The following is a 134,244-nucleotide window of genomic DNA, read 5'->3' on the forward strand; positions in this document are numbered from 1 at the left end:
TTTGATAAAGTAACCATGGTTACTTTTCTACCATTGTTAGTTAGTGCGTTACGTTTATCTAATCGTTTACGCATTTGTTCGGTCGCTTAAACGTTTTCGTAATACTTTCTCGTAAACGGTTCGCGACGTAAATCCTTTCATATTTATTCCTTATGTTTTAAATTATCGTACTTGGATATAAATCCTTAGGGTTTTAAATTTGTAATTATATTGTGATCCTCGTAATACTCGATGATTCGTAAATATGGTCATTTTTCAAAGTTCGTTTTCCTCGAAAACTAATAGCGTTTACATACACTCATTTGGTACGTATAATCATAATATCAACTCGGAATCTTAAATTAAAAACTCATATATGGTGTGGTCGCAAAAGTTTTTATTAAACCGCAAGGTTACTATTCATAAGGTTTTTTACTGATGTCAAAAATTTGGGTTTTTACATTCAACCAAGTAACGAAACAAACACGAAGGCACAAATAATATATAATTATAGACTGAATTGACAAGAAATTAGAGAAAATCGCTTAGGTCTATAAAGTTTTATCAGAATTAGAGAATCAGCTGAGTCGCTAAACTCTCGAGAAGACTTGACTGTTCTTGAAGAGATTATTGCCTTACTTACTCTGTGATGGGTTGCCGCAATATCACTTACAGGATAAAACAGCTTAGAGCGATTCGTTCACAGGTACGAGAAGGCTCAACTACGACCAACACCTCAATTCACCAAGAAATTTTATGAATATATGTATGTATATGTGGGAGAGATCCTGATAGATGATGTTCTAGGGTTTCTATCTTTTCCCCCAATCGATCTCCCTCTCAGATTTTTCACACGCTTCAATTTTGTTGCTCTTCTCTACAAAAAGTAACGTATGTAATCTGATCTATTATATATTGTATAAGAGTCTAAATATTATTATTATTAAAATAATAATCCTCACTCAAATATTAATATATAATATACTTATTTATACAAAACATGTTTATATAGTTTAGCAATTGACTTCCAGTTCAGCCCCTAAGCATAAGCCTCAGGCCCTAAACAAACCAAAACTTTTCAGCACCTCTAGACCTAAACCTCTAACCTCAGGCCCTGAACATTTCAGAAACGTTTTCAGCATACCATCAGGTCCTGAACTTCCAACCTCAGGCCCTGAACATTGCAGAAACTTATTTCAACACATCATCATGCCCTGAATCTCTAGCCTCATGTCATGAACATTGTATAAATTTTATAATATGCTTCTTAGCTAAAACCGAAATAACTCTTATACAAATAAGCATTCCTGCTCTTAATTCTACATGAATTTCACTAAGAAAATGTCTTAGATCCAAATATGAAAGTTTAGGTCCTTATAGTAAGGAACAACCTCCACTTGTTATTATCCGAAAATTACATTAAGAACACATATTACATGTGTCCTAAAATTTCCATTTTTCTAACAAAATCATTTTCTCTTCCAGACATAGACATCCGTCTATATATATATATTAACAGTTTTTCTCTCATATCCCATTTCCACACAATAGCAAGTTAGGTGACCAATTTTGATTAATTTCTTTTTATTAATTATAATAAATCTCCTGGTTGCACAAAAATTTAAATCAACAAAAATTTACCAACTCGTCATAAAATTATTATTAGAATGTGCTCAAGGGAATATAATAGACAAATCTGTATATTAAATTATTTAGCTTGTGTTTTTGGAGTAATGTTCCTACATTCAAAGGGTTGAAGTAATTATTCACTTTACACTTACAAGTTCAAGATTACATATCATGTTATGGCCCATGCGGGTAGTAGCACACGTGACGCCTATGGTAACTTATGGTTAAATCTACACCTCCCTGAAAAAAATTGATTACAAAAAATTTGTGATGTCCCGAAATTATAAGTGAGATGCGAGACTTTTTGACGGGACAACATAGTTGAATTTTTAAAGTGAGTTTTGATAATTTTGCAGTGGGCTTAATCATTCTTGTAACGGGCTTTATAGTGCGAACCTAACCCAAATAGGTTTTCATCCAGGATACAAAGGGTTTAATTCTTTATAAATAAAGATACATAGATATATTGTCGGTAATGTTTTGACAGTTATAAGAAAGCAAATAAAAAATCTAGTAAATTCACCTAAATATCGTATTCATGTGACTTTTTAAGAAAAGAACTATCGTTATAGATCTTGGTTTCGGTAACAAACCTCATGTTACTATAAGATTTTCTTGTAATGCCACAAGAAGGACAAGAATAAAATCGAATCTCAGGAAGAATGACGTCTAGCAAAGATGAAAATTCTTGTGAAGATAGTTACTGTTTCGAGGAGGATGCTTGTAGGATTTATCACAAGAAAAGTGAGGTATACATTCTAGAAGAAGTCCTTAACTTTCAATACTACACACACTACAAGAAAAACAACTTCATACAATGGTTTTGCACCGCTTATCTGTCACTGAAATTTTCCGTCGTCTATCGAGGCATCGTGTGATTGAGCTCAGACAACAGTTACTTAAACTGTTACTAGAAGCAACTTGACACAATGGTTAATGAACGCTTGTTTAAGAATGAAAGAGATAACAATTTAATAATATGAACCATTATCTCAATACTTACAACAACAGTTTTATAAAATAACCTTTATTTTAATTTATTACATACAACAATTTAAAATATGAACCATTGTCACACTACTTGTTTAAAGATGAAAGAAAAATAGTTTGAAAATAAGAATCATTGCCTCAATACTTAACAATAACAGTTTTAAATAAAACATTTATTATAGTTTATATACATAACAGTTACCAGCACCCTTGTCAAACAACAGTTTCTAATTTTTTCAAACATTTATTCCAGGCCTCCTCAAACAACGATTTATTTTATTCATGTATTTTCTGAATGATTGTGCAATAACAGTTTTATACGAAAGCATTTATCCTAGATTTTCAGGGACTATGCTTTATTTACAAAAATGTTTTATACAATTAGGCAGACAATGATTTTATTATCTTTTTAGTGGCTTTCACACAATTGTTTATAAGATTAACATGATTAACCTTGTTTAAAATATAACAATTACTTTCGACAATATTATTTATGATTATTATTTGTAAGTTATAAGAATTTATTTAGGAAGAGTAAGTTATTTTGATTAGAAATATGTGTATGTTTCATGTTGTGTATTTAAGAATCTTAGTATCTTATCTACTTTGACTTTTCATACCTCATTATTTTATTTTTCAGTTTATGTTCATAATGGCATCTTGTCTGATCTTTATTCATCTTGTACATTATTTTATATATGTATATGAGCGTTTCGCTCACTGTCGGTCATTTGTTCTCTTTATTTTTCTTCGGTAGGTATTTATACTTAGGTGATCTACTTAAGGGGAAATGTGTGAGTTCCAGACTTAAATGAGTTTGATCTTTTTTTAGATTTCTGTTAGAGTTTATTGGTGTGGTTGTAATTTTGTTATTTTTTATTCAAGGATTGTAAGTTTATTAAATTTTAGTGGAGTTTGGATTAAATTATTATTTTGAGGTTGTTAAATAAACTCTGATGTGTTTATTTATATTTAACAGCAAGCGGACAGTGTGTATTGCTAGTATAAAGTGACAAGTGCAGGTCGTATCCACAAGTAGACAGGTTCCATCAATTTCAATTTAGTTACTATCAATTGTTTTAAGGACAAATAGATTATAGATATTTTAACTAACTAATAAATATAATTAAATTAACACGAATTAACAAGACATCAAATAATGAATATTAAAATCTAGGGTAATCAGGCTTACAATACCTACACAATAGTCTCATCGATGCCAATTAATTTTGTCAAATCACCTAAATTAATTTTGCCATACTGGCAAATGGGTAACATTGAAGTTTCTCTTATGTTATTCTCCCGTTTAGTCTCAACTCTCAACTGAATAATTTTCTCGATGCCAATTTCCCATTTTACGTGTCTTCAGACAGGCAAATGGGTAGCACTGAAGATACTGTCATTTCCCGTTTAGTCTTAACCGAATAGTCTCCTCAGTGCCGATTAATTTTGCCACAACATTTAAATTATAATTCTTCTCAAATTTTACTCAAATTCGTCTAAAGAACTTCATTGGTGTTTTTTGACCGATGGATTAGTAGTGCAACTACTATAGCTGACGAAAATAACAACTGAATTTTTTCAAACCTATGTATATTTCTTGTTTTGATTTTGTACATGGCTCGCATTCGACTGGATAACTACTAGTTTCAATTCTTTTAGCATCTAAGATGCTAAAAGTTGTCACAATTTTTAAATTGGTTATTTATATAATTTTATCTAAAATAATTGTATTTTTCTAATCATTTCTTCGTTTCATGAGTGAATGTGATGCTTGTTTTTTGCTTTCTATTAAATCCCGAACATTCAGTGTCTAAATTTTGAGGATACACGAGAATGAAATTGTCCACGCTTCTCCTTCCTATATTTTTAAATTTTCCGGGTTAATAGGATAAAACATTATTGAACTAATACTGAACCTTCAGTTGGGTAACTGAACTCAAAAGATTACAGTCAACTTATTAAACTGATAAAAACTTGCATTTAGGTATCTGAACTCGAAAAATTTGAAATCAACTCATTAAATCGATAAAAACTTGCATTTAGGTAACTGTCGTTAACATACACTAACTGAATGAACGGAATTTTATTCAAATTTCTTAAATTCTATAATTTATGAATTTTTATAAATTTCATTAAAATAATAATTTCAAAAAAAATTATAATTTTATAAGTAATTTTTTAAAATTAAGTATGTAAAAAAGCAAACTAATTAATTTATTTGATAAAAAAAATTATGTGATATATTTAGAAAAAAACTAATAGTTGGAAAAAAGGTAAAAAAAAATTAACTGATTTATTTAGAAAAAGAAATGAAAACAACTAACTGAGTTATTTGGAAAAAATAATAAAAAATTTAAAAACTAACGGATTTCGTTAAAATCAAAGATGATTTAACGTCTGTGCAATTTTTTTAATGTTCAATGATCAAATTGCAAGTTAAATGTAGTTCAGTGATCTGTTAACAGACTTTTTGAATTCAGTGATCAACTTACAAGTTGGTGATGAGTTTAGTGATGTTTTAGCAACCCTTAGATATTGTTTGGATTGGGGGTTGAGGAGGGAGGGGTTGGGTTAGGTTGGGCTAGGTTAGGGCTAGACTAGGTTGGGTTAGACTAGGTTGAACCCTTACCTCATTTGGATGTAGATGCGAAATGAGTATGGGTTGAACCCTTGATATGTTTGGTTTGGGGTTGAAGTAAGATTGCTTTTTATCATGTATAAATTATATATTGAAAAATTAGAAATGTTTTTAAATTTATCTACAAATTTTAACTAAATTTTAAAAAAAAATTAAAAAATTAAAAAAAATCAAAAAGAAAAAAATGAAAAAACTTTAATAGAGAGAGTGAAAAAAAGAGAGAGAGAGAATGAATAAAAAAAAGTAAGCTGATTTAATTTTTATATTGCAAATTAACTTTTTTCAACCCTCGATGAACCCTCACAAAACCCAACCCCTAACTTTCCCAAACATAGTTCTCTTGAACCCGTCTCAACACAGCCCAACTCACTGCCTCCCAATCCCATCCAAATAAAGCCTTAATCTTCCTCTGTCTTTTGCACTTTAAAATCTTTCATTTCACATTAAAGTAATGCGGCACAAAAAATTGTTAATATGGGAGTATGGAATGATTTTATTGGTGTTTTTGATGTAATTCCATTTTCATATAAGCCAATAAAACCCTTACACATGACATTTTATAACTTTTTTAGAAATCAATTTGGTACCTCTGGCACTTTCCTAAACAAAAATAGCGGCACATACTACAGAGGCCGTAACCAGTGAAGGTCCGGGATATACACAAGTTTACATTGATTATATATTTAATCAAGGTCTAGTTCATTCATAATGTTAAATTTTTTGGAGATGAAGCAGTTTGTGTTGTATAGAGGACACCTCATTACGCACTCTGTGCTTCTAGGAAGGCATTGAAATCCTCCCTAGCCTTAAGTAATCTTGGAGTAATGCAAGGTGATGGTGGTGTTGAAATTGGCTGATGAGGAGCATGGGACGAACTCGAAAAACGAACATGGCGAGATGATTCATGGGACTTTCTGCCTGTCCCTCTTGATGACCCGTTCTTCATGACACCCTTCCGATCCTTTTCAAACACAAATGCTGATCTTACAGGAAAATTTGCGTCGTTTTCACTACACTGAATCAGCTCCAATGGCAGGTCAAAGAATTTGGAAGAATCTCCAGTACCATTTTCATGCATAAGCGCAGATGAAGACCATGATGCACATTCAAATTTTTCCAGAGAAACGCTCCTGGATATCACATGTGGCTTTTCGGGCAACTCCTTTCTTGATCTCACTGGTTTTCCTTTTCCAAAGCTTGGTAAGAACAAGCACATTGCCCCGCATTTGAAGTTGTCATCATCATAAGAATCCTGCATTTTTGGCTTGCCATGCTGTTGATGATCGATTCTTGTTTCAGTTCTTGAAGGATTGCTGTAGCGCCTGCTGTTGGCATGAGTCAACCAAAGATCAAATTCATCATTCACTGCAGAGATTCTGCTTTCTCCACAAGACTTGCTTCTTTCCAAGTGTTTTTCACGTAGCTGAGCCAGACGAGAAAGTGCAATAGAATGTTGACGAGCTTGAGGATTTAATGCTTGACTATGGGGCTTCTTCTTAGGTAGAGCTGAGCTGAACTTAGGCGATGAAGCAGGAGAACCCGGGAGGCTATAACTCAAGAATCTTGATTTTCCAGGCGGGAGAGGCAGAGGAGGCATACCATAATCTTTTGGAGAAGCGGTGACAGGTAGCAAAACCACAGATTCTTTTTTGGGTGATTCAATTAAAATGGGCGACTTTCTGGATTCTTTCATAGATACTGGATCCACAGAAATTTGTCGTTCTTTTTGCAGAGTTCCATCCATCTGCATTCGAGGTTTCTCTATGGTGAAGAACTCTGATTGATTCTGTTTTCTGACCTGTGAGAAGACAGCTGCGAGTTGGATGTAGGCTTCCTCAGCCACAGGATGGTCTGAGCAGAAGAATTCATCAGTATTAAGGAACGCCATTGCGATAAAAAGTGAAAACCACAATGATTAGAAGAGGAGTTGAGGCACTTAAGAAGGAGATCCATAATGATCAAGATGGAACGTGGATAGCATGTCCCCAGCAGGCCATATCTTAGTAGTGCTCTCCATGTCCTATTATTTTCCTTCCAATATATAATACGCATACAGGTGCACACGCTCAACTAATATATATAGTAGCCTGAAACTACATACTCCATTTCAATACAAACACATACAATTGAACACACTCCAGGACTATATAAAGTGGTTGACAAACTACTTGGTCTGCCTCCTCAGGACATGTAACTAAGTTATTTATTCTTATAACATTTGTTTGCTTTATTCTAATCAAGAGTACGAACTGAAAGAGGGGATTCTCTAAACAAATATTTGTCTCGAACGCCAAATTAAAAATGCTACATCAGCTGCATATTAAAACATTGATCGTGCTCAACACAATCTGAGTATAATCTGTTGCGCAATCATTAAAAGAACTGTTCCATGAAAGGTACTGTATAGGAATTGCCGTTCTCTTTGGCATGCAAGAAACTGCGTATGAATTGATCCACATTGAACATCCCGTGAATTTCAGTTTAGCCAAGTTCTCGATACAACACAAAGAAATTATTTATTACACTATCATTACAATATACAAAAGTTAGCGGGATTAGGAAATTTTTTATCCTTTTGCACTTGCTAGGCATACAGAATTTACATCCAAGCTGAAATTTTACTGGAGAGAATTGTAAAACAGAATTAATACTACAGATATACCGATTATGATGGGAAATGCTGAGACCAAGTACAATGCTCCAAATCCCTGCAAGATAATACGTTCTCCTGAGTACCAAATGCCAACTTGATAATATTAACAAATAATTTCCCTATATGTGTAGCCCCCCTTTGCAATGCTGTGCACTTAAGTAACACCTGTGGTTAGTCTTCTGTTTGTTGAGTTTTCGAGCAAAATATATAGTCTTCTAAGTACCTACTTGTTACTTTTTAAAAAGATGATTCCAATAAAATGCCTATTGTAAAGATGCAAAACTATTGAATCAATACAACTGAACCATAAATGCACGACCAAACCAGTGCCTTCGCTACATACTAATTCTTGGATAGGGATTGTAAGAGTAACTGCAAGGCAGCTGTGGTCAAGATGCCTAGGTCTTGTGCAGAGTTGGAGTGCAGAATTTGAAGGAATAAACATTGTTCTCGTATCGTTTAGATAGAATTAGATGGATATTTGATGTTGTCTGCAGCTCAGTTAGACTTTAGGATAGAGCAGAGTTTTGTAGCGTGCTGGGTTTTAAGATCTAGAGGTTTTAAGAATTTTTCTTTCTCAGATCTTTGCAGGGAGTGGAGTTATTACCTAACTCTTCCTAGTTTAATCGGGTTTTTTTTTCAGGCTGTGTTTTGATTCTATGGTCTTCCTCCTCCTGACGCGAGGGAATTTATTTTTTTATGCTAACAGTCCTTGTTTAGTCTCTGTTTTTCTTTCAAAAGAAAAGAAAGAGCAACTGCAAATAAGAATTTACATTCCACAGGCACGTAAACTGACCAGAACTGAAGGCACGTCACGTTCATCTTTGAAATCAGAATCATCAATTTCAGCTGCTGAATCCCAATCGATCTTGAGTCTTTTTGCGGCAACTTCAGGATCTATCCCTGTATCTGTGGCTTTTGCATAGAGAGACTTGCGGGGTCCTTTCTTTTTTATTTCAACCTGTTAAGCAACCACATCATATAAATACCCATGAGGATATCAAGAATCATATGAACTGAAAGTACATTGATAAGCTTCACACATTTCAAGTATGATTTTAACTCTTAAATATGTAATACCTCTAATCCACTTTGCATCTCATGGGTAGAAATCATGTTTGTGACTCAGAGTTCACGACGTTAAGCTAAATTATTTACATAGGTAACATAACATAAATTATCTAAAAGGCACCAAATTGAAGGGCAATGAGTAAGAGAAAAAAGATATAACAGTTATTGTTGAGTGTTTTCTTAATGTCATAGAAACCATACCAGAATCATAGCTCGAAACATGTTATACAAAGAGTGGCTTCACAAGATCAGATCATACACCAGAAATTAAAATAAACAACTATTATAATGTCTAATTGATCCAGGTATCCCAAAAATATGAAACTACCTCCATGCATATCAAAGCGGAAAAAGGGAAATTATAACTCAGTTGTCAACGATGAACTATTCATGTAACAGTTAATAGTTCTTTTTCAAAATTGGAAGCTGAAAGAGTCCAGGAGTGTAAAGCAGTGAACATAAACTGTGAATTTTAAAAGAAGCATAATGGACTGAAGAGAAACATTAGACAGTTCATATGAAATTTAATGTTCATATGAAATTCAACTATTCAGCTAACATGAAATAATATCTTGAAGAAAATTATCAGATTGACTTTTCACTTTGTTCGGAAACAAGCAGATAAACACATGAGGCGCAGAACTCTTAAATTTCAAACTAATATACTTATTATATGACCCTCCATTTGACCTCAAACAACATAACAGGGATGCAAGACGATAGAGATATATGTAGGTAAAAACCTATTGCAATAATGCATCTATCATCAAAGTTACAAGGGTAATACAGTTTGTGGAAAAGAAAGTACACTAATAAGCAAACAACAGAGTTAATAACATGAGATTTATCATAAAAACGGCCTCACTTACTGATATGTAACTCAAGAACTCCATTAAGTTATATCTTAGATAGCCATGACAAATAAAACTCACATCTGACATAAAATTTTAAGATACATGAGAACACGTGCTGGATTTACTTTCGTGTTTTTAAGTTTACAAAAACAATTGTAGATGCAAAATATGTTTCATGATTATCGTTCCTACAGATTCGCAACGGTACCTCTAAATTTGGCCATTGCATCATTTCTTCTGCAAGCATTTGAAGAACAACACGATCTTTTGGAATCTTCCCTTCATTTACCTACACAAATGAAATTTCAGAAAAAAAAGCATGATTTAAAAGTCTTGCTGGAAAAGAAAATTCTCCACCCGACTCTACCTGAAATCTTGATACATCAAAACCTAGCAGTTAGTTCAAATCGATATATGAGAACCAATTTTAATGATGCTTTTCTTTATTTTCTTCTTCTAGGTCATTGGTTCTTTCCGTCTTTAGTGGCAGAAAAAAACTCAAATATTGTTTTTCGGCTAACCCAAATACGCTTTTCTTTGATTTACATAAATCTATACTTCGCCAATATAAGAAGAATTAAGAAGTCCAAGGTTAAAAACGCAATGCAAACAGTTACATATTGCTAAAAAGAAAGGTAGCATTCAGGTCCTAATAAATAAATCAACAAAGTGCTCAAGAATTTTTTGTTCAAGTGCATATATTTTAGCTCTAGGCAGAGGAGACAAGGGACTTACTTCTTCTAATGCATCAGCTAATTCATCCCTTGTTGGGGCATCAATATCGTCAATCCCAAGCAACCTTCTCCTCTCAACATCTCTTGGATCCTCAATCATAACTGTCAACTTAACCTGCAAATCCCGAATCAATGAACTGGAAGTGAAAAATTTAGCTTAGTTTGTATGCTTAGGTACACGCACAAATAACTTTAGCAGGCCTGAAAGTAGGAAAGTTACTTAAAGTGGTCTAATCAAAGAGTCGAATTTTTACTTTGCAGGATGATACATATACCGTACATAGGAATGGACCTTTTTAGGGAACATGCACAAATTACATTAGCAAAGGCAATTTACCTGGGTAAATACTGGATATAACAAAATAAAGAAGAATGACAGGATTTCCTTCCTTTCATTACACATAATGGTTAGCGAAATTTCTGCTCCTACGCCTTTGTAGATAGCGAAATCAATTCTTAATGATGACATCCTAAGATCAAGTCAATTCTTTAAGTGGTTTCTGGTGCTAGAACCTATAATGAACCTACACTCCAATGCTAATGCTAAAATGGCTATAGCATCGTTATATTTAACTTAAAATTTCAGCAGCAAAATAATTCCCACTTCTCTTTATCTATCTAAAACATGCATGTCAAAGATAGCTACATCCATCTTTGTGTTCTATGTGTAAAGCCAGTTATCCATTTATACAATATTCCATCCAATTATAGCTCTATGCATTAGAGTGATCAATATCATCTTGCACCTCTACTCATATATTTCAGATACGCGTGACAGTAATTACTGATAACTAATTAACTATGCATGAATTTGTCGACTCTTCCTAGAATCTCCACTGGTCTAACCATTTATATTGAAACAAGAGCAAAAGAAATAAAATGGTGAATCACCTCACTAAAGAACATGTCCCTGTTTTTCTTCAAAAGGTCCAACACCTACACAAAAATTAAGTTAAAACCAAGTAAATTAAGGGTAAAACACATATTAAATCACACACATACAAATGTCAATCATGCAAATTAAGAGAGAGAGATGGGGGGAGGGAGAGAGGGAGAGAGAGAGAGAGAGAGAGGGAGGGAGAGAGAGGGAGAGAGAGAGAGAGAGAGAGAGAGAGAGAGAGGGAGGGAGGGAGAGGGAGAGAGAGAGAGAGAGAGAGAGAGAGAGAGAGAGAGAGAGAGAGAGAGAGAGAGAGAGAGAGAGAGAGAGAGAGAGAGAGAGAGAGAGAGAGAGAGAGAGAGAGAGAGAGAGAGAGAGAGAGAGAGAGAGAGAACTTACCCTTTTAATTTGGTTGACATATTCAAGGTCCTGAGGATCAGGGTCAGGCTCAGATTGATCAGATTCTTGTTGTTGTATTGAATTAACCACTACTTCAGTATCTTCTTTATTGGCAAAAACTACTAGTGAGCTACACCTCCTTGTATGTCGAAAAACAGGTGGATGTGAATGATGGTGGGTAAAAGATAGAGATAAGGATAAGGTTCTGCAACAAGAAGAAGAAGCTGCAGTGTTGGTGGTGGAGAATGATGCCTGAAGTGGCAAGTGTAATGCCATTTCAGAGAATGATAAATTGTATGTATGTATGTATGAGCTAGTGTTTTTGAGTTGTGACTGTTGTAGTGTGTCTGCTTAACTGGGAAAACAACACAGTTGATGTTTCCTTCTGGGGATGTTCTTTGGATGACTTAGGATTAAGTTAAGCCTCATTAAACCTGTGTTATTATTACACTTGCATCTCACTTGCAGATAACATTTCCCTTTGAAAAATTAGTTACATATATATTTTTGTTTATTTAATAATTATATTAAATTAAATTGAGTTGTTTGTATGTTAAAATTAGACAAATATTGTAATATATTATTAAGTTATTTTGTACATTTCATGTACTATCTCGACTGATGTGTTACTTCGTGATAACTTCCTTGAGACATTATAAAAAAAATCAAATGTTATGTAAAGTTATTAACTTCAACTCGAAAATTTGTAGTCTCTTCTCTGAGCTATACAAACACCGCATTGCATCTTTAGGTTTCATTTGGATTGGGGTTGAGAAAAGAGGGATTGGGTCAAGTCGGGTTAAGCTAGAGTAGGTTACGTCAAGTTGAGTTAAATTGAACCCATTACTTGTTTGGATATAAAGGGTTGGTAAACTGCGATTAACCCTTACCTTATTTTTTTTTGATAAACGGAGGATTTCATTAAAAAAAAATCGAGTCTTATCAAATTACAGATGTTGGTCGAAACTTACAACACTTGTAGTAATTGTAACCTCACGATGAAAATAAAACTGAAGACCATGATAGACACCAAGAACTCCTGTATACAAAATACTATACAATAATAGCTAATATTACCAAAAGGGAGGAACAACGCTAAGTTCCTGAAACTGAGCCACAGAATGGTGGGTAGGTGTCGTCTCTATAGCTCTAGCAACACCGTTCGACTGTATCTCATCATATATAGTCATTTCAATCATACATAGTCATTTCAAGCATCACTTGTTCTACATCCATCAGTTCCACATCATCCTCTATTACAGCTCTTTGAAGATCAATAAATAAAGATGTGGGTTTGCTGGAACGACCTGCAAGAGCTCTTTCCCCGATCACTAAGGTGGAATGGCTTTTGGAATCGGACTTGACCTTGGACAGTAAAATTTCAAGCGTCCCTGAAACTGCCGCATGAAGGATGTCCTTGGCAAAGAACCCCTCAAAAATTTCATTGTCCAAGTCGATAGGTACTTTCAAGAATTCTTTTGAGATTTGTCCAAGAAAGGCTCTGTCAAGGAGTCAATGATTGAGATAGCCTACGTTGTGAACATCTCATCATTGTTAAACACGAAGTGATTAAACAACTTTTGCTTGCCCTTATCCACGACGGAGCCATGAGCAACAACAACAATTGAGGCGTTATTCTTAAGCATTTCATGGGCAGGGGGAGAGTGTGTTGGAGTCACTACTTCAATGCCACTTCAGCATGGAGTAGTGTCTCTCCTTCAGTCATCAAGGACAACTTCTCAGTCATTCATTTTGCCAGCTAGCAACAGCTAGTGTAGAGTTAGTTATAGATGCTAGTTAGTTACATTTTCTTAGTAAAAAAACAATAGTCGTGTATTCATTTTCTGTGGGTGTAATTCTACAATATGAAAGTCAGTTAAATAAAAATAAAACAATGTTATTCTCTCTATTACTCTGTAAGGCTTAATCTCCATTAATCAAAAAGCTTCAAGTTCAATATGGTATCAGAGCAGGTTTTACAGCGATTACGTATTTGATCTACACTTTTCTGTTTGAAGACGTTGATCTCTGGAATCTCTTCACAATCTCTCTCTGGAATCTCTCTACAATCTCTCTGAATCTCAAAGCAATTCTCGATCTCAAATCATGAAATACGAAAGGTGTTATCTCTTCTACTATGAGCTTCATTTCTTGTGCGTTATCTGCGATTAGATCTGTTAACAGTTTTAGGTCAAATTGATCTTTGATATTGTTTATCGAGTTACAATTCTGGATAATTGATTGTTTTTTGCGATTGAACTACTAGTATTTCTCCTCGATTCATCATGACTGAGAATAATCGTGTTAAGAGTCCTAATCAAGATCCTTCTAGTGTTTATTTCATTCATCCATCAGACTCGAATTCATCTCAACTTGTTTCGGTAATATTTAATGAAAATGGATTTAATAATTGGAAGAGATCCATGTTACTGTCGTTATCAGCAAAGAATAAGCTTGCGTTTGTTGATGGATCTATTGATAAACCTGAAGTCACATCTATTGAATTCAAAGCTTGGGAACGCTGCAATGATTTAGTCTGTCCATGGCTTATATTCAATCTCGATGATAACATAGCTAAAAGCGTGTTATTTCTTAAGACTGCTCGCGAAATCTGGAATGATCTCAATAAGAGATTTGGTTATACTTCAATGACTCAAGTATATGCTTTAGAACAACAACTAAATGAGTTAACTCAAGGAGCTGATAAGATTTCTGAGTTTTTTACTAAAATGAAGTATGTGTGGGATGCTATGAGTGATGCAAATCCTTTGCCTCAATGTACATGCCTGAAATGCACTTGTCATTTGGAACAAAGAGTACATCAGATGCAGGAGACTCAAAGGATGATTCAGTTTATGATGAAGCTAAATGATGATTACTCTGCAGTGAGAGCTAATATTCTGATGCAAGTTCCTATGCCAAATATTACTAGTGCATACAGATTGTTTGCGCAGGAGGAGAGACATAAAGAGATTGCTCAGATCAACAATCAATCTGATTCTCTAGCCTTTTATTCTGACAGCAGAAGATTCAATGGTGGAAAGAATATTAAAGCAGCTGGTGTCAACACTCAAAATGGCTTTAACTATCCTAAACCTGCAGGAAATTTTGTGAAGAAACCTGGATCTCAGTACTATTGCACTCATTGCAAAATTGCTGGTCATAGCAATGACAGGTGTTTTAAACTACATGGTTATCCACCAAATTTTAAAGGTTTTAAAGACAGAAAAGTGGTAGCTAATGTTGTTGCACAGAGTGATGATTCAAGTCACACTACTGCTGATCAGAATTGTCCCATAACGGTTAGTCAATACAATCAGTTGATGGGACTTTTGCAGAAACAACAGATTTCTGGTGCTAATAATGATCCAGTTAACCATTCATCTCATGCTCTACTAGCAGGTACCTTCTGTTTATCATCTAGTGCGTCTGTGGACTGGATCCTAGACAGTGGTTCCACAGACCACATTTGTTCTAAATCGGAGATGTTTACTAATTACAGAGCATGTGATATTTTAAGGCATATCACTGTACCAGATGGTAGGAGGATACAGATTTGTCATACTGGAGATATTGTTTTGACTCAGGACATAGTCTTACATAATGTTCTACATGTTACAGACTTCAAATTTAATCTCATATCCATTCAAACTTTGTGCAAAGATTTGAATTGCAGTATAGTTTTTGATCATGTTAACTGTTTCATTCAGGACCTTTCACAGAAGTTGCCTCTGAAGCTTCTTGGTAAGCAACAAGGAGGTCTCTACAATGTCAGCATTCCTGAATATCAATCCCATAGTGTATGCTGCTCTACTGTTGATGAAACAAAGTTATGGCTTCTACGTTTAGGCCACATTACATTTTCTCAACTAAACTTGTTAACCCTGAATGTGATGGAGTTACTGCTTAAAAGGAAGTCATTTGTCAGATATGTCCAGCTTCAAAACAATCAAGGCTTTCATTTCCTCACTCTAGTATTAAAACATTGTCTGTGTTTGAATTGCTTCATTTAGATATATGGGGTCCCTATCAAACTAAGACTCCATCTAGTTGTAATCAGTTTTTAACAATAGTGGATGATTTTAGTCGATTCACCTGGGTTCATCTTGTTAAACACAAGTCAGATGTTGTTAATATTTTGAAGAATTTTGGTACTTATGTCACAACACATTTCAAGACAAATATTAAAGCTTTTCGTACTGATAATGCAAAAGAATTTTGTGAAGGAGATTTGCAATTATTTTGTCAGCAAAATGGAATAGTTCAACAAAGAAGTTGTAGCTATACTCCGCAACAAAACGGGGTGGTGGAGCGCAAACACCGTCACCTGCTTGAGACAGCTCGTGCTTTATCTTTTCAGTCTCGATTGCCTATGACCTACTGGGGGGGAGTGTGTTCAATGTGCCACATTTCTGGTAAATCATTTGCCCTTAAGAAGTATTAATAATCATACTCCATATTTTAAGCTTTACAACACACCTCCTGATATTAGTGATCTTAAAGTTTTCGGGTGTCTATGTTTCATTTCTACAAATACTGTTCACCGTACCAAATTTGATCAGAGAGCCATACCTGGTGTGTTTATTGGATATCCAGTAAATACAAAAGGGTATAAAGTCTTTGACTTAAACACAAAGAAGATTGTTATTTCTCGTGATGTTGTGTTTCATGAGAAACATTTTCCATACCATTTTCAACCTACAAATGATTCTTTTTCTTTTGATATATATTTTCCTGCCATGACATCTTTTCAAACTGATTCATATTATAATTTCTTTGATTCTCTTGACATTAATGCTGATCATTCTATTTCCCAACCTCCCAATTCTTTTGATAATATTGTTGAGAATTCTCCTGGCTCCAGTATTTCTGATGAGGATTCTACTTTAGTTGATCTTAGTGAGCTCAATGTTTCTATGCTAATCAGACAGTCCACTAGGATATCTAAGAAACCATCTTACTTAAATGATTTTATTTACAATACTGTTGTCCAAGCTGATTCAAGCCAACATTGGTGTAATCTTGTTCAGTATGATAGTTTACCTAGACTACAGGAAAGTTTGATAACCAAAATGTGTGATATTCACGAGCCTTCTAGTTATGCTGAAGCCAGTGTTCATCCTCTTCGGGTAGAGGCCATGTCCAAAGAGATTTCAGCTCTAAATGCTAACAATACTTGGGAACTAGTTGATCTTCCCAAAGGTAAGAAAACAATTGGATCCAAATGGGTTTTTAAAGTTAAGCTTAAGTCTGATGGTTCTTTAGAGCGTTGCAAAGCTCGATTGGTTGCCAAAGGATTTAATCAGCGTTACGGGATTGATTACGAAGAAACATTTTCTCCAGTTGTTAAGATGTCCACTATAACGACTCGTGTATTTTTCTTTTTAGTCTTAATATTTAAAAGTGTAATAGGGGAATAAATAATTAAATAAATGTGTGTATTAATTTTGGCAGCAGTTGTTGATTGTTATTTATTTATTTGTAATATGTTGATATGAGGATTGGATTATGTGATTTATTAGTGAATTATACGATTTTATTTCGTTTGTAAAAGTGATTTTATTACAATTTTAATTTCATAAATATTTGGATTATTTTTAAAATTGGTTTTATAATTTTATAATTTTAATAATTAATTTTAGGAATTTATAAAATTGAGAAAATAATATTTCACTAATTATTTATTTTTAAATGATTTTTCTGAGTATGTTTATTTGTAAAAACCATAATTAATTATGGAAATCTTCAAAAATCAGAAACTCATATTTTATTAAGTTCGTATTATTCTGAGAATTTTAAAATTATTTTGACAATTTTCGGGATTCTTTTCACCCGCGCGTCGTTTCGTTTGATTGTTAAAAAGCGGGTATAAAGTGCACCTTAAAAATTATTTTAAAATTATGAAATTTATGTTTTTATTATGTCCGGTATATTTATAAAATTTTAAAGTTGATTCAATAAATTTTCGAAGTTATTTCTCGCGAACTCGGTTCCTAAATAATAACTACGGGATGTAATTAACCCTGTACGACTCAGTTTGGCGGGAATAAGAGAGTGACATGTATCCTAATTAAAGGATACGTGTCAACAGCTGCTAATTTGGGGGATTAAATCATCACCTCTCCTTTGTCTCTCCATCGGCCTCGGCTGTAACTCTCTTCGTTTCTCTCTCGATTCTCTCTCGAATTCTCTCTGTTTTCTCTCATAAAAATCTCTTCTTGTCATCTCTCCTCTACTTTCCTATTCGTGTCTCTTTCCCTCTTTCTCTCAGTGCTTCCGGTCGCCGCCGTTCTCGTTTTTCCAGCTTGTTTCCTCCGGTGAGCCGCCGCTTATTTGGCTTGGCTGGTTCAATTTATATATGTATATGCATGTAAATATGTATATGATTATGTGTGTGTGTGCTCGATTGTGTGTGTGAATGTGTGTGTTGTGTGTGTGCGTTTGTGTTGTGTGTGCGTGTCTGTGTTGTGTGTGTGTGGTGTGGCGGTGGCTGCGCGGTGGCCGCGTTTGTGGCCGTATTTCTTTGATGTACATCTCTGTGGTGATTTTGTTGGGCTTTCTGTGTTGTGGGCTTGCAGTTGGGCCGTATATATTTTTTCGAGCCTTTACCTGTTGGGCCTGGTTATGCAGTTGGGTTTTTGATTTGGGCCTTGTTGGGCCACCTGTGTGCAGTTGATTTGGACAGTGCAGATTTTAATTATAATTTTTGTATTGCAGGGAATTTTGAGTAATATTCATGATAAAAATGAATTTATACGGAAAAAATTTCAGTAATCTATCGGCGAAATTCTTGGTTGGAATCCGAATTATCGGGTACCCCGAGAATTTTGCCGTTGTACCGCTGTGACTCGTTACGAGCGGGCGGTGGACGGTGATGACGTTGTTCTGAGTCCTAAATCTTATAAATAAATAAAATGACTTACGTAAAATACTTTCGGACTTAAAAATTAATTATGAATTGTGTTGTGGTATAAGTTGTATGAAAATATTGGAGTCGATATCGTGGATTGTTGTGTTTGTTAACGTCGATTGTAATCGACGGGTAGGCTTATAAATAAAGGAGTTGCTGCCAAAATTTTCTAAAAATATATTTTTAAAATGTACGTATTTATGTTATACGTGTTACCTCTATTTGTGTTCGGATTACGTGATTACGTGATTATGTGTATAATAACTATACGAGTCAGGTTATCAGATTGGGTTATTAGGATTTGAGGATATCAAGCATGTCGGTATAACTGATTAGGGTACTCTGTATTTGTAGATCCCAGTCGAGTTTCCCCAGGACCAAAGTCAGCGTGAAAGCTACTTAGGATTTTGTAAAGCATTGCAAGGCAAGTACCCTTGACCATTCTTTTATGGTTCAGTACGTATGAATAGCTAAATGTTTTATTCTCGTAATGAAACAGAAACGTTTTAAGTTACGTATCCCCTGTAGTTATAAATCACTGTTTTAAATCTGTTTTGGGGAAAAGTAACTTTGAAAGATACCTATCTCGAATGAAATGATTTGCGATCTGGATTTTATATGTGTGCTGGTAAAATGAATGATTTTGAAAATGAGATAGGTACAAGTGTTGGAAAACTGGATAAAACGATCAGATATGGGATACATAGGGGCCAGAGTAGGCCTATTGAGGTGGCGTAAGAGGCTAATTCGGTTGCACGCAATATATAACCGATTAGTCCAGCAGGTCAGAGACCTAGCTAGTCTCTGAGTTCCGGAACAGGTAAATGGGATGACAGTTAGAGCCGTCTGGTGTTGATAGCCTGATCAGCTGTCTTCACATATCCGTTATGTATCTGATTTGGATTTGTGATTCCCGTAAGGGCATAAGTAGTTGATACAGCGGTTTTATAAATGTGAACATCATGCTAAAATTGGATTGTGGTACTTACACAACACGCTACTACGTTGTTTTGATAAAGCATGCTAGTCAGTGATATCCAGTTATCTCAGATTTTCATTATATAATGTTGATGACATGATTACAGCTCTGTTCCTATTATTGTTTACATTACTGTTTTTATCCTGTTATTCATATATTGGTACTACTGAGCGATTATGCTCACCCTTGCAAACTGTTATGTATATATCGCAGATGCCTAGAAGACCAGTCAGACATACCCGTGTTCCCGCCCCTTCAGGACCTGGCTCCTCTGAGGTAGTGTTTGTCAGGCCATATGCGGTCTGATGAGTTGCTGAGTAAAGTTAGAGTGTGTTAGATGTTGAATAACTGGTTTGTAATAGTGTGAACCTGAATCATACTTGAACCTGGCTCGGATCTTGGTTTGGGGTCAAGTTAGTACATATTAATAATAATCTTGTTGTTTATATTTTGGTATTAGTTTTTGGTGACATCAACTCCTGACCCCGGGGTTGAGGCCGTCACCTACTATTCGATGTCTAATTACTGTTGCTGCTAGTAAACGTTGGCCATTGTATCAACTGCATGTAAATATCACATTCTTACACGGTGACTTAGTTGAAGAAGTGTTCATGAAGGTCCCTGAGGGTGTTTCAAACCCTGATAACAAAGTTTGTAGACTGCGAAAATCAATTTACGGGCTTAAGCAATCCTCTCGTGAATGGTTTACAAAGCTTCTATTTACTCTTAAAGCTCAAGGCTTTGTCCAGTCCAAAAATGACTATAGTCTGTTTATCAGACATACTGGTAGTTTAATTTGCTTGGCAGCCGTCTATGTTGATGATTTTATTCTTACGGGAACTGATTCTCAAGGTATTACTCATCTTAAATAACATCTTAATTCTGAGTTTGGGATTAAGGATCTTGGTGTCTTAAACTATTTTTTGGGAATTGAGGTCAGCTATCTCCCTTCTGGTATTTTTCTTAGCCATAAGAAGTTTACAAATGAGTTGTTAGCTGAGTGTCCTTTTTCTGTAAACACTAAAGCTTCAACTCCTTTACCTTCGACTCTTAAGCTTTCATCTTCGGATGGTGATTTATTACCTGATCCAGAATTATATCGTTCACTTGTGGGGAAGTTGAATTTTTTGACTCACACTAGGCCTGATCTGGCTTATGATGTCCAGTCTCTTAGCCAGTATATGCAACAGCCCAGACAACCCCATTTAGCTGCTCTTAAATGTACCCTTTGTTATGTTAATCATACTATTGGTCAAGGGATTTTGTTAAAAGCTGATGCTAATATTACTCTCCAGGCTTTCAGTGACTCAGACTGGGCTGCTTGTGTTGATTCTCACAAGTCAGTTACAGGTTATATTCTTCTCCTTGGTTCTTCCCATGTCACGTGGAAATCAAAGAAGCAGACAACCATTTTTCGTTCTTCCTCTGAAGCAGAATATCGAGCCATGGCGTCTGCTGCTTCAGAGGTTACTTGGCTTGTCCGTTTGCTAGATGATTTTGGTGTTCATAATTTAACAACCGTGACATTGCACTGTGACAATCAATCGGCTATTCATATTACCAAGAATCCAGTGTTTCATGAACGTACGAAACACATAGAGATTGGCTGTCACTTTACTCGTGATAAGGTGCTTGAAGGTCTCATCCAACTAACTTATCTTCCCACTAATTCTCAGCTTGCTGATTGGTTCACCAAGTCCTTGCCAGCCCCACAGTTTCAGCTTCTTTTGTCCAAGTCAGGTTTCCATGATCTTCGTTCTGGACATCCTAACTTGAGGGGGGGTGTTGGAGTCACTACTTCAATGCCACCTCAGCATGAAGTAGTACCTCTCCTTCAGTCATCAAGGACAGCTTCTCAGTCATCCATTTTACCAGCTAGCAACAGCTAGTGTATGAAAGGAATATGTCCTAAGTCCAATCATGAATTAGGATTTAGGAATAACTTTTATGTAATCTGTTTTGATTTCATTGATATTAATAAAATACTTGTTTTTTTTATTACGGGCTTTATCTATTTAAGTGTTTAAATAAGATATACCATAGTTTAGAGTAAAGCTTTTTATGGATTATGATGAGATCATAATAGTGAGACCTAAAAAGATGATAACTCTAAACTTAAATAGTTCCTGGTCATAGGATTACTAACTGGTAATTAATAATCCGCAAAGATCGGTACATACTATGCTTGCTTCATTATGAAGGATGTCTGTTCTCATAGACATTTGTGTGGTGACACTATAGCTAGTATGTAGGTGCTTATTATAGAATAAGTTCACTGAACATGACTCGCACAGCTGAACAACTGATGGAGTTCACTCACGTGTCAGCAGTTGTTCACATAGTGATAGTTGTACAAGTATCCTTAGACTTGAGGTCATCATAGTCATCTTGTGTACACTGAAATATGCTTTGGTTTAGTTCTTAGTCTCCAGGGACAATTAGATAGGCTTGACACGAGATCCATGCCTTGTATTTAATCGGGACATTGTAGGGTAGAAGGAGTTTATTGTACGGTAACTATTCACTGAATAGGTTCTTGGTATTCTAAGCAGTGAATTCATATTATCCGGATAGTCGCGATATGCTGAGAAGTATCCCTCACGATGTAGAATAAATGTGATTAATTAATTAATCATATTTAATAAATTAGAGAATTTATATAAATAATGATAAAATAGTTTTATTATTATTTATTTCTACTACCGGCTTAATATTGAACCTACAGGGTCACACCATAAAAAGAGAATGATTTAATGGTGGAGGAATTAATTAATAATGGGTAATAATTATTTATTTGTGAAATAAATAATTAATTGGCAAATTTAATAATTGATTAAATGAGATTTAATTGATTATAAATTAATTAAGAAAAGTTCTTAATATTATTAATTAAAGGATTTAATTTTTGGAAATTAAATCAAGAGAGAGAATTATTTCTAAAGTGTTTAGAAAAAGGATTAATGATTAAAATGTGTTTTAATTATTAATGAGAATAATAAATGGGATAATAATAATAATATTTATGGGAAAATTTCAGCTGAAAATTTTGCCTATAAATACACTATTATAGACCCTAATTTGATTCTAACCAACCCGAAAACCCAAAAAGTTTGGAAAACCCAATTCTCTCCACCTCCTTCCTCCTCCTTAACATCGTTTTCTTGGTGGATACCGGTGGAGTACTTCACACTTGAGGAGCAACTGCTAAGGATCTCTGATCGTTGTCTCCGAATTATTTTAAAAGGTTAGATTCGATCTCTCGAATTTTTATTCACGATTTATATGCTTTTATTTGGATTTTGTATGTGTAAAAGTGTTTTACCATGACCCTGCTGCGTTAAAAATCCAACAATGGTATCAGAGCATAGGCTGTATGCATATAAATTTGTGGTAAAAATTTCAGAATTTTATGTGCTTGTATGAATTAATTAAGAATTTTACAAGTTATATCATGGATTAATTTTGTCTGATGAGAAATCGTTTCTCAGAATAATTTTGAATGTTGATCTGGGTTCTACAAGTGTTGTAGATCGTCTGGGTATTTTTTTCATAATTTTATGATGTATAGATTTTTTATTATGAATTTTTGAAGTTCTTGTAATTAAATTCGTAATTAAATAAGTATAAATATATGTATATAAAGTATATATATATATATGTTTGTATATATCTGTACTATTGTCTGCTATATACATCTGCTCTGCTGCGACACGGAAAGAACAGCAGGAAAGAGACAGAGAAGTCAGATGCACGGCGTTCGAGAAGAATAAGCGGCGGCTGCTGCAGAAAAGAAAAAAAAAGGGGTGTCACGCATTCCGGGAATGCGTTACACACCTGTGGCGCATTCACGGAATGCGTTACACCTTTTAATGGCTTAAAAGGGCTGTAACGCATCACCGGAATGCGTTACAGGGCTTGTAACGCGTTCCTGTAATGCGTTACAGCCCGACTGTCCACATTAAATTTGATTTTCTGGGAGTTTCGTAACTCCGTTTTGGGCGTGCAATATACCGTTGGATTCGTTTTTCCGAGACGGATCTAATGGAGTGATCAATTTTAGTTTATATAAAAGTTTTGAACTGTTTATATTTCCATGAAGTGTTTTAAAGCTGTTTTTGACTGTTTTAATTGCTTTTAAATGTTTCATGTGATACAAAGAGATGTATAATGCTTAGACTAATGTGCTAGATGATATAACATGCCTACCTTGATGTTTATTCATGTTGATATATGTGATATATGTTTAGTTTATCATGTGATGATAGATTTAGGTGAACTTAAATGAACATAAGGCGTTTGTTAGACAACCTAGTATAGTGAAATTGTTTCATAACCTTAATAACAATATTATGAATACAATCATGAGATTCTTGTGTTTGTGAAACACGTAATTGAATATGAATTTTCGATATGAGAGAAAGGATGATTCTGTCAATCACAGATTTCTATCTGTAAGAAAGGGTTATTAAGTGACGCCTCTTGACAATGCTCCACCCGATCTGGGAATCATCTGATTATTGATTATTGATTTGAAATATTTAATTTAAAAGGAAGAATTTCTTTATAATATGATTATGATTATAACGTAATATAATCCCTCTAAAATTAAATAATATCAAGTAGTAATTGGCCAATGACACAACGGGCTTGTGTCGGTCATAGCCTTCCAACATGATAGAAAGTAGTTTTTATTTTTGAATCATTGTCGTTTCGTGCCACAGCCGAGGGCTTTGATTTCGAAATAAGAAATACTTGTCTATTACATAGAGATGTGTACATTGAATAAGAATCTAAAGGTCGTTACGTGCCACAGTCGTGGGCCTTTGGGGACTGACTCAATTGTACGGAATGTTGGGTTAGACTTGACTTAAAATATTGAGTTTGTCGTGCCACAGCCGTGACTCAATTATTCAAGAGGCTAAAGTTTCATTAGGGAATAACATTAGATGTAATTGACAAGAGTTGTCTGCCTATTGAACATTACATGGCGTTTCGTGCCACAACCGGGGTTGTGTAATGGAATGTAGGATCCCTATTCCCACTAGCATTATGAATGCTTAATTTTTTCACGTAGGGGGTTGAATAAATTAGATAAACTAGTGGGAGCCACTTATGAATAAAGACTCGATTCATATAGTATTTTAAAATGAAATCGAATATGTGCTAAGTGTTGTTATGTGTTTATCATTTACAGATTTACAATATACATTATGTCTTCTGCACTATCACTCAGGAGTATACTAGATGCTCACAAGTTGACTGGTCCTAATTATGCTGATTGGCTTCGAAACTTGAGAATTCTCAGGATTGAGAAGCTGGAATACGTGATTGACTCACCTAAGCCTACTGAACCTGCTAGTGATGCACATAATGATGAACATGTTGTGTATCGTAGGTGGATAGATGATGCTAATGTTGCTCAATGAATCATGCTAGCTTCCATGAACATTGAGCTACAGAAGCAACATGAGCATATGGATGCTCACACTATCCTAATGCATCTACAAGAGTTGTATGATGTGGCGGGGAGGACAGCTCGATATGAGATATCAAAGGAGCTGTTCGGTTGTAGGATGTCTGAGGGATCATCTGTGAATGACCATGTACTTAAGATGATCAATTTGATTGAACGTCTTGGACAACTTGGTTTTGCCATGGATGGGGAGCTGAGCCAAGACTTGGTCTTGCAATCGCTTCCGAGTTCGTTCTCGCAGTTTGTTGTGAACTTTCACATGAATAAGTTGGATGTCAGCCTGCCTGAACTCCACAACATGTTGAAGACTGCGGAATCGAATTTTCCCCTAAGAAGAGTTCTGTTCTTCTAATTGGTGAAGGTTCCAATCCTAAGAAAAGGAAGAGGAACTCTTCCAAGAAGAAGAAAGTAGGTGAAGAAAAGCCGGTTCCACCAAAAGCTGAAGACCCCAAGAGCAAAGTTGTTTGCTTTCACTGTAACAAGGTGGGGCACTGGAAGAGGAACTGCAAGGTTTACCTTGCAGAATTGAAGAAGAAGAAGGGTAGTGAGACTACCGCTTCTGATTCAGGTATTTTCATGATAGAAGTGAATATGTCATTAAATTAAATTTCTACTTGGGTATTAGATACCGCCTGTGGTTCTCAAATCTGCAATTTGTTGCAGGGACCAAGGAGAAGTAGGACTCTTGAGGAAGATGAGGTGATTCTACTGATGGGAAATGGTGCAAGAGTTGCTGCTGAAGATGTAGAATCATTTCATTTACATAGGCCTACGGGCAAGAGTATTGTTTGAAATAATTGTTATTTTGTTCCCTCGATTGTGAGGAATATTATTCCCATGTTAGACTTGGATGGATTTTCATTTATTATTGAGAATAATGAATGTTCTATTCTTAGAGATAATATTCTTTATGGACGTGGTACTTTAAATAATGGTCTGTATAAATGTGACATGATTTACTTCAGATTGAACAAACTAATAAAAGAAAAGGGATGATGAAAATCTCACTTCATTGTGGCACTGCAGTCTCCATTTAGTAGACATGGAGAGAGGGCTGCAAATTTGCTAGGAATGGTACACACAGATTTATGTGGACCAATGTATACGCAAGCCATGGGTAGATTTTCATACTTCATTACTTTCATAGATGATAGATCTGGATTCGGATATGTGTTTGATGAAACATAAGTCTGAGGCCTTTGAAAAGTTCAAAGAATATAAGTATGAAGTGGAGAAACAACCAAACATAGTATTATAACTCTTCGATCAGATCGAGGTGGTAAATACTGTAATGGAGTGTTTCTAGATTATCTCAAAGTAAATGGTATAGTCTCCCAGTGGACTCCTCCAGATAGGTATCTGAAAGGAGAAATCGAACTTTGTTAGACATAGTTCGGTCCATGATGAGCTATGCAAATCTTCCAGTATTCCTATGGGGTTATGCATTGGAAACCTCAGCATATTTACTGAATATGGTGCCTTCCAAAATCTGTTCCTCAAACTTCGTATGAGATATGGAAAGAAAGGAAACCGAGTCTTAAACACGTTAAGATTTGGGGATGTCCAGCTTATGTCAAGAAAGTTGACCCAGATAAGCTGGAATATCGATCCGTAAAATGTAGTTTTGTGGGATATCCTAAAGAGACTTTAGGGTATTACTTTTGCACCGATCATCGGGTGTTTGTCTTCAGACATGCTACCTTCTTGGAAAAGGAGTTTATCCTTGAAGGAAACAGTGGGAGCAAAATTGAACTTGATGAAGTTCAAGAAGCACAAACTACTACGGATCAAGTGGAAACACCTGTTCTGACTGAACAACCTTCTGTGGAACAGCCCATTCGTAGATCAGGGAGAGTGTCTCGCCAACCTGAGAGGTAATATGGCCTTGTCATTGAGAATGACAATGAGTTGTCGATCATTGATGATGACGACCCTGTGACCTATAATGAGGCTATGAGTAGTGTTGACTCAGAGAAATGGCATAGTGCCATGAAATCCGGAATGGAATCTATGTATACGGTATACAAAAGATAGATTATAGCAGATGGCCAGGTGGAGACCTATAAGGCCAGGCTTGTGGCAAAAGGATTCAAACAAAGGCAATGCATTGAATTTGATGAAACCTTTTACCTGTAGCCCTGTTAAAATCAGTTCGGATTTTGCTTGCGATTGCTGCTTACTACGACTATGAAATCTGGCAGATAGCCAGATGGTTTTCTTTCCAAGGGAAATGAAAACCTAGTGTGTAAGCTACTACGAACCATATGTGGTTTAAAGCAAGCGTCTCGAAAGATGGAACATTCGTTTTGATGAGACAATCAAAGAGTTTGATTTTATCAAAAACGAAGATGAACCATGCGTCTACAAAAGGGTTAGTGGGAGCGCGATAACATTTCTTGTGTTGTATTGAATTAGAGTTGACACACATAACAACATAGCAGGCCCACTCACAAAGCTACTTTATGAAAGTCACTTTGATCGTCATAAAGACAAGATGGGTATTAGATACCAGAGTGATTGGCTTGAGTACAAGTGGGAGATTGAAAGGAATATGTCCTAAGTCCAATCATGAATTAGGATTTAGGAATAACTTTTATCTAATCTGTTTTGATTTCATTGATATTAATAAAAGACTTGTTTTGTTTTTATTACGGGCTTTATCTATTTAAGTGTTTAAATAAGATATACCATAGTTTAGAGTAAAGCTTTTTATGGATTATGATGAGATCATAATAGTGAGACCTAAAAAGATGATAACTCTAAACTTAAATAGTTCCTGGTCATAGGATTACTAACTGGTAATTAATAATCTGCAAAGATCGGTACATACTATGCTTGCTTCATTATGAAGGATGTTTGTTCTCATAGACATTTGTGTGGTGACACTATAGCTAGTATGTAGGTGCTTATTATAGAATAAGTTCACTGAACATGACTCGCACAGCTGAACAACTGATGGAGTTCACTCACGTGTCAGCAGTTGTTCACATAGTGATAGTTGTACAAGTATCCTTAGACTTGAGGTCATCATAGTCATCTTGTGTACACTGAACTATGCTTTGGTTTAGTTCTTAGTCTCCAGGGACAATTATTAGGGCTCTTCTGGGTATAGGAATTTGTACACGAAGATAATGTATGATCAATAAAGGATCTACCCCTTCCAGTGAAGGAAGCGAATGTTCAAGGCTGATCCACTTATGCTAGTTCAGGAATCTCTGGCCAGAGTGAATGAAATTAGAAAGGAGTTTCTAATTTGCATAGAACTACGCATAGTAAATGGTAAGCAAGTGATTGAATTAGATAGGCTTGACACAAGATCCATGCCTTGTATTTAATCGGGACACTGTAGGGTAGAAGGAGTTTATTGTAAGGTAACTATTCACTGAATAGGTTCTTGGTATTCTAAGCAGTGAATTCATATTATCCGGATAGTCGCGATATGCTGAGAAGTATCCCTCACGATGTAGAATAAATGTGATTAATTAATTAATCATATTTAATAAATTAGAGAATTTATATAAATAATGATAAAATAGTTTTATTATTATTTATTTCTACTACCGGCTTAATATTGAACCTACAGGGTCACACCATAAAAAGAGAATGATTTAATGGTGGAGGAATTAATTAATAATGGCTAATAATTATTTATTTGTGAAATAAATAATTAATTGGCAAATTTAATAATTGATTAAATGAGATTTAATTGATTATAAATTAATTAAGAAAAGTTCTTAATATTATTAATTAAAGGATTTAATTTTTGGAAATTAAATCAAGAGAGAGAATTATTTCTAAAGTGTTTAGAAAAAGGATTAATGATTAAAAGGTGTTTTAATTATTAATGAGAATAATAAATGGGATAATAATAATAATATTTATGAGAAAATTTCAGCTGAAAATTTTGCCTATAAATACACTATTATAGACCCTAATTTGATTCTAACCAACCCGAAAACCCAAAAAGTTTAGAAAACCCAATCCTCTCCGCCTCCTTCCTCCTCCTTAACATCGTTTTCTTGGTGGATACCGGTGAAGTGCTTCACACTTGAGGAGCAACTGCTAAGGATCTCTGATCGTTGTCTCTGAATTATTTTAAAAGGTTAGATTCGATCCCTCGAATTTTTATTCACGATTTATATGCTTTTATTTGGATTTTGTATGTGTAAAAGTGTTTTACCATGACCCTGCTGCGTTAAAAATCCAACAGTGTAGAGTTAGTTATAGATGCTAGTTAGTTACATTTTATTAGTATAAAAATAATAACAGTGTATTCATTTTCTGTGGGTGTAATTCTACAATATGAAAGTCAGTTAAATAAAAATAAAACAATGTTCTTCTCTCTATTACTCTGTAAGGCTTAATCTCCATTAATCAAAAAGCTTCAAGTTCAATAGAGTGCTGAAAGGGCACGTCCTGAACTACATAGTCCACATGAGAATGAGGTACAGATACCCGGTCATTGTCAATAGCATTGCCTCTAGCAGTGGGTTCAGAGATTCTTCTTGGTTAAGCATCTGAAGAGATTCAATGACGTTCATCTCTACATCAATGGAAGCTGGACTTAAAATCACATCATCTTCTACTTCTCCTAGACCAAAGCTATGATCTTCAAACAACATTGGAAAAGGGATAGCCACTCCCATATCTCTGTCCAGGTAATGTTGAAGGTTTCCAAAGGTGGTTGGTGCCTGGGTGAAAGCTGGCATATTCATTTTACCGTATTCGGCCATGAATTGTGCAGTCTGGTTCATGTCTATAGAAATAACCGTGAAAAAGCGTTTGGTAACATCTTCAATGTAATGGTTGGCATGAAAAGTATTGATCCGCATCATCACTTCTTTGAGTTCTTCTAGGAGAAACATGACCTCTTGAAGGTGGATTACTTCATAAGCATCCCGAAGATCAACCTCCAAAATAATTCGGTTGAACCCTAACTTGTGTGCTTTGATTAGGCCTACATGAGCACCCCATAGAGCTAGCAGATTGAGTTTGAGTCATTTCAGGGTCCAGTTGCTCCCCACATATTATCTCCAGTTGAGTTCCTAATAATGGATCCCACTCCAATTATATGGTCGTTATCCTAATTATTTGATACAGAGGTGTGAGTAAAAACTTAAATAGATATTTTTTTAGAAAAGAAGTTAGTTTATACATTATATTTATAACGGTAATATTAAAAATATTTTTATATTACATTATTTAAGCGAAAAAATTAATACAAATTTATGAATTTTTTACTACTATAAAATAAACATAGTATCAACTTTGATTTTTTAAAATAAAATTTACTCTTATACACCCTACGTACATATGTACGTTCACAGCCAGAAGGTTTACAAGTAATTAGTTGGGTCTCAAATTTAATTAATAAAATTATTAAGCAGGAGCATGGGTGAAGTGATGGAGAAAAAAGAGGGCGTAATTGTTGTCAGTCTCCAACACCCCAAACCAGGGTGTTGAGAATTCAGTTTTTAACTCTATAACCTCCACGGTCCACCAACTATTTCTTAACCCTTCCAAAACCCAACCCATGTTTTCAGCCATTTTCCCAAACAAGGTTTTTCAAATCCCAACTCATCCCTTACTAACCCAACCCCTGCCAACCCCCATTCCAAATTGTTAGATTATAGATCCGGTTGGGTCTTCTTCTAACACCTTTAGATTTTAGAGTAACTGATTCCTTGACATGATATCAGAGTTCAGGCTGGCAGAGGACTCAGGTTCGACTCCCTTCCACCCTCAATATTCTCACAATTTATCGTGGCACGAATAGCAAATTAATGCTCCAAAGATGATTGTTCGTGATCCACTCTTCGACCCTTAATGGGCTCTCGAGTGAGGGGGAATGTTAGAATATAAGATCCTGAAAAGGGTCATTCTCTAATACCTTAAGGTTTTAGATGAGCTGGTTACTCAATATGGTAGAGCTCAGGCAGCGGGAGGACTCAGGTTCGACTCCCTGCCACCCTCAATATTCTCACAATTTATTATGGACACGAAAGGCAAATTTATGCCCCAAAGATAGGCGCCCATGATCCACTATTCGACCTAAAAATGGGCTCTCGAGTGAGGGGATGTGTTAGAATATAGATTCGGTTGGGGCTTCCTCTAACCCCTTAGGGTTTTAGATGAGCTAGTTACTAAACATGGTATCAGAGCTCAGGCAGCGGGAGGACTCAGGTTCGACTCTCTGTCACCCCCAATATTCTCACAATTTATTATGAACCTGAAAGGTAAATTTATCCCAAAAATGGGCTCTCGGGTGAGGGGGAGTGTTAGAATATAGTTCTGGTTGGGGCTTCCTCTAACATCTTAAGGTTTTAGATGAGATGGTTACTTCTCTAACACAAATGAAGCCTTAGTTTCCAACAGAACACCCTCACCCACCACGTTGCATCTTTAGTTCTAAACATAACACCCTCACTCTTGTTTAGACAGGCATGAACCCCGTTTACTACCAAATATGCTTTAGTACAAGAATTTAAGTTTTGTTTGGATTGGGGGTTGGGTTGAACCTCTACCTTGTTTGGATACCGGGGTCTCTTGTTTAGACAGGCATGAACCCCGTCTACTACCAAATATGCTTTAGTACAAGAATTTAAGTTTTGTTTGGATTGGGGGTTGGGTTGAACCTCTACCTTGTTTGGATACCGGGGGTTGGGATGGAGGGGTTGAACCCTTATCTTGTTTGGATGAAGGGTTGGAACTAAGGTTAATTTTTATATTGTTTAACATGTATTCCAAATTTAATAAAGAAAATTATTTAAATCTTAAATTTATTTTAATTATTTTAGAAAGTTACTAAATTTTCAAAAATTATTATTGAATTAAAAAATAGTATTACTATAAAAATAATATTTTACTCTTTTTAAATCTAATAAAATTTGTTCATAACATTATTTTCATATAAATTTTGTATATATAATTACGGTGGGATCTAATTTTTTTTACTAAAATGAAGAAGTCTTCTTGATATTTTGTTTATCACTACTGTCCTATTCGTATACAGGATTCAAATTTTATATTTTCTAAAAAGTTCTTTTTTTTGCTAAATAATAATATTTTATATACTAAATTTCTTACAAATTTAGTACATACATTATAATTAAAACATCCTACACTATAATTAAAACAAAACTTCTTACAAAATTTAAATGGGGCATATCTGAGTCATCCATCATCAAAGAATGAACTTAGTAATATAGAATTTACCAATAAAACTTGTAAGTACAAACTGATGTAGACAACCTACACTATAATTAAAACAAAACATAGTGCTAGAGATCAGAGTACCATCTTCGGCAAGCAGCATTATAAAACCAGTGCTGATGAAAAAATTTCTTGAACATTTGCTTAAGTTTTGATTCTTTGCAACTTTCAATACTTTATGCACACTGACAATGTAATTTGCTGTAGGGCTAGGTACACTTTCGACTGAAACAATTATACCTAGCCAATCACAACTTAAAATATTCAGAGGTCGAGTTGCTGCATAAGACGACAACCTGATGAACAGAATATAGCAGAAAATCAGCATATTTTCCAAATTAAAGGTAGTTCCAAGAATAATACATTATGATGCTAAACCAATAAAAGATTCTTTCTGAAAAAGAATTTATAACGGTGATGGGAACTAAAAAGCACATTTCCCCTCAATCTTAACTTCATAGTTTCTGAATGTACCAGTAGTGCATAATTATAACATTTTAACAACACGATCAATTTATTTATACCTTAATTCTGCAAACAACAAGATGATACAAACACATCATAAACATACACACATTACAAAGAATGTTAAACAATAAACACAATGAAAACTCACCAGCCATAAAGAGTAATTCACCCACATTTGGGCTGCTATAGAGTTCCTAATATCCTCTCCTCTTTGAGTATCTTCGTCTTCATCTCTATGTTGTACTTGTTCATTCGCACCATCATTTTCAATTTCTCGATCAACCTCAACAAATATCATATGATCGGTATCTTTCTTAATTGGATAATTGTGCAGAATAAAACAAGACAAGATAATTAGGTTTTGTGTCTTCATTCTATAGTTTGGTTCAATTCCACTTGTTGTGATTGGAAACCTCTTCTTTAGGACACCAAATACACGCTCTATCGCGTTACGCAAAAGAAGAATGTCCATGGTAGAACAATTCGCGTGCATTTCCGGGTGGATTTCTAGAGTAGTCCTTTAAGTGATAACGAACCTTATTATTTCGAGAAGATCTTTTCATTATTTACAACTTTTGTTCTTTAATTTTTGAAAGTATCGTTTAGAATGTCAAAAAGTTTAAATAAAGATTTAATTATAATTAAATAATTTAATTTCCTAAATACTCCTGAGAATTTGAACAAATTTGACGGAAATGGTGCAATTTGTCGCGCCGAAAATAGTAACGAGGATGTAAAGTGCAGTTATATAAAGTATAGGTAAAGAAGTGCATTTGGACCAAATCATGAGGATGCATTTTGCAAATAACTCTTATTTAAACATAAGTTTTTGTAAAAGTATTTTATATTATATTAAAAACACTACATTTAATAAAAAGGTTGAAAAATGAATAAATTATGATTCGAAAATATCAGAACCGAATTTTGTCCGACATTAATCCGAATTTTACTCAATATTAAACCTGAATCGAATCACATCAGATCTGATACGAATGATTTTCAAATATATCATAATTCGAAAGTGGATCCGGTCCGAAACCGTTCCGGTTACGGTGTGTATCCATCAATAATCAAAAAATTATGGTGTGTTAATTTGGAATTTAATTTATTTCTAGAATGTCTTTTTCTCTACAAGTGCCAGATGATCTACTGCACGAACAATATTCTTAATAATGTCTAACTAGTCGATCATGTGAGAAACATACAGAAGCTTGATACTTGCAAGTTGTTTTTTTATTAGAAAGAAGAACTTAATAATTGTTGTCCCTGCTACAACAACAGATTTGAAGTGCAAGCTATCATGATCACTAAAATTATTAATCAGACTGAATACTTATAAAAAGAATGGTTGATAAGTATATTTGATCACTGTAACTGAGAGTTTATGTATAAATTTGTACATGTAAAGAATCAGTTCCTATCGAAAAAATCCTATAAATTCTTGTAAGAGACAAAAAAACTACAAGAGTTAGATTAAGAAAGCAAATAAAGCTTGCTTTTGATTCAAGGACGTTTGAGATTTTTAAAATCCATCGAATCTATGCACTCCAACTTCTCCCTGTGCAGATTCAACAACTTCAACAATTCTGTGGCCTTGTCCTTTATTTTCTCATTACAACCAAACTGCAACAACAACAATAACTTCTGAAAAGCCCCTACTCGAAGGGCTTCAACAATGACACCTCCATCTTCTCTTTTGTCATTCTTGCTTAGCTTCCAAACAATCGACACCGAGAACTCTGTTGCCAAGTCGGAAACTCGAAGGATTTTCTTGACCAAAACAGGCATTGTTAAGGCATTAGCATAGGCCTTTTCTCTTCCTTGGGTTGTCAAACACAGGCCATCCAGAACACCAAGTGCTTTCTCACATATGCTCTTATCGCAATCCACGAGCATTTCTAGTAGCCTTTCGATCAGCCCCATGTCGATAAATCTTGTTATAATCTTCTCATCCACTCTACTGGATGATGAAGTTGAAACCATGTAGTAAACAATTAGCAAAGAGGCTTTTGTAGTTGTTGGAGAGACTGGCTCTTTGATTACTTTGACCAAGGCTTCTAAAGAGACTTCGATCCTCGAAAACTCCTCCATTTTCTTCTGATCACTTGACAAAACATGTTTAAGTACTAAAACAGAGTTTGCTTGAACAGACAAATCGCCACTCTTCAAAAACCAAACCATGCAATTCAACGAAGAATTTGATCCAAGAAAAGACTTGGCTTCTCCATCCAAAGGTGTCATCAACGACAAACACGACAAAATCAACCCTAATTTTCCTATAAATACACTATTATAGACCCTAATTTGATTCTAACCAACCTGAAAACCCAAAAAGTTTGGAAAACCCAATTCTCTCCGCCTCCTTCCTCCTCCTTAACATCGTTTTCTTGGTGGATACCGGTGAAGTACTTCACACTTGAGGAGCAACTGCTAAGGATCTCTGATCGTTGTCTCCGAATTATTTTAAAAGGTTAGATTCGATCCCTCGAATTTTTATTCACGATTTATATGCTTTTATTTGGATTTTGTATGTGTAAAAGTGTTTTACCATGACCCTGCTGCGTTAAAAATCCAACAGTGTAGAGTTAGTTATAGATGCTAGTTAGTTACATTTTATTAGTATAAAAATAATAACAGTGTATTCATTTTCTGTGGGTGTAATTCTACAATATGAAAGTCAGTTAAATAAAAATAAAACAATGTTCTTCTCTCTATTACTCTGTAAGGCTTAATCTCCATTAATCAAAAATCTTCAAGTTCAATAGAGTGCTGAAAGGGCACATCCTGAACTACATAGTCCACATGAGAATGAGGTACAGATACCCGGTCATTGTCAATAGCATTGCCTCTAGCAGTGGGTTCAGAGATTCTTCTTGGTTAAGCATCTGAAGAGATTCAATGACGTTCATCTCTACATCAATGGAAGCTGGACTTAAAATCACATCATCTTCTACTTATCTTAGACCAAAGCTATGATCTTCAAACAACATTGGAAAAGGGATAGCCACTCCCATATCTCTGTCCAGGTAATGTTGAAGGTTTCCAAAGGTGGTTGGTGCCTGGGTGAAAGCTGGCATATTCATTTTACCGTATTCGGCCATGAATTGTGCAGTCTGGTTCATGTCTATAGAAATAACCGTGAAAAAGCGTTTGGTAACATCTTCAATGTAATGGTTGGCATGAAAAGTATTGATCCGCATCATCACTTCTTTGAGTTCTTCTAGGATAAACATGACCTCTTGAAGGTGGATTACTTCATAAGCATCCCGAAGATCAACCTCCAAAATAATCCGGTTGAACCCTAACTTGTGTGCTTTGATTAGGCCTACATGAGCACCCCATAGAGCTAGCAGATTGAGTTTGAGTCATTTCAGGGTCCAGTTGCTCCCCACATATTATCTCCAGTTGAGTTCCTAATAATGGATCCCACTCCAACTATATGGTCGTTATCCTAATTATTTGATACAGAGGTGTGAGTAAAAACTTAAATAGATATTTTTTTAGAAAAGAAGTTAGTTTATACATTATATTTATAACGGTAATATTAAAAATATTTTTATATTGCATTATTTAAGAGAAAAAATTAATACAAATTTATGAATTTTTTACTACTATAAAATAAACATAGTATCAACTTTGATTTTTTAAAATAAAATTTACTCTTATACACCCTACGTACATATGTACGTTCACAGCCAGAAGGTTTACAAGTAATTAGTTGGGTCTCAAATTTAATTAATAAAATTATTAAGCAGGAGCATGGGTGAAGTGATGGAGAAAAAAGAGGGCGTAATTATTGTCAGTCTCCAACACCCCAAACCAGGGTGTTGAGAATTCAGTTTTTAACTCTATAACCTCCACGGTCCACCAACTATTTCTTAACCCTTCCAAAACCCAACCCATGTTTTCAGCCATTTTCCCAAACAAGGTTTTTCAAATCCCAACTCATCCCTTACTAACCCAACCCCTGCCAACCCCCATTCCAAATTGTTAGATTATAGATTCGGTTGGGTCTTCTTCTAACACCTTTAGATTTTAGAGTAACTGATTCCTTGACATGATATCAGAGTTCAGGCTGGCAGAGGACTCAGGTTCGACTCCCTTCCACCCTCAATATTCTCACAATTTATCGTGGCACGAATAGCAAATTAATGCTCCAAAGATGATTGTTCGTGATCCACTCTTCGACCCTTAATGGGCTCTCGAGTGAGGGGGAATGTTAGAATATAAGATCCTGAAAAGGGTCATTCTCTAATACCTTAAGGTTTTAGATGAGCTGGTTACTCAATATGGTAGAGCTCAGGCAGCGGGAGGACTCAGGTTCGACTCCCTGCCACCCCCAATATTCTCACAATTTATTATGGACACGAAAGGCAAATTTATGCCCCAAAGATAGGCGCCCATGATCCACTATTCGACCTAAAAATGGGCTCTCGAGTGAGGGGATGTGTTAGAATATAGATTCGGTTGGGGCTTCCTCTAACCCCTTAGGGTTTTAGATGAGCTAGTTACTAAACATGGTATCAGAGCACAGGCAGCGGGAGGACTCAGGTTCGACTCTCTGTCACCCCCAATATTCTCACAATTTATTATGAACCTGAAAGGTAAATTTATCCCAAAAATGGGCTCTCGGGTGAGGGGGAGTGTTAGAATATAGTTCTGGTTGGGGCTTCCTCTAACATCTTAAGGTTTTAGATGAGATGGTTACTTTTCTAACACAAATGAAGCCTTAGTTTCCAACAGAACACCCTCACCCACCACGTTGCATCTTTAGTTCTAAACATAACACCCTCACTCTTGTTTAGACAGGCATGAACCCCGTTTACTACCAAATATGCTTTAGTACAAGAATTTAAGTTTTGTTTGGATTGGGGGTTGGGTTGAACCTCTACCTTGTTTGGATACCGGGGTCTCTTGTTTAGACAGGCATGAACCCCGTCTACTACCAAATATGCTTTAGTACAAGAATTTAAGTTTTGTTTGGATTGGGGGTTGGGTTGAACCTCTACCTTGTTTGGATACCGGGGTTGGGATGGAGGGGTTGAACCCTTATCTTGTTTGGATGAAGGGTTGGAACTAAGGTTAATTTTTATATTGTTTAACATGTATTCCAAATTTAATAAAGAAAATTATTTAAATCTTAAATTTATTTTAATTATTTTAGAAAGTTACTAAATTTTCAAAAATTATTATTGAATTAAAAAATAGTATTACTATAAAAATAATATTTTACTCTTTTTAAATCTAATAAAATTTGTTCATAACATTATTTTCATATAAATTTTGTATATATAATTACGGTGGGATCTAATTTTTTTTTTACTAAAATGAAGAAGTCTTCTTGATATTTTGTTTATCACTACTGTCCTATTCGTATACAGGATTCAAATTTTATATTTTCTAAAAAGTTCTTTTTTTTGCTAAATAATAATATTTTATATACTAAATTTCTTACAAATTTAGTACATACATTATAATTAAAACATCCTACACTATAATTAAAACAAAACTTCTTACAAAATTTAAATGGGGCATATCTGAGTCATCCATCATCAAAGAATGAACTTAGTAATATAGAATTTACCAATAAAACTTGTAAGTACAAACTGATGTAGACAACCTACACTATAATTAAAACAAAACATAGTGCTAGAGATCAGAGTACCATCTTCGGCAAGCAGCATTATAAAACCAGTGCTGATGAAAAAAATTCTTGAACATTTGCTTAAGTTTTGATTCTTTGCAACTTTCAATACTTTATGCACACTGACAATGTAATTTGCTGTAGGGCTAGGTACACTTTCGACTGAAACAATTATACCTAGCCAATCACAACTTAAAATATTCAGAGGTCGAGTTGCTGCATAAGACGACAACCTGATGAACAGAATATAGCAGAAAATCAGCATATTTTCCAAATTAAAGGTAGTTCCAAGAATAATACATTATGATGTTAAACCAATAAAAGATTCTTTCTGAAAAAGAATTTATAACGGTGATGGGAATTAAAAAGCACATTTCCCCTCAATCTTAACTTCATAGTTTTTGAATGTACCAGTAGTGCATAATTATAACATTTTAACAACACGATCAATTTATTTATACCTTAATTCTGCAAACAACAAGATGATACAAACACATCATAAACATACACACATTACAAAGAATGTTAAACAATAAACACAATGAAAACTCACCAGCCATAAAGAGTAATTCACCCACATTTGGGCTGCTATAGAGTTCCTAATATCCTCTCCTCTTTGAGTATCTTCGTCTTCATCTCTATGTTGTACTTGTTCATTCGCACCATCATTTTCAATTTCTCGATCAACCTCAACAAATATCATATGATCGGTATCTTTCTTAATTGGATAATTGTGCAGAATAAAACAAGACAAGATAATTAGGTTTTGTGTCTTCATTCTATAGTTTGGTTCAGTTCCACTTGTTGTGATTGGAAACCTCTTCTTTAGGACACCAAATACACGCTCTATCGCGTTACGCAAAAGAAGAATGTCCATGGTAGAACAATTCGCGTGCATTTCCGGGTGGATTTCTAGAGTAGTCCTTTAAGTGATAACGAACCTTATTATTTCGAGAAGATCTTTTCATTATTTACAACTTTTGTTCTTTAATTTTTGAAAGTATCGTTTAGAATGTCAAAAAGTTTAAATAAAGATTTAATTATAATTAAATATTTTAATTTCCTAAATACTCCTGAGAATTTGAACAAATTTGACAGAAATGGTGCAATTTGTCGCGCCGAAAATAGTAACGAGGATGTAAAGTGCAGTTATATAAAGTATAGGTAAAGAAGTGCATTTGGACCAAATCATGAGGATGCATTTTGCAAATAACTCTTATTTAAACATAAGTTTTTGTAAAAGTATTTTATATTATATTAAAAACACTACATTTAATAAAAAGGTTGAAAAATGAATAAATTATGATTCGAAAATATCAGAACCGAATTTTGTCCGACATTAATCCGAATTTTACTCAATATTAAACCTGAATCGAATCACATCAGATCTGATACAAATGATTTTCAAATATATCATAATTCGAAAGTGGATCCGGTCCGAAACCGTTCCGGTTACGGTGTGTATCCATCAATAATCAAAAAATTATGGTGTGTTAATTTGGAATTTAATTTATTTCTAGAATGTCTTTTTCTCTACAAGTGCCAGATGATCTACTGCACGAACAATATTCTTAATAATGTCTAACTAGTCGATCATGTGAGAAACATACAGAAGCTTGATACTTGCAAGTTGTTTTTTTTATTAGAAAGAAGAACTTAATAATTGTTGTCCCTGCTACAACAACAGATTTGAAGTGCAAGCTATCATGATCACTAAAATTATTAATCAGACTGAATACTTATAAAAAGAATGGTTGATAAGTATATTTGATCACTGTAACTGAGAGTTTATGTATAAATTTGTACATGTAAAGAATCAGTTCCTATCGAAAAAATCCTATAAATTCTTGTAAGAGACAAAAAAACTACAAGAGTTAGATTAAGAAAGCAAATAAAGCTTGCTTTTGATTCAAGGACGTTTGAGATTTTTAAAATCCATCGAATCAATGCACTCCAACTTCTCCCTGTGCAGATTCAACAACTTCAACAATTCTGTGGCCTTGTCCTTTATTTTCTCATTACAACCAAACTGCAACAACAACAATAACTTCTGAAAAGCCCCTACTCGAAGGGCTTCAACAATGACACCTCCATCTTCTCTTTTGTCATTCTTGCTTAGCTTCCAAACAATCGACACCGAGAACTCTGTTGCCAAGTCGGAAACTCGAAGGATTTTCTTGACCAAAACAGGCATTGTTAAGGCATTAGCATAGGCCTTTTCTCTTCCTTGGGTTGTCAAACACAGGCCATCCAAAACTCCAAGTGCTTTCTCACATATGCTCTTATCGCAATCCACGAGCATTTCTAGTAGCCTTTCGATCAGCCCCATGTCGATAAATCTTGTTATAATCTTCTCATCCACTCTACTGGATGATGAAGTTGAAACCATGTAGTAAACAATTAGCAAAGAGGCTTTTGTAGTTGTTGGAGAGACTGGCTCTTTGATTACTTTGACCAAGGCTTCTAAAGAGCCTTCGATCCTCGAAAACTCCTCCATTTTCTTCTGATCACTTGACAAAACATGTTTAAGTACTAAAACAGAGTTTGCTTGAACAGACAAATCGCCACTCTTCAAAAACCAAACCATGCAATTCAACGAAGAATTTGATCCGAGAAAAGACTTGGCTTCTCCATCCAAAGGTGTCATCAACGACAAACACGACAAAATCTCCTCTAGCACCGCACCATTCTTATCAAACGACAACTTCGAAAATGCTTCAAATGTTGACGCTAAAACACCAACCGTTCCATTAGCCACAAAACACCGCTTGTTCCGTTCATTTTCCTTCACCAAACGCTTAATTTTCCCAACCAACTCTTGACACGCGCTGGCCTCCTCTCTTCTACAGCCTGCAACAACTTTCGAAAGCATCTCCGTGACTTGATGCGAGCTCAGGGGAATCCTAGGAGTTGGAATTCTCTCAATACCATACGAGCTATTGTCAACGCACCAATCTTGTATCATTTTTCTTATTGTATGATTCGGAATAGGCTCAAATGTACTCAACATTTGTTTTGTAATAGGACAGATCTTGTTTCCGGCTTCGATCCACGTCTCGATAGTATGACGATCGTATGTTATTCCGGTAGACAATGTCACAGGATCTTTCATCAAGTCCAGTGAAATAGGACACCGAAAATGATTCGGTATAGATACCTCCATGTTGGACAAATCATCTAAGCCATTTCTTTTGTTTGCATGGCGAGATGCCCTAATCTTTCTCCATGAAGAAATCATCTTTACTTATAAGTTTGAAGATTTTAGAAAAATGGTATTTGAGAGTAGAAGTTGATTTGTTTTGTGATGTTTGTTGTTTGAATGAGTTGAGAATGGATTAGAATGAGTTGCTTAACAAGTGCTGGTGTGTTTATATATTGTAGTTGTATGTGGAGCGTGTATGCGTGTGTGTGTTTGTATTCGGTTGTCCTATACGCGGTTCAAACAATTAGAAAAATTAGCTAGGCAGACCAACATTCAATATTGAACCAAAAATAATAAAAACGTTAAAAGGGTTGAATGTTGACCATTGAAATATTGAATTGGTAGAAGAGATCGGTGGTTACATAATAGTAGTTGTATACAAAGGAGCTTGGGCGAATTTTTCAAAGAGCTAGACTCCCAAATATATTTTATATATTAATATTAAGCGTGATTATAAATTTTATAAATCGAAATAATTTAGTTGATGTATTAATTTATGATTTATCGAATAATTTTATTAATATAATATAATCAGTGTACGCCTCATATTAATATTAGTAAAATTATCTTTTTTTTCAGAAAATATTATCATTTATACACTGACACATGAGTATTTGGAAAAAAATTGGGATAAAAAATCAAAATATCTAGTATTTTTATTTTTCAAAATTGTTCCTAAATTAGATATAATGTGTTTTAATTGGTGGGTGTATATAAATAAAAATAAAATATAATATATTACAAAAAATGACTAATAGTTCATATATCGGATCCATTTTGGAACGGACTTCAAAGTTTTAATATTTTTATTGGTTCAAACTGATACTTTTAATAAAGTTATTTTTTGTTTGAATTTATATAATAATTTTAAAAGTCTGAAAGTGCAACTAATGGCACCAAAAATATATTTGAAACGTCACATCGTAATTTTAATTTTTGAGTGCAATGTGTATTCTTTCTGCTAAAAATAACACACTTTTTGTTTGTATAATATTCGGTGAATATTTTAATCATACATAAATAATATAATAATTATTATATCAGTGTATTGTGTTCTGTCATTAAACTAGATAATTATTTTCCCTGAAATAAGCATGCAAACCAAGTCAGTGGTTTGACCAAAAGGCTGTCAACAAATTAACAAATCATCGGTGTGGCAAGACCGCCACAGTGAAGACTGAACACCCGCCAGGGCCACCACAGCTCCATATTATTGATGTTGATTATAAATTTAAATTTATGAGCGGCCTAAATATTTTCAACTTTTTTATCGATTTCTGTTTAATAATTAAAACTATTTTATAAAACTAATTTTACAATCTGATTAATCAATATATATTAATTTTAAATAAAATATTCTATTTATATTTGAAATTTCATATTTTAAATATATTATGATATTAAAAAAGAAAGAATACCTAAAATACACTCATTTTCACCTCCAATTGTCCAAAATGCCTACGGAATAAGCATTTAAGATATGCGGATTAAACCTTCTAAAATTTAACAAAGAATATGCAAGTTGAATATGCGTATTCACTTTTACTTTTACCACATGAATATTCAAAAAAAAAAATGAATACACATGTTGAACATGCTTATCCTTTGTGAAATTTTTAAAATTTGAATCTGCATCCCCACTGTGGATAAAAGGGCGGAACATCCGTCAATAGGTATTTTGGGCAAATATTCACGGGTATTTTGATTTTTCACCCATTAAAAATTATGGTTTTTCTCTTATTTACCCATGTGCACACAATAAACACCAAAATTTATAAATGTCATGCATTTTGATTGGTTGTGAACACCCTGCATTCACAAGTCTACCAATAAAAATAGTTTAAAAGTATAAATTTTCGCGCTTATAATTATTATTTTTTAACTTTTTATATGTCAGTTAACAATTTATTGTAACAAATATTTTTTTATTTTGTTAAATAAAAAAACGTACATAATATTAAATTTCATAAGATTGACAAAAAAAAAATTATAGACGGTTTTAATATAGTTTATTGTTTCAATTATAATGGGTTGATTTCCGGTAGAAGCGAACAAAACCAAACAACTGTACTTATTATTTATGGGATCACAAATGTGAGATATTTCATTGTTTTGTAGTCCAGATATATGTGAGTTGTATGCTTCTTTCATGACCTGTTAAACGTGCAACACCGGTCACCAGTGGCTCGTTGATATTTATATTTTATCTTTATCTTCTTCTAAATCCTTGGGAGTAGCTCTCATCATAGAAGTCCAACATTTTGTATTAGTCTTTTGTGATATTATTTTTATTTTTATTTATATTTTTATAAAAATACCCTCCAATAATTATTCTTGTATTGTTCCCTTGTTAATATTATTATAATAAATTTGAAAAGATGAGATAATAAATGAGAAAAATAGAGAGATAAGAAGTAAAAATAGAAGAGATAATTGCATTTTTAATAATTAAAAATAGTATAAGGTATGACAAGTGATTCTTTAAAAATGAGGTATGAAAAAAATGTTTTGTTAGTTTAGGAAACTACTAAAATAATATTATAGTGTTGTTTTATGTGAAATTTTTTATATTTAGACTGAGCTCACGTCTGTCTAAGTAGTAAAATATATTTTTAATGTTACACTTGATTTGTTCATCAAAAATTCACAATAAGATTATTAAATTAATAATATTTTCAGTAAAATTGTTGTACTCTTTAAAAAAAATTAAACCCTCGATTGTTATATTCTACCAAAAATTGGAAGAAGTAAGTGTTGACGGAGGAATCTGGTAACAACAAAAATTGAGGTTTCTCGCCGGAATTAAGATCTACGACGGTGGTTCTTCGCCGGAAAATCAAGCGGTGTGTGGTGGTCTGTGATTGTTTTAGGCTGAGATTGATCAGAGTTAGTGGTGGCTCTCTTATCAGCTCTCAACTTCTTACCCCCTCAATGTGCCTACGTACCCTTTATATAGGAATCAAACCTGACGTAGTTCTTGTGGAACAAGAAATCTAATGGGCTTAGACTTCTTATTCCTAGGCCCGGTAGAAGCCCATCCAAAATCCGTCTTCCGCTAGCTTTAGGAATTTCCAACTATGAGGCCCAACTGCGAAGGCCCAAGGCTCGTCCGTAATCGCAGGACTTCACGGATAGTGCATCTCACTGCGCAAGGATAACACCCCGCTACAACTATCTCCCTTGATTTACGGACGCAAGTATAGCCACGGTTCACCCCAAGTGCCGGACGCATCTCTGTCCCCCGAATGAGGATAACCTACCAGATAACAGAACAGGTGATCCCAAGCTCTTGGGTGCAAAGTGCAGGATGACTCCAAAGTTCTCCAACGAGGACACCCGTTGAATACAAGAACAGAGTTCCCAAAGCACACAACAATGTTAACCCCGCATCCCCAACGAGGACACCCGTTGAATACATGAGGAGGCCTTCAATCATCAGGCATACCCCTGGAGGCCTTCAAACTTTTCACGGACATCCCCCTCATTGACCGTCTCAAGAAGGGAATTCTTCAAAGAGTACCTGTAACAAATACATTAGTAAAAATAATCTCCACCGCTCCTCTTCATGCAAGCTTTGTCATGAAATCACCATTGAGAATACATAGACCAAGCACGGGACACGTCCTAAGACCCCGGGCGCGTCCTTACCTTTATGAAGCCTGTATTGTCTCCTCAGAAACCGTCGCGCACAGCATTCCACTACTCAGGACGCGTCCTAAGCAAAACAGGCGCGTCCTCCAACTTCCATTGCCACAAGACCACAATTACCTGATACTTTCACCATGGTGGACGCGTCTACAACGCTTGGGCGCGTCCTTCTCTAATCATGCACTCCCAAACTTCGCCATCACCAGACCATAAAATATCTTCTCCAATGTAGGCGCGTCCTATGTGCCTGGACGCTTCCTTACCTTTTACAATGCAATACTGGTTTTGACTGTACTTAATCCACATTTGACCTGAGTCAATCCAATGCCAAATTTTGGGTATAACAACTACCCCCCAAATTCCATTTGCAGTTGAACACAAAATTGGAATTTTTATCCTTAAAGTCAAGCAACGAAATTTGGCTCACAAACACGGGACGCGTCAATTACTGAGGACGGGTCTTGCCTTTACTTTATACTTGTGGCATGCAGCTGTCCTCCACGTCAGTTATCCCTTCTTCTATAAATACCCTAAAAGGGAACTCCCATCATCATTTCTACCCTTTTCTCTCTCAGAAAACCGCCATCACCGCCGCCTCTAAACTTCAAGTTCAAAACTCCGACGATTCAGCCGGCCATTTCTCGATTTCTTTAGCTCAATCCAACCCTCCACTTACGGGGAACGTAAATCATCTTTTATTTCTTTATTTGGTCGGGTAATCCAACTGCAATAAGCGAAAAACTGTTCATATTCTTCATTTCTACCTAGACTGTTCTTCATTCCCTTTTGTATATATATGTGTATGTATATGTAGAAATATTATATTTAGCTCATTTGATTCTCTAATTACATGTTTTTAGAGAACTTCCCCCAAATTGCTTATAACCGATTAGAATTCCCACGTATTCTGCTAGTTTAGGACGCATCATCCTTAAAGGGCGCGTCTCGCTTGAGACATGTGTTTAAGTTATTTTAACCAAAGGTCACATAGAGGCAATGTCTTACTAGGACGCGTCATCGTAGTGCGTCTCCTGCGATACATCCTTGGGACGCGTCCTCGTACGTTTCCAGTATCTTCCTCCCCCCCTTTTTTTATATATGGACGCGTCCTCAAGTTTTTCTTCCTTCTTTTGCAGCTGGAGGACGCGTCTTCTTTGTCACCTTTCCATTCATTCAAATTTCTCAACAAACGCCTTGGGATTTACTCCCCACACTTGATCTCTTTCAAACCCGACTTCCCTGAATTTCACAGGACGAGTTCCTTCCTTAAAGCAGAAAGACGCGTCTTCGAATTTCTCAAATCAAAGACTTCTATAATGTCTGATTCCAGTTCCGATTCTATGGATCACGTTCCCATAAGCTCTAGAATGAAAAAGAAAGGATTCAAAAAAAAAGAACTCTAATTCTCAATGCTAGAGCTGATATCGAAGATTGGATAGATGATGAAATTGTACCCACCACCAGCCAACAACCTCTAAGCATGATTACTTCAGATGAAGACGCGTCCCCTACTCAAGACGTGTCAGCTTCTCAGGATGCAGATTTTCACAGGACGTGGCTCCTTCTCAGGACGCGTCTCCTCTCAGCGTAAGGGAGTTTGAAAAGAGGATTCCTGGTCATGAAAAGTATCATGTGTCTCCTCAAAAATCCGATCCACCTCTCGAACACTGGGAACCCTCAGATGTTGAAGTGGATTGTGACTGGACAAATCTTGGTGCTCTAACTGAGGCAGAGAAAAATGCCCGAAGAAAAAAAGAAAGCAAGCTAACTTGTGTTGCCCTTGACTCCACTGCAACTAACTTGGAAATTCAGTGGCACATGAAATACTACGACGTGGAGGGCATCTGGGTGCGCCCTCTTCGTACAATGAGGCCACACATTTTCAACATTGGGAATCAAAGGACCCTAGAATGGTGCTCGCACCAAAATTGATTTCTCTAGGTGTGGGCGCGCCCTTGCACCCATACATCAAAAAGATTTTGAAGTGGTATGACGTTGCCCCTGTTCAATTGTCTCCAAACTCGTACAAGCTAGCATGGGCTCTGTACATGATGTACCACAATCTTGGACTGGGCGCGCCATCCGTGAAGGAATTCAGCATCTTTTACAGCATCAGAAAATCAATCCCGGGATACCACTTCTTTGTAGTTAACAGGTGGATGAACAACAAGGGATTCAATGAAGGCAAGATCATCCACGAGAGGGATTGGAAGGAACCTTTCTTTTACGTCTATGACGTCAAGAGAACCCGAGTTCGCTTCAACTTAGAACCAAGTAAGTTATTTCCAAAATATGTCCACATAGGCTTGACGCGTCCTTTATTCTGGACGCGTCCTCCTTTTCCCAAATTTCCATTTTTCTTTAACAAGTCCTCATTTTTTTTATCTTTAGACAAGAGAGTTCAAAAGGAATTAACAGGAAAAAGAAAGAAGAGAGCAAATAAAATACTTCAGTATGCAGAGAAATACTTCAACCTCAAATACATGATCACAGAAGGCAACCTCAAACTGGTGGGCGCGTTATCTGCCCGTGTTGGCTCTGTCTGCAAGTTCCGTGAATTTCGTAATGGCAAACCTGTTCTCACGGCCTCAGAAAAAGTCAGGGGCCTTAGTGTCGCAGAAGTAGTCGAGATTGACATTAGTAAGCAATTTGACTTAGAACAAGGTAAGTATATATGAGAGAGGACGCATCATACTTTTTGGACGTGTCCAAAGCTACAGAATTAGCTTCTCATTTATAAAAGTACCAATTCACCGACATTCGTAGGACGCGTCATCTTTCTTTGATGCGCCACACATATGTTTGTCTTTCCTTTTGCACGTGAAACTTAATCTGATTTACGGGTGTTTACTGCATATATGTCTTTGTTTTGGGTGCGCCTTAACTTCGGGGCGCGTCTTCCCGTAATAGTTGTGACTGACATTGTTAGCATGTCACTCATATTTTCCTCACAATCCTCATTATAGTCAATGGGACGCATCGTATCTTTAGGACACGTCATAGTCACACATATATATGTATTTTTACTATCTTTGCATTCATTTTTCTTGACACATCCTCATGCATTTACATGTCTTTATATGCATTCTATTTGACATTTACGCATTGACAATCTTTAAATTATGTTCGCGGCGCGTCCTACTATCAGGACGCGTCTACCTTATTCAACTAATGTTTTTTCATGTTCATGTCGCAGATATGGCTTCTTTCCCAAAAGGATTTTCTATTGGAGCTTCCAAGAAGCTGAGAGCCAGGAAACAGGCCCCTGCAAAGCCTGATCTAAAGGTTAAGACCCCCACTCCTGCTGTGACTCCTTCCCCTCCACCAAAAATATTTGACACCACTGTTTTGAACATTCCTGAGAAGGAGGACCCGCCCACAAAACACCAAAAGACACTGCCAGATGATCAATCTTTTGTCCTCCGATATCTGGACGCGTCCTCAGCTGGCCACTTTACTGAAGATGAAGTCCGAGGCTGGACATTCAGGACCGAGGAACAAACAGAAGAGGTCATGGTGAGGGCTACAGCTGAGCTTCATTTGCACGTCAGACAAAGTGCCAACATGGCTGCTAGACTCAGGGTGCGTCTTGCTACCATTGACACTGCAAAGAGCCAGGCTGAAGACAAGATCAAATCCTTAGAGAATTACATCAATCTGCTTGCCCAAGAAAAGACGCCGAGATCAGGCGCCTGCAGGAGGACAAGACGCGTCTTGAGGTGGAGAAAGCTGTGTTGGAAGGTAATGTCTCCTCTATGGAGAAAACGATGGAGAGTGTTATCACACTAAATTCCATCATGAAGCTGGAGCTTGACACTCTAAACGATGACAGACTGCATGGGTGGAAAGAGGAGAAAAAGCTAGTCTATCAAAATGGCTTCGTAGCTGGGTTCGAAGAATGGTGCTCTGGGTTTATTGCAAATGACCTAGAGTATTCTTTTTCTAAGTTCGATGCAAACACCCGGACATGGGTAAATGACTTCAGAGTCAGGGCTGTAGATTCCATTAAGAGCAAAAGGATTTTTCTGGGCTTGGAGGAAGAGGACGCGTCCCATGCTCCTTCTCCGCTTCAGACTCAACCTCCTCCTGCAGACAACCAAGACAAGCCTCAGGACGCGCCTCCTGCTTAGGACGCGTCCTATGTTTATTCACGAAGTTTTTACCCGAACTATTCTAAGGGTGCGGGCCCCTTGAAGCCTTACAAATTGTAATGATTACTTTTGAACTTCATTTGTCTGCACGTTTTATGAAGCTTTTTCTGCCTTAATCATGCAAGCTTTTACTCATTTGATTATTTTGTTATGTCATATATTTGGGCGCGTCCTACTATTAGGACGCGTCGCCTTTGGAATCTTGTTGTATTTGTACCATCATCCGTAAAGTAGATGTCCTTGAAGGGCGCGTCCTCTTTAATTGGGCGCCTCCTTGGATCATCTAGATAGGATAGCATGATATTATGCTATACTTGTACTTTTTAGAAAAAGCATAAAGCAAGAGGGGCGCGTCCTACTATCTTGACACGTCTACCCTTTATTTTAGAGATATACTTAATCCCTCGGATTGGACACGTTCTTAGTAAGGACGTGTCTTCCCTTTTAGTTATGTTTTGTCGTAATAAAAAATAAACATAAAATTAAAGGAGCATCAACCAAGATAACTTGGGCGCGTCCTTGGAAATAGTATGCGCCTTAGTTCTATTTCTACCTTGATTTTGTTATTCCTTTCAACAGTTACTATTTCCATTAACATCTGTATAGAATTACCACTCAGGGCGCGTCCTGTGATTATGACGCGTCATACAACTAAATAAATCAACAAATAAACAACCCTTTGGAGAATTTTCAAAGTTTTTATTAATAATGCGTTCCGGTGTCAAAGGTGCACCAGTCCAACGGCTACTATGCTCTGTGGGGAATTTATTAGAAAAAATTATCCTTCGACTAGTTCTAAAATAAGTAGTACATGCACTACCCCCTAGGCTAGGAGGAATTTTATTGCTTCTAGTCTATAATCTGGGCATAACCCTAAGTATAGAATAAAAGAGGTACGCAAGGGGCCAAAGCCGCGCCTTACTGATAATACTTTCGGAGATGTCCCGCGTTCCACGCTCGCGGAACCAGCTTCCCTTCCATATCCTCAAGGTGATAAGTCCCTTTCCACAAGATGGCCTTTATCTTATATGGTCCTTCCCAATTAGCTCCAAACACTCCATGTTGGGGGTTCTTCGTGTTGGGCATCACCTTCCTAAGCACCAAATTTCCCACCTTCAGCAGTTGTCCATTTACCTTCTTGTTATAATACCTTGCAGCACGTTGCTAATACGCTGCAAGCCTCAGCTGAGAATTTTCCCTTATTTCTTCCAAGAGATCCAAATAAAGCCTTTAATTAACCTCTGCATCCTCCTCCGTGTAACAATTTCTGCGAAGCGATCCCGAATCAACTTCCACGGAGACCATAGCTTCATAGCCGTAAGTAAGCATAACGAAATTTCTCCCGTAGTAGATCGTGGAGTAGTGTTGTAGGACCACATCACTTTTGGGAGTTCTTCAGGCCAATTTCCTTTGCGCTCTTCCAGCTTGGTTTTGAGGGTATGCTTTATTATTTTATTCACAGCTTCTGTCTACCCATTGCTTTGAGGATGATAAACCGCTGCAAACTCCTTCTTAATTTTTAAATCCTCACACAGTTGTCGCAACTTCTTGCTGTCAAATTACTTTCCGTTGTCAGATACAAGCTTGTAAGGGATTCCAAACCTGCACACGATGGAGTTGAAGACAAAATCTCTGATTTTCTTTGCAGTTATAGTAGCCAATGGCATAGCCTCTGCCCACTTAGTAAAATAATCAACCGCGACTACCGCATACTTGACATCCCCTTTAGCCTTGGGGAGCTCGCCAATAAGATCTATTCCCCACATGGCAAATGGCCACAGGCTTATCATAGATGTTAAGAGCGTCGCTGGCATAGATGAGTAGTTTGCAAAGTGTTGGCAGCGATCGCATGCTCTGACAAAATTCGCCGCATCTTCTTTCATCGTAGGCCAATAATATCATTGGCGTAAAACTTTCATCGCTAACGTGTTACCCCCCGAGTGATTACCACAAATTCCTTCATGCACCTCCCTCAAGATGTAATTTCCTTCTTCTTCATCAACACATCTAAGCAATGGTTGATTAAAGCCTCTCTTATACAGAACTTCATCGTACACCACATACCTTGCAGCCTGGTAGCGGAGTCGACGAGCCTTAAATTTATCCTCGGGGAGTGTTCCCTTGTGAATGTAGGCAAGAAGGAATGTAATCCATGTTTCCTTGGGAGCCTCATCTACTTGCATCGCCTCTATCTCTGGGATGCTAGGAATTTCATGAATCTCTAAAGGTATGGATCCCAATAACACAGCCTCTTGCTGTGACCCCATTTTCTCTAAAGCATCCGCGTTGATGTTCTTTTCCCGTGGTACACATTCCAACCTAACCTCATTATACTTTCCGATCAGGCGCTGCGTACATCTCAAGCACAATTCCGTTCGCGGGCCTCGCGCTTGAAACCCCCCATTAACCTGATTCACCACCAGCTCCGAATCAGTCCGCGTAATTAGGTTTCGCACCCCCATTTCCAAAGCGACCTTTAAGCCATTAATCAACGCTTCATACTCCGCGTCATTATTTGTTGGATAAAATTTGAAGTGAATTGCAGTCATCAGATGATGGCCTTCTGGAGATATGAGTATTATGCCTGCACCTGCTCCTCCATTGTTAACTGCCCCATCTACATGTAAGATCCACCAGGGATGTGGGAACTCTTCTAAAGATTCTTCATTACGAGGGGGCTGCAACACCACCAAAGCCTTATTATCAACCGCAGAATCAAATTCCAACAAAAAATTGGCTAAGGCTTGTCCTTTAACTGCTGTACGGGACATGTATTCCAAGTCAAACTGTCCCAATTCTATGGCCCATTTCAACATCCTCCCCGATGATTCTGGTTTATGAAGGACTTGTCGTAGTGGATATGCTGTGCGGACTTCAATTCTATGGGCCTGGAAGTACGGCCGTAACTTCCTTGACGTAAGGATCAAGGCATAAACCAGTTTCTCCATGCTTGTGTAGCGAGTCTCAGCGTCGTGTAATCGCTTGCTCACATAATACACCGGTGACTGTTGCCCATCTTCCTCCCTTACCAGAACAGCGCTGATTGAATATTCCGACACCGTGAGGTACAATATTAGAGATTCTCCATCTAACGGTTTTGACAACATGAGAGGGTTTCCCAAGTGTTCCTTGATCCTTCTGAAAGCCTCTTCACATTCTGATGTCCATACAAAGTCTTTCCCAACCAACTTAATCGCCTTAAAGAATTCCTTGCATCTGTCAGAAGATTTGGAAATAAATCTATTCAGCACGAAAATCCTCCCAGTTAAACTTTGCACCCGTTTCACATTGGCGGGTGATTTCATATCCAGCAATGCCTTAATCTTTGCGGGATTGGCCTCGATTCCCCGATGGTTGACGATGAACCCGAGAAACTTACCCGACTCCACGCCGAATGTGAAACCTCCTTAGAATGTTAAACATTTCCATCAAGTGTTCGATATGGTCATTCGCCTCCTTGGAATTTACCAACATATAATCCACATACACCTCCATGGTTCTCCCAATCTGGTTTTTGAACATCATATTCACCAACCGCTGATAGGTTGCGCCAGCATTAATCAATCCAAACAGCATTCCTATGTAGCAGTATAGCCCTCTGTTGGTGATGAAGGATGTATGCTCTTGATCGGGACCATACATGGGGATCTGATTGTAACCCGAATATGCATCCATGAAACTTAGCAAGACATGCACTACCGTCACGTCAACCAACTGATCAATTCGTGGGAGCGGGAAACTATCCTTTGGACATGCCTTGTTGAGATCTGTGAAATCCATACACGTCCTCCACTTCCCATTCGGTTTTTTTACGAGCACTGGATTTGCAAGCCATTCGGGGTAGTAAGATTCTTTGATTAGTCCCACCTCCAACAATCGGTCTACTTCTTCTTTTAATGCTATCGCTCTTTCCCCGCTCACTGGGCGACATTTTTGATATATGCCCGAACAATTCGGGAAGATATTCAACCGGTGACACATTACTCCTGGGTCGATTCCCACCATGTCTGAATGACTCCATACGAAGACATCGAGATTCACAATCAAGAAGCGGGTAAGACTTTCCCTCATTTCATCACCTAACTGGGATCCCACTTTCAAAACCTTGCTCGGGTCATCTTTGTCGACTGTAACAGATATTGTGTCTTCGGCCGGCCCCGTCTTTTCGGAGGGCATAGGGATCCTGGGATCCAAATCAAAATCAAAGTCATGGGGGTCCTCCACGCCCATTTTTTTGTCCGAGGGCGTGTCCCCATGAGTGGGTGCATCTACCTCAGGATAAGGCATGGTTTTGTGCAACGCAGGTGTGGAGGGCGCGTCCTCATTTTGGGGAGCATCAACCTCAATTCCATTTTTGTTCTTCAAGGGCGCGTCCTCTTTTTGAGGAGCATCCACCTTGAAGTTATTTTCGAGACTTTGCAAAATCTCACTTCTTCCTTCCAACTTTTCCCCGTTAACCTCCTTCTGCATGATCTCTTCTATATGGTTCACCACAACTTCTTCCACACTACAGATCCTCGAAACATTCCCTAACGTCAAAATAGGGATCCCGGTGGTACGGGTTTCTTCCTCCTCTGGGCCTTCTATGAAATAGTGGGCATGAACCTCTCCACTTGGTTTTATATGAATATCCACCACACCCTCAAATGGAAGACCCTTTCCCTCGTATCTTCTCCTGCGGAATTCCTTAACAGCCTTGTGATAGCAGTCGCATGACTCATATTGCGACCCTCTCAGACTGCCTACTCTGTTAGGCGTTGGGAACTTTATCATCAAGTGATGTATCGAGGTTATCACTCTGAACGCCCATAACCAAGGTCTGCCTACCAACACGTTGTGCGCAGAATCTTGATCCAGCACTTTGAAATCTATCATTTGAGTGACAGACAAAGCTCCTTCCTCAAGTGTAACGGGAAGCCTAACCGAACCCATAACTCTTACTGCTTCTCCAGTAAAGCCATAGACGTGTACATCTTCAAAATACATGTCGATATCCGGGAAACCCAATTTTTTGTACGTGCTGTAATACAGGATATTCGCAGAGCTCCAGTTGGCCAAGAAGTCCCGATGCATGTTCATTGCCCCGATAAGCATAGTTATTACCAGTGCATCGTTATGGGGATGATGTACATATCTTGACTCTCTCTCCTTGAACGTAATATCAGCTGACTCCCCTTTGAATATTTTTGGAGGTCTATCTTCCAAACTATGAATGTTGGTGAGTGGCGTGTGTCGTGCTTCTCTTGCATTTCTTTCCAACGCTCGATTACTGTCGTAGACAAAGGGGTGTCCTCCAAAAATTTCCCTGATGCTACCAGCTCTTTGGAACTTAACCTCCGCTGTCTTTTCAGCATCTTCTTCTCGCGGGGGTTGCCTTTCATCTTTCCCCTTGTCATCATTCCCTCTGCGTCGTTTCATATTGTCAATCCATTCTCCCAGGTATCCCGCCTTGATCAACTCTTCAATTTCATCTTTCAGGTGACGACACTCATGGGTGTCATGACCGGTGGACTCATGGTAATCGCAATACTTTTTCTTATCTCTACTCTGCCATGAAGTCAGACGGTCTGGCTTCTTGAAGATTCCTCTATCCTTATTCACCTCGAAGATATGATCAATGGACGCTGTCAATGGAGGGTAGTTGTTTACTCTCCTTTCATAGTTCGATGGTGGGATCCATTCTCTCCGCATGTTCACGGCGTTCACCCTATTAGGGCTTCTGGCATTTCGTCAATAATCCGGGCTCACGGATCTATCTCTCCTATTGGTTCGCCCCTTGGAGTTGTGGGCGTTATCATTCTTTTTTGTTTCTGCAAGCGACTGTTCAATTGCTTTAAACGATTCCGTCTGCGCAAGTACATCGGCTAACGACACAGGTTCCTTCCCCTGCATGTGCTTCCAGAAATCTGTTCCCACACGTAGACCAGCGATAAGAAGTATTTTCAGTGTTTTATCAGTTGCTCCCCTCACCAAAGTAGACTCTGCATTGAACCTTTTAAAGTATGAGGTCAAGCTTTCCCCCTCTTTCTATTTCACATTGGCCAGCATGGTAATTGGCGGTGTATACTTCACTGTAGCTTGAAACTGAGTTAGAAATAAGGTTTTCATCTGTTCCCAGGATGTGATCACACCTGGACCAAGTTTCTGGAACCACTGCTAAGCGCCTTCTCTAAAGGTGGCAGCCAGGAGACGGCATCGAGCCAAATCAGGTACTTGATATACATCCATCTCAATGTTGAAACGCCCCAGAAATTCCACAGGGTCAGAGTTCCCATGAAAATGCAAGTCATTGGTTGTGTTCCTGTATCCTGCCGGCAATTGCGCCTCCCTCACAACAGCAACAAAAGGAGAAGGAGCTTGCGCAGTCACCGTTACTCTTTCTCCTTCAAGATGGTTGAGCAACCTCTTAAGATCGTTCACATTAAACGTTCCTACTCCAGGAATAGTTTGAACATTAGGCTGTTGGGGTTACTCCGCGACTTGTTGCGGTTCCCCTTGAATACCCCCCGGGTCTAGCGGTGGATCTCGCCGCCCCTCGCCCTGAGGCTGCGGCTGCGGTATGTTACCATCTTGATTTTGAACATTGTCCCGCACGCGGGGTTCCTCCGGGCCGCGTCGCGGTACTTCCTCATTATTCTGCAACCTTTCTTAAATTCGCACGTCGTCCCGGTCATGAGGACGCGTCCTGGAACCATTGCCCGTAGCACTGTGGTAAGCTACAGGAACAACGACAGGAGCTTCTTCAGTGGATAGCGCGCCATCTCTCCTACCATTGTAGGGTGCCCTTCCATGTGGGTATCCCATCCTTCCTCGCCCATTCCTTTGATAGCCTCTGTAATAATTCCCGAACCTTCCTCGCGGAGGGGCACGCTCATGTTCGCGGTGCCGCACCATATCATCCCTTTGGTATGGAGGGGGCACACATACTGTGTCACGGGGCCTTGCTTCCCCAACGTTTCCTTCCTTTTTCCATTCTACTAGCAGCATTCTCAGATCGTCATCCTCCAACCTTATGTCGAGCTTTTTTTTTAAGGTTGAAAAGTCTTTTCCTTCCTTATCTTGATTCTGAGTATTTTTCGCACGACGACGCTCGTCCATCATACGCCCAGACCTATGGGGGTGTGACACAACCTGATTGACAAGACGAAGCATTTCTCTACCGTCCGTGTCCTCATCAACAAGATCCACAATAGGTTCTATATCATCAGAATATCCCAAGCGACGTGGAGTGATTCGCGGGTTTTTTCCACTGGCTTGAGCATCTCCTATAACTAAGGGCGCCTTCCCCACGGCGTGGCCGCGACGAGAAAAACGACGACCTCTCCTTGTTCTGCGACGCTCCACCGTATTCAGCCTTGAGTGAAAACTATTAAGAGTATCCCCATGCGGTACAGCTGCTCCAAGATATCAGCGTTGCTGATAAGAACTGGAGGCGTCCCTGCCACTTCCGGAGCTCTCGGTAGATCTGCTATGTTTCTGGGCATGTAGGGTTCGTGATGAGCGTAGCCTCCCTCGCCTTCTCCTTCAGATCTGTTGTCGCTTCCATCATAAGAACTTCCATCATGATTGTAAGACATCTTTTCCTCCCAAGATTACGATCTTAATCAGCACCCCTCCTTCTAGCGCCAATTTATTGACGGGGGAATCTGGTAACAACAAAGATTGAGGTTTCTCGCCGGAATTAAGATCTATGACGGTGGTTCTTTGCCGTAAAATCAAGTGGTGTGTGGTGGTTTGTGATTATTTTAGGCTGAGATTGATCAGAGTAAGTGGTGGCTCTCTTATCAGCTCTCAACTTCTTACCCCCTCAATGTGCCTACGTACCCTTTATATAGGGATCAAGCCTGACGTAGTACTTGTAGAACAAACTATCTAATGGGCTTAGACTTCTTATTCCTAGGCCCGGTAGAAACCCATCCAAAGTCCGTCTTCCGCTAGCTTTAGGAATGTCCAACTATGAGGTCCAACCGCGAAGGCCCAAGACTCGTCCTTAATCGCAGGACTTCACGGATAGTGCATCTCCCTGCGCAAGGATAACACCCCACTACAACTATCTCCCTTGATTTACGGACGCAGGTATAGCCACGGTTCACCCCAAGTGTCGGACGCATCCCTGTCCCCCGAATGAGGATAACCCACCAGATAACAGGACAGGTGATCCCAAGCTCTTGGGTGCAAAGTACAGGATGACTCCAAAGATCTCCAACGAGGACACCCGTTGAATACAAGAACAGAGTTCCCAAAGCACACACCAATGTTAACCCCGCATCCCTAACGAGGACACCCGTTGAATACAAGAGGAGGACTTCAATCATCAGGCATACCCATGGAGGCCTTCAAGTTTTTCACGGACATCCCCCTCCTTGACCGTCTCAAGAAGAGAATTCTTCAAAGAGTACCTACAACAAATACATTAGTAAAAATAATCTACACCGCTCCTCTTCATGCAAGCTTTGTCATGAAATCACCATTGAGAATACATAGACCAAGCACAGGACACGTCCTAAGACCCTGGGCGCGTCCTTATCTTTATGAAGCCTGTATTGTCTCTTCAGAAACCGTCGCGCACAGCATTCCACTACTCAGGACGCGTCCTAAGCAAGACAGGCGCGTCCTCCAGCTTCCATTGCCACAAGACCACAATTACTTGATACGTTCACCATGATGGACGCGTCTACAACGCTTGGGCGCGTCCTTCCCTAATCATGCACTCCCAAACTTCACCATCACCAGACCATAAAACATCTTCTCCACTGTAGGCGCGTCCTCTGTGCCTGGATGCGTCCTTACCTTTTACAATGCAATACCGGTTTTAACTGTACTTAATCCACATTTGACCCGAGTCAATCCAATGCCAAATTTTGGGTATAACACTAAGTTTGATGAGTTAGTTTTAACTAGAATAACAACTCGTGCGAGGCACGAGTCATTTTCTAAATTTTTTTTATGCATCATTAAATTATAATATTTTTAGTTGTTTTTTATTTGTACATGTTGTACAATATCTAACGTATATCAAATACAAGTTGATTGTTTATTAACGTGTATTATTTCATACAATACGTTATCAAATTACACAATATTTCTAATCTAGCTCATTATGGAATATATATATATATATATATATATTCTGATTTGTGTTGTATAATTTGGGTTTAATGATTCAATATAAACAGGATAATCAGTGTATGTTTTAAAATGAAACGATTAAACTTAAACTGTAGAATGCCGTTATTATGTTTACAAAGAAAAAAGTAAATATTAATATATATGTTGAATACAGAGTTGATCAAAAATTTAAAATTTTATTTTAAATAAACTATATGTATTGATCTATATTATTACGGATTTCGCTACTAACTTACAATTAATTTACTCAATTGAAAAAGATAAAAAATGCATAAATGGTTTGCAATTATAATATACAATAATGTAAAATTTACAATACTGTTAATATAAAAGTTGATTTTAATGAAAAATGTTAGTTTTTGAAATTCAACGTGTATATGTATGGAAAAATGTTAATTTTTTTATTTAAACTATTGTTAACAAAGTAAGGTTAAATTTTATGTGTGTGTGTGAACATGTAAATTATCGCATGTTACATTTTTTTAGTAAATTACGATTGTTTCAATTATCTATATGCTAAATATCTGATTTATGTACATATATAATCATTATTAACATATAGTGAGGCAATTGATTAATTAATTAACATGCATCTATACTTATTCAAATATTAAAATCATGTAATAAATAAATTGCGATAATTTATATATGGTATTCACATTATTACCGACAAACAATCCATATCTATTTTCTACGCAACGGAGTATCAATCATGGTTGTAACATAAGATTAAATTATATAATGTACAGACTTATTATTGATATTCATGATTTTTTTTCAAGAATTCGAAGGAAAAATTGTAATTATATCGTTATTTAAACCGCTTTTAAATTTCTTTCATTACGACTCTAATATTTCTTCATATAATAATTTGATAACATTATATACTATTCTCCTAAAATTAAATATTTTTCAATTCGATAAAGTTTTATAAATATCAGTTGAATTGAATAATTCATTCAAATTATTGAACAATATATATTTTCTTTAAATTGTATAAAATGCATTGAATCAAATCTTGCAATATAGTATATATATAACTTTTATTTGAATAATTCAAAATATTAAAAACAATTCAAAATATTTGTATAATATTATCTTGATCAATGAATATTGCTTATCTAAAAGAATTCTTTTTTAAAAAGCTAGTTTTTTAAAATAAAAAATGAAAAATAATTCGATTTAATATATCAACATAGTTTTAACAAATCTCGTGAGATCTCATATCAAATTTCGAATATTTTTAAAATCGGGACAAGTTTCAAAAACAATAATGCGCTACTAGTGAAGTTACTAATTTTAATACAAATAATCAATTGACTTGATCTTATAAATATCTCAAACACATTAATTTTTATTAACATAAGATATTAAAAAAATTTACATTATTGGTAAGATATTCCCGCCGAGTTTTTAATTTAAATTTACTAAACCTAGAATGTGACGATGTTTTTCGAGTATTTTTTGAATAATGGGTCAAGTTCTAATTTCAAATTCAAAATAAACTAAAATGAATTGACTCATTATAATTCGAACTAATCTATATATGTAATATCAATATATATTATTTATATATAAGAGATTCTATTTTCAATATTTTCTTTAAAAATTATTTATGTTCATTTTAATTGTTTTTTATAATAAAAAATATGTTAAAAATATATGGGATATATTTTTTAAACTAAAAATTGATTAATAAATAAAATAATAATAAATCATTTATGTACTATGCCTAACTTTATATTTGGAATTTAATTCTTTAAAATTTACTAATTTACTGTACAAATATTCAAGTAACTATCTAAATTTTTTGCAGAATTCAAGTAACTATCTTTAAAATTAAATAAAATATTCATTTAGCAGAGGTACATATTATGTGTACCTATCTTTAAATAAAATGCATATGTGAAAATATGTTGTAGTGGTACGAGTTTGTGTAGGTGAATGAAATATCTCAAGTTCGATTTTCACAAACTATATATTTTATATAAATATTAAAAACAGAGGTAGTTTAGTCTTTTAAATGAATTTAGTCTTTTTAATGAGATTTTTTAATATCAAAAATTTTATGTGATTGTTTCCTATTATATATAGAAGATATTGATATACAGTAAAACCTCTGTAAATTAATACTCGATTAATTAATAATCTCTCTAAATTAATAATTTTGTCCGGTCCCGACTTGGGCCAGTTCAAAAAATGATCAATTTTGATAAGATAATAAGATAATATTTTTTTTGAAAACCCTGTATAAAAATATGGTCCCAATAAAACTATAAATTAATAATTCCCTTATATTCATAAAAATATAGCTATTACATCTTTGTAAAATATGATTCAATTGTAGTTTGCTTTTTCATATAATTTAAATCAATATGAAGTTCATCCCTAATCTTCCTTATTGCATCTAAAAGCTCGGGTGTGGTGCTTTCATGTTGCATCAAAAAGTTATTAAACATTTTTGATGCCTTGAGTGCTTCTTTACGTGTAACCGGCTCCAACGATGTTGTATCGTCTTCAAGATCATCTTCAACACTATTTTCAAGGATGGTGTTTGCAATCTCTTCTATACTCTATGAATATTTTCTATGTAAAATACAATGAATTTAACTTATACACTACATGGACTTTGAATCTAATATATTGTACATTACATTGACTTTCTAAATTCATATACATTGAATTAATTGAATTAAGTATAAAATATAAATTGTACAATTCATTTTATTTAAATTTATGTGAATAAAAATTTAATCAAAAGTTAATTTTGTTTGCTACCGAAAATTCTCTATAAATTAATAATTATTAATTTATCGATTAATTAATACCTCTCTAAATTAATAGAATTTTCCGGTGCCAACTATATTAATTTATAGAGGTTTTACTGTACCGTGTCATATACAGATACGTTCTAGCTGATGAAGTGTTCTTTCATTCAAGTAATGTAAACTTGCAATTGAATCATTGATCTAATTTTTTTTCCTTAAAGTCACTTATTATTATAAAAGGTAAAAATACGAACTCCGAAAGAGATCTCCCGCAAAAGCCTCAAAAATTATTATACAACCAGTGTTTTGAAATTTGAAAATCGGCATTATTCGATAGAAATATTTTTTAGTGATTAATAATCGGTAATTAATCAGAATGATTAATCGGAAATCATTTAATTAATTAAATAATAATATATAATTTTATTTAAATTTTATTAACATTTCATAAAATTTACAAAAATAATACCACATATCATTAGTTCATATTTAATATTTAAGTGATTTATACATATTTTTTAATAGTTAATTTATACTAAATAATTAATATTCATTATTTAGTAGTTAGAAATTAAACTCACTGTATAAAAATTAGATATATGATATGTTAGATTAGTTACGTAGCAAACTAATTACAGGAGATTGTGAAATGAATTAATAGACGAGTAAATTTTCGGGAGAAATAAAAATAATTAAATTGAATAAACTTATTCAATTATCAGTGATTAGGATTTAGGTTCATGTGATATTCAATATAATTGAATATATAATTACTAAATATTAACTATTATCTTGAATTTCAATTTTTCTTTTAAAACATATATATATTTTTTTATTAATTTTCACCTTTTGACCGAACTGACTATTTTTGACCCGAACTGGTCGATTTTTAATGAAATCGACTGACTTTTGATCAATTTTTAAAAAAACACTTTTTGACCCGATTTCTGATTAATCGAGACAGGACTCGTTCGAACTCCGATAAATTGCCCAATTTTTGAAACAACTTCATCCTTATTAATTTTGTATATAAGCGTTTTTGTGAACTGGTAATGTTGAGCTATCAACATTAACATGGGCTTAAACATTTTTACTTATTGAAGAATAGCCAGCCCACTCCTCATATATGTCATCGCATGACATTTTCCTAAATTTATATGCACATAGTCGTGCAGCCCAAAATACACATTAACAGACATCCAAGTCCAACCTAAAAATTGAACTGATCATTCAAATGTTTTAAATTTCGAGAGCTCAATAAATACTCAATCGTAACAATTACAATTATCAAAATGAATGAAAAAGTTCTGAATTTTTAATTTCTTGGCAAACTGGTATTACTCTCACTCGCCTCATAAATTTGTAGAGGATACGAATCATATTACCGATGTATTGGTAATTTTATCTATTTGGAAAGGTGTAACAAATTTTGAGCCTGATAAATTTATTAATAAGAATTTGTGTAGTAGGTGCATGCGGAATGGTTTATTATTATTAAAAATAGAATAGTAACTAATTTAAATAAATTAAATTTATAAATTTTCTCGTACCACAAAAACCGTAATAATAAATGGAGTTGAAAAGAGGTTGTGCGAACTGGGCACTATATTTATATACTTGAGGCATTTATGGGTTTATGCTTAGACGCATAGCGAAGAAAAAGCGAAAGCAAATGTGAACAAGGGGGACCCGAAAGAGAAAACTTAGAGCGGACCCAGAACAAGCAAAAATACAGGAGCATGCCTCATCTCTTTCAGTGGTGGGTTAAGTGTATAACTACCATGTGACATTGTTAATGGTAGGTCTGCAAGTATCGATAGCTATTTCAATACAATATACTATTATATCAACTTTTCTTGTCGAAAATAAAAAATCACTGATTCACGTACAGACAGGGGCGGATCTTTGAATGTTTGTATAGGGGGTACCGTGCAAATTTTGATTAGAAATTTGAGTAGGTATTTTCATATATTTTCAAGAAAATTAATGATAAAAAAAGTAAAATTTGATTTTACGGGAGACTTACTAGATCCTCCCATATTCACATGTATATGAAACTCGGTCAAATATAAAGTGATATTGAGTCATCAAACCATTCTCAATGACTGAGATGTAAGATGTATATCAAATAATTTTCTTGATAATCAAATATGATTCCGTGCACATATATATATATATAGAGAGAATAAAGTTCTATCGAGTCCACCTTTTAATTAGAGTCTGGAGTCCATCTATATTCTGCAAATAAAATATATATATATATATATATATATATATATATACGCGCAGAAAATAAACGTGACAGAAAAAGCACTGGGTTATTTCAGAAATTTTTTTAAAACGGATTCGGAAAAACTAGTCCTATTCAAATTTTGTTCATTAGTTAAGAATCCTTTGGACTGATATTGACGAGGGACACTTAAATTAAAGGGGGACGCTGTGTATGTGAATGCATGTACATATATGAATCATAAAAAAACAGTCCCGCCCACCCAAACCTAATCTTTCAAGTATACCAATCAATCATATCAATCATTTGTATGCAAAGTATTGTCCCATATAAACATGATTACATCAGTATAAGTAATGAACACCATCAACAAAACAAGCATGATAGTTTTTGATACTTCATCATATATATATTGTCCTCATGTCACTTTCATAAAATGGGAAATCTATCAGCTTTGACACTAAAATAATTACAAGTTGCTAGCAGTATGCAACTTCAATTATTATCTATTTTGTGTTACCTTAATTTATAAAATACCAACCACATCATCCCCCAATTGGAGGCGATGATCATATACCTACTAGTTGCCTACTTGTTTGGTCCCATGCATGCACTTAAACACTCTCAATATATATAATTTTGAAAAGTAGTTACGGAGATACCAACTCTCCTGTGGTGACAAATATATGACAAGATTTATACAAGTGAAACTGGTATCACGATTGATGGTATACATTATTTTAGGTAGGCTAAAAGAATTGAATTTTGTGGTTCTAAACTAGAGAATATGAGAAATGATTGTATGAACTCTGAAGTATGAACTGTGAAGCACTGATCTTTTAAGGAGGGGCCACAAAGAAGAGTAACCTATATGAGAAAGTGAGCGTACTACCTTTGTATGAGAAGATCTTATACATAACAATGCTTTGGATTTACCCGTCCCATGACAAAACTTTAGGGGCTTACCATCTCAAAATTCGAGATTTAATTTCAGATAGATACACATATTTAAGTAGGGGATCATTTAAGTAGGGGATCATGACGGTGATATATTGTGTCAACCCTTTCTAGTTGAGGTGCGCTAAGTAGAGAATCATAGCGGTGATATGTTGTGACAGCTCTCTCCGACTTATAAAAAATAATGTTTTAATTGTAGTTTGTACATCCTTAAGAGGCGGGTCGGACAATAATCCCATTGTAATACATGTAGAATTAAGGTTTTCGAAATCAATACATAAAGTCCCTAATTTTTTTAACGTACCACATACTTTCTGCAGTACATTATGCTATCACACCCGATTTTCCATGATCATCTCCTGTATCTGAAACATCAAATGAAATCAACGAAATAATCAAATTCGAATGTCTAGCACCGTAATCCAGAGTAGTGGATGCCTATTCTAGCACCACAATCTACTAAATGCCTTTGACCCTCTAACAAGAGATCGAGTGGATGTCTGTCAACCCTAGTAACAAGAGCTCTAGGGGTCAAGTAAGGTTCCGTTTCAGAATCAGGTATTGGAGCTGGAGTTTTTGTTTTAGCACCTAAATTATTTTTACATGTCAAAATAGCATTACTGTTAGGGGTGTACAAACGAACCGTTCAACCGCATCCAACCGCTCAATCGCTCGCAACCGAATCACATATTGCGGATAATCGCGAAACGCGGGTTGTTTGTGAATTTAAAATTTAAAAACCGCTCATTCATGGTTTGGATGTGGTTTTAAATTCTTGAAAATCGCCAACCGCAACCGCAACTAACAACATATATTTATAATAAAATATATTTTCAAAAATGTAGTTGATATCATATAAATTAATAAGTATACATATTTATTAACTAATCTTAAGTTAATATTAAGACTCCGTTCATAAGATTCACAATCATGATATATAACCAAACAAATGGAAAATGTAATCAACATGTAATTTTTTTTTTATCATTTTTTTCTTTTCTCTAGCCTCCCTTTTTTTTATGCTTTTAATATCTTTACTCCACATGGAGCATTAGTTTGTATTTTATTTTTGAATGTAAATTTATTATATAACTTAAACTTGAATTTATTAATATTCTGAATTTATTTTTTTGTAAATTATTAATTATTTTAAAATAAGTGTTGGACCGCAAACCGATCCGCAATAACCGCAAATTCGCAACCGCAATTGACGCGGTTAACCGCAACCGCATTACCGCAAATGCGGTTGCGGATGACAACTTTCTAAAATCGCTCTTCGCGGTTTGGTTCGACTTTTACCCAAAAATCGATCTGATCCGAATCGCGTACACCCCTAATTATTACTCCCTCCGTCCCGGCCAATTATTTACATTTAATTTGGGCACGGAGGTTAAGAAATATGTATAAAGTAGTGAAAAAAAGAAAGAAAATTGAGTGAAGTAGCGAGACCCATTGATTTTTAATGTATAAAAAGAAGATAGTGGAGTAAAAGTAGTCTGAAAAGGGGGAAAAGTGGGAAAGTGATGAGACCTATTTACTATTTGTGTTAAGTTTTGAAATGTAAAAAATTTGATGGGACATCAAAAAGGAAAGTGTAAAGAAATGGTTGGAACGGAGGGAGTATATTCTATAGCCATCCTAGAATTAGCTTAGATTGACATTTGCCCAAGTGACTGGTGTGAAAAGCTGACAACGACATTAAGATACATAGGAATACTTTGAATCCCCGAAGCTACAAATACATACAAATACCAGGGGTGTTCAAAAAATCCGTCAAACCGTGAATCCGGACCGGACCATGTCAATTCGAACCAAGAAAAACCGAAACCGCTAAAACCGTTTTTAATGTTTCGGTTAACCGGACCGTTTACACATAAATGGTTTGGTTATGGTTTCCAATAAATTAAAACCGTTTAAACCAAACCGGACCGTTATATAATAATATATAAAAATTCTAGTATATATATATGAGTTATGATTATAAATTATGGTTTTGTGTGTGAGTGTATATTATATTAAAAATATCAAATTACTTTTTAAATAAAAACTTGGTTAATTGTTAATATGTCATAGTTATACTCTACTTCATATACTTAATATTATTTAAATTAAATTAAAGTATATGAAAGTCATATATAAACTAAATATTTATAAATATATATATCACACACTTATATATAATATATAATAAATTTTATATTATATTAACTTAAATAACTGTTCGGTTGTAAGTTTAATATAAACGAAACAAAGTAAATGATTAAGCTCAAACCGTGGTTCAGAACCGAACCAATCCGTTATTTTATGGTCTGGTTTGGTTTGGTCTCGACATTTAATTGGTCTGGTTTGGTTTTGAATTTCAAAAAACCGTTCTTACTGGTTCGGTTCGAAAAAACAACAATCCGGACCAAACCAATTCGTGAACACCCCTACAAATAGCTTTTCTATTTTCTGCAAGGCGAATGTCACAAAATCCAAAAGAATCCAGCCAAAACTCAGCTGTAGAACACAAATAGCTAAAAGACTGAAATGGGTCAATTCTTTATGGCTTATCATTTCGTTAATAGGGGTCTCCCATTATCTCAAGACAAGAAAAGTAGGATAAGCTTCAAATCATAAATAAAATTAGTCTCATAAAAAATGTTAGTTTCCGGTGCAGTTCTTTAACTTCCAGAGGTACAAGAATTATGTATTCCATGTGTATCAAGAAAGGAAAACGTAGTTCAACCTCGACATGCTTGGACCTAAAATAATTGTTCACTTCTGCAGAATAATAGAACCGCTAATCACATGTTCAATCACATGTTTATATTGACAAACATGCAGTCATGCACTACAAATTTTGTAGTACAAAGATATACCGTAGTTATCAAACATAAACAATAAACAAGCTGACAAGAATTAGAAAAAGCAAAGTACAGACTCTTCCATGAGACATTTGTAGTTTAATCTAACATTAATTCAGAAACATATCCTAATCTTCTGCCACGAAAGGTATATTAGGATAATAAATTAATAATCAATTAACAGCTGGTATGCAGTATGTTTACTTGACTTAAACAGACAGCAATATAAGAAATCAGGATTACCGGCACCAAATCTGCAATGATAATTTTATAGTTTAATTTTATATTATATTTTGATGATGGGGAGATGATGGACAAACAAGTAGACGTGTGGGTGAGGGTACCTACTGTTCTTCTATACTTATAATAATATAAAATTTGTTCTTTCAGTAAACAACTAATAGCGGATACATCTACACAGCTGGCTGGAGACCACATTTCATACTCATCTACCAAGCAAAAACAAATTCATGTCCACCACCCCCATTATTGTTAGATAAATATGCCGATATGATTAAGTATATACACAGAAACCAGGACAAACAGACGGAGTCTTGTAACAAGAAGCAATAGCCCTGATCGGTTGACTTACTTAACTACACGTAAAGCCAATGTGACCACAACATTTGGCACTGATGTTGGTGTTAATTGACTAATTATACGGATAATATGACAAAAAGACAACTGTCTTCGGTTCTGGGCCATCTAAAACTTGTAGGTCCAGAGAGCATGCCGCCAGAGTACTGAATGGAATAGCTAGGGATTCAAAATATGGACCATTCCCGCACAAAAAATTTAGAACATTTTAGTGCCTTCTGGCACATACAGGGACAATGTGGAAATTGTTTTGGTATAAAATATTTTATAAACCTTAGCTAGAGCCTAAAGGACATGGTCATACAATATCCTTAGTCCAGGCATAATGGCCATGATCTATGATTTAGATGAGTTCAACAACAAAATAGATAGAAGGAAGTTCGAACTTACGGGGTAACTTTTATCTATTTGCATCTCTAGATTACCGAAAGAAACATTGTTCAAACTACAAGTAGCAACACCCTAAAAAGTAAAAGCAAAATGTAGACAAACAACACCACAGGAAAAAAGAAGTACGAAGAAAGAATGAACAAACCAAACCTCTGACTGACAATAAATCACTAAGACTTCTACTTCTTAGTTCGTAAATTACTCGATCAGTTTCACCGTCCATCGACCGAAGTAAATGAATCTGCAAATCCTGTAGGCCTTGTCGGGATGCTTGTTTGGGTATTGTCACCGCTACCAATAAAAGACGTGGAAGAAGAATCAACACCGCTAATTCCCTCGAGAGCCTGCCATTTTTTAACGGCCTGTGGCAGTGTCATATCAAGATCGATTCCATATATGTCGTCAGGATCAGGGTCTGCTGGTTTCCAGAGCTCAGCGAGTGATGAAAGAACATTGACTGCATGGCCCATGTCCGGCCTTTGGTGGGGTTCTCTAGCACAACAGTGGCCAGCCAACTCTGCTATTGTGCTTACACTGGCAAGGGATTCCTCATCAAGATCAATAGTTGGATCAATGGCCTTTCGGAATGTGTCCTTGTTGATGTGCATCCTGCGGAACCATGGGACAAGGTGTACACTCTCCTCCTGTTGGGTTTCATCTAGTGCTTTTCTACCGGTGATGAGCTCCATCAGAATCACTCCGAAGCTGAATACATCAATCTTTGTAGTTACCCGACCCGTCACTGTCAGAAACAATGTTAATATTTGTGTTAAAACCAAAAATGACCTACATGGTGCAAATCATCAATAATTAAGAGTAAAACAAGATGGACAAGAAAGTAGAGCAAGGAAAGGATGTAAGAGTAACCAAAGGACAAAATTCTCAATGTAAAAGAAACAGAGTTATGAAATGTTTCACAATGCTTGATATCTGGAATGGACAACCTCGTTCAAAATAATAATAAGATTGAAACCAATCAGGTCCAGTGATATTTTAGTGACAGCAAAGTCTGAAGGAGAATTTTGAAGATGATTACTATAAACATTAAAATAGATATACATATATACTGGCAAAATAGTCTTAAAATGATTGCAAGCCATAATAAAAAGCACTAAGATGAGAATACCTGCATACTCTGGAGCAAGATATCCAAAGGTTCCAGCCAATCTAGTCACTAGTGAAGCTTTTCCATCTGGAGCCAGACGAACAAGTCCAAAGTCAGCAACTTTAGCTCGCATGTCATCTCCAAGGAGAATATTAGAGGGTTTAAGATCCCTATGTATAAAACTTTGTTGAGCCAGACCATGTAGATATTCAACACCTCTGGCGACATCCAAAGCAATTATCAGCCTCTTTGTCCATTCAAGAGGTTTCAGACCTTCATCCTTCCAGTGAAAGAGATGTGAACTAAGTGTACCTTGGGGCATGTATTCAAAGACAAGCAGCCTCTCATTTCCATCTAAGCAATATCCTAGAAGCGCAACTAAATGTCTATGTCGAACTTTGGTAAGAACAGCAATCTCAGACTTGAACTCATCCAAACCCTTCTCACTCATCACTCCAGACTCCATCCTCTTGACCGCAATCTTGGTCCCATCATGCAACTCACCTTTGTAGACAGTTCCAAAACCTCCTTTTCCTAATATGTTGTCTTGGCTGAAATTGTTAGTAACATTTCTCAAAACTTGAATGGAAATGACCATGTTTCCAGCTTCCACAATATGCATGTCACTAGGTCCGCTACTTCTAAGACTTAAAGTTTCACTTGTGGCCCCACCATCAACACCTGAGCCAGTGACTGTGATCTTCACAGCATCATTATCTGATCCTGAAAGCCGGGGATGAATTACCATCGTATTGGGTGACTGCACTCTACCTGAACGCTTACGCTTGGCTCTGTAAAGACAGAATACAACCAACCCTACACCAAGAATTGCACAAACACCAACAACAGCGCCCACAACAACCCCAGTTGAAGATTTTTTACCACCGTTTCGAGGAACACCGCCCGGTGAATCATCATCTGAAGGGGTAGATGATGTAGGACCAGGGCCAGTATCCTTCCCCATATTTACATTACCACCAGTTTTTATAATCACGCTAGTCTTAAAAGATGGAATTTGACCATGAAGCTGATTGTTCGTAACATCTATTAGATTTAGATTAACCAAACTTGTTAGCTCATTCGGAATAACACCTACAAGATAATTATTTGAAAGAATCAACTTCTCCAACGAAGTAATAGCTGCATATTTTGGAGAAATAGAACCTGTCAGACCCATTTTCTGGAAATTAACAGTTGTAATATTCCCACCACTATTACAAGTAATCCCCAACCAAGGCGTACAAGGGTCATTTCCTTTCCAATTATCGGCAAACTTACTCGGATAACCATTAGCTTCAGCAACATCAAGCAATTGATTTACACGCAAATCACAACCAACCCCCGGAGCATTCAAACAAAACCTATTAGTATTATCTTTCATATCAACATCAACCGAGGACTTAAACTTAGGTGTTGGACCCTGTAACATATTATTAGTCAAATTCACTTGCGCAAGCGACACAAGATCAACCAACGTCTGTGGAACCGGTCCCGTGAAACCATTATCCCTCAAGCACAAATCTTTCAACTGTCCTAACCCCGAAAAATCAGGCAAAGGACCGGAGAAAGAATTCGAATGCAACCAAACTTGAGTCAACTGTGTCATATTCTTTAAAACATCAATACTACCATTCAATTTAGACTCACTTTTCTGTCCATTCAACCAAAGCACTTGCAACGAAGACCCCGAAAAATTAACAGGCAAACCACCCTCCAAGTTATTAAAAGCAAGTTCCAATCTTGTCAAACCAGCAAATGTATCACTATTAAAAAACTCAGGAATTTTACCACTAACACTAGCATTAGTTGCTGCAAAACTCTGAAGAGTACTAGCAGATACAAGACTATTAGGAATTTCCCAAGAATTGAAAGCATTATACCCCAAATCAACAACTTGTAAAGAAGACATACCATTAAAAAAATCTTGAGGTAAAGATACAAACTTGTTATCATGTAATAAAAGTGTTTGAAGTGAATTTAACCCTGATAAGCTTGGTAAATCTCCAGTGAGTTCATTGCTTTGTAACTCGAGCACTTGTAATGAACCAAGCTTGTTCAGATTATTAGGCAAAGACCCTTTCAGTTTCAATGACCCGAGTTGGATCCGAGTGACCCGTTTGTCTTGAGAACACTTAACTTTGCTCCAGTTACATGGGTCAGAGTCAGTCCAACCAGGAGGGTCTAAAGCTAGTTTTAAAGCTTGCATTACAGAAGCATCATCATCTTGACAGTGAGAGAGCAGAAAAAAGAGAAAAAACAAGAGAGCGAAAAAGCCCATTGAAGAGCTCTTCATGTTCTTTAAATTTTGGGAGAGATGGATTTGTGAGGGGGTTTAAGAGATGGGCATTTGATGGGGTTTCAAGAAACTGGGAGAGATGAAAAGGGTATTTTTTAGTTTTGGAAGTAACTGATGAAAAGGCTGTGATTGTGGGAGAGATTTTATGAGAGAGAGTAGAGAGGGAAAGTAGAGGCGAGGGTTTCCATAAAAGAGGGAGAGAGAGGGAAGATGATGGGGGAAGACTAAACTGTACAAGTAGGAATGTGTGTGAATATATGTATGTTTATTTTATACCTATTTTATATTTTCAGCATGTTTTGTAAGACGGTTGTAAATTTGTACACGAGATTAACAAAATTAGGGGAAATTATTGGACTGTTGGGCACGTCTGTGTTGTAAATTTGTATGCAAATATTTTAATTTTAGCATGTTTTGATACAGTTGTGAATTTCAAGAGAGCAAAATTAGGAGGGGAATGTGTAGTGTTTATTGGGACTTTTTTGTCAGGATTTTGTGTGAAGAGGAAGGAAATATATAGTTGGCAGATGAATGTGGGCCCATTTGGGAGTAAATACATGGATCTGTAATCTGTATGTACAGTCGGATTCAATTGTCAGAACTGTTATTTATTAAGATCAGATCAATGTTTTTTTTAACAAATATGGAGCGGACTATTAGCTAAAATTTGATAAAAGTAATAATTATATAAAATTTTACCTAAAAAAATCAACAAATATGATTGAAAGCATAAATATAGATAAAATTTGATAAAGTAATAATTATATAAATTTTACCTAAAAAAATTAACAAATATGATTGAAAGCATGAATATAGATAAAATTTGATAAATTCATAATTATATAAAATTTTATCTAGGAAAAATGATAAACAACACAATAATATTATTTATAATTGTGATAGGAAAATTATATTTAAGAGATTTAGTGGTTTGACAAATATAATAACAAAATGTGATTTTTTGTATTTTTTGTTAGAGGGGAATTCTACATCATCTCCAAATATTGTCATTAAGGCTCCATTTGACAATTTCTATGTAAGAATAAGTGATGTCAGACAAATTAAATGACAATTTGGTAATTTATTTATAATTTATGTGTATGTTTATATATAATATATAAAGTAGTATAATAATTCGTGCGAGTCACGGAATATTTTCTAGATTTTTGTACACCATAGAATTATATTAGTAAAATTCTTGATCAATTTCTTATTAAAAAATATTGTGTAACGTCTAAAACATATCAAATACAAGTTCAGTATTTATCAATGTATATGATTTTCAAGTAAAACATTAATAACGTTCATAACGTTTTTAATATATCTTATTAATCGTAATATATATTTTCTTGTTTGTGTTGTGTAATTTGTATTTAGTAAATAAATACAAGCAGAGTATCCACTGTACGTATAAAGGAAAATATTGAAGTTAATCCATCAAATATTTTTAATATGTTTATAAAAAGAAACTAAAAATTAACATATATGTATAGTAAATTTTTTGAGTTTTGGTCAAATAAACCATTACCTTACTTAATTTAAAAGGATTAGTAATGCATAATTAAAGTGGTCAAGACCTGCAATCATAATATTCACTACAATTAATATAAGTTTAATTTTTAAGAAAAAGTTATTTTTATGTTGATTTAACTAAATTTGATTTCGGACGTGTACTTAGCTTTTAACCCTCTATATTATATAAAGTTAATTTCACAATCTATTTAGTTTTTAACACATTGAAAAATAACTTAAATTTAATTGGTCATTCTTATTTTCAAAACATAAAATATTTTTGTTATTTACTTATAGTATATATATCAATAACTCTAAAATACATCATTAAAATTGAATTTTTTAATATTGGTAAACATAAAGTTACATGTGTGTGTAAATTATTATTTATTATATTTTCGAGTAAATTATGTTGGTCTCGTTTATTTATATGTCAAATGTCCTGGTCATGTACATATCTAATTGTTATTCAGTAAATTACTCAAATAACATGTATTTTTTATTATTCAAAAATTATAATTATCTAATAAATAAATTACAATTATTTAACGTAGTAGCGGTGACAATCAAATAATATATATTTTTACTCAGCACAATTCAGTCATGGATGTGACAAAAATAAAGACTAACTATTGATGTTCGAAAGTTTTTCCCCATGAATGTGAAGATAAATTTCTACTAATATCATCATTCAAATAATTTTGAAGTTTCTTTTATTTTTGATTCTAATATTTCTTTTTATAGTAACTTGATAACCTTGTATATTATTTTTCTAAAATTAAATATTTTCAATTTGATGAATTTTTAAAAATATTAGTTGAGCTTGTTAATCCTTTCAAAATATCAACTAATATTATTATTTTTATTTAGATAGCATAACATTGATTAAATCAAATAGTACAATGCATTATATTTTTAACCTTTTTTCAAATAATTCAAAATAAATATACAATTTTTTTCAACACTAAATATTGAAAAATATATAGTGAGGTTTTATAAAGGTTAAAACTTATATATATATATATATATATATATATATATATATATATATATATATATATTCGGTCAGGTCATGTAATCAAATTTCGAGTATTTTTTTCAAAATAGGTAAAATTATAATTTTGAAACTAGTATTTGTGATACATATTATCAATTGACTTGATTCTATAAAGATTTCAAAGATATTAATTTTTACCAACATAAAATATCACAAAACTTTTCTTTGTTGGTAAGATTTTATAGTCGAACTCGTAATTTAAATTAAACGTAGGTAATGAAGTGGTACTTACGGGAGGTCATTTAGTCAAATTTTGAGTATTTTTAAAAAACGGGTCAAGTTCTAATTTTGAATTCGAAATAAATAAATATGCTAATTATAATTTATCTAAATATGTAGTACATATATATTATTTATATAAGTGTATCTCTTTTCAACATATATAAAAATTAATTATATGTAGAATTTATTTTTTATTAAAAATAATATATTAAAAATGTATGAGACATATTTTTCAAATTAAAAATTATTTAATAAATAAGAGAATGATCCGTTTATGTACTATGGTTAATTGTATATCTCAAATTCAATTATTCAAAATTAACTCTACAAATATTTTAGTAATCATGTTTAAAATTAAATAAATTATCGCTATTTACTACACATATTATGTGTATGATAAAAAATTTAAGTAACAGTGGTAATGTGATGTGTTTGTGAATTTAAGGCTAGGTTCAATTCCTCATCTCATCAATATTATCATCATGTTCTTTTATTATATATAATATTGAGAGTTTAACTAAGGATTTTACACAAATAGAGATTTTTTAATTTATAAAATGAGTATTTGTTCGAGCCATAGTCAAATGACTGAAATCCATAACCAATGTTTTAAAACTTGTAAATATGATTTACTTGATTACGTCTCCAAATGTTTTAAAACTTGTAAATATGATCTACTTGATTACATCTTCAAAATTCGAGTAATCTACAGACTCCGAATCTACTAATCGGCTAAATTCGAATTGATTTATCTCCGGGTTTTAAGTATTAACTCAATTACTCGTTGAGTTAACAACTTTTTAGAATATTGGATAAAATCAATAGAAATAAGATTATATATACTTATTTTTTTTAATTAAATTATAGTAGTTTGGTTCCATGGGAAAATTTTCAAGCAAAATATATTGACAACGGCTTTATTTATTTAACATATTTCAAGTTAAAGGAACACTTGCGGATACATCAAACTAGGTTACTAAGTTTACGTTTAAAAATAATAAATATACTACAATATGTGTTTGGTTTATCTGTAACATCATGTTACATAGTTAGTTTATCAAAATTATATCACAATTTTAATAATATTAGTAATTTTTTATATATAAATATTATTTGAAAATTATTATAGGGTGCTAAACATAAAGTTAAAATTAAAGTATATTAAATTATTATATCCAAAAAATTATTCTATTAATAAATTTTATAATTATAATTAGAATTACAAAATTATTATGAACTATAATAAATATAATTAAATATTTAATTATAAATATAGAGCAAAAAATCATATTGATAGAAAAATAAATTAATAATAAAAAAAGTATATAAACTTTTATTATCAAAAAAGTTACCAACTTTACATGTAGGTATTTAGAAACTGTTTTTGAAAGAAAATTAGGGATACCTAATATTTTCCCATTTTTAAGAGTGGTGCTAATTAACCCAAATTTTTTTCTAAATTTTTTTATCAAATGACATGACTGATTCTGATTCTTGAGCGCATGCGCGAGCTCCATATTATTATTAGAAATGTTGTCAATCATTCATGTGATACATGATATTTAGGAAAAAATTTGGGATGTCTAACATTTTTCTAATTTAAATTATAAAATTAAAAGAACAATATGTCAGTATCCTGTGGCAAAAGAAGGATTTCAAGTAAAATACCAGCTGTACCGCCGTATGTAGGGAAAGTTATGACTAAAAAGTGCCATACTTGTATTGCATAGTGGAGAAGATTGTTAACAAAAATTTATTCATATCTCTAAATTGCAACAAATATCTTTACTTTTCTTCTTAACATATATAAGTATTTGGATATATTGACATAAATTGATTATGATATATTCGCTTTTGCTACTCCATGATATGATAAGAACAACGAATTGGAGAATTATTTAAAGTCGTTTGGAAGGAGAATCTTTTGCAGATGATCGATGAGTATTTCTCACTTATTTTTATATTTATTTTTTTCGCAAATAATAATAATATTTTTAAACATATTTATAAAATACGGTCAAATTTAAATGTGAGGGTGCAAAGAAGAGAAAAAATTGTTCGAAATTACATACGAGATTATAAATATAACATTTCATTTTGTAAAATTGCAGATTTTGCATATAAGGTCGTAATAATTTTTAAAAATATTTTTTATAAGATATTTTTGAAAAACCAAGTTATCTCATCTTAGGTCTTAGCTATTGTTGTTTTATTTGAAAAATAAGTACAATCTTTACGCAATAATAAACAACCTTTTCGAAATCGTTATGTTTACTTCGTTGCTTCCAGCTGTATGCAGCTAATATCTTGAAGACGAGGTCTTAACTCACAAATACATAATCCTTAATTGTGATTAAGAAATCTTTTGAAGATAATTCATAATATATTTAGCCGGATTAACTTAAGCTCACGTCAAACTCTTCAAAGAAAAGGTTAATAACCTTGACTATGCAGCCGTCTTGAAACAAAATAAAACTAGTATTTTACTTGAACTCGTAGTTGAATTCCTGACCTCCCTCTCGAGTTAAGAACTTGCAAACTCTTTATTTGTATCATTACATATATTTTTTAGTTAAAGAGTCTCTAAAGCTAACAGCTGGCTTTCTTTTTTGCTACATCTGACATGCAGTACTCTGAATTTTATGAGTTATTGAGGCCGAAATGATAAACAACAAAATAGAATTAAGATTGCTCGATTCATGGCCTACTTACATGATCCATAGAGCTGTCAGCTGAGCTTTCTTGCCAAAAACTTCACACTGTGGATGAACTATGCAAGAATATTATGTCAGCATGCTGTTTTTACCATCCTAAACCCCGCCCTAGAAAAATCAAACTTCATTGTAATGATCTCTGCATACAAGAAAAAACCGATGGATTCTGTTATAACTTGTAACCGTAGGGGTTGCATGTACTCGAGAAGCTGATCAAGTTAAACGTAAACTGATCGATTAGCTAATAGGAGAGCCTTGCCTGCAGACTGCAGTAGTGAAGTCTGCCAATCAAATTTGGCTGAATTTAGAGAGGAAGCTTTAGCGTGAATCTGATTCTCAGCAAATAATTTCCAAAAATTACTAGTAGTGCTCTATTTAAAGATATGGATAGTTGCTTCAGCTATGAATTGGATACTGGTTTATCTTCAAAGAATTTAGCGACAGCCTGATAGAGATTTTCTTCTTCAAATGGTTTTGAAACGTAACTATCCATTCCGCATTTCAGGCACTCTTCGTGTGTGGCATGGATAACATCAGCCGTCATGGCTAGTATGGGCAAATGCCATTCCCTGGTTTTTGCAGTCTTATTCATGACATATCCACCATTCATTTGCTTATTTGCCTTGCCCTCCAAAATCCTGATACGGCGAGTTGCCTCAAACCTGCACATGGAAGGATTGTGAAAAATTGACACTACTTGCTACCTGGCTAAGTCGCCAAATCATAACTATATAAACACTTTAAATTTCTGATTTGAGATTTTAAAATCGAAAGAACTATATTAATAATGGCTTGAGGTTTAGAATATAAATTTAAAAGAAAAGAACAAGAGCGTCCAGAACGAACCCGTCCATTTCTGGCATCTGGATATCCATAAAGCATGCATCAAAACTGTGTGGAAACTGAAGCAATGCAAGTGCATCTTTACCACTCTCAGCACACTCTACATCAGCACCAAACTTCTTCAATGCACCAGCAGCAACTCTGCGGTTCACCCTGTTGTCATCAACTACCAATATCTTCTTGCCGCAAAGCAAACTTCGAAGGAAAGAGCCATTGAGCATTTCTTTTCCTTGTGGTTTCTTTCCAGTTCCAAACACCTGCTGAAGACAAGCTGCCACCATGCTTGCCCTCAATGGCTTCATTATCACAGTATCTGCAAAACCTACTGCTTTTGCTTTGTCAGACTCAGCACTGTTTATATTAGTTGCAAGAAGGATCAGCTTAGATAAGTTCTTCTGTCCATTTTGTTTGCATTCTGACAACATTTGATTCAAGGCACCATCTTTATTAGATAACCAGGAATCCTTCTCAATCAGAATCATATCTGGTTGCGAAACGTTTCTGCCAGATAATGTGGCAGCTAATCTGATGTCCCCGACAATTTCCACAAGAATTCCAAGTCTTTTTAAATGATACTTTGTTATAGCAGCTCGAATTGGTCTCCCATCAACTAAAATTGCTTTTAGTCCTTTAAATGCCATAGGAAGATCACCTGCTAGAGACTTTTTCATATCACCGGTTGTAATTTTGTGGCACCTTCTAAAGACAGCAGTGAACGAAAATGTACTTCCAATATGTGGACGACTACTGAAGTTTATCTGACCTCCCATCAACTCTACTAGGCACTTGCTGATACTCAATCCAATACCAGTTCCCCCATAATTTCTAGAAGTTGAACTGTCTGCCTGCATAAATGGCATGAATACCCTCTCTTGTGCACGTAACGGAATCCCTATTCCTGTATCCTCGACAGATACTATCAATGTAACATTTTGAAATGATTCATCAGGACCGATAACATTGTTAGATGCACTAGACAGAAACTCTTCGTCTGCGGCCAATTTTTTAAATGTCTCCCAACAATTCTTATCGTCAGCAGCTTCACGACCACTCAAAGTTCTAAACTGACTGTTAGCACTTGCTAAAGCTGCCCCCTTGGACCCTCTACTGAAAGTGGTGCCAGAACTTTCCCCTAGTACAACTTGTGCATGGTCAGCAAGGTGAACTTGGACAAATATATGTCCTTTTTCAGTGAACTGTCACAAGGTAGTTTTACTAAGAGTTAGGACATATTTAAACATGGACATAGGAAATCAGAACAGTCATCTTAAGAGCACATAATACTTGAGGGAAGACCGTAAGCTATTGATCGATACAAGGATCACAAGCCTATTAAAGGTTGTGACACTACACTAACCTTGATCGAGTTCCCCACAAGATTTGTGATCACCTGCCGGAATCTTCCGGGATCACCCACGACTATTTCAGGAACTTTATCAGATACAAACACAGCTAGCTTCACTTCCCCAACAGATTATATAGCATATGGCAGCAAGGCCAGCCATCATTAATTAAGACCATAAAATGAAAATTAGTCAGCAAGAATCAAAAGACGAGAAAGCAGATAAGCACAATCTTAGAACTTTCATGTTAGATGTATAAAAAAAGAAAGGCCATGATTAAAATAATTTAGAGCAACTTAAATTTGTCACTAGTAAGTAGAACTTACCTCAACACCTTTGTGCCTAGACTTTTCAGAGAATAAAGAAAGCACGTCATCTAGTATGCATCGAAGGTCAAAGGGGACTACTTCCAGCTCTAACTTTCCAGCTTCAATTTTTGCCCTGTCAAGGACTTCATTTATCAAAGTTATCAGTGCCTTTCCACATGCCTGTGCTGTTTGACCATAGTCCCTTTGCGTTGAGCTCAAATCTGTGTCGAGAAGCAATGCAAGCATCCCTGTAATAGTATGTATCACATGAATGGAGTCCGTAATATAACTTCAGAAGTTCCTTTTACTTCCTTTAACAGACAAAGTAAAACATATAAGACATACCAAGGATGCCGTTCATTGGAGTTCTGATTTCATGTGAAACAGTAGCTAGGAACTGGGATATAAAAGCAATAGGATATTATATCAAAAAAATCTGATAAGATTTATATTACAGAGTTGACAAAGTTAAGTGGAGAAATGTCCAACCTGGGATTTGGCAACATCAGCAGCTTCTGCTCGCACTTTTAGTTTCTGCATTTGGTCAAAATCATCCTCAACTTTAACAATGTGAAGCGCTGCACCGTATATCATATAGCCAACAAGTAAACCAATCACAAAGATTAAGGATGCAGTTGTGATTGCTGTCCACGCTGTTGGAGCCTTTTGAAGATACCTGTTCAGGACCCATGAAAACAAAAGATCCATTGGTAAAACATTACATATGGTTTCATCATTGTAAACAAACTCAAACTCGGAATACTAATATAACACTTGAGATATAATACAGGACCAGTAAAATCTTCTCACCGGCATATCATTTGGTGTCTCCGAAACGGATCCCCAAAATTAAGCATGCTTAGACGCTCAAGGGAAATATCAAAATCTTGATGTTCACGTCCATACATAATAAGCGGTTCTGAAGAATTAGTAATGTCATATACATTGACAACAATTGCTTGGTTCCCAGAAAGTTGACCTAGTAGATTTTCAACTAGTGACTCAACATCAAATGCTCCACCAAGGTATCTGTTAGAATAAGCATCAATCAGCCATACAAAAACTTTTCACACTGAAATTCACTCAAACAAGAAGCAATTATCTACTAATCCAATCTACAAGACTCCATCATTTGCAATGGCACATTGACCACCGTAATATTCTATCAAGAACCATATATATTTCTGCAAACTCTAGAGCAAGTCCAACAAGTGCCTTATTTATTGTCCAAAGTTAAAATTTAAGGCATTCGACGAAAAAAGTTGTTTTAACAATGTCCTAATGATACCTTATATCACTAGGACAACCTCTTCAAACCCTATTTCTAAGGCACTACTATGCATGCCTTGTATCATTTCTACCAATAAAAATTTAATTTCCCTCTCTTTTTACACAGCTCTCTCCTCTCATCTTTTCTCTTCCCTATTTTATTACTTAAATAATAAGGCACAAATTATAAGGCAAATTGTTGGAGTTGATATACCAAAATAATGTCCTAAATCACAAGGACGCTATTATTTATTATATTTTTAAGGCAGCATTGTTGGACTTGCTCTTGGGATACAAAATTAAACAATCAGCAGTGTCAGCAATATATTAGGTAGGCACGATAATAAATTAAATGTTAGCCATGTAAAAATGAATAAAGGAATTACCCTGCTGTTGCATCAATACGTTGGTCCACGGTAGGATTTGAAGCAAGCTTGAATTTGTATACAGGAAAAGTTAACACAACCCCAAGATGATGAGAACCCAACAACCGAAATGGACTTGTAAGAACTGCTTTCCCAGTAGACCTAGCCCTCAATATGTTTTCGCGGTCTTCCTGTGATATTAGAGAACAGGCAAACCTTGAGCCAGACCACTCTTTTCATTTATTAATTACGGCAAGATATTGTATATATAGTACGGGAATTCAACTAAAAAACGAGACAATATTAGGCAATTTAAGTAACTATTGCAAATGAGTAAATTACCTCTCCTGACATCATATCAAGTGATTCAATATAAGAGACAGTTTCTTGAGAAAATATGACAGGGGCATACTCATCCCGAAACGGTGAAGGCTCCCTCTCCATCGTTCTTATTGTCCATCCATGTTGCTTCTCAAATTCCTCCCTTTCTGAATTCACAACCCTTTGTGCATATGCAACACCACTCAAGAGTGGTCTCTCAAATGCTGTCCTAGCTGTGTATTCCGCAAAAGTTTCCTGTACGATAAACAGTATCACAGTAAGAGAGAAGTTGACAAATATAAATCAAAACCTTGGAAGGTGATAGTAAACACAAACCTGGTCAATTGCAGATGGATTTTTATAGTAATGAAAAGTCGCCACCAAGACAGCAAGTGCATGAACGTGATTAACACTGACATTAAATTGATCCTGCAGCATTCTTGCCCTTTGATCACACATGCTCACAAGAACTTCTTTCCTTCTCTCTTTGTTTTCAGCATCCATCCTATCATATATAACTCTACTAGCAAATACCATTATCATAATCCAGAGAAACAAAATTTTCGGTAGCCAAATTTTGTTGATAAATGTGTACTTTCTTTTAGTCCCAAATGGATCATTCAATCTCACAGCCACCATATGATGCCCTTCCATCTTCATACTCATCAGCACAAAAAATTTCCTGTTATCCTCTATTCTTCTTCTTCTTTTCTTTTTCAGATCATACTAACTAAAAGACAGAAGCCCACTAATTAGTTGTATTTATAACTTCTTTCAAATGACAAGTTAAATTTTAATAACAATATCCAAATAGTACAAAGAAAAAGGTACACCTAATTATCATTGCAACATTGTTTTATCTGAAACAATTAATCATCACAAAGTTATAATTAATTAAACCATTAGAAGATTAATTTACTACGCAATAACAAAAGTAAAGTAAAATATTATAGTCTCCCCCTCCCCCTCTCTCCCCCCCTCCCTTGTAGTCTCTCTCTCTCTCTCTCTCTCTCTCTCTCTCTCTCTCTCTCTCTCTCTCTCTCTCTCTCTCTCTCTCCCTCCCTCCCTCCACACACACAGACTCTCTCTCTCTCTCCACAAACACACAGACACAATACTGTACAAATTTACTAAAAACAAAGAATTCCACAATTCTATTGGGGAACAAGCATGGCTAGACACAGCTCTCAAAAGATGAACAAAGCCCACAGTTCAAAGAAATGGGGTTTTGCATTATAGGATTTGAGTGGAATTAACAAATGATAAAAACATCTCTAATCAAGTACACTTTCCATAAGCGTGAACTTAGGTCATAAACTAGTCCAGACAAAGAATAGCACGTTTACTGTTTTCTTTGTTAAACAACTATAAACAATTCTACATATAAAATCTACACATTGACCAACAAAGAACACAAACAAACACACATGCATCTCTCATGTAAGTACATCAGTACATAGGTTGTTTTAAACTTTGATCGCACATCAACTTCAATAATTCAATTTTCTTGATTAATGCAAAAATAAATATTTAACTTTATAAAACAAAAAAAACATTATAATGATGTAATCTTTACCTTAAATAAAAATAATTCTCACAAGGGTCTTGTTTATTTCAACTTCTTGTTCACTATAAATGGAGCTTTAGCAGCTACAAACTGTCTGAGAACTATGTGGATATATTTTTGCAGTATATTTGGTCATATAGATCAGAAGAATGAGCAGTTAAAGAGAAGCTACTTTTTTCTGTGCTTAAAAGTGAGAGATACAGAGTGGAGAAATTGAGTTGTTTTATGGACTAAAAAAGCTGTTTTGTTTTTTCCTTTGTTTGTTATTAGTTTTGTGATTTGGACTACATTTATAGAGTAAAGTAATGTTAATTATACATCACTGTCACGTATATTTGTGATGTTGACTTGGAGACAATGCTTAGATTTCATTTTTTGTTGATTACTGTAATGTAACATGTACTAATTGAATTATTGTTTTCTTCTGCAACCATATATTTTTTTACCATATTTTTTTTTTATCATAACAAAATAGCAGCCGTTATTTTTGGATGGATAAATCTCACTAGCTCAGACTATAAAAGATAAATCCATTTAAGCACAAGCTATGAGAATCAGGAGGCATTACCCAATTTTAGGTTGTTTGTAATTATTTTTTAAAAATATTTAGTATAATATTGTGAATTTATAATTTGTGAGAATAGTCGTATCCCATGTCAAGAGTTTTATCCTGACTTCAGGTTTCTTGACAATACTTGTCGGAAAAACTTAACTTGCTTCTGGCAGTACAAAAGAATTGAATAAAAATGCATTAAAATACTGACATAAACTTATGAGTCTATTTATAAACCTGAACTTTATATCTACCAGAGAAGAATTAAGATGGGATCTGACAATTTTTGAAGTAATAGTAAAGGTGTTGACGGAACCAGAGGGGAAAATGTTATATGGTCGATCTAATTTTTTTTTCTAAAATAAATATTTTCCTATATTATTTATCTCTTCTTAATAAAAATGAAAATTTTCATATCTCCGTAATTAAAAGTGGATCATGTCTAATTTCAAGAAAATTTTAAAGAAAAATACTATAGTATCCAAATTGGATACCAAAACTGTTCTCAAATGTCACATAACAATTTTTAATTGGTTATGATACAATTAAAAATGATAAACCTTCATATGTTGATATTAAAAATACCAATTAACATAGTTCATATAACGTAATTTGAAAATTATTTTTGGTATTAAATTTGAGACATTTAGCAGTGGTGAATGAGGGTTTGTTAGTTGGTTGAGATATGGTGAATCTCCAGGCATTGAATGAAATGAAATAAAAACAGAGGCAAGTCTTGGGTTGATCTGAACATGAATATCTTTAGGATGGAATAAGGAGAAGATTGCATGGGGACCATCTTATTTTTCAATTCTATTCTTATTTTCTTTACTTACAAACAATTCCTCCAACACTAGACACCACTGTTTCCATGTTCGACCATGGAACGGAAAGAACACATTCATTATTTTAAGAACATGTCGTAAGTATAGTTATATTTAATTTTATAATTTTAATATGAGATCAAAATTATGAAATTTAATTTCAATACGTAGTTATATATGGATGAACTATGGTTTCATCAAATAATTTTTAAAGAAATGTAGAAAAGGTTTATATTAAATTAAGTAAATGAGTTGGATAATATATTAATTAAATATGGAATTAAAAATTATTTTAACTTCAAAAAATATTTTTGATACCAATTTAAAGAGTTATTGTCATCTTATAGTTAATATTGAACTTGTTCGAAGGAATACTTGTTAACGTTCAAAAACTGATGCAAACATAGGCTATTTAAACATTTTATTTTATTCTTTTTAATTAGATAATTCAAGTGATTAAGGGTTTATCTCTTATCGTCACAGGTTCTTGCTCACCCCAAAATTTGTTAGGACAAATATTATTGCTCACCTCAACATTTGTTAGGACAAATATTATTGTTCACCCCAAATTAGATATAGATATTAGTTAAAAAAACAAGCACGACAACCACATCACTTGCTAGCAAAAAAATTATATATCATGATCTTCAAACCTGAAAGTTTATTATATTTAGGAAATTTATGAAGTGTTCCTATTAATTAGTATTAATTTTATAAATAAGGTCGACGAAACCATCTTATATAAGGGTTGAACCCCATTCTCAGAGATATTATCTATTTATGTAAGTTTATTTCTATCATCTTGTCTACCAATTTATTTAAATACGAGCATCTAAAGAATGCAAGTCCTGAAGGACCAAATACCGAAAATAAAAGACATGCATGAAATGAAATCAAACGAAGTGCATAAATAAAGATCCTGAAGGATCACGAGTTAAGTCCCGAAGGACCAATAGGTTACAAGCCAATATAGTTCGAATAAACAAGTTCTAAAAATAAGGCCACATATCGCAATCAAAGACATGCAAGGCCATATCAGTCACTCGTCAGAAGAGCCCTCCTCTTCCTCACCATTCCCCGCTCCCTGGCCATCTTTCTCCTCCCTCTCCTCTTCCTCGTCCGAACTAGCCTCGGAGGAGGAGTTGCTCCTCCTTGCAACCGGATCCCTGATCTTCCCATAAAGGACTGTTAGGGCCTTACCCTTAGAAATGGATCCCCCACGACTGGAACTGGATTAAGACCGCATATGGGGGGGGTCTCGGGCACGGACCCGGAGGCCTGCCTGGAAGGGTCCATAACAGGTAGTGACCAAGGGCAAGATAAGAGACTCGTATCGACGACGTCTGGGTACATGTCATAAGCATCATTCACTCCCCTCTTCCAACCTATGGCCAGGTTAACAAGGCGCATCTCATCATCATGCTCGTCCATCATCTTGGTGAACGACGAGGATTTGTGGTACGATTTCACGAGGTCTTTGTATTCCTTCTTCCTCTTCTCCTCCACTGTAGCACACTTCCTCTCCAAGGAAGCAATTCTGCCCTCTGCTTCATGGGCTTTGAACTCCCACTCGACTGAAGAGACCTTCATATTATTTATTGAGGTTTGCAGCGCTGCATAGTCACTTCTCATCTTTATGCTCGGAGTGGAGGACGCAGCGAAGTAAGCATTGGCCTGACAATGAGAACGTATAAAAGAGTTACAAAAAGTTAAAGTCAGAAGGGATGAGCCCCCAAGCACGAGGCCTAGGCCGACCAGCCTTGGTCGACCAACATAAAACAAGGCCTTTTGGCCGAGCAGAGCCCCCTGTAAAGATGGTTCCTATGAAATTTCTACAAGTTCCAAAAGAAGTGCACTCAAACGAAAAGTTTATACATGTTGAAGTGTACCTGATACATGGCGTGATCCCCCAGCATCTCGGCCTCAAGAAGTTTCTCTCAAGAAGAGACATGAAGAAGGCCAGGAGAAGTAACATAGTTCCTCGACCACTCGAAGGCTAATTCCGGACTGCCGAATAATGCGTCATTATTGGAGATGCCCCAAGAAGGTTCCCAAGGGGTCCTTGCACTCCCATCAAAGTCTTTAGTCCTCTTCTGGCCAGATCCAGATGCTTCAATGGAAGCAGTAATCTTAGGGACTCGGTTGGCCTGCTTGGCTGCGTCCCGAGCCATCCTTCCCGTAATCACATCGCTCTTGTTGACCTTGACGTCAAGAGCCTCAGCAGCTGAAATGAGATAAAAGAAGACATATATAAAAATAAACTTGTACAAAGTTGAAGTCGAATGAAAATAAATACCCTTTATAGAGAGGCCGCTAATTCCAGCCTCAACGAGCTTGGTTTCTGTTACGAACTCCCAACAGGGGGTTCTTCCTTCATCATCAATAAGAAGATCGCGAGCATGAAGTTTCGCATCAGAAAGGTAGAGGATGTAGTGAGAGCTATCAAACGGACTGATGAAGTCACGTCTAAAGTACACTCCCCAGTCTTCATCCTTCCATTCTAAGACCACAAACTTCTTATTCCATTTGTGGTTTGAGTCATGAAGAGAACTTGTGTTCATTATATGAGGAACATGAGCTCTATGTTGTATCACGACCCAACCAGGTCTGTTCAGAGGAGAAGTTTTCATCATGAATATACTTCAAAATATCTTTACGCTCAGCGGGATACCTAAGTCATGGCACCTCACTATGAAGAGAATGATAAAAGCCCACATGTTGGGGTACAGTTGGCACATATGGATTTTGAGCTCTGCCAGAAGTCTTGGAATAAAGGGGTGCGGGGGAAATCGTAGCCCTGATTTCAAAGTTGCCTTATGCACAAATAGCCTTTCGGGGCTGAGATTGCAAGCCCTTTCACTAGGCTTAGCCTTACGAATCTCTAAGTAGTCGGGCCAAGAGTAACTCGACTGAATCACTTCAACATCCTTTTCACGGAGCATACTCCTGTGGTGGAACGCATCAAAATAGACAGTACTTGGGTACTCGTCCGCCCTATCATCCAGCATGCTCTTCAGACGGTTAGAACAACAATTAATAGAGAAAGGAGAAACGAGAGCTATACCTTGCAGAGAGCGAATAGTGGCCCTCTTGTGCATAGCTTCCTTCTAGGAGAAAGAGAATTTGCTAGGAACTTGACCTTGAGTCATCTTTGAAAAGCTTGAGAATGATTGAGAGCTTTTGAAAAGTTTGAGAATTTGAAAAGTTGAGAAATGAAAGTGTGAATGAAAATGAACACTTTTCATCTTCTTTTATAGGAAAAGAGTTACTTACTACAACAGGTCGTAACTCTCCCTACTACAAGCGTAGCAAAACCCTGAGGAACTCTAGGGAAATTATGAGATTAATTCCATGGATAACTAAGAGCAAGAATAGCCTAGCAAAGAGCACAAAGGGCTTGAGTTTGAGTAGAAGGTTTTACGGAAAAAAATTTGGAGCAAGCCCCCATTGTCAACAAGGGACAAGAGGACCTGCCCCTGGCCGACCAGGAGGTAGCCGACAAGGAGGTAGCCGACCACATGAGGCCGACCAGGCTACAATAAAGGGCATGTGGCCGAGCAGGACCTCCTGCTGCCGAAGGTCCTGCAGAGCCCCAGCGACCCCCCTGCGAATTTTTTGATTTTATTTGCAAAAATAGAAAAAAAATCGTTTTTTTTAAATTTTCAGGATTTTGGGATTAAGCCCCGATTGGGGTTGATTAGTGAAATTTAGCCCCGATTAGGGTCGATTAGTGTATATTACACGTAATTAATCCAAATCAGGGGAATTAATGACTCGTGTGATAGAATTAGCCCCGATTAGGGCCGTTTAACCCTATTCACTCATGTGATTAGTGTGAAATAGGGATAATTAGTGTCTTATGCATGCTCATTAGTCCTGATTAGCTCCGTTTAGGGCAGAATACCCTCAATTAAGGTCAATTAGTGCATTCTAGCTTAAAATTAGGCTCTTTTAAGCCTAGTTAGCAGCTTGTACATGGATATTAGGCCCGATTAGGGTCGATTAGCCCCGATTAGGGCCAGTTAGCAGCTTTCACCCTATAATTAACCTTGGAGAAGGTTAAGGGCTAATAAATGCTCACTTTTTAGTCCCCATTAGGATTGTTCAGTGTTGAACACTATCCAAATAGCCTGTGCAAAGGCCTTAAATGTGTATACTCATACTAGTAAGTCATTGTAAACGTGTAGGTCGCTCGACACTTGACGATAAAATGACGATACCCATGAAGGACCGATACCCGAGAAGGACCAAGAGTACCCCAAGTCGCGAAAAAGACCATTATAACTTCCACGAAAACTCGAGCAGTATTCACGGAAGTTGGGGGCAAACGATATGGATAGAAAATATATCCTAAAGACATATTAAATGTTGCATTAATTACACCTGGACTTCTTGTCTGAAGTCCAGTACAGACCTGTCTGGTATGAGCTCGTAGCAGACTCGGGACATCCCATGTAGACGAGTCCCACCAGCAGAGGTCGTCAAGGTCCACGAACACAAGATGTTCACGTACTAGGTCCAATACGGCTGGAAGAGTAGAGACATGTGTCCTAAAAAGACTCAAATTCCTACACAGAAGGTTCTAGAATTCCTTCCCTCATAGGACTCCTAATCACCATCTAAGTTGGAGACTTGTCCACCAAGTCTTCCAACAAAAGTCTAACCCCTAGACTCCCCCTCTATATAAATGGCTCTACCCCTCAACCTAGAACTACATTTTTTGGATTGATTCTCTACAATACAGAGATACGTAGGCATCCTGCAAGGACCGATAGTCCCGAACGTGAGATCAACCATTAAAGCTCGAAACTCACAAATCATAACATTAATTAATAACGCACTTTAGTTTTTATTTCAAAACATATATATGTATAAAAATATATACTATAATATATAGTATTAATTTTTTATTAATTATTTTTTTGTTATATTTATATGTAATTATATTTTCAGTTCTAATATTATTAAATTACATTTATATAATTTTTCATGTATTGAATTAAGTATTAACTAAATTTTTATTATTATTTAAAGTTTCTATATATATAAATACAATAATATTTTTAAATATAACTAATAATTATAGCTAATACCACTAAAATGCATGTTCTGACAGGTTCAATAAATTTTTTAAATAATTCTAATTTGACTAATCATTTTAGCTAATCTCTAAGTTATAATAAAAAAGAACTCTTTTACCATACATTTTAAGATCATAGAAAAGGAGTTTAACTATTTTGGTCAAACTCACATTTGGAGGACGTTGCAAGTAATTGCATAAAATTGGCAGAGGATCCATAAATGCAAATACACCTCTCAATCTTATCGTGTTAGACTTAGCGTATAGTTAAACCTCCGTAGATTAATACTCCCTCCGTCCCGTTCAATTCTTTACACTTTCCTTTTTGGGACGTCCCACCAATTCTTTACATTACCTAAAATAGTAAAATTTATATATTATAATAATATTATATAACATTATTTTATTACACCCACTTACTAATTACTCAACTTATCTCACATAATCAGTTCTCCCTCCTAAACCTACTTTCATCACTTACTTTTCTTTCTCTCATCAAACACACCGCTCAAACACGCAAACACGCTGCTCAATCTTCTTCTTCCTTTTTTTCCTGGGTAAATGAATATTCTTCTTCCTTGCTTTCTCTCTCAAATTAACCCCGATGTTCAATTAGCTTTTATAATGGAATCCCAAATTATCCAAGATTCAGCACCGAGCATGCAATATGACTCTGAGATTCAGCCCTCTCCTCCGATAAATCTCAAAGAAATCATCGATACTTATCTCGAGTATGATAAATTTAAAGACTTAATTGTTGAAGACACTCCGGAACGAGTGAAATCGGTGGAGACCGAGATGAAGGCGAAATCCATGGGTATGAAACCAAAAAAAATAGTTTTCGAAGATCCAGCGAAATTGGAGGAGGACCCGATGGGATTGCTGCGTATTTATCTTCCTCGGTTTTATCATTAACGTCGGGTAATTTTATTTTCGCAATTTGTGATTCTCCTTCCTTTTATATGTTCGTCATGCAATTTTGATGGAGTATGTTTATTGGATATTGGTATTAAGAAGTCGGTATGAATATTGGTCTTGCTAGATGCTACTTATATGTATGTAAGCCGGTATATACTTTTCTTTTGAGTGAATTGATATTATACAAACACCCACTTATATGTATGTAATTCGCAAGATGATTTTATAAATTTTAGCAACGTTCGAGTTAAGATTTGGGTTACATTTTGACACATATTCAATGATAAAAATAGACTAGAATTTTGGAATTCTAAACCTGAATTATTTTTTGATGGAAGTTTATGCAGTTTTAATCTTAGAATTTGACCCAATATATACTTTTCTTTAAGTGAATTGATTTTGGGTGGAGATGTGTATAGAAATAATCAAAGGTGCTCACTTTATCGAGGTACAAATCTGTGATAGATACTTTATCAAGATGAGTTGGGATTTAATGATAAAACTGGACTTGACTTGTTTTTGGATGGATGTTTATGCAGTTGTAATGTCAGACTTGACTTGTTTTTCATGTTTATGTTGAATTTGGCTAGGTGATGCTTCCTGTTTTTCATGTTTATGTTGTAATGTCAGACTTGTTTCTGCATATGCATACTGGTCTTGCTAGATGCTAAGATGAACAATAGTAACATTACATTGCATATACTAATAAGAACATTTAATTGTAATAGTAACATTACATTGCATATATGTACAATAACACAAAATAGGCAGGAAGTACAGGGCCTGATGCTTCCTGTTTCTCGTCAAAAGTTCTACAGGGCCTGACTATTTTTACTAAACATAATATTTCTAAGATACGTACCAACTGTTATTTCACTCCCCTGTGTTGTTCCTGGTGTTTAAAACATCCTGGACTAACTCTTTAGGAGTGTTAATCTGAATTGGTAGTTGCCCCAAATTTGCAAGCTTTTTCTTCCCTATATGAGGGAGTCTGTAGTTGTTATTCCCCCCATTTTTAATATTTACGTCATACAATTTATCAAAGACAACCACACATAATTTAGTGTCATGTCAGTAACCTCTTCATAGGCCTTAATAACTGCATCTACTAATTGGCATACCGTCTTAGGAGCTTCTCATGTTGCAATCCTTGTATTATAGAAAAAAACCGAGATCGTTAATATTTAGATCAGGGCTGTTCGCATGCATATTGGCTAAGGTAATAAGAAATCCATCTGATTGTGCAATTTTGACAAAATCCTCGTCATTATCTTTAATATGAGGCCTTGCATTGTCTTGTTGGATGACTATATTCTTGTTAAAATCAGCTGGCCATTTTTTTTAATAGCAGGGATGATTTTGTTGATCAAACATTATTTAATCACCTACGTGTTTATACTTTCAATAGGTTTAAATTCAATAATACCTTTAGCTCTATTCTTACTTGATCTCAAAGTCGGTTCTTCAAAGGTAAAAGGAAATATCCCTATTTTCCCATCAAATACGCATACCCCATCATTGTCATATCGAGGCCTAGCTACTGCACTCATGAACATAATTTTAGTTATAAATCTCTTTGATTTACATGTGCGATGTGGTTCAGGTTCATTTAGGAGTAGGTAATATTTTTGGCTTTGTCTTGTCATATAAAACCATTTCTCATCTATGTGAACTTCATGATACATGTTCACATATGTGGGATTTGTGTGGAGGGTTAAACTTTCGATATGGTTCAATACAAACATAACTCTTGCCTTCATATTTAAAGGAGTTTAAAATGGTTTTAAGGTATTCGAATGTGATCTAATCTTACCTTTTTGAACAAGCCTATGTACGGTAGATTTGCTTGCGTTTAATTGACAAGCCAATGTCATAATATTTGTTCTAAGATGAAGAGGAATATGTCATACCTTTTCTAAATCCAAAGCATACCTTTTATTTCCACCTTTATATTTTCTGTCAACATTAGGAAGCACTCCATCTTTGATTGCTTTATGCATAATTATCCATATTTTAGATATTGTAACTCTGCTAACACCATAATGAATTCCAAGTTGCTTGATTACTCCTCTTTTGAGTTTGTTGTTGCTGAAGCTTAGTGATAAGTCATGGGCAATCTGATTTTTTTCTGAAACTTTCAACCTTCCGTGCTTTGCAGGAACAACATGGGAAGTTGAGTTAAAAGATGCCATCTTCTTAAACAAGACAAAGTTGCTGCGGGATTTTTGCTGAAATTGTATAAAGTGCACATGTAGACTAGCACTTTTGTAAATAGCATATGTATGGATGTTAGCAACTGTAATATAAAGGAGTTGTACTCATGAAACATATTTAGGCGGGCTGCTTAGTTTAGGCGGGGTCTGTAGTTTTGTTTCCCCCCAAATTACTAATCTCTGTACTTATATCTTTTTAATCTTTCCACTTGAATGTTATATCAACATTGTTTAATCAATGTATTGGTCTCCGTGCCCAGCCCATTTGATAACAAATGGCTGGGACGGAGGGAGTACTTGATATAGGGTCTGTTTGACAAATCTTATAAGCTAACTTATTGGCTTATAAGTCCGCAACAACTTATTGACGAGTGTTTGTCGACCCAACTTATAAGTTGAATTTACAACTTATAAACTGATAAGTTGAATGTTAGTAACGACATATTTTTTCTCAATTTATTTTTGATTTTTGATTTTTTTACCAATTTTAGTTCTAAAATATATTTTTTTAATGTTAATCTAACTTAAAATATAAATATTACGATAATTATATTTTAAAATTATTTATTTTAGTTCAATTAAATAAAAAAATTCTGACTTATAAGTTAAATTATCCAAATACTTATATTAACTTATAAGCATTTATCAACTTATCATTTATCAATCACTTATTCGATTTAAGTCATAAGTTACTTATTTTAAGATTTCCCAAACGGGGATATAATCTCAATAAATTAATAATTTTTTGTAGCATGCACTCGTCGGCCCTATAATATAAATTAATAATTCACCAAATTTATAAAATAATAATTTATTATTAAAACATATAAGCCCCAGATATAAATTAATAATTTTATTATTTATCAAAGTTATATATTTATTTTAGAATGTAATGTACATAATTTACTTATTTTTAAAATTGATTTGTAATTTACTTTTTAGTATCATTCTAATTTCATTATCGAACTTCGGGGTACTATAAAAAAATACGGAATGTCATTATTTACGGGATATCTTTCCGTGACACTCACTCCAACCGATTCATCTTCTTTTTCATTTCATTTTTTTTTTATTTTCTATAACCATACTAATTATTTGTTCATTATCCAACAATTTTGTCGGTTCTTCATTTTTGCCAAGATAATAAATAATCTTTTAAGCATCTAGATATTTACGAACATTTTTTAAAAATAAAAAAATGATATACATGTATTGATAAATTAATAAATTATTAATATATCGATAAAATAATAAATTATTAATTTATCGAATAATTAATAATTTTCTCAGATCCCAAGCATATTAATTTATCGAGATTTACATATAGTTCTAAAAATCATCAATCTAATATTATTTATGAAATACATGATCGATCCGATTTTCCAAACTTGATTCATTGATATGAATTATTTTTGATCTGTACATTATGATTAAATTATTAGATATAAAATAAAATTTTAATCAATATTATATAGTGATAATATAATACTATATGTTAACTATACATTCGTATACGAAAAACTAATAAAATAGGAATATTATATAAAAATATTAAAACACAAACAATTTTTCATCCGATCGTTTTCCGATTTACCGATTAATCCTAAATCGGAAGCTCCATCAATTAGTTTTGATTTTACAACATTCTTTGGTCTAAAAATGAAAAAATACTAATACTCACCGTATTGGAACAATTCAAGTCCCAAATTTCTCTTAAATATTATATACGAGGTTGAAATTTCTAAAGGACATTATAGAAAATTTTCTATTAGCGCCACTTGTTTTCATACATAATGGAGGTGAAATTAAATTAAATCATTATTGTTGAACAATTTTTATGAAAATTTAATGACGTGTAAATTGGGATGGATCTTCTTATATATAAAAATAATTTAAATAATTGTACTATCGAAATTCAAATGTCACAGTATTTTTTTGGTTTTATTAAAAAGTCTATACTTTTATTCAATTTATTTTTAAGAAAATAAGAAATTTCTAGTTTATTTAAAATATCATTTAATTTTATAAAAAATATCATATAAAATTCGAGTCAAATTCGGATTATGTTATTTTAAATTTGTTAATGTGAGGCTTATTTGAAAAATATATTATATATTTTATGATCTCGATCTCGAATCAATCATTTACGACCTCGGCTTTTAAGATTCATTAACCATAATAAATTCATACAGTTGTATGGTGATAATATAAAGTGACAAAACGACAATTTGCTGGTTTGTTTTCTGTGCTAAGTGAATGTTTACTTTGTTGTTTTGTCAGTTAGTGTTATATTTTCTTTACTGGAATTATGTTCTCCACAATAACGACGACCTGATTTGAGGGTCTAGAAGCATCATACACATGAATTGCTAATCACTTTCCGCACAAACAAAAGGAGTCAATGCTAATTTAGAGCCCCTGGTTTGTATAGGTTATACTCGTATTCTATTTAAGGATGAATGGGATAATTTAAACTAATGAAATTAACAACTACAAAGGGCATGACATTTGCAATCCATCTACTCATTCAAAATGGTCACGATACAATTATTTTGATTTAGTTTGCATGATTCTTTTCTTACATGTAAAATGGTTATATATATATATATATGTCTGGTCTAAAATGGATATGGAAATATAAATAAAAAATTTATGCATATCGTATAAAGAAGTTAACGAGATATAATTTATACGTATCGTATAAAGAAGTTAACTAAGGTATTAGAGCAAACTTGGTGAGCAGATGAATCGTAAAATTACTATGTTATGATCATTACATTGTTTTGGGTATTTTTACAGTTTCAGGTAGTAATTTAATATTAAGTTTTACATGGCTTCAAGAGGTTGTTGTGGCGGGACTCTCCGTGTTTTAATGATGTAGGCTAGTCCATGTTATTGTGTTATTTTGGAGTTTCTTTTATGAAATTAAATATTAACTAGAGATTGTTTTTGGTCTTATGTTTATGATCCATAAAATATAAGGACCTTCAAATATTTTATAATATATGATTGAAAAATTTGATTATTTAGATTTAATTAATATTTTCACATCTTAAAATACAAGATATGTTATAGCTGAAATTTTAACTTGCATAATGTTTGATTGTTAATTCTATTTTATCCAATGTACCGTAATGCATAAAGAAGTTAACTAGGTATTAGAGTAAACCTGGAGAAGTTAATGAAGTATTAGAGTAAACCTGGAGTGCAGACTGAACAACGAAGAGTTTGCGTATCTTAGCCATTGTTTTAAAAAACGGAAATTGGTATTATTCGGTAAAGTAACTTTTCATTAATTAATTGGGTAATCGATAATTAATCATATGTATTTAATAAAATATAAATAAATTAATTTATTATACTAAATATATTAATTTAAAAAAATAGTGCAGTGAGAATTATAAAAACAAATTGTCATAATATATTAAAATGATTAATCGGCTAATTAATCGATAAAATCGGTGATTTTTAGAACATATATCTTGGCTTTACTTTACTTTACTTTGCAAGAATCCAAACTATTTTGTGTCAATGTGGTTAATTGATACTCCCTCCGTTTCTAAATATTTTTCCCTTTTGTCTTGTACACGTTTGTTAATACATACACTTTTGATTGTTAATATCTTTAATTTAATATTAGTATTAAATATAAATTTTTTATTATATTAAGATACTCATAAATAGTGACTGTATTTGATCTTATAAATTAGATATAAATTGGTAGTAAATCGTTTATCATGAATAGTGTAAAAAGTTAAACGGGAAATGTTTTTTTGAGACGGAGAAGTATATTTTAGAGTTTTTATTTTTATAAGTGCAGTTGTTTGGACACATATTTTAAATCAACCTCATGTTTGCCCGCTTTCCCTCTGTAAATTTAAAGAATAATATATGTTCTTTGATAATTATCGGATGAGGGAGGATAGAACTCGTAGCATGGCTTACATTTAGACCAGGAGTAATAAGCCAATTAATGGATGTGTTGGTGATTGGCCTAAGTTATAATGAAAGAATTTGTAAACGAAATGTATGATACCTAGAATTGAACATGATAATATCATTCAAAAAATGCTTCTCTGGGTGGTTGCCAAAGATGTCTCAGATGCAGTGCAGCAAACTAGTAGTACTACTTATTATCATGTTCATTCTGCATTGTTTTGGTTAATGTTTAGTACTCCGTGATATCTTCGACTAGTGTTTTATAATCCAGTGTTTCCTTATCTTTGATGAGCACAACAAAGTCTAATCTGGTCTTAGTTATTGATAGTTGCAGATGGCATATTACTCCTAGAAAGTGTTAGAAATGCTATTTTCACTTATAGTACCCTCGGAAAGGATGTAACTCCTGTGTTATACCCAAAATTTGATATTTGATTGATGCGGATCAAATGTGAATTAATTACACTCAAACTCGATATTGTATTGTAGAAGGTGAGGACGCGTCCAGGCACATAGGACGCGCCCAATGTTAGAAGATGTTTTATGAAAGATGGTTTAATAATAAGGAAGCTTGGGAGCACATGATTAGGGTAGAACGCACTCAGGCGTTATGGACGCGTCCACCATGGTGAAAGTATCTGGCAGTTGTGGTGGGGGACGCGCCTGTCCTGCTTAGGACGCGTCCTGTCACTGTGGAATGCTGTGAGAGGCGGTTGTTGAGGAAACAATACAGGCTTCATAAAGGTGAAAACGCGCCCAGAGTCTTAGGACGCGTCCTGTGTTTGGTCAACACACTCTCAAGGGTGACCTCAGGACAAAGTGCATGGAAAGGAGAAGTGGATGACTAACTTTACTAACGTATTTGTTGCAGTTACTCTTTGAAGAATTCCCTCCTTGAGACGAACAAGGAGGGGATGCCCGTGAAAAGCTTGAAGGCGTCTAGGAGTATGCCTGATGATTGAAGGCCTCCTCCTGTATTCAACGGGTGTCCTCGTTGGGGATGCGGGGTTAACTTTGGTGTGTGCTTTGGGAGCTCTGTTCTTGTATTCAACGAGTGTCCTCGTTGGAGAACTTTAGAGTCATCCTGCACTTTGCACCCAAGAGCTTGGGATCACCTGTCCTGTTATCTGGTGGGCTATCCTCATTCGGGGGACAGGGATGCGTCCGGCACTTGGGGTGAACTGTGGCTATACTTGCGTCCGTAAATCAAGGGAGATAGCTGTAGCGGAGTGTTGTCCTTGTGCAGGGAGATGCACTATCCGTGAAGTCCTACGATTACGGACGAGCCTTGGGCCTTCGCGGTTGGACCTAATAGTTGGGCATTCCTAAAGCTAGCGGAAGATGGATTCTGGATGGGCTTCTACCGGGCCTAGGAATAAGAAGTCTAAGCCTATTTGATTTCTTGTTCCCAAAGAACTACGTCAGGCTTGATCCCTATATAAAGGGTACGTAGGCACATTGAGAGGGGTAAGAAGTTGAGAGCTGATAAGTGAGGCACCACTTACTCAGATCAATCTCAGCCTAAAATAACCACAAACCACCACACACCGCTTGATTTTCCAGCAAAGAACCACCGTTATATATCTTAATTCCGGCGAGAAACCTCAATCTTTGTTGTTACCAAATTCCTCCATCAACAAATTGGCGCTAGAAGGAGGGGCTGCTGATTAAGATCATAATCTTGGGAGGAAAAGATGTCTTACAATCATGATGGAAGTGATAGCATATCTGACGGAGAAGGCGAGGGAGATTACACTCGCCACGAACCCTACGTGCCCAGAAACATGGCAGACCCACCGAGAGCTCCAGATGTGGGAGGAATACCTCCAGTTCTCATCAGCAACGCTAATATCTTGGAACAGTTGTACCGCATGGGGGATACTCTTAACATTTTTCACTCAAGGCTGAATACGGTGGAGCGTCGTTGAACGAGGAGGGGTTGTCGTTTTCCCCGTCGCATCCACGCCGTGTGGAAGGTCCCCGTAATTGAAGGAGATGCTCAGGCCAGCGAAGAAAACCCGTGAATCACTCCGCGGCGCTTGGAATATTCTGATGATGTAGAACCTATTGTGGAGCTTGTTGATGAGGATACTGACACTAGAGAAAGGCCTCGTCTTGTCAATCAGGTTGTGCCGCACCCACATAGGTCTGGGCGTACGATGGACGAGCGTCGTCGTGCGGAAAATACTCAGAATCAAGTTGATGAATGAAGAGATTTTTCAACCTTAAAAAGAAGGTTTGGCATAAGGTTGGAGGATGACTATTTGAGAATGCTGCTGGTAGAATGGCAAAAGGAAGGAAACGCTGGAGAAGCGAGGCCCCGTGATACAACGCGTGTGCCCCTTACATACCAAAGGGATGATAGGGTGCGGCACCGCGAGCACGAGCATGCCCCTCCACGAGGAAGGTTTGGGAATTATTACCGAGGCTATCAAAGGAATGGACGAGGAAGGATGGGATGCCAACATGGAAGGGAACCCTACAATGGTAGGAGAGATGGCGCGCCCTCCACTGAGGAAGCTCCTGTCGTTGTTTCTGTAGCTTCCCAAAGTGCTACATGCAATGGGTCCAGGACACGTCCTCATGACCGGGACATCGTGCGAATTCAAGAAAGGTTGCAAAACAATGAGGAAATACCGCGACACGGTTAGGAGGAACCTCACATGCAGGGAAATGTTCAAAATCAAGATGGTAACATACCACAGCAGCAGCCTCAGGGCGAGTGGCGGCGAGATCCACCGTTATACCTGGGGGGTAACCAAGGGGAGCAGCAACAAATTGCAGAGCAACCCCAACAACTTAACGTTCAAACCATTCCTGGGGTAGGGACGTTTAATGTGAACGATCTTAAGAGGTTGCTCAACCATCTTGAAGGAGGCAGGGTAACGGCGACTGCGCAAGCTCCTTCCCCTTTTGCTGCTGTTGTGAGGGACGCACAATTGCCGGCAAGATACAGGAACACAACCAATGACTTGCATTTTCATGGGAATTATGACCCTGTGGAATTTTTGGGGCATTTCAACATTGAGATGGATGTATATCAAGTACCTGACTTGGCTCGATGCCGTCTCCTGGCGGCCACCTTTAGAGAGGGCGCTCAGCAATGGTTCCAGAAACTTGGTCCAGGGGTGGTCACATCTTGGAAACAGATGAAAACCTTGTTTCTAACCCAGTTCTAAGTTGCGGTGAAGTATACACCACCGGTTACCACACTGGCCAATGTGAAACAGAAGGAAGAGGAAAGCTTGACCTCATACTTTAAAAGGTTCAATGCAGAGTCTACCTTGGTGAGAGGTGCGACTGATGAGACACTGAAAATACTCCTTATAGCTGGTCTGCACGTGGGAACAGATTTTTGGAAGCATCTGCAGGGAAAATACCCTATGTCTTTAGCTGATGTACTTGCGCAAGCAGAATCCTTCAAAGCGATTGAACAGTCGCTTGCTGAAATAAAGAAAAATGATAGTACTCACAACTCCAAAGGGCAAGCCAATAGGAGAGATAGATCCATGAGTCCGGATTACCGGCGGAATGCCCGAAGCCCCAATAGGGTGAACACCTTGAACACGCGGAGAGAATAGAGTCCACCATCGAACTATGAAAGGAGGATAAGCAATTACACTCCACTGGCAGCGTTTATTGATCATATCTTCGAGGTAAATAAAGATAGAGGAATCTTCAAGAAACCAGACCGTTTAACTTCATGGAAAAGTAGAGACAAGAAGAAATATTATGATTACCATGAGTCCATCGGTCATAACACCCATGAGTGTCGTCACCTGAAAGATGAAATTGAAGAGTTGATCAAAGCGGGATACCTGGGAGAATGGATTGACAAGGTGAAATGACGCAAGGGACGTGATGACAAGGGGAAAGATGAAAAGCAGCCCCCACAGGTGGAAGACGCTGAGAAGACAGCGGAGGTTAAGTTCCAAAGAGCTGGTAGTATCAGGGTAATTTTTGGAGGACACCCCTTTGTCGGTGATAGTAATCGGGCGTTGGAAAGAAATGTAAGAGAGGCACGACACTCGCCGCTCACCAACATTCACAGCTTGGAAGATCGACCTCCAAAAATATTCAAAGGGGAGTCTGCTGATATTACATTCAGGAAAAGAGAATCAAGGTGGGTACACCATCCCCATAACGATATGCTGGTGATTACTATGCTGATTGGGGCGATGAACGTACATCGAGTTTTCTTGGACAATGGGAGCTCTGCTAACATCCTGTATTACAACACGTACAAGAAACTGGGTTTCCCGGATAGCGACATGTATTTTGAAGATGCACACGTCTATGGCTTTACGGGTGAAGCAGTGAGAGTTATGGGTTCGGTTAGGCTTTCTGTCACACTTGGGGAATGAGCTATGTCGGTCACCCAAATGATAGACTTCAAAGTGCTGGATCAGGACTCCGCGCACAACGTGTTGGTGGGCAGACTTTGGTTGAGAGCATTCAGGGTGATAACCTCAATACACCACTTGATGATAAAGTTTCCGACACCCAACATAGTAGGCAGTCTGAGAGGGTCACAATACGAGTCACGCGACTGCTACAATAAGGCTGTCAAAGAATTTTGCAGAAGAAGATACGAGGGAAAAGGTCTTCCATTTGAGGATGCAGAGGACATTCAGACAAAACCAAGTAGAGAAGTTTATGCCCATTATTTTGTGGAGGGTCCCGAGGAAGAAGAAGCTCATGCCACCGGGGCTCCTGTTTTGACAAAGGGAAATGTTTCGAGGATCCGTAGTGTGGAAGAAATTGTGGTGAACCATATGGAAGGGATCGTGCAAAAGGAGGTTAACGGAGAAAAATTGGGCGGAAGAAGTGAAATTTTACAGAGTCTCGAAAGTAGTCCCAAGGTGGATGCTCCTCAAAACGAGGACGCGCCCTTGAAGAGTAAAAATAGAATCGAGGTTGATGCTCCTCAAAACGAGGACGCGCCCTCCACACTTGCATTACACAAAGTTACGCCTTATTCCGAGGTGGATGCTCCCACACATGGGACGCGCTCTCAGATGTAAGAGTGGAGGTCGAGGATCCCCGAGATTTTGATTTTGATCTGGATCCCAGGATCCCCGCGCTTGCCGAGAAAACGGGGCCGGCCGAAGACACAATATCTGTTCCGGTCGATAAAGATGACCCAGGCAAGGTTTTGAAAGTGGGATCTTAGCTGAGTGTTGAAATGAGGGAAAACCTTACCCGCTTCTTGATTACCAAGCTCGATGTTTTCGCATGGAGTCATTCAGATATGGTGGGGATCGACCCGGAGGTAATGTGTCATCGGTTGAACATCTTCCCTAATTGCACGGGCATACGATAAAAGTGTCGCCCGGTGAGCGGGGAAAGGGCGATATCATTAAAAGAAGAGGTAGACCGGCTGTTGGAGGTGGGGCTGATCAAAGAATCCTTCTACCTCGAGTGGCTCGTAAATCCAGTGCTTGTGAAAAAGCCGAACGGGAAATGGAGGACGTGTGTAGATTTCACAGATCTCAACAAGGCCTGTCCAAAAGATAGTTTCCCGCTCCCACGAATTAATCAGTTGGTTGACGCGACGGCATGTCATGCCTTGCTAAGTTTTATGGATGCATACTTTGGTTACAACCAAATCCCCATGTATGGTCCCGATCAGGAGCATACATCATTCATCACTGATAGGGGGCTATACTGCTACATAGGGATGCCGTTTGGGTTGATCAATGCTGGAGCAACCTATCAACGGTTGGTGAACATGATGTTCAAAAACCAGATTGAGAGAACCATGGAAGTATATGTGGACGATATGTTGGTAAAATCCAAGGAGGCGAGTGACCATATTATGCACTTGAAGGAAATGTTTAACATTCTAAGGAGGTTTCGCATGAAGTTGAATACACAAAAGTGTGTATTCGGCATGGAGTCGAGAAAGTTTTGTTGGGTTCATTGTCAACCATAGAGGAATTGAAGCCAACCCCACAAAGATCAAGGCACTACTGGATATGAAATCACCCACTAGTGTAAAACAAGTGCAAAGCTTAACTGGGAGGATTGCTGCGCTAAATCGATTTGTTTCCAAATCATCCGACAGATGCAAGGAATTCTTTAAGGCAATTAAGTTGGCAGGGAAAGACTTCGTATGGACATCAGAATGTGAAGAGGCTTTTAGAAGGATCAAGGAGCAACTGGGAAACCCTCCCATGTTGTCAAAACCGTTATATGGAGAATCTCTAATACTGTACCTTGCAGTGTCTGAGTATTCAATCAGCGTTGTTCTAGTGAGAGAGGAAGATGGGCAACAGTCACTGGTGTATTATGTGAGCAAGCGATTACACGACGCTGAGACTCGCTACACAAGCATGGAGAAACTGGTTAATGCCTTGATCCTTGCGTCAAGAAAGTTACGGCCGTACTTCCAGGCCCACAGAATTGAAGTCCGTACAGCATATCCGCTACGACAAGTCCTTCACAATCCAGAATTATCAGGGAGGATGTTGAAATGGGCCGTGGAGTTGGGACAGTTTGACTTGGAATACATACCCGTACAACAATTAAAGGACAAGCCTTAGCCGATTTTGTATTGGAATTTGATTCCGCCGTTGATGATAAGGTTTTGTTAATGCTCCAGCCCCCTCGTAATGAAGAATCTTTAGAAGAATTCCCGCATCCCTGGTGGATCTTGAATGTAGATGGGGTAGTTAACAATAGAGGAGCAGTCGCGAGCATAGTACTCGTATCTCCCGAAGGCCATCACCTGATGACTGTAATTCACTTCAAGTTTTATGCGACGAATAATGATGCGAAGTATGAAGCATTGATTAATGGCCTAAGATCTCTTTGGAAATGGGAGTGCGAAACCTAATTGCGAGGAGTGATTCTGAGCTGGTGGTAAATCAGGTGAATAGAGGGTTTCAAGCTCGAGGACCGCGGACAGAGTTGTACTTGAGATGCATGCAGCGCCTGATTGAAAATTTCAAAGAGGTTAGGCTGGAATGTGTACCGCGGGAGAAGAATAGCAACACGGATGCCCTGACGAAAATGGGATCGCAGCAGGAAGCAGTGTTGTTAGGATCTATACCCCTAGAAATCCAGGAGATTTCTAGTATCCCGGAGGTGGAGATGATGCAAGTGGATGAGGCACCCAAGGAAACGTGGATGGAACCCATTCTCGCTTATATTCACAAGGGAATACTTCCCGAAGATGAGTTCAAGGCTCGGAGACTCCGCTACCAGGCTGCAAGGTATGTGATGTACGATGAAGTTCTGTATAAGAGAGGCTTCAATCAACCGCTGCCTAGGTATGTTGATGAAGAGGAAGGAAATTATATCCTAAGGGAGGTGCATGAAGGAATTTGTAGTAATCACTCGGGGGGTAACTCCTTGGCCATGAAAGTTTTACGCCAAGGTTATTATTGGCCTACTATGAAGGAGGACGCCGCAAATTTCGTCAGAACATGCGATCGCTGCTAGCACTTTACAAACTACTCATCTATGCCAGCGAAGCTCTTGACATCTATGGTGAGCCCATGGCCATTTACCATGTGGGGAATAGATCTTATTGGAGAACTGCCCAGGGCTAAAGGAGATGTCAAGTATGTTGTAGTCGCGGTTGATTATTTTACTAAATGGGCAGAGGCTATGCCGTTGACAACTATCACCGCAAAGAAAATCAGAGACTTTGTTTTCAACTCCATCGTGTGCAGGTTTAGAATCCCTTACAAGCTTGTGTCTGACAACGGAAAGCAGTTTGACAGCAAGGAATTGCGATAACTGTGTGAGGATCTGAAAATAAAGAAGGAGTTTGCAGCGGTCTATCATCCTCAAAGCAATGGGAAGATAGAAGCCGTGAATAGTATAATAAAGCATACCCTCAAGACCAAACTGGAAGAGCGCAAAGGGAATTGGCATGAAGAACTCCCAAAAGTGATGTGGTCCTACAACACTACTCCGCGATCTACTACGGGAGAAACTCCGTTTATGCTAACTTACGGCTATGAAGCTATGGTCCCTGTGGAAGTTGGCTCAGGGTCGCTTCATAGGGATCATTACACGGAGGAAGATGCAGAGGTTAATCAAAGGCCTCATTTGGATCTTTTGGAAGAAATAAGGGAAAATTCTCAGCTGAGGCTTGCGGCATATCAACAACGTGCTACAAGGTATTATAACAAAAAGGTAAAGGGATAGCTGCTGAAAGTAGGGGATTTGGTGCTTAGGAAGGTGATACCAAACACGAAGAATCCCCAACATGGAGTGTTTGGAGCTAATTGGGAAGGACCATACAAGATAAAAGCAATCTTGTGGAAAGGGACATATCACCTTGAGGATATGGAAGGAAAACTGGTTCCGCGAGCGTGGAATGCGAAACATCTTCAAAAGTATTATCAGTAAGGCGCGACCTTATCCCCTTACATATATTTTATTATATACTTAGGGATGTTCCCAGATTATAGACTAGAAGCAATAAAATTCCTCCTAGCCTAGGGGGTAGTGCATGTACTACCTACCTTAGAACTAGCTGAAGGATCATTTTTTTGAATAAATTCCCCACAGAGCATAGTAGCCGTGGGATATGTGCACTTTTGATACCAGAGTGCATTATTAATAAAAACTTTGAAATTTTCCAAAGGCTATTTACTTGTTAATTTGCTTGGCCGTATGACGCGTCCTAACCACATGACACGCCCTGAGGAGTAGTTCTATACGTATATTTGTGGAAGCAATGATTGGTAAAGGGAACAAACAGGACTCAAGTAAAAATGGAACTAAGACACGTCTTTGTCTAAGGACGCGCCCAACTAATCATGGTTGATGCTCCTTTAATTTTGTGCTCCAATTTTGGCACTCCATAACTGAAAACTCGAACGCGTCTTCAAGAAGGACGCGTCCTTCCTGAGAGGTTGAAAATACCATCTTTAGAAATAAAGGGTAAACGCGTCAATAAAGAGCATAGTAGCTGTGGGACATGTGCACTTTTGACACCAGAGCGCATAATTAATAAAAACTTTGAAATTTTCCAAAGGCTATTTACTTGTTAATTTGCTTGGTCGTATGACGCGTCCTAACCACAGGACACGCCCTGAGGAGTAGTTCTATACGTATATTTGTGGAAGCAATGATTGGTAAAGGGAACAAACAGGACTCAAGTAAAAATGGAACTAAGACGCGTCTTGTGTCTAAGGACGTGCCCAACTAATCATGGTTGATGCTCCTTTAATTTTGTGCTCCAATTTTGGCACTCCATAACTGAAAACTCGAACGCGTCTTCAAGAAGGACGCATCCATCCTGAGAGGTTGAAAATATCATCTTTAGAAATAAAGGGTAAACGCGTCAAGACACTAGGACGCGCCCCTTGTGTTCTGTGCCTTTCCTAAATACCAAAGTACAACATGATATCATGCATGGAAATGATATATTATCCAGAAAATTCAAAAAATAAACAAACTGAGATGCGACCAAATAACGAGGACGCGCCCTTACAGGACATCTACTAAACTTATAATAAAAAAGGAAATAACAGCAAAAGCTAAAAAGCGACGCGCCCTCGGCTCAGGACGCGCCCAAATATATGGAAGAGCAAGATAATCAAGAAAGAGAAAATCCGAATGGTTAATAGTTTTGTAAAAAATACAAGCAAATAAAATCCAGGGAAACAATAGATCGTAAGTTTACAACTTGCAAGGATTAAAAGAGGGCCCGCACCCTTAAGGTAGTTCAGATAAAAACTTCATAAATAAACATAGGACGCGTCCTAAGCAGGAGGCGCGTCCTAGGTCTTGTCCTGTTTGTCTGGAGGAGGCTAGATATAAGGTGGAGAAGGCGCATGAGACGCGTCATCCTCTTCCGGGACAAGGATGATCCTCTTGTTTTTAATGGAATCTACAGCCCTGATTCTGAAATCATTTACCCATTTATGGGTTTCTTCATCAAATTTAGAAAAAGTGTATCCTGGGTCATTGGCTATGAACCCAGAACACCACTCTTCAAACCCGGCTGTAAAACCATTTTGATACACTAATTTCTTCTCTTCTTTCCAGCCATGCAGTCTGTCATCATTCAGAGTGTCAAGCTCCAGCTGCATGGTGGAATTCAGAGAGATTACATCTTCCATGGCCTTCTCCATAGAGGTGACATTGCCTTCCAGCACCGCCTTATCACCCTCAAGATGTGTCATGTCCTCCTGCAACCGCTTAATCTCAGCATCTTTCTCCTGGATGAGCAAAACAGTGTTCTTTTCCAAAAGTTTGATCTTGTCTTCGGCCTGGCTTTTAGCAGTGTCAGTGACAGAAAGACGCGCTCTGAGTCTTGCAGCCATGTTGGCACTTTGCCTGGCATGCAAATGAAGCTCGGCTGCAGCCCTCACCATGGCTTGCTCCGTTTGCTTCTCTGTCCTGAAAAACCAGCCTCGAACTTCATCTTCAGTGAAGTCGCCAGCCGAGGACGCGCCCAGATATCGGAGAACAAAGGATTGCTCATCTGGCACTATTTTCTGATGCTTTGAGGGCGCTTCCTCCTTCTCAGGAATGTTCAACACCGTAGTATCAATGATTTTTGGTGGAGGGGAAGGAGTCATAGTAGGAGTAGGATTCTTAACCTTTGGATCAGACTTCACAGGAGCCTGCTTCCTGGTTCTCAACTTCTTGGTGGCCACAATGGCAAACCCCTTGGGAAGAGAAGTCATATCTAAGACATGAACAAGATAAGAAGTGCCAGTCATGGATAGCAAGACCGTCCTAATAGCAAGACGAGTCAAAGGCAGAATATAATGACGTGAAGATATGTCAAGTAAAATGTATGCAAAGACGTGAAGAATGCGTGTAATGTGAACTATGGGGAAAATATAAGTGGCATGCTAACGACATTAGACACAAATATTACAGGAAGACGCACCCAAAACAAGGACATGTATGTAGGAAACGCCTGTAAACCAATTTAAGTTAAAATTTATATGTGTAAGAAAAAAAGGTGAACATATTCACGATGCGTCGTAGATGTATGACGCGTCCTAATGGTTCTTACCTTACTCTAAATCCACTTGTCTACTAATATCCAGTTGGACAAGTTCTGTTGCATTTAACCCTCTAGCTTACTCAGATGTCGTTAGGACGAGTTTTCCATTGCAAAAATCACAGTATTTACAAATGGAGCCAACCCTTGCAGACAAAGCCCCAATCTTTTTGAGATTGGCCTCCGTGATCATGTCCTTAAGATTGAAATGCTTCTCAGCATATTTCAGTACCTTCGCAACTCTCTTTTTCTTTCTTCCTGTCAGCTCTTTCTGAGTTCTTTTATCTAAGGAAGAGAGATGAGGGTTACAAAAAGGGAAAAAGAGAAGGATAACAAAAGAGAAGACGCGTCCTGTAGAAGGGGACGTGTCCTAGACTTTGCACTTACTTGGCTCTAAGTTAAAATGAACGCGAGTCCATTTGACATCATACATATAGAAAAATGGCTCCTTCTAGTCTCGTTCGTGGCTAATCTTGCCTTCATTAAACCCTTTATTGTTCAACCATTTGTTGACAACAAGGAAGTGGTAGCCAGGAATAGACTTCCTAATGCTGAAGAAAAAACTAAACTCCTTCATGGAGGGCGCGCCCAACCCAAGGTTTTGGTACATGATGTATAGAGCACATGCTAGCTTGTACGAGTTTGGGGACAGTTGGATGGGAGCAACGTCATACCATTTCATAATTTTTTTGATTTAGGGGTGCAAGGGCGCGCCCACACCTAAAGAAATGAGTTTTGAGGTGAGGACCATTCTAGGGATCCTCAAATTCTCCACATTGAAAATATGGGGCCTCATCATCCTAAGAGGACGTGCCATGATTCCCTCCATATCGTAGTAATTTATGGTCCACCCAATTTCTAGATCAGTTGCAGTAGATTTCATCCCAACACAAGCTAATTTGTTTTCTCTCTTCCTCCAGACATTCTTCTCTATCTCAGGAAGATCTTCAAGTTCTTTCCAGTCAAAATCAAGCTCTACATCGCTTGGCTCCCAATGTTCTAGTGGAGAAACAGATTGTTGGGGAGAAATAGGATATTTTTCAGGTTCAGGGGCTCTATCCTCAAATTCACCTTCACTATGGGGAGAAGGCGCGTCCTGATCTGGTGACGCGTCCTGAGAAGGGATGGATGCGCCCTCATTAGAGGCGCTTATATGCTTGTGTGATTTACTGGAAGAAGGAATAACCTCGTCGTCAGTCCATTCTTCTATTGCTTGAGTACGAGTAGTCTGGGAAGTTCTCTTGCGTTTCTCTCCAAGTCTTGCATTAAGGGGAACATGGTCCATCGATTCGGAGTCTGAGCTTTCCATAAGCGAGGTTTTTGATTTTAGAGATTCAAAAACACGAGCCTCTGCTTCAAGAAAAGAATTCGTCCTGTGAAGCTTGGGAAGCTCAGGTATGAAGGAAATGGAAGGTGGGGAGTAAATTCCAAGGCGTTTGTTGATGACCTTGAAAGAGTAAAATGGAGAAGATGAAGACGCGTCTTCCAGCTGAAACAAGAAGGGAAAAGATTTTGAGGATGCGCCCAAATTTTGAAGAAGAAAATACTGAAAATATGTAAAAGGAAACAAGGGAAGAGGAATGATTGTGAGGACACGTCCTAAACGTCTATCGCAGGAAATATGCTAAGGTGACGCGTCCTAGGTGAACAAGTGCGTTTATATAACTCTTGGTTGAAGCAACTTAAATTGTGATAAAATATAGGATGCGCCCTGAGAGGTAAACGTGTCCGCAACGGTGGGAATATAGCATAATTTGAAGCGATTATGGTCAATTTGGGGAAATTCAATTAAAGCCCTAGAAACGTGCAGTTACAAAATCAAAGAGGCAAAATATGATACTTTCATAGATATATACACGTATATAGGCAGAGGAAAATGAAGAACAGTTAAAATCAAAATGAAGCATACGAACGGTTTTTTGCTTATTTTGACGGGGTTATTCGACCAAATAAAGAAATAAAAGATGATTTACGTACCTCGTAAGTTGGGGGTTTGATTAAGCTAGAGAAATCGAGTAATGGGCGGCTGAATTGTCGGAGTTTTGAACCTAAAGCTTAGAAGCGGCGGCGATGGCAATTTCCTGAGAGAGAAAAGAGAAAAGTGACAATGATGTGTTGTGTTAGGGTATTTATGGAAAAAGATGGCTGACGTGTAAAAGATAGTTATCACGCAACGGTCGATCTTGAGTGTCTGAAGGTTTGACGCGTCCAGGAAATAGGACGCGTCCTCATGGGTCAGTCCAAATTTTGTTTGGGGTTTTCGGATAAAAATTCCAATTTTGTTTTCAACTGCAAATAGAATTTGGGGGGTAGTTGTTATACCCAAAATTTGGCATTTGATTGATGCGGGTCAAACGCGGACTAATTACAGTCAAACTCGGTATTGCATTGTAGAAGGTGATGACGCCTCCAGGCACACAGGATGCGCCCAATGTTGAGGAGATGTTTTATGAAGGATGGTCTAATAATAAGGAAGCTTGGGAGCACATGATTAGGGTAGAACGCGCTCAGGAGTTGTGGACGCGTCCACCATGGTGAAAGTATCTGGCAGTTGTGGTCTTTTGGCAATGTAAGCTGGGGGACGCGCCTGTCCTGCTTAGGACGCGTCCTGTCACTGTGGAATGCTGTGAGAGGTAGTTGTTGAGGAAAAAATACAGGCTTCATAAAGGTGAGAACATGGCAAGGGTCTTAGGACGCGTCCTGTGTTTGGTCAATACACTCTCAAGGGTGACCTCAGGACAAAGGTATGCATGGAAAGGAGCAGTGGATGGCTAACTTTACTAACGTATTTGTTGCAGGTACTCTTTGAAGAATTTCCTCATTGAGACGGTCAAGGAGGGGGATGTCCGTGAAAAGCTTGAAGGCCTCCAAGGGTATGCCTGATGATTGAAGACCTCCTCCTGTATTCAACGGGTGTCCTCGTTGGGGATGCGGGGTTAACTTTGGTGTGTGCTTTGGGAGCTCTATTCTTGTATTCAACGGGTGTCCTCGTGGAAAAATTTTGGAGTCATCCTGCACTTTGCACCCAAGAGTTTGGGATCACCTGTCATGTTATCTGGTGGGTTATCCTCATTCGGGGGACAGGGATGCGTCCGGCACTTGGGGTGAACCGTGGCTATACATGCGTCCGTAAATCAAGGGAGATAGCTGTAGCGGAATGTTATCCTTGCGCAGGGAGATGCACTATCCGTGAATTCCTACGATTACGGACGAGCCTTGGACCTTCACGGTTGAGCCTCATAGTTGGGCATTCCTAAAGCTAGCAAAAGATGGATTCTGGATGGGCTTCTACCGGGTCTAGGAATAAGAAGTCTAAGCCCATTAGATTTCTTGTTCCCCAAGAACTACGTCAGGCTTGATCCCTATCTAAAGGGTACGTAGGCACATTGAGAGGGGTAAGAAGTTGAGAGCTGATAATGGAGCCGCCACTTACTCTGATCAATCTCAGCCTAAAACAACCATAAACCACCACACACCGCTTGATTTTCCGGCAAAAAACCACCGTCATAGATCTTAATTCCGGCGAGAAACCTCAATCTTTGTTGTTGCCAAATTCCTCCGTCAACATCCCGTTATTTCGTCTAATTCTCTCACTCTAAATCCTTCTATCTACGACACTGGCTGTTCCAAAGAAAGGCAAGATGGAATAGCACTTGACAATTGACAAAAAAATGTATTTAAAGACTTAGAAAGCGTTATGCGAGTAAAGGATGCAGAAGCCAGAATGTTCCCTAGTATTGCAAATGAGGCTGAATGAGAAGTTGGAAGAAGAGTACTCCAAGAAGCTAGCTAAATTGTTTGCAAGATACTGAGAATAGGCGGGGAAAAATGTGGTGGTCCTCGAGGTGATGCCAACAGGGCTGGCCCTGAGATTCGAGGGGTCCTAATCGAAATCAGTTTATGGGGCCCTGTTATACATATATCATGAAAATTCATATATATTTACTTGAAGAAGTTAGAAATTTTTGGGGGTCTTAAGTGTAGGGGGCCCTAGGCGCAAGTTTTGCTCGCCTATAGGCAGGGTCACCCTTGGATGCCAATATCCAATAACCAGAGTCGGCTTTACGGGGAGTTTCCCCAGTTATTTGCCTAGGGCCTCCAATAATATAGAGGCCTCCAATATATATATACATATATGTAGTATTAATATTTATAATTATTAGTTATTAATTATATTCAATAAAATTATTAAAACATTATCTATTCTTCTCCCGTATACACCAGTTTAGAAATCTGGACAGTACTTTAATTTTAGACACATTTAATACAATAAAAAAAGATAATAGCCCAATAAATTAGTCTAATGTTTTACAATATTTTGGATTTTGGTGATTTAATTAGAGATTTTGCACATTCAAAAGTAAGAAGAATAATAACTTCTTAACTTTAACTTGAACTATTTTTATATTTTATTTATTAGTTAAGAATTATTTTTACTACTGCAAATTTTTCATGTGATTTTAGTTAATCAAATTTTAGATTTTGATTACAAAATACTAGGGCATCGACTGGCCCTGCCAAATAGCAACTGACAACAGGCTAGTGTTTATGAATCATTTCTTGTTTCATATGTTGACATTTTGGATCCTGTTTGCTCTTAAAACAAATATAAAGATATGGTTTCTTTGTTAAGATTTGAGTTGCTTTGTTTTGTATGTAAAGAAATGAAAGCCATTGATGAATACAAAACTAAACGAATAATCAAATTGCTATATCTTGTTTTGTTGCTAGCTGGTTTTTATTATTGTATTGGTATAGATTCCACGACAACCTTGAATAAAAAAACACAAGCTGTATTTCAATAACTAAACATCTTTCCCACACTGTTAATAATTCCCTCTTGCTACATTATACTCAGGAATGATTATAAAGATGAATACTAAAAAATTGCCTACACAACCATAACACAGAAGATATCATGGTAAAGTTATTAAGAGAATGAGGATGTAAATGGAAGAGGCCATGACTTCTTTTGATAGTACTAGTAACGTCTTGGAAGAATGACAGAAAAGCCAACTGCGATTCCGAATAGTAGAATCAGCAGACCGGTAAAATTCATTATCAGAGCTTCTTGACCGCGGCGTAAGCCTATGAAAATGAATCTCTCTGTCAGGCCAGTTTCCGCGGATATTATTGCCATTAAGAAAATGACTATGCCAAAGAACACGTGATATGGCGCCATTCTTGACCTTGTTCCTGAATCTGCACCTGGGAATACGAACGAGAAAAAGGCGAACAGAAACTGGCAAAAGAAAGGAAATGTAAAGTGTCAGTTAGGCATTGTTGTAAGTTGTAACAAGTCTGTTGTGGATGTCTAGGGTCATGTATAGAAAGTTCAAGATCCATTCCATTTTTACAATAGTAGATATTGCAGTTGTAACAAACAAACCAAATTTTCTGAAAAAAACTTATGGTTTGTACACTTGTACCTGCAAGCCGAATAAGCAGAAGGTTGACATGCCAATCCAGGAATGTAAAGTATACATATGTGGGATTGAAATCTCGTTATGAAACTTGAAAACTGCATAAATTCCAATGATTCCGCATGTCAGTGCGATGGTATGCAAGATCAAGTGAACTATTTTCTGCGTTTCTCTTTCTGCAGCGACGGTCTTGAAAGACATGATTGCTGATTCATAACAATACACAAGCATTCAGTTAGGATGTATAGCAGCTTTGACAAATCAATGCCATGTAATTTATAATGAACATCTAAAATTTAGTTGAAACAAGGCACCAATGAACTAAACAACTGAAATGTCTTACCTTCTCCTGCTACCAAAACAAATCCAATAGCCATTAAAAGTGGATGCAGCTGAGTACAAGAGATGCAATGAATTTAAACCAAGTATACATAGCATGAACAAAGTATAAAAAAACTAATACGTCGTAGATATGTTGAAAAATACATTAAAGATCTTCTCCTTAATCCTGGATTCAAATGCAAGGCCTGTCCGGAAGTGTAGGAGCCAAACAAGTACGAGTGTAGTCACTGCGATGGCTAGCAGATGAGCAAAAATAGTGACCGGTGTTGCAGACAAACGGAAACTTGAACTGCTTTTAGCTGCCATAGTACCGAAAAAGTGTGCAGCAGAAAGGAGAAGATAAAAACAGAAGAAACAGAAGTTTAGAAAGTTAATTATGCTGTAAACATCCCTTATGAACAAGGACTATAGTTTATATAAGTCAAAGTGGTTGATAGCATCAAATTTAGGTATACAATAAGACAGTTTGTTGATTAATTTAGGAAAATGAAGCACCAGAAATGGTATCTAAGAAGACCATCTGGCCTGCCTATTGACCCATTTCTTAACATTTTCAATTAAGAGACGCAATTTCAAATGTGAAAACCAGCATACTTTGGGAGCACTTTGTGAGAACTACGTAGCCTTCACGGTTTTGACAAATTTATTAATTAGTACTATTAGGACATCAGTGATTTTAATAATCTCGTGATTAAATTTGAATGTTTTAGCTTGAACAAGTAAAATTCTATTGAAAACTAGTCTACTACCAAGGTGGATCAGAAAGCCACAGTTCACAAGTAGGGACCAAATTACAACCTCAGGTGAGAATTACGCGATTTTACTTAAGAAGTAACTGCATAATGCGTGGCTTTCCTAGCACGAGAGGGAAGTTCGAGATGAAATAACTATGAATCTACAGAAGGATAAAGAAACAGACAGAAAAAACGTGAAGGTTTAGTAATCAAGTTGAAGTCACTGTCCTGGAGCATTTATTCATTAGCACATTGGTTAGAAGGTTCGCCTACCGTTTTAAACTTCTTTAGCTATGAAACAGGAAGAAAATGCCATATAACTTACATTGACAAGAAGTCTACAGCGAATCATTTTTACAGCACGACATTCTCCTCGAGAATGTGCTTCTTCAAATTTGCAGGCCAAGGTTGTAAACACGAAATTAGTAGTAAATACATTGCTTGAAATCTTTTAACAGAACAAATACAAAATTTTCAAGTAAGGTCGAATACAATAAATTTAAATACTCACGTATACATTTCAATTCCCGAGGTAATGTATGAACTAGGATACAATGCTATGGTTTAAAAAATATGCAATTGGATGAAGATGAGAAAAGAAGGTGAGATGGTACCTCAATATTATCACTGTATGCAATTTACAAATTATTACATCATGTTTGCTTAAGCAAAGAGTCATTGCAAGTTAAAACGAGTGCCTACTTATGTAAACGTTAAGAAGATAGTACAAAAGTTGAGTCTAGCTGGTACTCGAGATCAGGAAAGTACTAGGGAAACAGACATTCTATAGATCATTAATAAGACAAGGATGATGTTGATCGTAAGGGGCTTTTGACCATACATCAGTTTTAAGAAGAATCTCTATGCTAAGCAGCCGGTTTCTGCAATCACAATGGCCATGAAGAAGATCACAATGCTCACAAGTATGTGGCGTGGCACCATTCTTGCCCTCGTAAACATTAATGAGATTTGCAAGTAGAACGTGAGGAATGCAGAGAGCCACAGATACATTTGGAAGCAACGTTTATAATATCAATCTAGTAAACCACAAAACACATTATACTTATTACCATGAACTTCAGATATAAAACTAGTTTAAACTGATGAAGAACTACATGAAACATTGGATTAGGATTCAGATCATTGACTAAAACATTTAGCTGGATTTACAGCACGAATTCATTTTGAAACTTGAAAAAACTGCATAAATGCCTACATCTGATCTCGCTGAGTAGAGCAATGATGATTTGCATTAAGAGATAAACTAGTTTGTGTTTTTCTTGATCCTTGGACTGTCATTCTTGTTTCAAATCAGATCATACATTTTCTTATCAGTTAACCGAAGCATGCATCTTGATTTCAATGCTTCCGTAGGTTGTTGAGGATATCAGGTCGATTTTGACATTGTCATACTGCTGACTGTCTAATGAATTTTACGACTTCCAATTTATAAGTGGTATTCTTTCTTAACTTCACACTGCAGAAAACATCTTCCTTTACAGAGAGTTCTGATTCATGCGTAGTATCTGTAGCTGCTAACTGTTATGCTTTATACATAAAATAGCAGAACTCCTGGAGGATCCAGCAAACTTAGAATAAAATCTATCTGTTGGATTTTTCTTTTTGAACATAAACTTCTTTTACAAATTACCCCAACTTGACCAAACATTCGAGAGAAGAGACTGCACAAAGTGTGTCCCAAAGAAAAAGTTAGGGAGTAAGGTTTTAGCAGAATTGTTGATAAAAAGTTCAGAAATTAGGTTTGACGAATGTTATATATTTATTTTCTGCCCTGAGGCCTCTGTCAGCCTGAACTCTGATACCATGTCTAGGAACCAGTTACTCTAAAACCTCAAGGTATTAGAGAATGACCCGGATCTTATATTCTAACATCCACAATTTCACAAATTTCACAGAAAGTATGTAAATTTTACATGTGTGAATATTGTTAAGAAATCAATAGAAAGTTCTTTAGCTGAATGTACTTTGTTTCAGAGAGAACTGGCTAGGGTCCCTCAAGTGATGCCTTGCTACAGCTCAAAGGCTTCCCTGCTTTAATTCACAAAACCAACAGATCAAGCAATCTTTCTACTCCAGCATTTTATTCTCTTCCTCAATCTATAAAACACATTTTAAACAACCTATGGACACTGTCTCAATCAAAAACTTAAACTATCTTCTTTATATCAACCATGGATGTAATTACTGTGGATCGCAGGACTTACCAGAGGTCCGCCTCTGGAATAACTGTGCTGGCTCATTTGTTGGGGTTGACTGCTCTCATCCTCTTGATTGTTTGGTTGTTGCATTATCGTGAAGGACTCGACTTGGATTCAGACAATCCAAGCCGCGTATTCAACGTAAAAATTTAGCATCTCCATTATTACTTGATCCACTAAGTTTTTATTTTGTTTATCTTCACTCCTTAGCCGCAACTTAAAATTTTATGGTTGTTAACATACTTTATTTGGAAATGCAGGTTCATCCATTTCTTATGTACTTTGGATTCATCTTTTTTGCTGCTGAAGGTTTAAGTTTTGTTTTTTGTTTTTACTTTTTATCTTCATTCGAACATTCTTACTTCAGTAAAACTGGAGATTCTGCTCTGTTTGGGATCCTGGATTTCATTTGAAATTATGGATTTGATGGTAATTTGGATTTGGATTTCATTTGAAAATCCAGGACATTCAAATATTAGTATGAACATGAGAATTTGAAATGACAACTCAAATCCTGTTATTTGAAATCCATCATTTGAAATGAAATGCATATTTTCAAACACCCTCTACGGCGTGTATGATGCTAACTGTATGGGTGTTGGTGCTTGTGATTTTTAATCAGCAATGATGGCATACAAGACTGTAGCAGCAACACATCAAGTACAGAAGTTTGTACACATGTTCTTTAACCTGGTTTCACTTGTACTGGGCATTGTCGGAATTCATGCAGTATTCAAGTATCATGATAAGCTTAACTTAAAGGACATGACTAGCTTGCATTCATGGATTGGCATGGTCACTTTCTGCTTATTTATCTTGCAGGCAAGTGAATGCACTACACTGACAAATTTACACTTTTAAGTCCTGTAACTATGTATATTGATCGACTTCTTCTCCTGCAGTGGCTGTTTGGATTTAGTATATTTCTATTTTCACAAGCTTCGACAGCATATACAAGAGCACAAGCACTCCCATGGCACATTAACGGAGGCAGGGCGCTCTTATACATGGCAATTTGTGCAGCCGAAACAGGGTTGATGCAGAAGGCCAGCTTCTTGCGGCTTGGAGACAGCAGAGAATCTCACCTGGTGAATGTCCTTGGACTTCTAATCCTCCTTTTCGGCATCACAGTTGATATCTCTGTTGCTCTTGCACGCTATGTTTGATTTCTGTCTTTTGCTTCATTGCAACCTCAAGGCCATAATATGTGACCAATTTTGGTTTGGTATGGTGGTCCAGATGAAATTGATGTTAGAGTTTTGGGTGTTTGTGCTTTTCCATTTTCTGAGGCTTGTACATAATATTGTTTGATTCCTTATGCTGAATGCATCTATTTCATTCTGAAATGTGGGACTTGACGTAAATAGTATCAATTCTCTCAATGCTTAATCCACATATAATTAGCATCAAACATCCACAAAAAAAAAAAGATAAATCGAGTAATCATCAAGAGCTACATCTGACAATATTAATTTGCATAATTGATATTCCTATGGACAACATTGCTATCAGTAATTGATACCCTAACTACACATGCATGGTTGATCCAAGTAAACAGCCATTTGAGACCCCTATCGGATCATTAAAATTTTGACATACAAAAACATATACTCTAAATATATCTGCACAGAGCTGCACGTGCATGCACACACCTGTGACGATTATGACAATTATATTTCCTCTGGAAAGCAGCCTATGTGATAAGCCTCAATGCTATCAATAATCTGGTGGTAATTTGTAGCTGAGGTTTGTTCGCTTGATGAAAATTTACCCACAGGAAAGTCACGATAAGGACGTTGAACAGGAGGTAGCATCAGAGCAGATTGTTTGTCCATTGACAGTAGGCGCCCACATTTACTGAACCAACACCAAAGTAATGTAAGATATAATATAAACCATTAATAAAAATTTCCAAATAATATGAAAGTAGAGAATTGCACCTGCAGACTTTGGTGAATAGAGTTCGATAGCTGCATATCCATAGCTACAACAAATACTTGGGGACATTAATATCTACCACTCTAAGCTTCAAATGTCAATTACTAATGTGCTACAGTAGTTTTAAATTAAAATGCAAGAGACATTACCAACAGGGAATGTAACGCTGTTTCAGCGCTGATACCAGTGAAGTACTGCAGTGCTATAGCAGCATGTTCCTGCAGAAGTAATAGAAGTAAGATTAAACTGACATATCAATTTAAAAATGTCAATAGACACAACAAGTTAACAAATGATGTTACCGTTATGTGTCTAAATACATGATGTACAGAAAAACCCCTGGCATGTAGATAGCTGCCACCCTATACAAGAAAATAAATAATGCATCAGGAATAGCTTAGAAGCAGATGGAACTTGAATTGGAGAGGAAAAATTTGTTAGAGAGATTAACACTAAGGTTCCACCAATTAGCTACGGATGGAATTTTTTTCCCAATAACTTCCAAACCGACATATCAAACCCTATAATTAGTTTTTGACAATGTAACATCATGACCCTACACAAAGACCTTGGTTATGTTGTAACATAATCGTAATAACTGAACAACCTAAGCAACACATGCACAATACAAAAAAGGTTGATCATGACAAAAAACAAAATAAACAAAATTCCAAATCAAACAAAAAAATACATTAGAAATTCAGAATCAAGAGATGTCTTGCCAGGTAAACAAGAATACCTCATCAGGTGAAAAGAAAGCTACAGAATCGGGATACACAGAGCCAGCTGGATGCAAAGATATTACAGCTCTGAAGATAGAAGGAAACAACAGCTCAATTACAGAAATTTTTTCTGCATTTATTGTTGTGTGTCCCAACTTATTTGAGTTATGAAAGCTATGCTCTTTTGATGGATCCATAAAAGGTTCATTAGATGATATGGGCAGCAAGGATGCGCGTTTTAGCCATTTCAACCGCGGGTATGTAAAACTTTTGACGTCAGGGACTTCTTTTTCCAGGCACAACAGTATATCAGATACTGTTGCTAATTCGCTTGGCTCCTCTTCCTCGCTACCTGTTGATGTTTGCTTATCACAATGTTTTTTCGATGGTGATCCAGTCTCATTATCATCATCAAGATGGGGAAAGAATCGCTTCTTCTGATCGGTAAATGCCTTCAACGCCAACCTGCCAACATTAGGGATCATGTATCATGTATGACCGAGTTCAGCAGCAACTCCATGAATAGATACATATAAGTACAGAGAGATGTAATTTTATTTTATTTTTTTTACAGAAATTCATCACTAAGAAAAATTTATGTTGGCATCTAATGCTCTCATTTCTAGTCTTTCTCGGAACTCAACATAAGTGTATCAATTCTGTTTTTTCACAGTGCATATGTAAACTACAAGAGGAGAATCTAAAATAAAATATGAAAACTGTACTGTTATCAGTTAGCAAGTAAAACAGTTTCAAGCACGATATTCCCAGCATTTTCATCATCTTGAATTTACAGATCATTTCAGTTGAAATAAATAAAGACACATAGGTCAGAAGATAAACCCACCTGGTCCGATCAACAGCGGATGCACCAGCCTGACCAGCAAGTTGACGTTTCCATGCATATGCAACAACGGCACCATCTGGGCATACTAAAGGCATGTGAAGACCCCACGAATTACTTCTTGAGCGGAGAGATTCATTAAGAACCCCGGAATCTTCCAACTGCTTTCCTGAAGAATAAGTAAAAGAACTTATATTTGCAGAAGCCAGCAGATACCATAAAATAATGAAAAGAGAATAACTTGTCTGACATTAACGAAAATCATTTAATCATTAACTATATAAACCAATATTTATTTCCTTTATTGAATCTTATTATAAGAATCCAAACATCAATTCGACCACACCCACAAACCTGATGCTCCCATCTGGGAATCAACTGAAGACGACTTAGACATGGCCGACATAAGTTAGTTAATTATACTAGTAGAAGAGTATGTGTGTGAAAGGAGTTTAGAAAATGAAGTTTTGAAAGTTCAAAATGAAGAATGATGGCATTGGGATATAAAAACCCTTAGTTTCTCAAGTTCAGATTACATGTGTGTTATATACTAATACGATATAGCCGTTGTGTTCATGCAATATTGCTGAATAATGCCACATAAGATTGCCCTGCCAAATCAATAGAGCCGTTAGACATCTTTCCGTCCATATAACTTTTTAAACTAAACGGTATATCATATTAGTACACTCTATAAGTTTAAGTGATTAAAATGAGCCCCTGTTAACAACCGTGAAGTAATTGAGTTATCTTGTCATCATTCTCCAAATTTGACTAAAACAAAGCCTTATTTGGCCATTCGAATTCCAAATATTGGGCCAATACCCCATTATTAATTCGTAACCAACCAACATACACTCACATAACCACACACATCACGTAACAACAATTTAAATAAAGTAATGATCCTTAAAATATAGCTCGCTAAACTCCCACCAAAAAGCCAACACTAATTTACTCGTGCAGATAGTATCATTGTAGCTAATATCATCACATTAATTACGCATCACTCACTCACATACGTCTATATACAACAACTCCTCGAGTAATTAAGTTCTACATAAGCTCCCTAATCAATACAAACTACATTATCCATATTAATTCCCTTTTTTCAAATATATCAAACATATAGTATTCGCACTACGCTAATGTCATCACATTAATTACGCATCATTCAGTCAAATACGTCTACATACTACAACTCTTCGAGTAATTAAGTTTTACATAGCTCCCTAAAATAGTACAAACTACATTTTCCACATTACTTCCCTTCTTTCAATTATCATCGTATACGCACTAGCCTAATTACTTCTTCCAATCGAAATGTAGTTCTAAAACTCTCCGTACCCCAACACACACACATACACACATTGTATTTACAAATAAACAAAATTCTCGGTACAACGGATATTCATTTATCAAGATTTAACAAAAAACCCTACACGGCAACAATTACAGAACCATAAATAGTGATAAAAATTGCGAAAAATTACCAACAGCACGGAGGTCCTGGAGATACTGGCGCATAGAAGCCTCTTCTTGGACAATCAATTTGAAAGGCTTGTTTGATTGCTGACTTTCACCTGCCATAAACATGGCTTCTAGAAGCCGGTCGGCGCCTAATCTAATGTCGGCTATTAAACGGCCGGCGTGGTTTAATCGGTCCATTGCTAGGGCCACTTGCTTCGGCGGCGCCTCCGTCGTCGCCGGCGCCGGAGGGGATTGTTGTTGTGGTTGTTGCATTTTTTGGTGTCGGAATATATGGGTCGGGTTTTGGGTTTGATTTGGGAATCAGTGTTGTTCAGCTGACAGCTTGAATATTAAAGAAAAAAAAGGTGATTTATATAATTTGCAATATATAATTAATTTTAAGTTTTTTTCATATTTATTTTTATTTATGTATATAAAACTAAATAGGTTAAGAACTACAGTTAATCAATTATTTAATATAGAACCCTAAGGATGAAAGAACCTTTTTTTTAATTAATTTTAAAACTGAAAAAAGTATATATTTTTTATTTTCATAATTCTTCCCCAAAGTTAATTACAAGTTACAATTATTTGAAATTTTTTAAAAGAATTTAAAAAAATATCATGAAAAAAGTAGAATTTACTATTGAATGTTATGAATTTTAAGAATCAGTTTTTAAATCTCGTAAATGCTTACTCAAATCGTTATTTAAAAAAAATATGTAATAGCTATTATAATGTTAATAACTATTATAATGTTAAAATTATATAAAAAAGTTGGATCATTACCTTATTTGTATATTTATAAATAATAATATAAATATTTGTTATTGCCGGGATTCGAACCTGAATCTTGGGTAGTGTATTTGTTGTTGCCGGGATTCGAACCCGAGTCTTGGGTAGTGCATAAATAATTATATAAGTATTTGTTGTTGATTGGGTTCGAACCTGAGAGTTTCAGTAGTTTATAAATAATAATATAAATATTTGTTGTTGGTGGGGTTCGAACCTGAGAGTTTTAAGTAGTGTATATTATTTTAGTATTTTAATCTAACGTTCCTGACCACTTGATTAAAAAGGTCTGACGGTCATAAATGGGGATAACCAAACCAACCAAAAAAAGACATGCCAAATTATACCACATTTCAGTTATAATATTATAATATAAATTACACTGATATTTAACGAGCTTTTAAAAGATTGAAATCGAAATTGTTCGGTAGAGGTATCTTTCGGGGATTAATTGGAGGATTAATTGAAAATAATTTAATTTAATAAATAATAATATATAATTTTATTGAAATTTTATTAAGATTTCACAAAATTTACGAAAATAATATCATATTATATCATTAGTCAAATATTAATATTTAAGTGTTAAGATTTATAGAAAAATACATATTATTAGTTCATATTTGATATTTAAATGATTTAAATATAATAATTACTACTCAATATTTAGTAATTAAAATATTAATACATACTATATATAAATTTGTGATATGCAAAAATTAGTTGCGATGTAAATGAATCAATCTAGCAAAGTTTCGGACTATGAAGAAACTAATTCGATTATAAGGAAAATGCATAATTATGTGAGAAGAATCCCAAAATCTCGAGATAAATTGAAGGGTATATTAATAGTCTTTATCTTGGGTATTTATATCTTATGCTTGGATTCTCTTTGTTAGTTCACATCTCTTCATTCTCTTTTTTGCTCCTATATGTCTTTTCTCTCTTCTTGTCATTATCGAGGAAGTATGGTCAATTTCTGATGATGTATGGTCAATTTCTGATGATGGTTTTGTAAAAATTAATGTACACTTCGTTTCACCGGTGGAGCCATTGTTAAATAGAAATATCAACAATGTGGGCACTCTAGTAAGAGATGACATGGGTGAAATAGGGTGATATGGGTCCAATGAAAGGAAAAACAGAGATGCAGGCTACTATTTAGGGTTTTCAATCAGCACTGGTTCATCTGTCTTAGATTAAGTGTGATAAATTATCATGGAAACAGTTAACGGAGATGTGTATGACAATATCAGGCTCAGGGAACAGATTGTGGTTCCGGACGAGATTAAGGAGGTAATGGCTCGTTTTGATTCTTTATATTCAAGCTCTTATAACGAAGGTGTTACGTCGAGGTGTATTGCTTTGGTGCATGAATCGGCTAATGAAGCAGCAAGATACATGGCAGACTATGGGTTATACAATCTGGGAGAGTACGTGCTGGCTCCCGGGAACTTCAAAAACATCCAGTATTTTCTTGATGTGGACTCTGGTAAGGAGCTACCTTTTGACATGCATGATAATTTTGGGCTGGGGAGGTGGTCAATAACTCATCATTAGGGTCTCCTGATTTGGAGGTATCTATGGATATATCCGAGGAAGAAGAAGAGGACTTTGGCTATGGAGAGATGAATCATATTGAAGTGGATCAAGAAGCAATACTAGTTATAGCTCTGGAAAACGAAGTCCGGGTGGAGGAGGAGGTGAATCCTCTCGCAATTGTTCCATATATTGCTCCGTCTGCATTGGTCCCAGTTATTGACAAAGGAAAAAAAGAATTTATGAAGATTATGCTTTCGACGATAACGGTCTTCTTAATCAAAGGGCAATAAAAATTTTAGAAAATGATGAATTGAGGTCTTTTGATAAAGCTTTTAGAAAGAGCTGTGTAGATTTAGAGGAGGAAGTGTTGGAGGGGTTTTATGTCAAGGACTTTCTGCATCACGCGGTGCTCGGATCTCTGAATGACTTTCTTGGCTCCATAGTTGTTCCCCTTCAACAGATTAAATCGGTGTTGAGAATTGATGCAACACGAAAGGAAGTAATAGAGAAGAAAGAGCAGGAGTAGTTGATGCAGGTTAAGGTTGGGTTAAGAATGAGTGGGGAGAAGTTGCATGTGTCTGGTAGATCAGTGGTGATGTATTGGGTAGTTTTGGTTTCAGGTTTTCAGAATTCATATGAGTTGGGTCATTCTGAGTCTAGATATGCGGTGATTTAGTAAGTTAAGATTGTGTTTTCTCTTTTGGTTGGAGTCCATTGTAGCCCTCATGCATGGCCTATTTTAATTACTATGCAATCTGGTTAATAAAAAAAAGTCAAACATAAATCAATATACTACTCTTAAATATTAATTATTAATCTTTTTTAAACATTTAATCTTGTCTCGTCCGATTTTTGACCGATTTAAAAAAAATATAATTTGATCTAATTTTCGATTAATCGAGACGGGGACCGTATGATAATTGACCAATTTATAAATACTGATATTTAGGCGCATAAATAATAAATATATACATAAATCTATTTATACTATATTATATTAGACCAAACATAAAAATGTTGGTCGTCGATACCTATTTTTTGACACTCTGATTTTACCTAATTACCCTTATTTTTAAAACTTTTTATTAGCCTTTCTGAATATATAAAATTATAATAAGAAACTTAATAAAAATTATACAAGTTAGTCCGAACCAAGTACCAACTGTACAAATCACGCAATAAAAAAAATATTAATTTGAAATTTGCATTTGATGGGGTTTCGAATATTAATTTTATTAAATGCGATAAGATTAACATTTGTTAATCATTATTAAATTATTTAATTATCACATTACCTAATAAACTCTATCTATACTCTTATATTATATCCTTATATCTATAATAAGCGAGTTGTTATCCAAAATTTTGGAACCGTAACATCAAAATAATCTCATAATATTTTTAAAATTGTATATCTAATTACATCTTACAACCAAAAATAAGACTTTTAAAAGTAACTGATTTTTTTTTCAAAACAATCATACATAAAAAAGATTACATTGTTCTACTTCTATTAAAAATTTATAATGGGATACAATATTTAAATACAATCCTACATAAAATATGATTAGATATTTAATCAATCATTATTATAAGTAGATTATATTTGTATTATGACTATTCGAAAACCAAAATATGATATAATGATACAACCGTAAATTAAATATTATTAGATATTCTACTATATAATATAGTTATATAATATACATAAATAAATAAAGTAATTCAATTCATCGTCCGTCTATTTCTTTATCACTGTATATTTTGCTTCAACGATATTACAACAAATTATCGAAAATAAAAATAATATTGAAATAACATTAGAAATGTTAGGAATATGTTGTAGATTTGATGATAACTTACCAAAATATTCTAAGTAGATAAATTAAATGAGTTTGTAACCATCAACGGATAACCATAATTCTCTATCCTTTAATGGAGTAGCTTATAGTCAAATAAGTTTTTAGCACATTTTTGTATACAATAAATAACTAAGGTGTTTAGAAGATGTAGTGAATTTTAAGTCATGTTGACTACTAGCAAGATATACAAAATAGGTTGACTAATTGTAATTAGAAGATGCCTTGTAGTTTTTTATAAGTGAAAGAGTATTAATTGCTAAGGAATTCATCATCAAAAAAATAAACTTAAAGTTTCTACGGATGACTCAAGACACCTTCAACGGATAAGTTGATCAACTGATATTTGTTAAAGTTTTAACGGATGTTCATATGCAAGCATCAACGGATAACACTATTACAGCATCAACGGATAACTGGACATAGTGTCAACGGATGATGGTGAAGCTTTAATGGATAACCCATTCAAATAACATTTGACAGTGACTTGACAGTCACATGGGTTGATTATATACAAAAGGATTGTGGCAACTTGAATTCAGGTGTTAGATGAAAATGAAGCATTTCCATTTCCATGCAACACAGGGACGTTCAAAGATGTAGTATCTAACTGGATTGCATTGGATAGAGAAATGAAGAAACATGTAATTAGACCTAGCTATTAGGTTTTATATTTTGTCTTATTAAACATGTAACTTGGTGATATATAAACCAGGTGTAGCGAGTATTTCAAATTAAGAATTGTAAGCAATTATCAAGAGAGCCTTTGTAAGATGTATCTTTGAGCACTCTCAGTTTTAGGTTGTAATACTTGTAAGCAACTGTGTGCATTCTTGCATCACGAAGATCTTCTCAATATATATCTCTGGTGGAAATATCAATCCACCGTAAAGTTTTTAAAAACTTGTTTATTTACTTTGTGTCTTTGAATACTACTATTATTTATCCACACTCAATCATATTCAAACACAGTTATATATTTTTTAGAAAGAATTTTTAAAAGTTTCAAAAAGGAACCAGAATTCCATTCAACCCCCCCTTATGTAATTCTGATATTACATTGTTAGGGTATAACAATTGGTATCAGAGCAAGCTCTTGACGCACAAAGAGTTTAAAGATCAAGCAATCTAACATTCCAATTCTGGACAAAAATAACTATCATCACTGGAAAGTGAAAATACACCTTCATCTACTCTCTCAAGATGAAAGCTATGTTAAGTGTATAGAAAATGGACCTCACGTTCCTAGAATGGTTGCAACAGATATTGAAAATGCAACTGGGAATGAGCAAACTGTCCCAAAGCCAAAGTCAGAATGGACAGATGATGACATTGAAGCAGTTCACAAAGACAAGAAGGCTATAAACATTCTATTTAATGGTCTTGACTCAGATATGTTTGATAATGTCATCAACTGTAAAACTGCTAAGGAAATTTGGGATCAAATTCAAGTGCTATGTGAGGGTACTGAGCAAGTTAGAGAATACAAGATGCAGCTTTTTATAATGCAATATGAACACTTCCACTTTGAGGAAGGTGAGTCTTTGAGTGATATTTTTAGTAGATTTTAAAAACTACTAAATGGCTTAAAGATGTATGGAAGGATCTACCAAACTAAATATTCAAATTTGAAATTCTTGAGATCTCTACCAAAAGAATGGAAGCCTATGACAGTCTCATTAAAAAATTCTCAAGAGTACAAATACTCTACTATAGAAAGACTGTATTGTATCCTAAAAACCTATGAGCACAAAATGGAGCATGATGAACAGTTGGAGAAAGAAAGAAAGAAGGGTGGATCTGTTGCACCAGTAGCTGAACAAGAGAGTGGAAAAGAGTTAAAGGTTGAAACTGCTAAATCTGCACTAAACACAAGTGTTAATGAAGGCAAGGGCAAATGACTAATGGCTGAAGATGATGATTGTACCAGCCAAGATGATATGGATGATATTGATGAACATTTGGCCTTTCTGTCAAAAAGGTTTGTATAACTCAAGTTCAAGAAAAACTTTGGAGCTGCAAAATCCAATAGAAACATGGTTGATAAAGCTAAGTTCAAATATTTCAAATGTGGGATGAATGGTCATTTTGCTAATAATTGTAGAAAGCCAAGCTCATAAAAGAAGAGATTTGAGCATGTTGATTACAAAAAGAAGTACTTTGAGTTGCTCAAACAAAAGGAAAAAGCTTTTATTACTCAAGAAAATGATTGGGCAACTGATGGAGAGGATGCAGATGAGGACATCAACTATGTCAATCTAGCTCTAATGGCCAATCAGATGAAGCAGAAGTCAGTTTATCAAGCAATCAAGTAATCACCATAAACCTAGCACATTTTTCTAAAGATGAATGCAATGATGCTATAAATGACATGTCTACTAAATTGCATCACTTAGAAACTTAATTTATTGAGTTTGAGAAATTGAAAATAGAGTGTAAGATTGCCAAGGATAAATTAACTGAATCTTTGAAGAAAGAAGAGATTTTGAGAAAGCAGCTTGAACGTGAGCGAAAGGTGATCAAGGCCTGGAAATCATCAAGGGATGTAAGTGCCCAAATTGCCAAAGTTCAAGGAATTAAGTCTTTTTATGAAGAAGCCTGGAAAGAAAATAACTAGAAACTGGACCTTGTTATAGTTAATGGTTTATCAATGGATGTGGAATCAATGGATGATGAAACTTATCCGTTGAAAGCTGAAAATAACTATCTGTTAACCATATGATAAAGGCAACTCTGTTACGTTCACAACTGAAGCATGTGTTGTTACCTGCAAGAAAAACAACAAAGTGGTCCTTACTGGAGTGAGGAAAGGAAATGTGTACCTAGCTGATTTCAACTCAACAAATGCATATTCTATTACTTGTCTTTTCAACAAAGCAAGTCAAGATGAAAGTTGGCTATGGCACAAGAAGTTATCTCATTTGAACTTCAAGACCATGAATAAATTGGTCAGGAAAGACCTTGTTGGAGGCAGTCCTCAAGTTGAGTTCTCAAAATATGGACTGCTTGGTGCTTGTCAAAAGGAAAACAAGTAAAAGTATCATTCAAAAGGAAGCTTGAATCAACAATTGATGAACCTCTACAACTGTTGTACATGAATTTGTTTGGACCAGTCAATGTATTATCAATCTCAAAGAAGAAGTATTTCCTAATGATTGTGGATGATTTTTTAAAGTTCTCATGGACATATTTTTTTTGGATTTAAGAATGAAGCTAGTGAAATCATTGACAATCATATAAGGTAAGTCAACAATCATCTTGATCTCAAAGTAAGAAGAATTAGGAGTAACAATGGAACTGAGTTCAAGAATTCTAGAATGAGGTTGTTTTGTGAAGAAAATAGAATCATGCATGAGTTCTCAGATGCAAGGACTCCATAATAAAATGGAGTAGTTAAAAGAAAGAATAGATCGTTGATTGAAGCTGCTAGAACCATGCTATAAAAATCAAAATTACCAACTTATTTCTGGGCTGAAGCTGCCAACACAGCATGCTACACTCAAAATATTTTTTTGGTTAATCAAGCCAAGTGCATGACTCTTTATCAATTTTTTAAGAATAAGAAGCCAACACTAAACTTTCTTCATGTATTTGGATGCAATGTTATATACTAAGAAATTAAACGGATCAATATAGAAAGTTTGATGTCAAAACTAATGAAGGTATCTTTGTTGGATATGCTGTTGGAAAAGCATACATAGTCTACAATATAATAATCAACATTGTTATGGAATCTGTACATGTTGCGTTTGATGATAAGAAGATTGAAGGACTACAAGATGAAGGTTTCCATGAGAGCCTCAAATTTGATAATGTTGAGATGTATTGTGTTAGGTCACACACATTGTAGAAGGGGGTTGAATACAGTTTTTATCACAATTAAATCGAATTAAAGAACTCAAGTAACAGAAAACAGACTTTGTTCAATATAATAAACTCTGTTACAATATAGAACTGTCCTCTCTCAGTGATGAATAAATATCACGAGAGTTGCTAGGGTTACAATGAATATTATTCTCGATAATGATAACACTTATAGTGTAAACCCTATGTCTGTGTTTATATACTACACAATTACAAGATAATTGCTAATTTATATGGAATATAATTCTGCTTCCTAAAATATATCAATCAGATATCTTTTCTTCCAAGTATTCTATTCTTCATAGAATTCTTTCTTCATGCATATCTCTTCTTGTGTTTGTCTTGATCTTCTTTCCTTTCAATCAACCGCCTTCCTTATCTGAAAGTCCCCTTAAGTCCTGATATTATCTTCTGATAAATATCTCCTGATAACTTAAGTTCTGACCACTTAAGTTCTGACTTCAGTATAAGTACTGATTTCCAGTTAAGTACTGATTTGTCCTGTTTAAGTAAGATCTGAAAACTAAACACAAATCATATTAGACATGACATTATCAAATATATCTAACAATCTCCCCCAACTTGTAAATTAGCATAATATACAAGTTTAACAGATATTTGATGATGTCAAAAACATTAAGTACAAATGCATGAGAATTTGACTAGATAACTACAACTTACGGTCCTTAAAGCTTTACCAACTTTAACTTCTGATAACAGCTTCAGTCTGTATACACATCAGAATTTGAGCAGTTGTAGATCTTGACTTGGCTTCAATTACTGATCTCTTTGATATCAGGAGTTGTTCTGAGATAGTTCTTTAACAAACATCTCTCAATATATTTAAGTTCATCAATCATCCTCCTTTTAGCATTCTTCAATTCAACTTTATCTTCACCAATTTGAAAGATAGCAGCCCTGAGATCATTTATTCTAGATTTCCTTATGTCCTGATCCAGTCTGATCAAATATGCCTTGTCAGACTCAAGATTGAATTCCACAGCCTTATAACCCAGAAAGGTAGTTATAATTTTAGCAGAGTTGGGCTTCATCTCAACAATATCACCCTTGTGATCTCTATACTTGGGACAATATGTGCTGTCAGACTTTATAGAATAAAGCTTCTTCTGTCTCTGAATTTGAGTCTTCAAATAATTTACAGCACTTTCTGTTAATCTGTTCTTCACTTGAAGTAAGAATAGAACATGTTCTAGTTCCTCAAAATACTTTAGTGGTATAGCATTCTCCCTTATGTGGTAAACCCTTCCATCTGTCATGATATATAACAAGATGTGTTCTTTCAAGAAGGTATGGTAAACCATCTGTACAGATTCAAGCTGATTCAATCTTTCAGGAGTTGCTCCAACACCTGGTTCACTTAAGGAAGTTGGATCATTGGTTGTGTTCTACACTCTTCTTTCATCAGCACTACCCAATCCAGATTTATCTCTTGCTTCCTTTCTTGTAACAACTCTTGATTCAAAACCACTTGCTACAGTCTTCAAAGGTTGAGTCTGTTTAGCTTTAGTGAATCCTGGTAGGAGTAACTTTGAGGATTTAACATGAGCAATGTCAGAGGTTTCCTTTAACTTATCTTCTGATATTAAGCTAACTTGAGCTATGTCAGAGGTTGCTTGCTTCAGTGTCATATCAGAACTTACTATATCTTGACTCTGAACAACTTGAGCCATGTCAGAGGTTGTTTGAGAAATCTTCTTTGAAACCAGAGTAAGATTAGCATCTTCAATAGATATTTCTTCATCCATAGGAGGCACATAAACCTTTACAGGTTCACCAACTTTTTCTTTACCCTTGGACCATGGATCTATCTGCATTTGTGATTTGGCCTTGGTTGCCTCAGGATTTACCCTTTCTTTTATCACAATGCCTTTAGCCTTAGGAATTTTCTTTTCAACAACAGAAGCTTCAGATTTGGAGTTGAATTTTTCTAACTTAAGTCTAGCTTCTTCTTCCTTTAGACTCTCAAAGTCCATTCCTGGATTTTCTTTCAGAAATAACTGTCTTGAAATTTCCTCATCAAGTTCCAGATGTTCATCAGAATTTATCCTTTTACCAGTATCAGAAGTTATTCTTCTCCCAGTATCAGAACTTGTTCTTTGACTTGTAGTTCCAGTTCTACTTGATGAAAGACCTTTACCTTGACCATGACCTCCACCCATTCCAGAGTTTCCCGGATCATCTTTTCCATCATCATTTCCCTTCAGTGTCTTGATAGGTTTGCATTTGGACTTAATTACTTTCTCCCCCTTTTTGGCATCAGCAGGTAATAGAAGAGAGACAAGCAATTCCACTGAGGATTGGATCTCATTGAGTTGATTTTGATGAAAAGCTTGATTTTTCAAAATTTCATCAATCTGAGACTGTTGCTTCTCTTGGGTTTTCTCAATGTAGGCAATTCTGCCAAAGGTAGGTTGGAAAAATCTTTTCTTTTCAAGTTTTCAGATTCATATCTTGCTGGATCAATTTTCTTGAATTTTATTCACCTTATCATGAGTTATTGAGTGTTGACCTTGAAGGTGCCTTGTACTCAATGCAGTAACTCTCAGCTGAGTCCTGAAATCATCATTCATCATCAGTGCATCAGCTTTTGCAAGATGCTCAGCAAGAATCTTTTCAGAAGGAACAAAACTAATTGTGTTCCACTCCTTAGTCCAATCCTGTCCTCTAGAAGTTTCACTCCAAGGTACTGGTGCTTCCCCTGTAACAAACTTCTTGACTATCTCAGCTTTATGAACAGTTTGTTGAGGTACATGTCCTGATGGACCACCTGCATCAGCATCTACATTTGTAGCAGCAGCTTCACCAGTAACTTCATCATTAATAGCATCAGAACTTATAGAATCAACATCAACAGCTTCTTCTGATAAAAGAATAGTATGAGAGGCTATTGAGGCTTCAACATCATCCTCTAAGTGCTGATCTCCAACTAAGTTCTGATCAACAGCCATATTCTGATGCTCACTTAAAATCTGATCTTCAGTATCTAGATGCAGAGAAGATGTTGTAGGCAATTCTGGATTAAAATCAGCATCAAAAAGTGGTGTTGGTGGTGGAGTGATTGGAGCTGGTGGAGCTTTTAAGTACAAAACCTCAGGCACAACCAGGTTGTGAATATCAATCTCAGCACTTGTGCTTGGGTTTTCAGTATGTACTGGTTCATTTACAGGAGACACAGGAGGAGTAGGTGTTCTGTCTTGAGTAGCATCTGGTTGTGCTGAAGGAAGAAAATCAACAACAATTGGTTCTGTTAGGATTAGAGATTCCTGACCCCCTTCCTTAGCTCCTTCTGCCAGAGTTTCTTCAGAATGTGATGATACACTGAGAGGCCTCCTGGCTCTTTGCTTTTTATGTCTCTTTGAAGGTGGAGAGACTTTGGGAGTTTCATCAGAATACATCCTTCTAAGCCTTTTGAGAAGCTTAGAACCCCCAATTCCAGTATCCTTCGGTGAAGAGACCTTCTTAGCTTCTTCAACAACAGGTTCTGATACTGGAACCTGTTCCTCACTGTATGACTCATCTCTTGAAATAATCCTCCTTCTCTTATGTTGTATCTGAGGTACAGTCTTTGTCCTCTTTGGCTATGAAGATGAAGGCCTCACAAGATGTGCTGATGATGAAGGTTGAGATGCCTGTTAAGGTTTACCAATATTCTGTAAAAATATGACCAATGAGAGAATGACCAAAAATAAACCAAATAAATAAATACTGCCACGTCAACATCAGAACTTGATTTGTAGCAGAGCTAAAAAGGTCATCAGAATATGGTTAGTATCAGGATTTAAAATGTCATCAGAATATTAAACGACTTAGAGACAAAATCTTGCAAAAAGATAAAATTTCATTAATATATCAAGCAAATACATTCGATGAAATTTAGCAATAACATGAAAAAGTTGTAAGACAGTCCTAAGCTACGATTCCTAACATCAACAACTTGAGTCCTAGTCTAAGAAGATCCTATCGACTAGTTCATGTTGCTGAAGACGAAAAGCACTGCAGGACGGATGATCTGTTCTTGCTGACGGAGAGCTTCTCTCCTTTCTTCTTCCAATCTATCAAGATGGAGATGATACTCCATCGATAAAAACAAGAGTTCGGTGTGAACCTCTTGCGGAACCGAATCCCAGAGTTCATCAGGAATGGCAGTGACATGCCACTCCTGCTGCCAGTCAGCACAACTCAACTCAATAGTGAAAGTTTCATAGTTCAAGAACATGTTGAAATGAACCATTTTTGGTGATATGAATAAAAAGAGAGTGAGTTTGTGAGAAAGTGAAAGATGTTTTGGCTGGAATGAATCATTGGTTTAAATAACCAATAGAATACCAAGAGACGCAAGGAATATTAAATAGTTACAGGTAAAAGTAATGATACCTCGTCTCCCTAGACTGATGAGTAATAAAGATAGCCATTGGAAGCTTAGAACAGGAGTTAATGAGCACACGAAACCAGTAAAAATTACTATCCATTTACGAGTACCACTAACCCAAATTATGTTGACTATTAATATCTCACCCAAACATATTCTAATTTTAAATATGAATGTTTCAGATTTTAACCACAAATAAGTCAAGTAAAGAATCAGAATTTAATATCAGAACTTAGACTTATAT

General features: G+C 36.0%; 10 protein-coding genes across 11 annotated transcripts; 1 reads left to right on the top strand and 9 right to left on the bottom strand.

Annotated features, from left to right (window-relative positions):
- Nucleotides 1–5,750: 5,750 nt before the first annotated feature.
- Nucleotides 5,751–7,604, bottom strand: LOC141678685 (uncharacterized). Its single transcript, XM_074485043.1, has one exon. The coding sequence runs from the start codon at nucleotides 7,125–7,127 to the stop codon at nucleotides 6,000–6,002; it is 1,128 nt and encodes a 375-aa protein (XP_074341144.1). The 5' UTR covers nucleotides 7,128–7,604; the 3' UTR covers nucleotides 5,751–5,999.
- A 132-nt stretch (nucleotides 7,605–7,736) lies between these two features.
- On the bottom strand, nucleotides 7,737–12,249 carry LOC141678686 (ycf3-interacting protein 1, chloroplastic). The gene is made up of 6 exons (XM_074485044.1): nucleotides 11,828–12,249; nucleotides 11,443–11,487; nucleotides 10,553–10,666; nucleotides 10,026–10,106; nucleotides 8,689–8,853; nucleotides 7,737–7,947 (listed from the first exon to the last, which is right to left on the bottom strand). The coding sequence occupies exons 1-6, from the start codon at nucleotides 12,101–12,103 to the stop codon at nucleotides 7,858–7,860; spliced, it is 771 nt and encodes a 256-aa protein (XP_074341145.1). The 5' UTR covers nucleotides 12,104–12,249; the 3' UTR covers nucleotides 7,737–7,857.
- A 21,965-nt stretch (nucleotides 12,250–34,214) lies between these two features.
- Nucleotides 34,215–35,133, bottom strand: LOC141676735 (U-box domain-containing protein 21-like). Its single transcript, XM_074482440.1, has one exon. The coding sequence runs from the start codon at nucleotides 35,108–35,110 to the stop codon at nucleotides 34,373–34,375; it is 738 nt and encodes a 245-aa protein (XP_074338541.1). The 5' UTR covers nucleotides 35,111–35,133; the 3' UTR covers nucleotides 34,215–34,372.
- A 5,119-nt stretch (nucleotides 35,134–40,252) lies between these two features.
- Nucleotides 40,253–41,859, bottom strand: LOC141678348 (U-box domain-containing protein 21-like). Its single transcript, XM_074484642.1, has one exon. It carries the CDS (start codon nucleotides 41,749–41,751, stop codon nucleotides 40,423–40,425), a length of 1,329 nt encoding a protein of 442 aa, XP_074340743.1. The 5' UTR covers nucleotides 41,752–41,859; the 3' UTR covers nucleotides 40,253–40,422.
- Nucleotides 41,860–51,412: 9,553 nt separating this feature from the next.
- On the bottom strand, nucleotides 51,413–55,205 carry LOC141680595 (uncharacterized). Its single transcript, XM_074486779.1, has 3 exons — nucleotides 53,945–55,205; nucleotides 52,894–53,782; nucleotides 51,413–52,730 (listed from the first exon to the last, which is right to left on the bottom strand). The coding sequence occupies exons 1-3, from the start codon at nucleotides 55,203–55,205 to the stop codon at nucleotides 51,413–51,415; spliced, it is 3,468 nt and encodes a 1,155-aa protein (XP_074342880.1).
- Nucleotides 55,206–68,427: 13,222 nt separating this feature from the next.
- On the bottom strand, nucleotides 68,428–72,207 carry LOC141677060 (receptor protein kinase TMK1-like). Its single transcript, XM_074482792.1, has 2 exons — nucleotides 69,558–72,207; nucleotides 68,428–69,173 (listed from the first exon to the last, which is right to left on the bottom strand). The coding sequence occupies exons 1-2, from the start codon at nucleotides 71,827–71,829 to the stop codon at nucleotides 68,644–68,646; spliced, it is 2,802 nt and encodes a 933-aa protein (XP_074338893.1). The 5' UTR covers nucleotides 71,830–72,207; the 3' UTR covers nucleotides 68,428–68,643.
- A 4,915-nt stretch (nucleotides 72,208–77,122) lies between these two features.
- On the bottom strand, nucleotides 77,123–83,600 carry LOC141677555 (histidine kinase CRE1-like). Of its 2 annotated transcripts, XR_012557456.1 has the most exons (12): nucleotides 83,363–83,600; nucleotides 82,123–82,516; nucleotides 81,808–82,041; nucleotides 81,487–81,656; nucleotides 80,642–80,860; nucleotides 80,321–80,507; nucleotides 80,177–80,228; nucleotides 79,850–80,079; nucleotides 79,538–79,636; nucleotides 78,184–79,376; nucleotides 77,597–77,999; nucleotides 77,123–77,476 (listed from the first exon to the last, which is right to left on the bottom strand). XR_012557456.1 is itself a non-coding variant. In XM_074483547.1 (11 exons), the coding sequence occupies exons 2-11, from the start codon at nucleotides 82,450–82,452 to the stop codon at nucleotides 77,738–77,740; spliced, it is 2,976 nt and encodes a 991-aa protein (XP_074339648.1). In that variant the 5' UTR covers nucleotides 82,453–82,516; nucleotides 83,363–83,600; the 3' UTR covers nucleotides 77,123–77,737. The 2 variants fall into 2 exon arrangements, 1 of the variants encoding a protein (XP_074339648.1); XM_074483547.1 differs by having other exon boundaries at nucleotides 77,123–77,999.
- Nucleotides 83,601–112,575: 28,975 nt separating this feature from the next.
- Nucleotides 112,576–114,012, bottom strand: LOC141678511 (putative ascorbate-specific transmembrane electron transporter 1). The gene is made up of 4 exons (XM_074484855.1): nucleotides 113,771–114,012; nucleotides 113,628–113,676; nucleotides 113,291–113,490; nucleotides 112,576–113,103 (listed from the first exon to the last, which is right to left on the bottom strand). The coding sequence occupies exons 1-4, from the start codon at nucleotides 113,930–113,932 to the stop codon at nucleotides 112,843–112,845; spliced, it is 672 nt and encodes a 223-aa protein (XP_074340956.1). The 5' UTR covers nucleotides 113,933–114,012; the 3' UTR covers nucleotides 112,576–112,842.
- A 2,488-nt stretch (nucleotides 114,013–116,500) lies between these two features.
- LOC141677993 (putative transmembrane ascorbate ferrireductase 3) lies at nucleotides 116,501–117,925 on the top strand. The gene is made up of 4 exons (XM_074484165.1): nucleotides 116,501–116,720; nucleotides 116,840–116,888; nucleotides 117,202–117,401; nucleotides 117,482–117,925. Exons 1-4 carry the CDS (start codon nucleotides 116,553–116,555, stop codon nucleotides 117,743–117,745), a joined length of 681 nt encoding a protein of 226 aa, XP_074340266.1. The 5' UTR covers nucleotides 116,501–116,552; the 3' UTR covers nucleotides 117,746–117,925.
- Nucleotides 117,926–118,019: 94 nt separating this feature from the next.
- LOC141677992 (mediator of RNA polymerase II transcription subunit 27) lies at nucleotides 118,020–121,887 on the bottom strand. Its single transcript, XM_074484163.1, has 7 exons — nucleotides 121,577–121,887; nucleotides 120,087–120,252; nucleotides 119,257–119,704; nucleotides 118,820–118,879; nucleotides 118,667–118,735; nucleotides 118,520–118,563; nucleotides 118,020–118,436 (listed from the first exon to the last, which is right to left on the bottom strand). Exons 1-7 carry the CDS (start codon nucleotides 121,824–121,826, stop codon nucleotides 118,250–118,252), a joined length of 1,224 nt encoding a protein of 407 aa, XP_074340264.1. The 5' UTR covers nucleotides 121,827–121,887; the 3' UTR covers nucleotides 118,020–118,249.
- Between the last annotated feature and the right edge of the window lie 12,357 nt (nucleotides 121,888–134,244).

This window comes from Apium graveolens, chromosome 8 (assembly GCF_009905375.1).
Source record: "Apium graveolens cultivar Ventura chromosome 8, ASM990537v1, whole genome shotgun sequence".
In the NCBI taxonomy this organism is placed as follows: Eukaryota; Viridiplantae; Streptophyta; class Magnoliopsida; order Apiales; family Apiaceae; genus Apium; species Apium graveolens.

What these genes read in the sequence shown, in the direction of transcription:
- LOC141678685 (XM_074485043.1), bottom strand. Translation starts at nt 7,127, where the DNA reads ATGGCGTTCCTTAATACTGATGAATTCTTCTGCTCAGACCATCCTGTG.
- LOC141678686 (XM_074485044.1), bottom strand. Translation starts at nt 12,103, where the DNA reads ATGGCATTACACTTGCCACTTCAGGCATCATTCTCCACCACCAACACT. An exon ending in TAGCTGATGCATTAGAAGAA is followed by an intron (nt 10,107 to 10,552) that starts GTAAGTCCCTTG and finishes TCATTTGTGTAG; the next exon opens with GTAAATGAAGGGAAGATTCC. An exon ending in TGCAATGGCCAAATTTAGAG is followed by an intron (nt 8,854 to 10,025) that starts GTACCGTTGCGA and finishes GTTGCTTAACAG; the next exon opens with GTTGAAATAAAAAAGAAAGG.
- LOC141676735 (XM_074482440.1), bottom strand. Translation starts at nt 35,110, where the DNA reads ATGACACCTTTGGATGGAGAAGCCAAGTCTTTTCTTGGATCAAATTCT.
- LOC141678348 (XM_074484642.1), bottom strand. Translation starts at nt 41,751, where the DNA reads ATGATTTCTTCATGGAGAAAGATTAGGGCATCTCGCCATGCAAACAAA.
- LOC141680595 (XM_074486779.1), bottom strand. Translation starts at nt 55,205, where the DNA reads ATGCGGAGAGAATGGATCCCACCATCGAACTATGAAAGGAGAGTAAAC. An exon ending in GGAAAAGTTGGAAGGAAGAA is followed by an intron (nt 53,783 to 53,944) that starts GTGAGATTTTGC and finishes ATCCTGAGGTAG; the next exon opens with ATGCACCCACTCATGGGGAC. An exon ending in CACATTCGGCGTGGAGTCGG is followed by an intron (nt 52,731 to 52,893) that starts GTAAGTTTCTCG and finishes ATCTTCTGACAG; the next exon opens with ATGCAAGGAATTCTTTAAGG.
- LOC141677060 (XM_074482792.1), bottom strand. Translation starts at nt 71,829, where the DNA reads ATGAAGAGCTCTTCAATGGGCTTTTTCGCTCTCTTGTTTTTTCTCTTT. An exon ending in TCTTGCTCCAGAGTATGCAG is followed by an intron (nt 69,174 to 69,557) that starts GTATTCTCATCT and finishes TGTTTCTGACAG; the next exon opens with TGACGGGTCGGGTAACTACA.
- LOC141677555 (XM_074483547.1), bottom strand. Translation starts at nt 82,452, where the DNA reads ATGAGTATGAAGATGGAAGGGCATCATATGGTGGCTGTGAGATTGAAT. An exon ending in TTGATATGATGTCAGGAGAG is followed by an intron (nt 81,657 to 81,807) that starts GTAATTTACTCA and finishes CTAATATCACAG; the next exon opens with GAAGACCGCGAAAACATATT. An exon ending in CTGATGTTGCCAAATCCCAG is followed by an intron (nt 80,229 to 80,320) that starts GTTGGACATTTC and finishes TTTATATCCCAG; the next exon opens with TTCCTAGCTACTGTTTCACA.
- LOC141678511 (XM_074484855.1), bottom strand. Translation starts at nt 113,932, where the DNA reads ATGGCAGCTAAAAGCAGTTCAAGTTTCCGTTTGTCTGCAACACCGGTC. An exon ending in TTAAGGAGAAGATCTTTAAT is followed by an intron (nt 113,677 to 113,770) that starts GTATTTTTCAAC and finishes TCTTGTACTCAG; the next exon opens with CTGCATCCACTTTTAATGGC. An exon ending in TGTTTTGGTAGCAGGAGAAG is followed by an intron (nt 113,491 to 113,627) that starts GTAAGACATTTC and finishes GTTATGAATCAG; the next exon opens with CAATCATGTCTTTCAAGACC.
- LOC141677993 (XM_074484165.1), top strand. Translation starts at nt 116,553, where the DNA reads ATGGATGTAATTACTGTGGATCGCAGGACTTACCAGAGGTCCGCCTCT. An exon ending in ATCCAAGCCGCGTATTCAAC is followed by an intron (nt 116,721 to 116,839) that starts GTAAAAATTTAG and finishes TTGGAAATGCAG; the next exon opens with GTTCATCCATTTCTTATGTA. An exon ending in TCTGCTTATTTATCTTGCAG is followed by an intron (nt 117,402 to 117,481) that starts GCAAGTGAATGC and finishes CTTCTCCTGCAG; the next exon opens with TGGCTGTTTGGATTTAGTAT.
- LOC141677992 (XM_074484163.1), bottom strand. Translation starts at nt 121,826, where the DNA reads ATGCAACAACCACAACAACAATCCCCTCCGGCGCCGGCGACGACGGAG. An exon ending in CTTTCTTTTCACCTGATGAG is followed by an intron (nt 118,880 to 119,256) that starts GTATTCTTGTTT and finishes TTTCTTGTATAG; the next exon opens with GGTGGCAGCTATCTACATGC. An exon ending in CTATTCACCAAAGTCTGCAG is followed by an intron (nt 118,437 to 118,519) that starts GTGCAATTCTCT and finishes GTGTTGGTTCAG; the next exon opens with TAAATGTGGGCGCCTACTGT.